The 144,179-nt window shown below is 45.0% G+C and overlaps 2 protein-coding genes across 3 annotated transcripts; one reads left to right on the top strand and one right to left on the bottom strand.

Moving 5' to 3' along the window:
* Positions 1 to 26,707: 26,707 nt before the first annotated feature.
* Positions 26,708 to 91,243, bottom strand: RTF2 (replication termination factor 2). Of its 2 annotated transcripts, none has more exons than XM_063959033.1 (9): positions 91,065 to 91,243; positions 88,761 to 88,855; positions 87,078 to 87,171; positions 80,327 to 80,463; positions 79,393 to 79,471; positions 30,839 to 30,952; positions 28,411 to 28,468; positions 27,985 to 28,071; positions 26,708 to 27,099 (listed from the first exon to the last, which is right to left on the bottom strand). In XM_063959033.1, the coding sequence occupies exons 1-9, from the start codon at positions 91,131 to 91,133 to the stop codon at positions 26,921 to 26,923; spliced, it is 912 nt and encodes a 303-aa protein (XP_063815103.1). In that variant the 5' UTR covers positions 91,134 to 91,243; the 3' UTR covers positions 26,708 to 26,920. The 2 variants fall into 2 exon arrangements, with proteins under 2 accessions (XP_063815103.1, XP_063815104.1); XM_063959034.1 differs by having other exon boundaries at positions 26,708 to 27,096.
* Positions 65,860 to 69,765, top strand: LOC135055228 (beta-1,3-galactosyl-O-glycosyl-glycoprotein beta-1,6-N-acetylglucosaminyltransferase 7-like). Its single transcript, XM_063959031.1, has 3 exons — positions 65,860 to 66,933; positions 67,702 to 67,797; positions 69,007 to 69,765. Exons 1-3 carry the CDS (start codon positions 65,961 to 65,963, stop codon positions 69,225 to 69,227), a joined length of 1,290 nt encoding a protein of 429 aa, XP_063815101.1. The 5' UTR covers positions 65,860 to 65,960; the 3' UTR covers positions 69,228 to 69,765.
* Positions 91,244 to 144,179: the final 52,936 nt, after the last annotated feature.

Raw genomic sequence — 144,179 nt, 5'->3', positions numbered from 1 at the left:
AATTCAGTACTGTCAAACTGTTTTAGGGAAGGTACTTGTGGACATTTTTTTGGGTTAAAGTACCTCCCATGTTAGTACTTTCAGTTGTCTTACAGTTAGGTAACCGTATATGGGATTTTTTTTTTTTTTTAGACTGTTTGTAGATGTTTGTTAGTGCATCTAAATACAGAGAACTTTTTGCCCAATTCTGACGATAGTTGGTGCGACTGGAATATAAGGACATTTGAAAGGAGAAATGTTTTGAATGTAGCATGGGGGGGGGGGGGAGAATATATGTGGTGTATGTGATCGCAGGGTGGGGGTGTAATCACGAGGGGGGATCTAATATGCAGGATGATATGGCAATCGCGGGGGTTTAATATATACGGAATGCATTGGCAGTGGTGTGTATAATATGCCAGAGGCAATGGAGGGAGGCAATCGCGGGAGGGGGGGCAGATAATATGCGGGAGGCAACTGCAGGAGCGGGCAACATGCGGGACTCAGGAGGCAGTCGTGGGGGGTGTAATATGCCGGAGGGAATAGCAGGGGGGCGGGAAACATGCAGGCAGCAATCAGGGGGGATGCAGTCACGGGAGGGAGGCCGGGTAACACATGGGACGCAATCGCGGTGGGATTGTGTGTCTTTAATATACGGGATGCAATCGCGGGATACAGCGGGTGGGTCAAAAGCGGGATGCAATCGCGGGAGGGGAGGCAGGTAACATGTGGAAGACAATTGTGGGGGGTGGGGGGGACGCGGGTAACATGCTGGATGCAATCATGGGAGGTAACATGAGGGTTTCCGCATGAAAAGTGTGCTGTTGTGGTGCGGGGTGGGAAAATGCTGGGTTCTATCGCGGCGGCGGTGGGGGATTGCATACAAAGGAGCAGGCAGCACACAGTGCTACCCATGTTACACTTACCCATGTTAGATGTTACACTGACTGACATCAGTGCCTTGGCGGATGGTAACAGCTGGGCGGGCGGCCACAGCATCCCTGCTCCTCAGTCTCTCTCTAAACGAAGAGCTCAGCTGAGCTAAGGGAATGAAGGACGCAATCGTTCATCAGCAGTGTGCGACGCCGGCCCCCAGTGGCCGGCGCCCATAGGCAACTGCCTAAAGCTGCCTAATGGTGGCGCCGGCCCTGACACTACATACAGCACAGTACAGGGAGGAGGAGCACACACTACATACAGCACAGTACAGGGAGGAGGAGCACACACTACATACAGCACAGTACAGGGAGGGAGCACACACTACATACAGCACAGTACAGGGAGGAGGAGCACACACTACATACAGCACAGTACAGGGAGGGAGCACACACTACATACAGCACAGTACAGGGAGGGAGTACACACTACATACAGCACAGTACAGGGAGGGGGATCACACACTACATACAGCACAGTACAGGGAGGGAGCACACACTACATACAGCACAGTACAGGGAGGAGGAGCACACACTACATACAGCACAGTACAGGGAGGAGGAGCACACACTACATACAGCACAGTACAGGGAGGGAGCACACACTACATACAGCACAGTACAGGGAGGGAGCACACACTACATACAGCACAGTACAGGGAGGGAGCACACACTACATACAGCACAGTACAGGGAGGGAGCACACACTACATACAGCACAGTACAGGGAGGGAGCACACACTACATACAGCACAGTACAGGGAGGGGGAGCACACACTACATACAGCACAGTACAGTACAGTACAGGGAGGGAGCACACACAAGTAGTGAAACACAGACACAGGGGACCAGCGCAGCAGAATCTGTCCCAGTGGCCAATCTGCCCCAGAATACATACATAGCCACCACATTATTACATGAATAGCACATTATACAAATAGCACTGCATTACATGTATAGCACTACATATATAGTACTGCATTACACAAATAGCACCATATAACACGAATAGCACATTACAGGTATAGCACCACATTACAAGTATAGCACTGCATTACACAAATAGCAGCACATAACACGAATAGCACAACATAACAGGTATAGCACCGCACTACACGTATAGCACTGCATTATATGATTAGCACCACAATACATACATAGCCACTGCATTGCATATGTAGCCACCGTATTACATACGTAGACACCGCATAAATAGGTCCATCATCATGGACAGACATTGGGCAGCTACAGGGCTGAAAGACGTTGCATTAGAGATTGTCCCAGGGCTGGCTGTGAGGGCTGCCTGGTCAGCTGGCAACAAAGTACATACTGCTCCTGTCCAGTCCCCAAACCATACACTGTGACCGGGGACACCCTAACCCTCACACTAACATGATAATGCAAATAATGTAATTAAAAATAACCTCTCTGCCGGGTCCCCTTTAGTGCTCAGCCGCCGCTCAGGCCAGTTCAGTGAGAGTGCGGGAACTGGGGTGGCAGCAGGTGCAGTGAACCCGGCTCTGACCATCGCTTTGCTGCTGCTCCTGGGCCGGGGCCAGGGAGAGGATGCTGCTGGGCTGGTTAACTTTCTCAAGGTCCCCCATTGGTAAAACAGGATCACCACTTTTCACGGCCAGCGGCACCTGGAAGTGCCCGCTAGCCTAACTTCTGGATTGCATTTCAATGAACCACAGGTACTGGAAGCAGTGTGAGCCAGCCCAGCCTGAGTGTGAATCGGCCTGGCTGAGGGGGATATGGGATGGCCCATCTGAATCTGTCCTGGTGGGCCAATCCGCCCCTGGTAACATGTATATGATGATGGCTGCAAGTATCCTAATGTGTGTGTGACGTGAACATGCCCCTGTAGTTCTATGTAGGCATCTCACCAGTTTAGTAAAGAAAAAAAACAATTACTAAAAACGCCTCAGTTGGTCTATTAGGAAAACTTCTTTAAGATCTATGGCTGATCCATCTTGGCTTGAAAGAACACAACATAGGCATTCCGTTAAGCTTAAAAAAAGTGTACATATTTACATTTGTGACTAAGGGGTCTATTCATGAAGCAGTGAAAATTGTGGAGAAGTGGGCCAGTGAAAAAGTTGCCCATGGCAACCAATCAGCTGCTATGTATAATTTTATAGAATGCACTTTATAAATGTTACCTCAACAACTTCTCCACTGGCTCACTTCTCCACTCTTTTCACTGCTTCACGAATAGACACCCAAGTTAAAAAAAAAAAATAGAATACTGAGAAAACACACTTTTGTATTATTATTATTAAACAAGTAACCTGCATTGTTCATAGGATATAAGGCCCAATATTAAACTGAAGCCCCACACAGAGGAGGCAACCATTTTTTAGGCTGGGCTAATGTTATGATTCTGTTGGTACATGTATTCCCTCTGTTCTGAATGCACCTGGTGTCAGCTGACATTAACAATCCATCAGTGTATTTTCTGGTCCTTAAGGTGGGTACACACTGGCCGATATATCGGCCGTTCTCTTGAACGGCCGATATATCGCGGGTCTGTCGGCCAGTGTGCACGGCTGATACGTCTGTGAACTCCGTTGTTCACAGACGTATCGCGTCGACCCAGCAGCACAGCCGACGGGCAATATATCTACTGATATATTGGCGCATCGCTGTGTGTGTGCGGGCCGTCGGCCGACCGCCCGTACACATGCTACGGCAGCCGGCAGTGATTGACAGTTGAACTGGGCGGCTGTGTGTACACGCCCACCCAGTTCATGATGTCAGTCCCCGACAGATCGGGCAGTGTGTATGCTCAACACACTGCCCGATCCGTCCATAGATATATCCGCTGATCAATTGTTCGGCAGATATATCTTCCAGTGTGTACCCACCTTTAGGCACTGTGTTCATGCAGCTCTGCAGGTGCACAGGGTTTGTAATTAGAGTTAACACTCCCACCCTGGCCTTGTTCATTGGTTAGTGTGGCTGTTATAAACCAGCTAGCTGAGCTCTCGCAAGCCAGTGATATTATATTATTTTCCTGCCTGAACTATCTGCATTGACTGATGTCTTAGTCCTAGCTCCTGTTCATGCCGAGAAACCTGATCTGTCAGTTCATGTTATCCAGCAACTCCTGTTCTTGCCAGTTTGTGTTCCAGGACTACCTTAGTTAAGTATTAGGGACTTTCACTGTGCCCTGTGGATTCTCTAAGCATTCATTACTTGTGTTTACATATTACTGTGGACTTCCTCTATGTTGCACTAGTGATGAGCGGGTTCGGTTTCTCCGAAACCGAACCCCCCCGAACTTCACCTTTTTCACACGGGTCCGAGGCAGGTTCGAACCTTCCCGCCTTGCTCGGCTAACCCGAGCGCGCCCGAACGTCATCATCCCGCTGTCGGATTCTCGCGAGATTCGGATTCTATATAAGCAGCCGCGCGTCGCCGCCATTTTCACTCGTGCATTGGAGATGATAGGGAGAGGACGTGGCTGGCGTCCACTCCGTTTATTGTTGAACTTGATTGCTTTATTGCTTAATTGTGGGGAGGACTGGGGAGCAGCTGTTAGGAGGAGTACAGTGCAGAGTTTTGCTGATAAGTGACCACCAATTTTTATCCGTTCTCTGCCTGAAAAAAACGCTCCATACCATATCTGTGCTCAGTGTGCTGCATGATATATCTGTGCTGAGTGCTCACACTGCTTAATTGTGGGGACTGGGGAGCAGCTATAGCAGGAGTACAGTGCAGAGTTTTGCTGACAGTGACCACCAGTATACGTTGTCTGCCTGAAAAACACTCCATATCTGTGCTCACAGTGTGCTGCTTTATTGTGGGGACTGGGGACCACCAGTATAATTAATATTATATAGGAGTAGTACAGTGCAGAGTGCACTGCTGTACCTACCTCTGTGTCGTCACTCGTCATCCATTAGGTATACTATCCATCTGCATTGTATACCTGTGGTGCATTTTAGACTAGTTTAGCAGTTTGCTGACAGTGTCCACCAGTATACTATATATAGCAGTACGGTAGGCCACTGCTGTGTACCTACCTCTGTGTCGTCACTCGTCATCCATTAAGTATACTATCCATCTACATTGTATACCTGTGGTGCATTTTAGACAGTTTTGCAGTTTGCTGACAGTGTCCACCAGTATACTATATATAGCAGTACGGTAGGCCACTGCTGTGTACCTACCTCTGTGTCGTCACTCGTCATCCATTAAGTATACTATCCATCTACATTCTATACCTGTGGTGCATTTTAGACAGTTTTGCAGTTTGCTGACAGTGTCCACCAGTATACTATAAATAGCAGTACGGTAGGCCACTGCTGTGTACCTACCTCTGTGTCGTCACTCGTCATCCATTAAGTATACTATCCATCTACATTGTATACCTGTGGTGTAGTTTAGACAGTTTTGCAGTTTGCTGACAGTGTCCACCAGTATACTATATATAGCAGTACGGTAGGCCACTGCTGTGTACCTACCTCTGTGTCGTCACTCGTCATCCATTAAGTATACTATCCATCTACATTCTATACCTGTGGTGCATTTTAGACAGTTTTGCAGTTTGCTGACAGTGTCCACCAGTATACTATATATAGCAGTACGGTAGGCCACTGCTGTGTACCTACCTCTGTGTCGTCACTCGTCATCCATTAAGTATACTATCCATCTACATTCTATACCTGTGGTGCATTTTAGACAGTTTTGCAGTTTGCTGACAGTGTCCACCAGTATACTATATATATATACTTATAGCAGTACGGTAGGCCACTGCTGTACCTACCTCTGTGTCGTCACTCATCATCCATTAAGTATACTATCCATCTACATTCTATACCTGTGGTGCATTTTAGTTTTGCGCAGTAAATATAGTAGTAGGCCATTGCTATTGATACTGGCATATAATTCCACACATTAAAAAATGGAGAACAAAAATGTGGAGGTTAAAGGGAAAGATCAAGATCCACTTCCACCTCGTGCTGAAGCTGCTGCCACTAGTCATGGCCGAGACGATGAAATGCCATCAACGTCATCTGCCAAGGCCGATGCCTAATGTCATAGTAGAGAGCATGTAAAATCCAAAACACAAAAGTTCAGTAAAATGACCCAAAAATCAAAATTAAAAGCGTCTGAGGAGAAGCGTAAACTTGCCAATATGCCATTTACGACACGGAGTGGCAAGGAATGGCTGAGGCCCTGGCCTATGTTCATGGCTAGTGGTTCAGCTTCAAATGAGGATGGAAGCACTCATCCTCTCGCTAGAAAAAAGAAAAGACTTAAGCTGGCAAAAGCACAGCAAAGAACTGTGCGTTCTTCAAAATCACAAATCCCCAAGGAGAGTCCAATTGTGTCGGTTGCGATGCCTGACCTTCCCAACACTGGACGGGAAGAGCTTGCGCCTTTCACCATTTACACGCCCCCTGCAAGTGCTGGAAGGAGCACCCGCAGTCCAGTTCTTGATAGTCAAATTGAAGATGTCACTGTTGAAGTACACCAGGATGAGGATATGGGTGTTGCTGGCGCTGGGGAGGAAATTGACAAGGAGGATTCTGATGGTGAGGTGGTTTGTTTAAGTCAGGCACCCGGGGAGACACAAATCAGCTCTTCGGTGTGGAATTATTTCAACACAAATGCGGACAACAGGTGTCAAGCCGTGTGTTGCCTTTGTCAAGCTGTAATAAGTAGGGGTAAGGACGTTAACCACCTCGGAACATCCTCCCTTATACGTCACCTGCAGCGCATTCATCATAAGTCAGTGACAAGTTCAAAAACTTTGGGTGACAGCGGAAGCAGTCCACTGACCACTAAATCCCTTCCTCTTGTAACCAGGCTCCTGCAAACCACACCACCAACTCCCTCAGTGTCAATTTCCTCCTTACCCAGAAAAGCCAATAGTCCTGCAGGCCATGTCACTGTCAAGTCTGACGAGTCCTCTCCTGCCTGGGATTCCTCCGATGCATCCTTGAGTGTAACGCCTACTGCTGCTGGCGCTGCTGTTGTTGCTGCTGGGAGTCGATCGTCATCCAAGAGGGGAAGTCGGAAGACCACTTGTACTACTTCCAGTAAGCGATTGACTGTCCAACAGTCCTTTGCAAGGAAGATGAAATATCACAGCAGTCATCCTGCTGCAAAGCGGATAACTGAGGCCTTGGCAGCCTGGGCGGTGAGAAACGTGGTTCCGGTATCCATCGTTAATTCAGAGCCAACTAGAGACTTGATTGAGGTACTGTGTCCCCGGTACCAAATACCATCTAGGTTCCATTTCTCTAGGCAGGCGATACCGAAAATGTACACAGACCTCAGAAAAAGACTCACCAGTGTCCTAAAAAATGCAGTTGTACCCAATGTCCACTTAACGCCGGACATGTAGACAAGTGGAGCAGGGCAGACTCAGGACTTTATGACTGTGACAGCCCACTGGGTAGATGTATTGCCTCCCGCAGCAAGAACAGCAGCGGCGGCACCAGTAGCAGCATCTTGCAAACGCCAACTCGTTCCTAGGCAGGCTACGCTTTGTATCACCGCTTTCCAGAATAGGCACACAGCTGAAAACCTCTTACGGCAACTGAGGAAGATCATCGCAGAATGGCTTACCCCAATTGGACTCTCCTGGGGATTTGTGACATCGGACAACACCAGCAATATTGTGCGTGCATTACATCTGGGCAAATTCCATCACGTCCCATGTTTTGCACATACCTTGAATTTGGTGGTGCAGAATTATTTAAAAAACGACAGGGGCGTGCAAGAGATGCTGTCGGTGGCCCGAAGAATTGCGGGCCACTTTCGGCATTCAGGCACCGCGTACAGAAGACTGGAGCACCACCAAACATTCCTGAACCTGCCCTGCCATCATCTGAAGCAAGAGGTGGTAACGAGGTGGAATTCAACCCTCTATATGCTTCAGAGGATGGAGAAGCAGCAAAAGGCCATTCAAGCCTATACATCTGGCCACGATATAGGCAAAGGAGGTGGAATGCACCTGACTCAAGCGCAGTGGAGAATGATTTCAACGTTGTGCAAGGTTCTGCAACCCTTTGAACTTGCCACACGTGAAGTCAGTTCAGACACTGCCAGCCTGAGTCAGGTCATTCCCCTCATAAGGCTTTTGCAGAAGAAGCTGGAGACATTGAAGGAGGAGCTACAACAGAGCGATTCCGCTAGGCATGTGGGACTTGTGGATGGAGCCCTTAATTCGCTTAACCAGGATTCACGGGTGGTCAATCTGTTGAAATCAGAGCACTACATTTTGGCCACTGTGCTCGATCCTAGATTTAAAACCTACGTTGTATCTCTCTTTCCGGCAGACACAAGTCTGCAGAGGTTCAAAGACCTGCTGGTGAGAAAATTGTCAACTCAAGCGGAACGTGACCCGTCACCATCTCCGCCTTCACATTCTCCCGCAACTGGGGGTGCGAGGAAAAGGCTAAGAATTCCGAGCCCACCCGCTGGCGGTGATGCAGGGCAGTCTGGAGCGAGTGCTGACATCTGGTCCGGACTGAAGGACCTGCCAACGATTACTGACATGTCGTCTACTGTCACTGCATATGATTCTCTCATCATTGAAAGAATGGTGGAGGATTATATGAGTGACCGCATCCAAGTAGGGCACGTCAGACAGTCCGTACGTATACTGGCAGGAAAAAGAGGCAATTTGGAGGCCCTTGCAGAAACTGGCTTTATTCTACCTAAGTTGCCCTCCCTCCAGTGTGTACTCCGAAAGAGTGTTTAGTGCAGCCGCTCACCTTGTCAGCAATCGGCGTACAAGGTTACTTCCAGAAAATGTGGAGAAGATGATGTTCATTAAAATGAATTATAATCAATTCCTCCGTGGAGACATTCACCAGCAGCAATTGCCTCCAGAAAGTACACGGGGACCTGAGATGGTGGATTCCAGTGGGGACGAATTAATAATCTGTGAGGAGGGGGATGTACACAGTGAAAGAGGTGAGGAATCGGAGGATGATGATGAGGTGGACATCTTGCCTCTGTAGAGCCAGTTTGTGCAAGGAGAGATTGATTGCTTCTTTTTTGGTGGGGGCCCAAACCAACCAGTCATTTCAGTCACAGTCGTGTGGCAGACCCCGTCACTGAAATGATGGGTTGGTTAAAGTGTGCATGTCCTGTTTATACAACATAAGGGTGGGTGGGAGGGCCCAAGGACAATTCCATCTTGCACCTCTTTTTTCTTTCATTTTTCTTTGCATCATGTGCTGTTTGGGGACAATTTTTTGGAAGGGCCATCCTGTCTTGATTGACACTGCAGTGCTACTCCTAGATGGGCCAGGTGTTTGTGTCGGCCACTTGTGTCGCTTAGCTTAGTCACACAGCCACCTTGGTGCGCCTCTTTTTTTCTTTGCATCATGTGCTGTTTGGGGACAATTTTTTGGAAGGGCCATCCTGTCTTGATTGACACTGCAGTGCCACTCCTAGATGGGCCAGGTGTTTGTGTCGGCCACTTGTGTCGCTTAGCTTAGTCACACAGCCACCTTGGTGCGCCTCTTTTTTTCTTTGCATCATGTGCTGTTTGGGGACAATTTTTTGGAAGGGCCATCCTGTCTTGATTGACACTGCAGTGCCACTCCTAGATGGGCCAGGTGTTTGTGTCGGCCACTTGTGTCGCTTAGCTTAGTCACACAGCCACCTTGGTGCGCCTCTTTTTTTCTTTGCATCATGTGCTGTTTGGGGACAATTTTTTGGAAGGGCCATCCTGTCTTGATTGACACTGCAGTGCCACTCCTAGATGGACCAGGTGTTTGTGTCGGCCACTTGTGTCGCTTAGCTTAGTCACACAGCCACCTTGGTGCGCCTCTTTTTTTCTTTGCATCATGTGCTGTTTGGGGAGTATTTTTTTGAAGGGCCATCCTGCCTGACACTGCAGTGCCACTCCTAGATGGGCCAGGTGTTTGTGTCGGCCACTTGTGTCGCTTAGCTTAGTCACACAGCCACCTTGGTGCGCTTCTTTTTTTCTTTGCATCATGTGCTGTTTGGGGACTATTTTTTTGAAGGGCCATCCTGCCTGACACTGCAGTGCCACTCCTAGATGGGCCAGGTGTTTGTGTCGGCCACTTGTGTCGCTTAGCTTAGCCATCCAGCGACCTCTGTGCAAATTTTAGGACTAAAAATAATATTGTGAGGTGTGAGGTGTTCAGAATAGACTGGAAATGAGTGGAAATTATGGTTATTGAGGTTAATAATACTATGGGATCAAAATGACCTCCAAATTCTATGATTTAAGCTGTTTTTTCGTTTTTTTTTTTTTTTAAACACCCGAATCCAAAACACACCCGAATCTGACAAAAAAATTTCGGTGAAATTTTGCCAAAACGCGTCCGAATCCAAAACACGGCCGCGGAACCGAACCCAAAACCAAAACGCGAAAAATTTCCGGTGCACATCACTATGTTGCATGCATTTCTGATTTATTGTGCAAATCCTGCAATCTGAGTTCTGTGGATTATGGGGGTAATTCCAAGTTGATCGCAGCAGGATTTTTGGTAGCAATTGGGCAAAACCATGGGGGTCATTCCGAGGTGTTCGCTCGGTAAATTTCTTCGCATCGCAGCGATTTTCCGCTTAGTGCGCATGCGCAATGTCCGCATTGCGACTGCGCCAAGTAAATTTGCTATGCAGTTAGGAATTTTACTCACGGTTTTTTCTTCGTTCTGGTGATCGTAATGTGATTGACAGGAAGTGGGTGTTTCTGGGCGGAAACTGTCCGTTTTATGGGAGTGTGTGAAAAAACGCTACCGTTTCTGGGAAAAACGCGGGAGTGGCTGGAGAAACGGAGGAGTGTCTGGGCGAACGCTGGGTGTGTTTGTGACGTCAAACCAGGAACGACAAGCACTGAACTGATCGCAGATGCCGAGTAAGTCTCGAGTTACTCAGAAACTGCACAGAGATGTCTTATCGCAATATTGCGAATCTTTCGTTCGCAATTTTACTATGCTAAGATTCACTCCCAGTAGGCGGCGGCTTAGCGTGTGCAAAGCTGCTAAAAGCAGCTTGCGAGCGAACAACTCGGTATGAGGGCCCATGTGCACTGCAGGGGAGGCAGATATAACGTGCAGAGAGAGTTAGATTTGGGTGGGTTATTTTATTTCTGTGCAGGGTAAATATTGGCTGCTTTATTTTTACACTGCAAATTAGATTGCAGATTGAACACACCCCACCCAAATCTAACTCTCTCTGCACATGTTATATCTGCCTCCCCTGCAGTGCACATAGTTTTGCCCAATTGCTAACAAAAATCCTGCTGCGATCAACTTGGAATTACCCCCTATATTACTCTGGATTCTTATTCAACTCATACCTGCCTACAGAATGGCCGGGAGGATCCCGAAAATCGGGTGACTCTCCCGGCCCCCAGGAAGAGCAGGAAGTCTCCCGATTTGCGGGGTCCCCCCTGCCCATCCACCCACTTAGTGTGTAAAGTGGGCGGTCCGGGCAGTTGATGACGCGATTCTTGCTGGATCGCGTCATTATAGCCACGCCCCCTGCAGTGTAATGCCGGTGATGCCGGCATTACAGAGCAGGTGGCGTGGCTTAAAGGAGGCGTCACCATGACCCCGCCCCATCCCGCCCTTGCTCCGCCCCACCCTTGCTCCACCCCTGTCCCGCCTCCGGCCCACCCCCTCTATGTCGCAGCCTCCCCTGCCCGCCCTCTGAGCCGACCTGGCTGCTCTTTCCTGCAGAGAGCAGCCAGAATGTCGGTAAGCATGGTTCAACTATTTCATGACTGCTGCAAGTCTCATTCTGGATAACCATTTGCTCTCTGCTCATATTGTACTTTCGACATGCTTACCGACATTCTGGCTGCTCTCTGCGGGAGAGAGCAACCAGGTCGGCTCAGAGGGCGGGCAGGGGAGGCTGTGACGTAGAGGATGGGGGTGGGCCGGAAGCGGGATGGGGACGGAGCTAGGGCGGGGTCACAGTGACGCCTCCTTTAAGTCCCCCCTCTCTGTAATGCCGCGATCACCAGCATTACACTGCAGGGGGCGTGGCTATGATGACGCGATTCAGCAAGAATCGCGTCATCAACTGCCCAGGCCGCCCACTTTACACACTAAGTGGGCGGACGGGCAGGGGGGACCCTGTGTAACTACTGCATCTGCCTGCATCTCTAGTGGTAATCCTCTTCTCGTAATTCACCTGTGAACATTAGAGGACGGTGAATTGTAAAAGCCAACAATGATTAAGGACACCTCTGAGCATGAAGAATTTATACAATGCAATTTCATTGCTGACGCCAAAGGAAAGGAAGTTAATTCTAATGAATGTTTGTCACGTCTGTTTCCATGTGCTAAATAAACGTTGCATTTTGTGATTCTTCCACCTTTTACATAACCTTACCGGCTTATACATGCTATATTGCAACATGAAAGACATTGGCCCTCATTCCGAGTTGTTCGCTCGTTCTTTTTCATCGCATCGCAGTGAAAATCCGCTTAGTACGCATGCGCAAAGTTCGCACTGCGACTGCGCCAAGTAACTTTACTATGAAGAAAGTATTTTTACTCACGGCTTTTTCTTCGCTCCGGCGATCGTAATGTGATTGACAGGAAATGGGTGTTACTGGGCGGAAACACGGCGTTTCAGGGGCGTGTGGCTGAAAACGCTACCGTTTCCGGAAAAAACGCAGGAGTGGCCGGAGAAACGGTGGGAGTGCCTGGGCGAACGCTGGGTGTGTTTGTGACGTCAACCAGGAACGACAAGCACTGAACTGATCGCACAGGCAGAGTAAGTCTGAAGCTACTCTGAAACTGCTAAGTAGTTAGTAATCGCAATATTGCGAATACATCGGTCGCAATTTTAAGAAGCTAAGATTCACTCCCAGTAGGCGGCGGCTTAGCGTGTGTAACTCTGCTAAATTCGCCTTGCGACCGATCAACTCGGAATGAGGGCCATTGGGCCTAATTCAAATGTGATCGCAGCAGCAAATTTGTTAGCAAATGGGCAAAATCATGTGCACTGCAGGGTGTGTGTGGGGGGGGGGGGGGGGCAGATATAACATTTGCAGACAGTTACATTTGGGTGGGTTATTCCTGTGCAAGGTAAATACTGGCTGCTTTATTTTTACCCTGTAACTTAGATTTCAGTTTGAACGCCACACCCAAAACTCTCTCTGCACATTAAATCTGCCCCCCCCTTCAGTGCACAGGGGTGTAATTCAGACTGCAGTGATCGCAGTCTGAATTACTTTGTGAAGTGCGCACACGCAGCGGCCGCACTGCGCGTGCACACCCCGGGAGCCTAGTGAGATGCTATCATCATCTCACTGGTGCGATCGCCTCTGCCTGATTGACAGGCAGAGGTGGTCGTGGGATGGTAGAGGGCGTGCCAACAGCTTTAGAACACCATTGCCGGGGCGCGGTCCGGAAAACTACTCGCCAGGTACAAAAACAGGGAGCTACTCGTCATGTACAAAAGCATCGCCTCATGTGATACTTTTATACCTGTGCAGGGTGGCAGAGCCAGACATGCGGGGCGGACTAGTCATGTGCTGGGTTTACAACCGCATGTCTGTGAAACTGATCATAGATGTGATAAAATTTAGCACATCTACAATCGGATCTGAATTCGGCCCCTGGTTTTGCCCATTTGCTAACAAATTTGCTGCTGCGATCAGATTTGAGCTACTCATCATGTACAAAAGCATCGCCGCATGTGATACTTTTATACCTGTGCAGGGTGGCAGAGCCAGACATGCGGGGCGGACTAGTCATGTGCTGGGTTTACCCCCGCATGTCTGTGAAACTGATCATAGATGTGATAAAATTTAGCACATCTACAATCGGATCTGAATTCGGCCCCTGGTTTTGCCCATTTGCTAACAAATTTGCTGCTGCGATCAGATTTGAATTAGGCTTATTGTATTTTATTTCTAAATTCTTTCCAGTTTCAACTTTGTCTTCATGCCACTGTGAGAAGTTGTTTGTTTTATTTTCCCCATGGGCCATAGTGTTTGCATTGGATGCAAATGTCCCATCCTAGGAAAAGAAAATTAGATTTATTGTAAAAGCTTACCGTTGTTAAATCTTTCTGCGAGGTACACTGGGCTCCACAAGGATTAACATCGGGAGTGTAGAGTAGGATCTTGATTCCGAGGCACCAACAGGCTCAAAGCTTTGACTGTTTCCAAGATGCACAGTGCCGCCTCCTCTATAACCCCGCCTCCATGCACAGGTGCTCAGTTTCGTTAACCAGCCCAATGCAGTAGCAGGTACCAGAGACAACAATCGCTCGCAGCCAATTACACCACACACACACACCACAGGAGAGGGTGTCAGCGGCTATGCCATACCAACCCAAAGAAGCTAAGTGTGTCAGGGTGGGCGCATTGTGGAGCTCAGTGTACCTCGCAGAAAGAGATTTAACAACGGTAAGTTCTTACCATAAATCTCGTTTTCTGCTGCGGGGTACACTGGGCTCCACAAGGATTAACATCGGGGATGTCCTAAAGCAGTTCCTTATGGGAGGGGACACACTGTAGCGGGTACAAGAACCCGGTGTCCAAAGGAAGCATCCTGGGAGGCAGAAGTATCGAAGGCATAGAACCTTATAAACGTGTTCCCTGAGGACCACATAGCCGCTTTGCACAATTGTTCAAGGGTCGCACCACGGTGGCCCGCCCCAGAATGTCCAACCGACCGAGTAGAATGGGCTTTGATGGTAGCAGGATCCGGACGACCAGCCTGTACATAAGCATGTGCAATCACCATTTTAATCCATCTGACCAGAGTCTGCTTGGAAGCAGGCCAGCTACGTTTGTGAAAACCAAACAATACAAACAGAGAATCAGTTTTCCTAATGGGGGAGGTCTTTGGGAGACTCGGGAGAATTAAAGGCTGGAACCACAATCTCCTGGTTAAGGTGGAAGGAAGACGCCACGTTGGGTAAATAACCTGGGCGCGTTCTAAGAACCGCCCGGTCCCGGTGAAAAATCAAATGGGGGGACTTACAGGATAAGGCACCCAAGTCCGAGACTCTTCTAGCTGAAGCAATAGCCAGCAAAAACAGCACCTTAATGGAAAGCCACTTAAGGTCAGCAGAGGCAAGAGGTTCAAATGGATACTCTTGCAAGGCCTCTAGTACCACCGACAAATCCCAAGGGCCACAGGGGGTACATAAGGAGGCTGAATCTGCAACATGCCCTGAGTGAATGTATGAACATCCGGATGGGTAGCAATCTTTATCTGAAACCAAACCGACAAGGCAGAAAAGTGAAACTTGAGGGAGGCCAGACGCAGGCCTAAGTCCAGGCCCTGTTACAGGAAGGCCAACAGTTTGGCCGTGCTAAACTTGAAAACGTCATGATTGTGAGACGCACACCAAGTAAAGAAAGCATTCAAGACCCTATGGAAAATCCTAGCAGAAGCCGGCTTTCGGGCCTTCAACATAGTTTGAACGACCGCCTCAGAAAAACTCTTGGCCCTCAGGACGGAAGCTTCAAGAGCCATGCCGTCAAAGCCAGACAGGCCAAGTCCTGGTAAACACAAGGGCTCTGAATAAGAAAATCTGGTCATTGTGGAAATAGAAGGGGACGATCCAATGAGAGGCCCTGTAGATCGGAGAACCAGTGCCGCCTGGGCCACGCTGGAGCAATCAGAAGTAGGTTTCCTCATTCTTGCTTGAACTTCCGTATTACTCTGGGCAGGAGTGACACCGGAGGGAACACGTACGGCAGCCGAAAGTTCCATGGAATTGACAGAGCATCCACGAATGCTGCTTGAGGATCCCTTGTCCTTGCTCCATAGACCGGAACCTTGTGATTGTGTCGAGATGCCATCAGGTCCACATCTGGAAGGCCCCACATGTCCACGAGAAGTTGAAACACCTCTGGATGGAGGCTCCATTCTCCGGCGTGTATGTCCTGACGACTGAGAAAGTCCGCTTCCCAGTTTAGGACTCCTGGAATGAACACTGCGGATATGGCCGGCAGATGGCATTCTGCCCACTGAAGAATCCGTGATACTTCCCTCATTGCCATGCGGCTTCGAGTGCCGCCTTGATGATTTATGTACGCCACCGTGGTGGTGTTGTCCGATTGGACTTGAACAGGTCTGTTCTGTATCAGATGCCATTGTCAACGCATTGAACACTGCCCGCAGTTCCAGAATATTTATCGGGAGTAGAGACTCCTCCTTGGTCCACCGACCCTGAAGAGTGTTGTTACAACACTGCGCCCCAACCTCAGACTGGCATCCGTCGTCAGAAGGACCCAGTTGGATATCCAGAAGGGACGGCCCTTGCTCATTCGTTGGTCCTGAAGCCACCAGCTCAGTGACAGGCGGACCTCCGGAGGCAAGGAGATCATGTGAGATCTGATCTGTTGAGGCAGGCCGTCCCACTTGGTCAGAATTAACTTCTGCAGAGGACGAGAATGGTATGGAGCATACTCCACCATGTCGAAAGCCGACACCATGAGACCCAGCACTTGCATTGCCGAATGTATCGACACTTGTGGACGAGATAGGAAGCATCGAATCCTGTCCTGAAGCTTCAGGACTTTCTCCTGAGACAAGAACAACCGTTGGTTGCGAGTGTCCAATACCCCTCCCAGATGTAACATGCTCCGAGCAGGAACCAGGGAGGATTTCTTCCAGTTGATCAGCCACCCGTTGGCTTTCATGCACTGGACCGTCAGATTGAGATGACACAGGAGAAGTTCTGGGGAATTTGTCAGGATTAACAAATCGTCCAAGTACGGTAGGATCCTGACCCCTTGACGGTGGAGTGTAGCCGTCATGACAGCCATAACTTTGGTGAAAACTCAGGGAGCCATTGTTAAACCAAAGGGTAATGCCCAAAATTGGTAATGAAGGTTGCCCACTGCAAACCTCAGGTACTGCTGATGAGACACTGCAATATGAATATGGAGGTAGGCATCCTGTATGTCCAGGGAGACCATAAAGTCCCCAGGCTCCAAGGCAAGAACAATAGAGCGCAGAGTTTCCATACGAAACTTGGAGACCCGCACATGCTTGTTCAAGGACTTCAGATTGAGAATGGGCCGAGAGGACCCGTTCGGTTTCGGGACTAGAAACAGCGGTGAATAGTACCCCTTGTCTCTCTGAGCCAGAGGCACCTGTACTACCACTCCTGTGGTCAGAAGGGAATGTACCACCGAATGCAGAGTGTTTGCCTTTGTTAGGTCCTGAGGAACAGCCGTCAGGCAAAATCGATGAGGGGGACGATTCTTGAAGGGTACGGCGTAACCTCGAGTGACAACTTCCTTTACCCAGGCATCGGCAGTGGTTTTCAACCATTCCTGGGCAAAACCTAGAAGTCGGCCCCCACCCTGGGATCCCCCAGGGGGAGGCCCGCCCCGTCATGCGGCAGGCTTGTCCGTTTTGGAAGCAGGCTGACGGGCAACCCAGGCTCGTTTCGGTCTGGATGCACGAGCTTGCTTTGGGTACGCCTGACCTTTTGCTTTATCTGGAGGGCGAAAAGGGCAGAGGAAAAGTACTTTTAGCCTTCTGCATGGAAGGAGCCGTACTAGGTAGGCAAGCTATTTTAGCAGTAGCCAGATCAGCCACAATCTTATTGAGGTCTTCTCCGAAGAGAATGTCTCCCTTGAAAGGAAGCACCTCCAGGGTTTTCTTGGAATCCATATCCACCGACCAGGATCTCAACCAAAGGATACGTCTGGCCAAGACGGACGTAGTAGCAGCTTTGGCCGCCAGCACCCCGGCATTGGATGCCGCCTCCTTAAGGTACAGAGAAGCCGTGGTAATATATGAGAGACACTGTCGAGCATGCTCAGATGCATTAGAAGGCAGCTCCGCCTCTAGCTCTTGAGCCCATACCTCAACAGCTTCAGCAGCCCATGTTGCTGCAATGGTTGGCCTATGCACGGCCCCCGTTAGGGTGTAAATCGCTTTCAAACAGCCCTCTACATGTCTATCCGTCGGTTCCTTCAGAGAGGTGACGGTAGTTACTGGCAGAGCAGAAGAAACAAGCATGCGCGCCACATGTGAATCTACAGGCGGAGGAGTTTCCCAATTCTTACATAACTCCGCAGAGAGAGGATAGCGAGCCAACAGTCTCTGATTTGGTGTGAATTTTGTCCCCGGATTTTCCCAGGATTCCTGACGTATGTCAACCAGGTGTTTAGGATGGGGTAAAACTTGTTTAACCACCTTCTTACGTTTAAACCTATCCGGTTTTTTAGAGACAGGCTCAGGACCACCAGACACGAATGAGCCTAATTGCCTCAATCAGATCAGGGACATCCACCAATGACTTCCCTTCCCCATCAGAAACATCTGAGTCAGTGTCTGTTGGATCAGTATATGCACCATCCTCCGCAGAGGACATGTCCGGGATAAGAGTGGATTGGGAGGAAGAGTGGATTGGCCCATTTAGAAGATGACTTAGTCTTAGGCGGGCGAGAGTGACACTTAGATTTAGTCAGTGACCGGTTCAAATGCTGTAACTGAGAAGAGATTTGATCTGCCCATGGCACAGGTAGTCCCACAGGGGGTGCAAGATAAGTTACAAGGGTATTTAATAGCATGGAAAATGTAGCCCAAGGTTGGTCATTTGTTGCCCCCAGTGCTACGGACCCACTGGGGGGTAAGGAACCCCCTGAACCTAAACTCTCTGCTGCCAAATTTTCCTCCAAAATGTCTGCAGCATCACCACCACAACACGGTGTGGGAGAAGCCCCAGCTCCGTTACCTCTTGTAGCTGACATAATAGTAAGCACAATATTGGGCACCCTGGTACAATTTGTAGTAGCGATACACCTAGCAAGAACCCCCCCGTGATGTGCGACTGTGGCAGCACAACTACCGGGAATCCAAGAGATATATATACCGGTACATATATAGGGTGACTATAAATCACAAGTAAAAATACACAGCAAGTATATATTGTGAAAAAAATCCTATATTATACAGAAAACCTGATACACTTAGCCCCCATAGGTTATGGAATATAGGAGTAGCACGCTGAGTGAAATACCCAATAAGGCAGCCACGCAGCAGCTACATGGCACACACACACATATATAGTCACAAGCGTACCATGCCGAAATTATGCACCATAAAACTGCATTGGACTAGCAATATAAAGTAATACTCAGTATGGCTATATGTGTCAACAATAGATATAACAAAGCACAGTAGATACTGGATGTATATCACAGGGTGTTTGTACCACACAACCCTGAATGTATGCACTCTTTCTTAACTAACACTGTCCTAGTGACAGGTAGAATACTTAAGTGTCCTGTAATATGCACAGCGCTGGCGATCAGGCGGATTTACAGAGGAGGATTTGCCCCAGCAGTCCCAGGAACAGCTCAGCTCCGTTTGTAATGGATGCGTACAGGGAGTGAGGGAGAGAAATGCAGCTCCAGGGCCGGAACATTTAAAGAAATGGCGCCCTGGGGCTGGGGCTACAGGTTAGGCCTGCTCCCCCTGCTGGCATCCCCACCGGGCTCTGCGGGCTTTGAAAATGGGGGTAATTGAGTGTAAACCCCCCCCCCCCAGACCTGTGCCCATGTATGTCCCTGGTGGCTAGTGGAGCGGCTGCCAATAACAGTGACAACGCCGACGCGCGCGTGGCCCGCCTCCCACGGCCACGCTGGATCGCGGTAAAGTGTGGCCAAAGAGACTCTTACCTCCACCTGCAGCCACGCGATCTGGGAGGACAGCGGTGTGTGTGTGTGACTGATGCTGGAAGGAACCAGAGCCTCCGCTGCAGTAACCCGGCAACCAGGGTGCGGGAGTATACAGCGCCGCTGGGGGTGATGAAGCTGCAGTCACAATAGTCTATGTGACTTTCCCTACTGCAGCTCTGAAGTCTTGTCAGAAGTAATCTTCATTCTTTTTCTTCATAAAAAGCTATCAATAGGCTGCAAAAGGCAGCCCACCTGTTATGTGCCTGCTTACTGCATGGCACCAACTTACAAACTGAGCTCCTGTGCACGGAGGCGGGGTTATAGAGGAGGCGGCGGCGCTGTGCATCTTGGGAACAGTCAAAGCTTTGAGCCTGTTGGTGCCTCGGATAAAGATCCTACTCTACACCCCCGATGTTAATCCTTGTGGAGCCCAGTGTACCCCGCAGCAGAAAAATAAGTAACTGATTATATAAAGACATGGGTTCAAAGGACAGAATAACACTTGAATTTTAAAAAGCAGTATGTGGAGAGCGTGACTGGATGTTTATATTCACTACAGTAAATTACTCATCTGATGGTGGAACTCGAATGCAGTGTTCTATATTGTCATAGTGGAACAAAATGGCTGCCAAGGAGCCATGCTTGTATTTGCTTTTTATGTATGTGTAAACATTTATTAAGGAGTGAACAAAAAAAATAAGATTTTACTTACCGGTAAATCTATTTCTCGTAGTCCGTAGTGGATGCTGGGGACTCCGTAAGGACCATGGGGAATAGACGGGCTCCGCAGGAGACAGGGCACTTTAAGAAAGAATTTGGATTCTGGTGTGTTCTGGCTCCTCCCTCTATGTCCCTCCTCCAGACCTCAGTTCGAGAAACTGTGCCCGGAAGAGCTGACAGTACAAGGAAAGGATTTTGGAATCCAGGGCAAGACTCATACCAGTCACACCAATCATACCGTATCACTCGTGATAAATTTACCCAGTTAACAGTATGAACAACAACGGAGCATCAGATCAACCCTGATGCAACCAAACATAACCCTTATTTAAGCAATAACTATATACAAGCATTGCAGAAGAAATCCGCACTTGGGACGGGCGCCCAGCATCCACTACGGACTACGAGAAATAGATTTACCGGTAAGTAAAATCTTATTTTCTCTAACTTCCTAGTGGATGCTGGGGACTCCGTAAGGACCATGGGGATTATACCAAAGCTCCCAAACGGGCGGGAGAGTGCGGATGACTTTGCAGCACCGAATGAGCAAACACAAGGTCCTCCTCAGCCAGGGTATCAAACTTGTAAAATTTTGCCAAAGTGTTTGAACCTGACCAAGTAGCTGCTCGGCAAAGCTGTAATGCCGAGACCCCTCGGGCAGCCGCCCAAGAAGAGCCCACCTTCCTTGCGGAGTGGGCTTTTACTGATTTTGGAAGCGGCAATCCAGCCGCAGAATGAGCCTGCTGAATCGTGTTACAGATCCAGCGAGCAATAGTTTGCTTTGAAGCAGGAGCACCCAGCTTGTTGGATGCATACAGGATAAACAGCGACTCAGTTTTCCTGACTCTAGCCGTTCTCGCTACATAAACCTTCAAAGCCCTGACCACATCCAGCAACTCGGAATCCTCCAAGTCACGAACAGGCACCACAATAAGTTGGTTCATATGAAAAGATTACACCACTTTTGGCAGAAATTGTGTACGGGTCCGCAATTCTGCCCTGTCCATATGGAAAACCAGATAGGGGCTTTTATGTGACAAAGCCGCTAATTCTGACACACGCCTAGCTGAAGCCAAGGCCAATAGCATGACCCCTTCCACGTGAGAAATTTTAACGGTTTTGAGTGGCTCAAACCAGTGTGACTTCAGGAAACTCAACACCACGTTAAGATCCCAAGGTGCCACTTGGAGGCACAAAAGGGGGCTGAATATGCTCCCATTACAACATCTGAACTTCAGGAAGAGAAGCCAGTTCTTTTTGAAAGAAAATGGATAGGACCGAAATCTGGACCTTAATGGAACCCAATTTCAGCCCCAAAGTCACTCCCGACTGTAGGAAGTGAAGGAAAACGGCCCAGCTGGAATTCCTCCGTAGGGTCATTCCTGGCCTCACACCAAGCAACATATTTTCGCCATATACGGTGATAATGTTGAGCCGTCACATCCTTCCTAGCCTCTATCAGCGTAGGAATGACCTCATCCGGAATGCCTTTTTCTGCTAGGATCCGGGGTTCAACCGCCATGCCGTCAAACGCAGCCGCGGTAAGTCTTGGAACAGACAGGGCCCCTGTTGCACAAGTCCTGTCTTAGAGGCAGAGGCCACGGGTCCTCTGTGAGCATTTCTTGCAGATCTGGATACCAAGTCCTTCTTGGCCAATCCGGAACAAAGAGTATTTTTCTCACTCCTCTTTTCCTTATGATTCCCAGCACCTTGGGTATGAGAGGAAGAGGAGGAAATACATATACCGACGGGAACATACACGGTGTCACCAGTGCGTCCACAGCTATCGCCTGAGGGTCTCTTGACCTAGCGCAATATCTCTGCAGCTTTTTGTTGAGGCAGGATGCCATCATGTCCACCTGTGGCAGTTCCCACCGACTTGCAATCTGCATGAAGACTTCTTGATGAAGTCCCCACTCTCCCGGGTGGAGGTCGTGCCTGCTGAGGAAGTCTGCTTCCCAGTTGTCCACTCCCGGAATGAACACTGCTGACAGTGCGCTTACGTGATTCTCCGCCCAGCGAAGAATTCTGGTGGCTTCTACCATCGCCACCCTGCTCCTTGTGCCGCCTTGGCGGTTTATATGAGCCACTGCGGTGATATTGTCTGACTGAATCAGAACCGGTTGGTCGCGAAGCAGGGTCTCCGCTTGACTTAGGGCGTTGTATATGGCCCTTAGTTCCAGGATATTGATGTGAAGGCAAGTCTCCTGCCTTGACCACAGCCCTTGGAAATTTCTTCCCTGTGTGACTGCCCCCCACCCTCGGAGGCTTGCATCCGTGGTCACCAGGACCCAGTCCTGAATGCCGAATCTGCGACCTTCGAGAAGGTGAGCACTCTGCAGCCACCACAGGAGAGACACCCTGGCCCTGGGGGATAGGGCGATTAACCGATGCATCTGAAGATGTGATCCGGACCACTTGTCCAGTAAGTCCCCTTGGAAGGTCCTCGCATGGAACATGTCGAAGGGAATGGCTTCGTATGATGCCACCCTCCTTCCCAGGATTCGAGTGCAGTGATGCACTGACACCTGTTTTGGTTTTAATAGATTCCTGACCAGTGTCACGAGCTCCTGAGCTCTCTCTATCGGGAGATAAACCCTTTTCTGGTCTGTGCCTAGGATCATGCCGAGGAGAGGCAGATGATCTGTAGGAACCAACTGCGACTTTGGAATATATTAGAGATGAGCGGATTCGGTTTTACTCGGTTTTACTCGGTTCTCAAAACCGAATCTTATTGGCTATCCAAAACACGTGACATCCGTGAGCCAATAAGATTCGGTTTTGAGAACCGAGTAAAACCGAGTAAAACCGAATCCGCTCATCTCTAGAATATATAGAATCCAGCCGTGTTGCCGTTACACTTCCAGAGAAAGTGACACGCTGTTCAGCAACTGCTCTCTTGATCTCGCTTTTATGAGGAGATCGTCCAAGTACGTGATAATAGTGACACCTTGCTTCCGCCGGAGCACCATCATTTCCGCCATTACCTTGGTGAATATTCTCAAGGCCGTGGAGAGACCAAACGGCAACGTCTGAAATTGGTAATGACAATCCCGTACCGCAATTCTGAGGTACGCCTGATGAGGTGGATAAATGGGGACATGAAGGTATGCATCCTTTATGTCCCCGAGTCACCATAAAATCTCAACCTTTCAGGCTTGCAATGACCGCTCTTAGCGATTCCATCTTGAACTTGAACCTTTTCAGGTATATGTTCAGGGATTTTAAATTCAATATGGGTCTGACCGAACCGTCTGGTTTCGGGACTACAACATGGTCGAATAATAACCCCCTCCTTGTTGAAGGAGGGAAACCTTGACCACCACCTGTTGAAGATACAATTTGTGAATTGCAGTTAACACTGTTTCCCTCTCGTGGGGGGAAGCCGGCAGGGCCGTCGGTGAGGGGGCATCTTCTCAAAGTCCAGCTTGCATCCTTGAGACACAATATCTATTGCCCAGGGATCTAACAGGCAGTGAACCCACTTGTGGATGAACTTACGAAGGCGTGCCCCCACCGGGCCTAGCTCCGCCTGTGGAGCCCCAGCTACATGCGGTGGATTTTTGTAGAGGCCGGGGAGGACTTCTGTTCCTGGGAACTAGTTGTGTTGTGCAGCTTCTTTCCTCTGCCCCCGCCTCTGGCAAGAAAGGACGCACCTCGGACTTTCTTGTTTCTTTATTCGAAAGGCTGCATTTGATAATGTCGTGCTTTCCTAGGCTGTGCAGGAATATAAGGCAAAATATCAGAATTACCAGCTATAGCTGTGGAGACCAGTTCCGAGAACCCTTCTCCACACAATCCTCAGCCTTCCATATGCCTCTTAAGTCGGCATCATCTGTCCATTGCATATTCTACAGGACACGTCAAGCAGAAATCGACATAGCTTGGACTCTAGGACATACTCACTAGTATACTCATGTCTCTTTGGGCATGTATATATATATATATATATATATATATATATATACATATCTCTTAAGACAGCATCTTCAATATATATATATCTCTATATATACATATATATATATATATATATATATCTATATGCATACTAGGGTCTCAATCTCTGCTGATAAGGTACCTGTCCACGCTGCCACAGCGCTATAAACCCATGCCGACACAATCGCCGGTCTGAGTAGCGTACCAGAATGTGCACGCTATCTGCAGGATCCCTGAGAATAGCTGTTACGTCAGGGCTACCTTTTGGGCATACGTGACACCCTAGGGGAAGATTCCCATCATATCCTGGCCCTAGTGGGGAAAGGATACTGCCTGAGAATTCTTTGTGGGAAACTGCAGTCTCTTGTCTGGAGATTCCCGCTCTTTTTCATCATGAGAGGAGGGAAATTTACCTCAGCTTTCTTCCCCTTAAACATGTGTACCCTTATGTCAGGGACAGATGAGTCATCGGTGATATGCAAATCATCTTTTATTACAATAATCATATATTGAATACTTTTCTGCCATTTTGGCTGTAACTTTGCATTATCGTAGTCGACACTGGAGTCAAACTCCGTGTCGATATCAGTGTCTATTATTTTGGATAGTGAGAATTGAGAGACTCTGAAGGTCTCTGCGACATAGGGACAGACATGGGTAGATTTCCTGTCTGTTCTCTAATCTTTTGTGCAATAAATTCACCTTAGCACTTAATTACACATATCCAAACAGGTGTCGGCGTTGTCGACGGAGACACCCTCTCACACACATATGCTCCATCTCCTCCTTAGGGGAGCCTTTTACCTCAGACATGTCGACACACACGTACCGACACACCACACACTCAGGGAATGCTCATCTGAAGACAATTCCCCCATAAGGCCCTTTGGAGAGACAGAGAGAGAGTATGCCAGCACACACCCCAGCGCTATTAACCCAGGAATAACACAGTAACTTAATGTTAACCCAGTAGCCGCTGTTTATATTGATTTTTGCGCCTAATTATGTGCCCCCCCTCTCTTTTTACCCTCTTCTACCGTGTAACTGCAGGGGAGAGACTGGGGAGCTTCCTCTCAGCGGTGCTGTGAAGAAAAAAACATGGTGCTGGTGAGTGCTGAGGAAGAAGCCCCGCCCCCTCGACGGCGGGCTTCTGTCCCGCTTTCATGTACAATTTTAAGGGGGCTCATACATATATACAGTGCCCAACTGTATATTATGTAAACTTTTGCCAAGAGGTACCTAATTGCTGCCCAGGGCGCCCCCCCCCCCTGCGCCCTGCACCCTACAGTGACCGGAGTGTGTGGGTTTAGTGTGGGAGCAATGGCGCACAGCTGCAGTGCTGTGCGCTACCTCATATGAAGACTGGAGTCTTCTGCCGCCGATTTCGAAGTCTTCTTGCTTCTGACACCGGCTTCTGTCTTCTGGCTCTGCGAGGGGGACGGCGGCGCGGCTCCGGGATCGGACGACCAAGGGTGCGATCCTGTGTACGATCCCTCTGGAGCTAATGGTGTCCAGTAGCCTAAGAAGCAGGACCTATCTTCAGTGAGTAGGGCTGCTTCTCTCCCCTCAGTCCCACGTAGCAGAGAGCCTGTTGCCAGCAGATCTCTCTGAAAATAAAAAACCTAACAAAATACTTTATTTTTAGCAAGCTCAGGAGAGCTGACTAAGTAGCACCCAGCTCGTCCGGGCACAGATTCAAACTGAGGTCTGGAGGAGGGACATAGAGGGAGGAGCCAGAACACACCAGAATCCAAATTCTTTCTTAAAGTGCCCTGTCTCCTGCGGAGCCCGTCTATTCCCCATGGTCCTTACGGAGTCCCCAGCATCCACTAGGACGTTAGAGAAAAAAGAAAATGTGCCCTTTGTTCCATATTTTGGTACAGCTGCATTATTTAATACTATGTTTGTAGTAGCAAAGAATTATTATATTGTAGTAACAGGCTTGCTAAATGTTGCCATCTACATATGTTCTCATATACAAAGACAATGGCTTTTTTTTGTACATTGCCAAGTACTGAACCTGACAGAAAAATCTAGAAGAGTGGATTATCCTGTTAATAATCATTTAGGCAATTGCAACCACGCCTGCTGATACTAAAAGCTAACTAACATATACACATAACTAACACTAACACATGGATTACTTGGGAGGTCACACCACCCCCTCACCACCCTTAACCTTGTGTATTCTTGCAAGCCCTTTTTATACCCTGTCAGTCTTGTGGAGGGAGTGTTGATACAGTGTCCCTTATCTGTATCTCCAGCCTTTCTGTACAAGGTGTGACTGCTTGGACGTATATCATGTACCCAACTAAAGCTAGGAGACATTAATAACAGCTAAGTGTATTGTTAATATAAGTATTTAAACATCATTTGATACTTTCTATAATAACCTTAGCTAGAATGTCTGTCTGAGTTGATTAACTCTGTGTACCTAGAGAACCTGGTTCCACTGGGAACATATATTAGCAAAGTTGTGTCTCACCACTGGCAGTAAATCATACAACACTACAAGAAGTACAATAGTTTTATGGTTTATTTCAGAGAAAAAATATTTTCATTTTCATGCAGATAGCAGAATCTTCTCAGATAAGGACTTGTAAAATGCTTCTTCATACACATGTATCTATACTCAGACACAAAATTAGCAATACAAGAAGGAAAGTGGTTTTATATATGGAACCTGTAAATGTATAATAACACAGTCACGAGGGGTCAATGTCACATGAAATTAGAAGTAATAGGCTGTGTGAGTGACCCAGTTAGAGGACTGGTCCTTGGTGCGTTTTGCAGAGCTATGGGATGTGAAGATGGATTTGTATGCTTCTGATTTCTGGTCAGTGCTTGGTAACGGTCTCTTCACAGCAGCAGAGGATGATGTGGCGGCACTCTCTGATGACACGGAGTCTGCTGGATTAAGAAAACATACAATTACACTTCTGTCTACACACATGCACTATAAACTATATGCTTTAATGTGATTTAATTGATAAACGCTGGCTGGCCCCAAAACATCACTAACTAGATTTAAAAGCAGCTACATTTTATACAAACTAGCCAGACATACCATTTACAATTAAAGAACACACAAACGTTTAAAAGAAAAATAATAATAATAATTGGAATGTTATTTTCATATTCAATGTTCAAGCTGCTAATTGCTGACTAATTAGAAAATGTATTTGGTATTCCATCAAAGAGATCTATATTTAGTCCTGCTCATGTAATGAATGTTGTTTTTTTATTATATGAACTTATCTAACTGGTGATTCCAATGCTTTTCTCTTGACTACAGAACCCTTCTACCATCTGGCTCTCCTGTCGGGAACTCACAGCACAGATACTTCTCCCTGTGGCCCTCCTAGATGAACTGAGGAATGCACACAGAGCATAATATAGATACTGTATATCAGGCGGCACTGAGGGATAGGATAAGTAATTAATACCGTTTCCCTGAAACACATCAATGTACTGAAACATTGGCATTCTTAAGTGTCGCCTTATATACAGTGTTCATCTATACATACAGATGTAGCAGAGCTCCACTTACTCGCAATGCGCCCGTCTATGACTATTTGCACCCGTGAACAGAATGTAACGTCTATGGATCGGGGGTGTAAATATACACAGGCGCTGCTGAGCTTGGCTACATCTATTTTTTTCTTTTGTAAGAGGTATTCTTTACAAATATACTGTATATCACAAAAAGTCCATTATAGAACCACGCAGCTGGATGTATTATCTATTTTCTAAATATTTATTTGACATATGAAAAAGGCAGCTTATACACATTACCTGCACAATTGCTGCTGGAAACAAAATTTATTTTATCTCTGGCGCTCTTTTTGGTCCCATCTGTTGTTCCAGAGGGTCCTGCAGCACCTGGAAAAGAAAACGCAAATATCAAATATCATTAATCTATGGAGTGCGGTATCTAGCAATGAATTAAACTCTGAAAGATCAGTGAAATTATATAACTGGAATCTTTACGAATATAGGCACCAACTAGCACAGTGATGTAACCTTTCTCTACTTGTGGAAAGAAAGAAAGAAAGAAAGAAAGAAAGAAAGAAAGAAAGAAAGAAAGAAAGAAAGAAAGAAAGAAAGAAAGAAAGAAAGAAAGTGTCTGATTGGTAGCAATGGTATGTGCAAGTTGTCCCCACTTTAGTAATGAACCTTTAAAGCATTTTTCCTTACACACACGCACGCAAGCACGTTTACCTTCCGCTGTAGCAGCATTTGTAACGACACTCTCCACAGTTCTGGGCTTCTTGGATTTCTACAATAGAAAAACAGTTCCCAGCACATACATTATTTTAATGCAAAAGTCAAGAAACAGAATTGCTACCATAAGTAGTAGTAGCAGAGGGTGGTATTTAGTATGCCAGCTGTTGGGATCCCGGCGCCGGAATCCCGACACCCGGCATACCAACAACTATTCTTCCGCTTGGGGGTCCACAATCCCCCAGGAGGGAGAATAAACAGCGTGGCACACGTACCGCGCCACTGTGCCCGCAGCGTGTCGAGCGCAGCAAGCCCGCAACAGGCTCATTTGCGCTCGCCCAGCTGTAGGATCCCGGCCGTCGGCATACCATACTACACCCATAGCAGATGCTATACTCTTGGAGCACTGGAATCTATGTATAGGTTTTACATTTTACCACCTTTGTGAAAACTTCTTGGTGACGTGTTTGGCCAAAAGACAGGACAAAGAGCTGAAAGTGCTGTTCCAGGAACCAGAGTCTTAGAAACATTCTGTATTGTACAGCAACAGGAACACGAAAGCAAGAGTCCTGAAGATCTATGGATGTAAGAATATCTCTTTCGGTGACAAGTGAAAGGATACTAATCACTAATTCCATGGAAAATGGCTTGGCGTGTATAGGTCCAGAAAGGAAGATAGAACCTCAGCATTTTTTTGACGGGGACAGTCAAGAATAAAAGCTTGCCCATCTGATCTAAGGGAACTGAAGTAATTGCCTTTACTTTGATCAAAGTTTGTAGACTATCTTGCAGAGCTTCTAGTTCTGCTAAACGGGTAGGCATTCTGGACTGTAAAAGCACATTTCTTCAGTACTGGTAAAAATCTATCTTGTAGTCATTTCTTAAATTCTCTAGAACTCAATGGACAAAAGTGTTGCCTGTCAAGTTTATATCTATAGTGTAATCAAATGATTTTTCATCAGCCGAACTGCAATCTGAGTGCAACACATGTAACCATGGAATAGCTCCTTCAGTGATATTGCAGTGTCTCAGTAATAACCCTGAAGGGAATGTCACATGACTCCCCTAACTCGTATGCAACAAAACTCGCTTAAAAACTGCCCATAAGTGCCACCTAATATGCAGTAAGAAAACAAATCTACATCCATATACTGTAGACTTAAAAAGGGGAAAGCAAAAGAGAGTGGGAAAATTGAAATATTTTAATTAAATGTAATTGTTGTAACAGCTCAAACAGACAAAATACAGCAGGCCCCCAACTGCAATAAGCTTTCACAATGGCTTTGTCAGGTATATAAAGGGAAAAGGATTCATGTATCTAAAACAGAATGATAGCAACTAAGAGCAGGCTGAGACAACGCCAACTTCAAACCATTTCTGCACACTAAAAAATGGTGCAGGAATACCATGTATAGGTCTGGCAAATCTCTTCATCACAGCCCTCACATGATCGCTACCTCAAAGGCACATGCTCAGTTTTGGACCATAATGAAGTACGTACGTACGTACAACATCTCCTGGTATCATTTCACAACAGCTTTTAAAACAGTGAAGATTTTTTTTATGTAAAAAATAAAATAAAAAAAACACCCACAAAATAAGCAAAAGCCCCCCAAATAAAATAAAATCCCATCTATAGTGCAGGAAGTGTACCAGTCAGTTCAGATATTTAGTAATGCATGGGGATAGTGATCTCTGTACAAATGCTTCTGAAGGTCCATACACATTAGACGATGTCGCTCTATAAGCGACGTTTTCTAATGTTTCCCCTCCCGGACCGGGCCTGTACACACTGAGCGATATGACCGCTCAGTGACCTCACGCCTCCGCCAGCCGTGCATGCAGGTCACGGACGACAGTCCAGATCCTGCATGCATGCACTGCCGACAGCGACGATCGTTGTGGGGCCGCACATCGGTCGTCGCTGGCGGCATACACACTTGCCGATAAAATGAGCGACGCCACTCAGGGAGGGGAAAAATGAGTGACGTTGCTCATTTTATCGGCAAGTGTGTATGGGCCTTTAGTCATACGGTGGAAAGGCAGCTCTTGCACTTGCTCACTGACGCACTTATCGATGGCTGCAGTTCAGAACACAGTGGGAGCGGATGACAGTCTCTGTAGGATTTATAGTGACTGGCTCTTAAGCGTGGGCAAACATTACTATAAATCAAATATTTCTGACATTTTAAACTTTTGGGGTCAATACTTCCACTTAGGCCGGTATCCAATCAGCTGCGGTAAATGACTGCAGATAATGGATTGGGCCAGGCCTATTCAATCTGCCATGCTGAGTGCACTTAGGCACCCAAAGCATAATCCGCAATAAGCAGCGTGTTTTGTTCTGGAGAAAAGTTAACATGGCTAATTGGATACTGGCCCAGTACTAAACCCAAAGGTTTAAAGCATTAAATAGTGGTCTCACCTTCTCCATTCTAGCCTTTAATCTTCTTTCTTCCATTTTCTTCCTCAGTTCCTCCACTTCATCTTTACTGCCATTCAATAAAATCAGATCAGATTCTTGAAAACGTGCTCCACACTAATAATGAACAAAAGAAACAGTCCATAACAACTTTAAATGCATAAGACACATATACACAAACATTAAAATAGGAGATATTGTGGAGCACCTTAGTAACTATTTTACTAGGCCTAAAAGTTCACACAATCACCCCCAGATTCCTAACCCGACCCATGACTAATCTGTATACCTCCTATACAGATGTGTTCTCATATATCTTGCATAATTACGCCATGGAGCAGGAGATGCCTGGCGTGAGTCAGCCAGCAGCTCTGCTAACGCCGAGTATCATTTTAATCAGCAAAAGCTGTTCGTGTGTCATATTCGAATAGTGACTTAGACACATTTTAACGTAAAAAGTCGCACATAAAGACGCTTGGCGCTACCGACTAGAAGGGCTGTTTAATGTGACTGCAGGAAGGATGTTGGACACACCTGTAGCTTAAATGTGTCCAAAAGTAGGGCCCTAGTCACTAACTTCAATATAAACAAACATGGGAATTGTGTGTGTAGGTTTACAAACTGTAAAAAAAAGTATTATATACAAGTCCAAAACTGCACACATTTATAATCCACTCTGTAGGTGCTCGATCATATGTAGTAATAGATAAAAAAGAACCAAAAAATGTCCAATAAAGGCTATAATAAGGTAAACCAGCACACCACCTTCTCAAGTGCAAAACAGAATTATTTAATGCATCTGAAGACAAAAAAAGCCTTTACATAAGCAGCATCAGGCAAAGAGCCTTTACATTAGCAGCATCATAGTAATCCATAGCGAGGATATAAATTCATTAGCAGCATATACTCATCCACAGCAAGGATATTTTTTCATCAATTAAGCTGCATCTGGCTATCCCGATGGCTCGTTTTGGATATCTCCTTTGTCATGGGTCAGCCACAAAATCGAGCACACAAGTATAGGCATTTATACCCGATCCACAATAGCAAATATCACCCACCTGTGCAACACACCTATGTGACAAGGATACCAGCGTTCACCGCAACCCACCTCCAGCTGGAGTAATCAGAAATGCTCTACCAAGTTTCAGAGAGGTAACACCGCTGTTTCGCTGTACCAGAAGTGACGTTGAGGGACCGCGACTGTCACCGGGCAACAGGGAATAAACAGTGAAACGCAAGAGAGACGGGAGCAGATCCAGCCATCACCCCCGGAAGTGACATTGCGGTCAAAGCTGGCATCAATAGTGACACTGTGCAATCTTATCCAATAATGTAAATATATACTGTACATAAATAAAACATACAAAAACATTGATAGATTGCTGAACTGTTTCACTATGTTTTTTCATGCAGAGACGGGTCAATTTCTGCGTGAAAAAAAAACAGCTGTAGTAGAATGGTCCGATAAACAATGAGCAACTCCTGTTTGAATTTTCGAATCACCCTGGGCAAAAGGGAGATTGGAGGGAAGACATATGCAAGATTAAATTTCCATCTCACTGACAGGACATCCACGAAGATTGCTTTGGGATCCCTTGTTCTTGACCCTTATACTGGTACCTTGTTGTTCTGAAGTGAATCCATAAGGTCCACTTCCAGCAATCCCCCTTTGTTTACCCTAATCTGGAAGACTTCTGGGTACAGGGCCCATTCACCTGCATGAATGTCGTGCCGGCTGAGAAGTCTGCTTCCCAATTTAGTACTCTGGGTAGAAATACTGCGGACATGGCTGGATGACAAAGTTCTGCACACTTTAATGTGCAGCTTACCTCCTTCTTTGCCATCCGACTGCGAGTGCCTCCTTGGTGACTGAGGTAAGCTACTGCAGTGGCATTGTCTGTCTGAATCTGCACCGGTTTGTCGCGAAGCACTTCTTTTGCATGGGTGAGTGCCATGTAGATGGCCCAAAGTTCTAGGACATTGACTGGCAGACAACTTTCTTCCTTGGTCCAATAACCCTGGAGAGAGTATTGCCCTGTTACGGCCCCACAGCCTCGGAGACTGGCATCCGTTGTCAGAAGCACCCAGTCTGAAACCCAAAAGGGTCGACCTTTGTCCAAGTGCGAAGTCTGTAGCCACCAGGCTAATAACTGATGTACTTCAGAGGAAGCGTCATTGTCTGACTTTTTATCGTCTGATGCTGTCCATTCCATCTGGAGAGAATCAGATGTTGAAGAGATCTTGAATGGAACTGGGCATATTCTACCATATTGAATACCGAGACCATTGATCCCAGTATCCGCATTGCTGCATGTATGGATACTGGGGGTAATTCAGAGTTGATTGCAGCAGCAAATTTGTTAGCAGTTGGGCAAAACCATGTGCACTGCAGGTGTGGCAGATATAACATTTGCAGAGAGAGTTAGATTTGGGTGGGTTATTTTGTTTCTGTGCAGGGTAAATACTAGTTGCTTTATTTTTACACTGCAATTTAGATTTCAGTTTGAACACACCCCACCCAAATCTAACTCTCACTGCACGTTATATCTGCCCCCCCTGCAGTGCACATGGTTCTGCCCAACTGCTAACAAATTTGCTGCTGCGATCAACTCTGAATTAGGCCCCCTGTGCAGTAATCCGCAAATTCTCATCTGTATTGTGGATATTTTGTCCAGGGGTAGAATTTTTTTCTTAAGACTGGTATCCAATACAGCCCCTAAATGCGTCATCTATTGGGATGGGACTAGGGAAGACTTTGCCCAATTTATGAGCCACTTGTGAGCCTGTAGGTAGGCTATTGTCACTTGTATATGGCAGTGGAGGGTTTCCTGGGATTTGTGCCAGGATTGGCAGGTCATTCAGGTATGGGAAAATCTTTATTCTCTGACGACGAAGGTGGGCTGCCATCACCACCAAAATTTGGGTGAACACCTGTTGGTTAGTGCCTTAAACTGAAAATGTTGCTGGAGGATAGCGAACCTGAGATAACACTGATGAGAGAAAGCTATTGGTACATGTAGGTAAGCATCTTCAGTGTCCAGGGACACCATGAAATACCCCAGCTTCATTGCCAGGATAATGGTCTGTAATGTTTCCATATGGAACCGAGGCACCCAAATATATTTGTTCAGAGCTTTGAGATTGAGAATGGGCCGATGGGAACCATCTGGCTTCTGAACCAGCAAAGGGGTAAAGTAGAAACCCAGTCTTTGTTGTGCTGAGAGAACTGGTACTATCACTCCTGATTGTAGCAAATTCTGTATTGCATTTTGTACAGCCCTGGCCTTCGTTGTTACTGATGACGTACTGGTACAAAAGAACTTGAGAGGGGTGATGTAGAAGGAGAAGGCGTACCCGTGAGACACCACTTCTTGCACCCAGGTCTCTCTGGTGGACTGCTGCCAAACCTGTGCAAATTGAAGAAGTCGGCCTCCCACCCTGGATGGATGCCCGTGCCCTCAGGCAGAGGGCTTGTTTTCTGTTTTAGAGGTCGGGCTTCTGGCTGACCAAGCCTGTTTGTCCTTAGTCTTAACAGTTTTATTTGATTAAGACTGTTGATATAAGCCTTTCCCTTTGCTTTATCTTGGGGCTGAAAGGACCGGAAAGTAGAGAATTTAGGTTTTGATGTTGAAGGAAACCCCGCTGATTTAGTTTGTTTCAGATAATAAAATGTTGTCCAATTCTGTTCCAAACAGAATAGTTCCAACAAAGCGTAGGGATTCCAATACCTTTTTGGATTCCGTGTTAGCCTTCCATGAACGTAACCAAACTGCTCTGCGAGCTGCTACCGAGGAAGCTGAAGCATGAGAAGATAATATACCCATATCTAGGGCTTCTTCTTCCAGATAGGCAGATGCTTGCTTTATATTAGCTATATGGAATCATTGTTCTCTTGTTCCATGGACCGAGATGGGATGTAGTCATGTGACCGGGGGGAATGCCGGTCACAATACCAACGGCTATATCCCCAACCCTCTAAATCCCAACAGTCGGCATGCCGACTAGCAGGGACTATTCCCACTCGTGGGTGTCCGGGAATCCCACAGAGTGGGAATAGAACTTGTGGAATGTAGACTTCCACACCAGTCGTACTACGCAAGCATCTACCTACCTTGGAAGGTACTTCCCTTTTTATACACTGCCCAGGCGGAAGAGGACAGTAAGAGACCAATTTTTTTTGGTACTTTAAACTTATTACTGGGTATTTCCCATACCTCTTGTATAATTTCCATCAACTGATCTGAGATTGGAAATTCAGACTTTACTGTTTTTGGACGTTGAAAGATTGGAGTTTTAGGGGTATATTCAATTAAAGTCAGATCCATTCCGACATGTATTTGTCGGAATGGATCCAACAACCCCTATTCAATCCCATCTAAAATTCGACTTTTTCAAGTCGAATTTAGATGGGACGCAGAGGAGGAGAAGGGGGGCGAGCCACAGGGGGACAGCTGGCGGGCATACAGGGAGATCAGCGCGCAGCAGGATGTCACTCAGCCGCCTGACCTCTCGGCAAGGTTCAGGTGGAACCTTGTACAGGTTCCTGACCTAAAGCCAGTTGGTCAACATGTTTAAGGTTTGAAAACCTATGATAGTTTACACACAACCCATCCTGCATAAAGTCCTGAGGGCCTAACCCTGCTTTACAGGACAAACATGATATTAATGTAGGTGCTGCATCATTACCCTTGCCTCATGAGGACATATCAACAATATTATTCACACCTCAGTGTAAATATACACAGCAATGTGACAACCTTCACTTATGTATAGTTAAAGTGAAGTACAATCAGAACCTACCCTATTTGCACCAGCATTGAGGGTATGAAAATGAAAGAGCTAACAGAAAAATTGAGAATTTTTAAAGACAGACAGCAGCACTAGCAAACAGTCACATACAATGCATGAATATACATTTGCAGATGGGCACTTATTCAACTACACAATTTCACAAAGGTAGGCAGGAAATCAGTACTGTATTACCTAGCTCCTGGGAGCGGTATACAGGGAGACCAATATATATAGCTGCACAGCATCTAAAACCGCAACATATGTACACAGGCGCACATTTGCACTGGGCACTTAATTCAACTACGCAATACCACAGAAGTAGGTAGGAAATCAGTGCTGTTTCACCTGCCTCTGGAGAGCAGGATACAGGGAGACTAGAACCCGGCTTCCTTAGTTCAATATTGCCGCCAGAAAGAAGTCTATAAGTAAGAGACACCCCAGTGAACATAGCCGTACAGCTACTATGACGCACCACGTGTACTTAGTCTCATTGCATCTCAGACAGAAGTGGGTAAATACAGTTCATGACAGGAAATGCAAAGGAGACTGGCCATGAATTGGGAGGCGTGACCAGGGGAGGGCCTTACTCCGCATTGCTGACATCCACCCCAGGGTTCTGCGGACTCATTAATCACCAGAGTCTATGATCCCTGAGGTCTAGCGCTGGTACACCCGAGGTGTAAGACTGCGTCAGCGACTGTCCGATAGTCTCCAACCCTAGACAGTAAGACTGCGTTAAATGCGAATTAGACCGATAAGCGGTGAAGACACCTTACCGTCTCCCCATGCTCCGGCCGGAGCCTGGGATCACCAGAAAAGACCTGCTAGTACGTCCTGCTGGCGTCTGCCGTAACATCAGCATCTACATGAGGGTAACTGTTGTTGCGACACCGGCAGGAAGTTGTTGGAGCGACCTTTGCAAAAATGTGTTTAAGAAACATAGCAAAGGTGCTCAAAAAAGGCTATATAAAATAATAAAAGTTTCTTAAAAAGCTTGTGGCTGTAAAACAGCCACACAGTTTCCACAGTTGTCCAGCTCCTACCGCACCAAACACAAAAAACTGAATTCCCTGTGCCAGGAGGCGGGGTTATAGGAAGATACTTAGTGGTCTGGTGGTCTTTGGTGCTCCCCGTCATCTTCTCTCCATCTTTTCACTGGGGAGGGGGCTGCTGGGAGATTATTATTATTATTATTACCAGTTATTTATATAGCGCACACATATTCCGCAGCGCTTTACAGAGAATATTTGCCCATTCACATCAGTCCCTGCTCCAGTGGAGCTTACAATCTATATTCCTTACCACATGTACACACAGACACATTCAATCTAGGGTTAATTTTGTTGGGAGCCAATTAACCTGCCAGTATATTTTTGGGATTGTGGGAGGAAACCGGAGTACCCGGAGGAAACCCACGCAAATACGGGGAGAATATACAAACTCCGCACAGTTAGGGCCATGGTGGGAATCGAACCCATGACCTCAGTGCTGTGAGGCAGTAATGCTAACCATTACACCATCCGTACTGCCCCGAGATGTAGTTCTCCCTGCTGTTGCCTCCGCTCCGATGGGGTGGGGGGTACACACACACACACACACACACACACACACACACTTACCACACATGCTGCTGCAGAAGACCAGGTCCCAGCAGCCTGGATGAAGAAGACACTGCTTCGGAAGGTTGAGTGCTTAATTAGTCCTAAGGGTGCCAGAGCAAGGGGGGTGTGAGAAATAAGATATGGTGATTTCGAGAGAATTCACTGTGTCTCATTCTCTCTCCTTCATCTGAATAGGGAAACCCAGCAGCTGCTGGAAAAATGCAGCGCCGCAGGGTTTTTCAAATCTCCCATGCACGATTGAATATGTTCCTAAAGGCCCATATAAACGGGCCGATGCGGGAGAGATGTGTGCTGAGCGAACCGCTCAGCTCACATCTCTCCCGCCGCTCAGCACAGCGATATGTGTGCTGAGCGTGCGGGGGGAGACGGGGGGCCGCTCACTTCACCCAGCGGGTGAAGTGAGCGACCCGCTAGATTGGCCTGCACAGCAGGCCAATCTAGCACCAGCGATAGCGATGCGCGGGGCTGTGCATCGCTATCGTTGTCAGGGCTACACACAGAGCGATCTTGCTGAAAATCTAAGCAATCTAGTCAGATTGCTTATATTATAGCTCCGTGTGTACCCCCCTTTAGTCTCAGATCCTAGAGATTACATTGGAACATGTAAGATTTATCTCGTGATCCAGGGAAGTTCAACTGATCACACTGAGCATGCCAGTTGAATCTCTCACATATGCCATCCTGCCCAAGGAAGAATCAGTATAGTGGATGATATAATTCCTAGAACACCAAGACAACCCAGTATTAGCACCATTTGCCAAGACTGAAGTTGATATACTAGATGTTGAACTTTTATAATTCATTAGTCTTACAAAGACATTTTTGTGCTAATATGAAGTAAGACACAATGTTTAAAACGGTGTCCGTACATTATGCATTTTGCACAGTTTGCAGAACCACATGTATTCCAAGGTGCTTGCAGAACCGAAAAATCTGTAAAATGCATATCTTCAGCAAGAGATGCTAGAAACATGATCTGCATTAAGACTAGAAAAGTGTTAGCTGCATAACAGTTCTATGTATTACAGTGGGGAAGCACCAGTCTGACTTCAGACCATAGGAAATCCCCACTGTATAAATAGAAGTGATACACTGCTTCTGCCTCCTTTGTCTCACTGCTCCGCAATGAGCAAGTTCTCGCAGTCACTGGATGGCCTTTAGGGAACAAAGAAAAGGACACACCCATACCACCTGAAATAGGTGAGCAATAAAATGGTGACTGAGGGCTGCGAATGGGGTCTGTATTGATATAAAATAAAATAAGATTTTACTCACCGGTAAATCTATTTCTCGTAGTCCGTAGTGGATGCTGGGAACTCCGTAAGGACCATGGGGAATAGCGGGCTCCGAAGGAGGCTGGGCACTCTAGAAAAATTTATGACTACCTGGTGTGCACTGGCTCCTCCCACTATGACCCTCCTCCAAGCCTCAGTTAGGACACTGTGCCCGGACGAGCTGACATAATAAGGAAGGATTTTGAATCCCGGGTAAGACTCATACCAGCCACACCAATCACACTGTACAACTCGTGATACTATATCCAGTTTGACAGTATGAAAACAACTGAGCATCTCAACAGATGGCTCAATAATAACCCTTTAGTTAGCAATAACTATTTACAAGTATTGCAGACAATCCGCACTTGGGATGGGCGCCCAGCATCCACTACGGACTACGAGAAATAGATTTACCGGTGAGTAAAATCTTATTTTCTCTAACGTCCTAGTGGATGCTGGGAACTCCGTAAGGACCATGGGGATTATACCAAAGCTCCCAAACGGGCGGGAGAGTGCGGATGACTCTGCAGCACCGAATGAGAGAACTCAAGGTCCTCCTCAGCCAGGGTATCCAATTTGTAGAATTTTGCAAACGTGTTTGCCCCTGACCAAGTAACAGCTCGGCAAAGTTGTAAAGCCGAGACCCCTCGGGCAGCCGCCCAAGATGAGCCCACCTTCCCTGTGGAATGGGCTTTCACTGATTTAGGATGCGGCAGTCCAGCCGCAGAATACTTCGGCTGAATCGTGTCACAGATCCAGCGAGCGATAGTCTGCTTAGAAGCAGGAGCACCCAGCCTGTTGGGTGCATACAGGATAAATAGCGAGTCAATTTTCCTGACTCTAGCCGTCCTGGAAACATAATTTTTCAAGGCCCTGACTACGTCCAGTAACTTGGAATCCTCCAAGTCCCTAGCAGCCGCAGGCACCACAATAGGTTGGTTCAAGTGAAAAACTGATACCACCTTAAGGAGAAACTGGGGACGAGTCCTCAATTCTGCCCTATCCATATGGAAAATCAGATAAGGACTTTTATATAACAAAGCCGCCAATTCTGATACACGCCTGGCCGAAACCAAGGCCAATAACATGACCACTTTCAACGTGAGATATTTTAGATCCACGGTTTTTAGTGGTTCAAACCAATGTGATTTTTAAGAAACTCAACACCACGTTGAGATCCCAAGGTGCCACTGGAGGCACAACTGGGGGCTGAATATGCAGCACTCCTTTTACAATGTCTGAACTTCAGGTAAGAAAGCTAATTTTTTCTGGAAGAAAATCGACAGAGCCGAGATCTGTATCTTAATGGAGCCTAATTTTAGGCCCATAGACACTCCTGCTTGTAGGAAATGCAGAAATCGACCTAGTTGAAATTCCTCTGTTGGGGCCTTTTTGGCCTCACACCAAGCAACATATTTCCGCCATATGCGGTGATAATGTTTTGCAGTAACATCTTTCCTGGCTTGAATCAGCGTAGGAATGACTTCCTCCGGAATGCCCTTTTCCTTTAGGATCCGGCGTTCAACCGCCATGCCATCAAAACGTAGCCGCGGTAAGTCTTGGAACAGACAGGGCCCCTGCTGCAGCAGGTCCTGTCTGAGCGGCAGAGGCCATGGGTCCTCTGATATATAGTTTCTTGAAGTTCTGGGTACCTGGCTCTTCTTGGCCAATCCGGAACCACGAGTATCGTTCTTACTCCTCGCCTTCTTATTATTCTCAGTACCTTTGGTATGAGAGGCAGAGGGGGGAACACATAAACCGACTGGTACACCCACGGTGTTACCAGAGCGTCCACAGCTATCGCCTGAAGATCCCTTGACCTGGCGCAATATCTTTTATAGCTTTATGTTGAGGCGGGACGCCTTCATGTCCACCTGTGGCCTTTCCCAATGGTGTACAATCCTTTGGAAGACTTCTGGATGAAGTCCCCACACTCTCGGGTGGAAGTAGTGTCTGCTGAGAAGGTCTGCTTCCCAGTTGTCCACTCCGGGAATGAACACTGCTGACAGTGCTAACACATGATTTTCCGCCCATCGGAGAATCCTTGTGGCTTCTGCCATCGCCATCCTGCTTCTTGTGCCGCCCTGTTGGTTTACATGGGCGACTGCCGTGATGTTGCCTGATTGGATCAGGACCGGCTGGTTTTGAAGCAGAGGCCTTGCCTGACTCAGGGCATTGTAAATGGCCCTCTGTTCCAGAATATTTATGTAGGGAAGTCACCTGACTTGACCAAAGTCCCTGGAAGGTTCTTCCCTGTGTGACTGCCCCCCAGCCCAGTGATCGCAAAATACGCGCTATAGCGCGTTTTTACGCGCTACAGGAAGAGACGTACCCGGTTTTAAAAAATGAGCGGGTCCCATAGGACGCGCTGTGTATCACTGCACCAATAGGAGACTCTGTCTTCCCATCCAATCACCGCCGCGCCTCCTCATCCAATCGCCGCCGCATCTCTCTATCCGCATGCACCCAGAAGGCCCCGCCCCCTACACCGCGCACACACATCACACCGGGGGCAAGATGCTCCGCTGAAGCTGGTCTTCTATAAGTCCTCTTGTGGCGGTGCGGCCCGCCTCCCCCCCCCCCCCCGATCACCCGCTGGAGCCTCAAGGGAGCCGGACCGAGTGAGGACGCCCCCCCCGCCGATCACCCGCTGGAGCTTCACGGAGCCGGACAGAGTGAGGACGCCCCCCCCGCCGATCACCCGCTGGAGCTTCACGGAGCCGGACAGAGTGAGGACGCCCCCGCCGATCACCCGCTGGAGCTTCACGGGAGCCGGACAGACAGTGAGGACGGCTCTGCGGCGCGCTACACACTGTGCTGCGGGGATGTTGAACGTCGGTGACCGGGGACTGTGCTTGCTGTGCGGAGGGGTGAGCTGGACTTACGGTGGCGGCAGGGGGGCTGTTCATATCGGTGGGATGGCGGAGATGGGGGCTGCATGGCGCCTGCAAACAGGTGTTAAACGCAACATTTTTGTGGTATGGAGTGGGGGTGAGGCGAGAGGGTGACAGTGCTGCTGGTCTCTGCAGCATACAGGACCCTTGATACAACCACTGGATTCGAGTCATGCTGCCTGTAATTTATGTGCTGACTGATCAACTTCAGTGACACTCACTGTGCTGTCTGCCTTTGTTGGTTACTGCTGGTTGCTGTTGGTTACTGCTGGTTGCCGCTGGTTACTGTAAAGGCAGCCAGCACAGTGAGTGTCACTGAAGTTGATCAGTCAGCACATAAATTACAGGCAGCATGACTCAAATCCAGTGGTTGTACCAAGTGTCCGAAGTCGTCATCAGGATGTTGGCATTTAGTATACCGACACCAGCATCCCGATCGCAGCAAAGCCGACAAGAGTGACGAGTGCAGAGGGTACCCTAACCTCCCATCCCTAACCCTCCGTTTCCCGCAGCCTAAACCCAACCCACCCCCTTAGTGCCTAACACCTATACCCCCCCCCCCCCCCCTCTGCAGCCTAACCCTCCCCAACACCATATCCTAACCCCCCCCCCCCCCTTCCCACTTGCACGCTAAACCAGTGGCGGCAGTGCATACTTCCCTTCAGGATCCTGACTGTCAGGATATCGTTGCCGGGATCCTGATCACCTCTGGATGCCAGTGTTGGTATTGTGGCTGCTGTCAGGATTCCGGCATCGGTATTACGGCTGCTGGGATCCCGACAGCCAGGATCCTGAATGCATACTTCCGATATGATAACAGCCCAGCAGCATTGTCACCCTCCCTCCCCCACAACACTTTTGTAGTGTCTAAATCCAGTCTGGGGCTCTATTATAGCGGCACCATAAAGCCATTACATATAGAAAATGTATTATTTAATAATGTTGTCCTGTTTTTTAATCATATAATTGTTAAGTGCTCTACCTGGCGCAATGTGAATAACGTGCTCTGCCTGGCGCAATGTGAATAATGTGCTCTGCCTGGCGCAATGTGAATAACGTGCTATACCTGGCGCAATACGTATAACGTGCTCTACCTGGTGCAATGTGTGGCGCAATGTGTATAACGTGCTCTACCTGGTGCAATGTGTGGCGCAATGTGTATAACGTGCTCTACCTGGTGCAATGTGTGGCGCAATGTGTATAACGTGCTCTACCTGGTGCAATGTGTGGCGCAATGTGTATAACGTGCTCTACCTGGTGCAATGTGAATAACGTGCTCTCCTTGGCTCAGTGTGTATAGGAGGTTCTACCTGGTGCAATGTGTATAAGCGGCACTACTGTGTGGAATAATGTGAATTGGTACTATTATGTGACCACGCCCCTTCCCCACGAAGCTACGCCCCTAAAAAATTCCAGCGCGCCTTCGGCGCGCACTGTCACAGTTTTCAGTCTCAGTGCGGGAGAACCAATTCTCTTTCTGCCACAAGGTCACCAAAATGTCTAATTACATCTAAAGTGCGGGGTGTCCTGTATGCTACACAGCCCAGCAGCATCGTCACCCCATCCTCCCCCTTGCACCCCTTTTGTAGTGTCCAAATCAAGTTTGTGTTTTTATGTTTGAATCATTAATAAGACTAATTAAAACCTTCATTCCAATGGGACCCAGAAAAGGACAAGTAGGACCCCAATTTTTAAAAGTGAGGGGTCCCTGGGACCCACTTTTTTTTGGTCTCAGCGCGATCACTGCAGCCTCAAAGGCTGGCATCCATGGTCACTAGGACCTAGTCCTGTATGTCGAACCTGCGGCCCTCTTGAAGATGGGCACTCTGCAGCCACTACAGTAGAGATACCCTGGTCCTTGGAGACAGGGTTATCAGCCTAATGCATCTGAAGATGCGACCCGGACCACTTGTCTAACAGGTCCCCCTGAAAAGTTCTTGCATGAAACCTGCCGAATGGGATTGCTTCGTAGGAAGCTATCATTTTTCCCAGGACTCGCGTGCAATGATGCACCGATAACTGTTTTGGCTTCAGGAGGTCTCTGACTAGAGATGACAGCTCCTTGGCTTTCTCCTCCTGGAGAAACACTTATTTCTGGTCTGTGTCCAGAACCATCCCCAGGAACAGTAGACATGTCGTAGGAACCAGCTGTGACTCTGGACTGTTTAGAATCCAACCATGCTGTTGTAGCACTTTCCAAAATAGTGCTACCCCGACTAGCAACTGCTCCTTGGACCTCGCCCTTATAAGGAGATTGTCCAAGTACGGGATAATTAAAAACTCCCCTTTTCGAAGGAGTATCCTCATTCCGGCCATTACCATGGTAACACCCTCGGTGCCATGTACAGTCCAAACGGCAGAGTCTAGACTTGGTAATGGTAATCCTGTACCACAATCTGAGGTACTCCTGGCGAGGACAGTAAATAGGGACATGCAGGTAAGCATCCTTGATGTCCAGGGATACCATGTAATCCCCCTCGTCCAGGCTTGCAATAACCGCCCTGAGCGATTCCATCTTGAACTTGAATTTTTTATGTATGTGTTCAAGGATTTTAAATATAAAAAAGGGTCACACCGAACCATGCGGTTTCGGTACCCCAAAACCGTGTGGAATAGTAACCCCGTCCTTGTTGGAGTAGGGGCACCTTAAGTATTACCTGCTGGGAATACAGCTTATTAATTGCCTCTAGCACAGCCTCCCTGCCTGAGGGAGTTGTCGGCAAGGCATATTTGAGGAAACGGCGGGGGGAAGACATATCGAATTCCAGCTTGTACCCCTGAAATACTACTTGAATGAAACAGGGATCCACCTGTGAGCGAGCCCACTGATCGCTGACATTTTTGAGACGGCCCCCCACCGTACCTGGCTACACCTGTGGAGCCCCCGCGTCATGCTGTGGACTCAGAGGAAGCGAGAGAAGAATTATGATTCTGGGAACAGGCTGACTGGTGCAGCTTTTTCCCTCTTCCCTTGTCTATGTACAGAAAAGAAGCGCCTTTGACCAGCTTGCTTTTCTGAAGCCGAAAGGACTGTACCTGATAATACAGTGCTTTCTTAGTCTGTGAGGAAAATTGAGGTAAAAATATTTCTTCCCAGCTGTTGCTGCGGATACGAGGTCCCAGAGACCATCCCCAAATAATTCCTCACCCTTATAAGGCAGAATCTCTATGCGCCTTTTAAGGGCAGCATCACCTGTCCAGTGACCGGTCTCTAATACCCTCCTGACAGAATGGACATTACAGTCATTTTGGATGCCAGCCGGCAAAATATCCCTCATATATAAGACGACGTCTTTAATATGTTCTCATGTTAGCAAACTAGTATGTTTGACAGGGTCACCGACCACGCTGCAGCAGCACGCTCTGCAGGTTTCAGTCTAGTACCTGAGTGTGTAAATACAGACTTCAGGATAGCCTCCTGCTTTTTATCAACAGGTACCTTCAAAGTGGCCGTTCCTAAAACGGCAGTGCCAAACCTATTTTGACAACCGTGTGAGCGCCTTATCCACCTTAGGGGATATCTCCCAGCGTAACTTATCCTCTGGCGGGAAAAGGTACGCCATCAGTAACTTTTTAGAAATTACCAGTTTCTTATCAGGGGGAACCCACGCTTTTCACACACTTCATTCATTCATCTGATGGGGGAACAAAACACTGCCTGCTTTTTCTCCCCAAACATAAAAACCCATTTTTAGAGGTTAATGTCAGAAATGTGTAACACATTTTTTATTGCCGGGATCAAGTCACGGATGTTCCTAGTGGATTGTGTATATGTCTCAACCTTGTCGACACTGGAGTCAGACTCCGTGTCGACATCTGTGTCTGCCATCTGAATGAGCGGGCGTTTTTGAGCCCCTGATGGCCTTTGAGACGCCTGGGCAGGCACGGGCTGAGAAGCCGGCTGTCACACAGCTGTTACGTCATCCACCCTTTTATGTAAGGAGTTGACACTGTCGGTTAATACCTTTTACCTAACCATCCACTCTGGTGTCGGCCCCACAGGCGACGACATCACATTTATCGGCATCTGCTCCGTCACTATATAAGCCTCCTCCTCAAACATGTCGACACAGCTGTACCGACACACCGCACACAGGGAATGCTCTGACTGAGGACAGGACCCACAAAGCCCTTTGGGGAGACAGAGAGAGAGTATGCCAGCACACACCAGAGCGCTATATAATGTGGGGATTAACACTATAACTGAGTGAATTTTCCCCCATAGCTGCTTGTATATACAATATTGCGCCTAAATTTAGTGCCCCCCCTCTCTTTTTAACCCTTTGAGCCTGAAAACTACAGGGGAGAGCCTGGGGAGCTTTCTTCCAGTTGCACTGTGAAGAGAAAATGGCGCCAGTGTGTCTGAGGGAGATAGCTCCGCCCCTTTTCCGCGGCCTATTCTCCCGCATTTTTATGGATTCTGGCAGGGGTTAAAATACATCCATATAGCCCTGGGGGTTATATGTGATGTATGTTTGCCAGCCAAGGTGTTTTTATTGCTGCTCAGGGCGCCCCCCCCCAGCGCCCTGCACCCTCAGTGACTGCAGTGTGAGGTGTGTATGAGGAGCAATGGCGCACAGCTGCAGTGCTGTGCGCTACCTTGGTGAAGACTGATGTCTTCTGCCGCCGATTTTCCGGACCTCTTCTTGCTTCTGGCTCTGTAAGGGGGACGGCGGCGCGGCTCCGGGATCGAACACCAAGGACTGGGCCTGCGGTCGATCCCTCTGGAGCTAATGGTGTCCAGTAGCCTAAGAAGCCCAATCCGGCTGCAAGCAGGCGAGTTCGCTTCTTCTCCCCTTAGTCCCTCGCTGCAGTGAGCCTGTTGCCAGCAGGTCTCACTGAAAATAAAAAACCTAATTCTATACTTTCTTTCTAGAGGCTCAGGAGAGCCCCTAGTGTGCATCCAACCTCGGCCGGGCACAAGATCTAACTGAGGCTTGGAGGAGGGTCATAGTGGGAGGAGCCAGTGCACACCAGGTAGTCATAAATCTTTCTAGAGTGCCCAGCCTCCTTCGGAGCCCGCTATTCCCCATGGTCCTTACGGAGTTCCCAGCATCCACTAGGACGTTAGAGAAAAGTGTTTAATTGGTGTGTGGGGTGTTTTACATGGGGCACAAAGTTTACAGGAGCCAGCATGCCCAGGCAGTCATGGGTATACTGACACTTGTAGTACTAGTGCCAGTACAGCCAAACAGTTGAAGGCTGCCAAGACCTGCTGTTTTCAGCATTGCACCATATCAAAATACTTCAATATCAATAAGTTCACATATTAACACATACCTACAGCACAAGGTGTGGGAATAGCCCTAGTGCTTTCAGCGCAGGGCTGGTACTTCCTAGGCTCTGGTTCATCTTCTGGGAATTAAGCCCAGTGCTGACCAGTCTAGTGCTTTTTGCACTATTGCAGGGTTACCACACACATGGCATCATTGCTGCTTGGGGATGCTACACTTTAGAAGAAGAAAAAACCTACTTAATTTCCTCTGCTGGTGCTGCTGCTGCTGATGATGATAATAATAATAATCTTATAGCAAGATGAAAGCAGCGGCAACAGATATGCAGCCTAAGGGTGCATACACACGGTGAGATTCGGACTTATCCGATTCTCACCGTGCGACAGGGGGCCGGGTCGGCACTTAGCCAGTATCGCAAGCACATAATAACTGTGCTTGCGATGCTGGCTATGTGCGATTTCAATCCTGACTATCTCTTCTATAGAGATAGTCAGGATTGACTTGCCTGCACAGCCTATTTTTTCTTCCGATGCCGACCGCGCGGGGCCGCGCATCGGCATCGGATCGGGATCGCAAGGTGACTGTCACCTTGCGATCTGCACTATATTTTCTTCCGATTCTGACTATATAGTCAGAATCGGAAGAAAATATCTTACCGTGTGTACACACCTTAAGCGTCATTTTCCAAAGAACAAAAGTGCAGAAGGGAACAACTGCCAAATACATGCAGCCTACTCTACATGACCCTGTGTATTTGTCTGTACAAACTCCTAAGAACTGTGTGGATAATGCACCCAATGTTTTGCTGCATTGGGGGTCCAACTGTGTTCCTGTAGGAACAACATTACCTGAGCAGACTTTTCTTTGGCGGCTTTCCTGTTTCCAGTCTTCCAGATAAAGACATGGCCTGATTCCTTCAAACTACAAGCACCTTCGTGAAAAAAGACATGTGAACTGAACGTAGTGACCAAGAATCTACAAATATGAGGAACCAATGACGGTAAGCTATAACAGGTATGTGGAGATAAGCATCCTATAGATGTATTGGGGTCATTCAGAGTTGATCGCACGCTATTTTTGCAGCGCTGCGATTAGGTCAAAACTCTGCAAAATTGCGCATGCACCGCAATGCGCAGGTGCGTTGTACGGGTACAAGCGGATCGGTGCTGGGCGATGGATTTAACAAAGAATCCATTCGCACAGCCGATCAGAAGAAGATTGACAGGAAGAAGGCGTTTCTGGGTGTCAACTGACCGTTTTCAGGGAGTGGTTGGGAAAACGCAGGCGCGTCCAAGCGTTTGCAGGGCGTGTGTCTGACGTCAATTGCGGGACCGGACAGGCTGAAGTGATCGCAGCGGCTCAGAAACCGCACAAACTGTTTTGGTAGTGCTCGACTGCAAAAGCGATCGCACACTTACAAAGCTAAAATACACTCCCCCATAGGCGGCGACTATCTGATCGCTGCTCTGCAAAAAATAGCTAGCGAGCGATCAACTCGGAATGAGGGCCTATATAGCTAGGATGGACTATGCACTTTCTTTCAGCTGTGACAATGGATTTAAACACACACATATGCATTAGCGTGATTACAGGCATAGAAAAGGAGAGACACATTTCTAAACTACTACTTTGAAAAAGCAAGTGTGTTCCAACGAGTTTCATTTTGACAAGACCTAATCCATACATCTCATTAAGCAGAAAGTTATTACAGATCTATGAAGTGATGTTTTTTTTGTACACCCATCACAGCAATTAAATGGTTGCTCTGATCGGGCACCAGTTACTTGTTAAGCACCGAAAAGCACAGGGATTAGCTGCACAAAGCTGCTAAGCCAGACTAATAGTGCTGCTCCGCAAAAACACTTTGCACATCTCTGCTCGCAAACTCCAGAGGCTGCGAGCAGAAACGTCAGTGCCAGAGGTGATCGCGCCTGCAAGGCAGAACACCTAGTGTTAGGCACCTAGAAAACAATTGAATCCCCCCCTAGTATGAAATCAGGTTATAAAATGAACCAGTGTGTTGGTTCTTTCTGTGTTTTCTTATATAGTATGATACAAACACTCACTAGTATACTGTATTCACACATATTATAATTATTATTATTATTACATATTCTCTGATGATGGGTCTAAAAAAGCTGAAACATTAGAAAAACATCTATGGCCTGAAAGTCTTGTTATTTTTGCCGAGTGGAAGTCCGGTGAGTGCTGCTTCATATGCTATGGTGTATATATAAAATATTACTAGAGTGTACCAGTCATTTATCAAGTCTCTAGCTACTGTGCCTGGGCTTGAAGGTTTTTATTGCTCTCTCTTACCCCCATCTTTCTCTCTCGCTCTCTCCCCCACGTCCCCATATCTCTCTACTCTATCTGACACTTCTCACTCTCTAAAGGTTTACTTTATACAATTAGTATTGTAAAAAAAATCAAACAAAATGCTAAATAATGTCTGTAAAATATCAAAACCCATTGACTCAACAAGGCAACTCCAGCTCTCATGTAAATATATAACACACACCCCCACAAATGCTATTGACCCCATTATGGAGCTGCACCGCGCCCTGCCTCACATTACTTATGACAGACCACCACTAGCACAGGATGTTTGTTGCTCATGTGAGACCACAAAACTGTTTGAAGATCTTTGTGGTCTGTCTGATTCAAGTAATGCTATCTACAGTATGTGCTACATTTACACAAAGTACACAAGTATACTATCACTGTCATCTCTAGCACTATTTGCCCATTGTCATCGCTTATTTCCCTCCACCTGTAGGTTACCATTTCTTTGCAGGTGCAGGCATTCCCAGTGTAGCATGGTACAGGCAGTAAATGGCTCTTCACATTTTTCTTCAATCATTTCACAGATAGTGATGAAACCGAAAACCACTGACTTCTGTGAGCACATCCTACATTTGCATTGATAGCCGTGTGTGTTTTTAACAGCGTTACAGATTTTTCTAGATTGAAATGCATGTTTAACTGAAACGCTGGTCAACACGAAACATTCACTTTTCTATGCCTTTTTTTTTTTTCCCTGTGAAGAACTAAAATAAAATGCTCATATTTAGACATAGGACATCACAAGTAAGTATCAAAGCTCAGATCCAGACCTCTACACTTCCTGTGAGTTTTGCATAGGGAAAATACGCTTATCATGGAAACAGACTGTTTTTTTAAAGTTGGGTCTAGTCACTGAATATCTAAGCCCACAAACAAATCAATAGCTACAGGATACACTTGTCATGCACATATACTGTCAGTCAATCTCAGCATTCAACGCAGCACAGAAGACCAAGACAAACATAAATATACGTCTGCTTGCTAATACCAGGTAAAAGCCATCACATTTTTTTTTTTTTCATAAATCTATTTTGTATTTATGGTTGTTTCATGTCATCATAAGAGCAGTAGTCTAAAACCACAATCCCTGTATCAGAATAGGGATAGCTCGGGAATGAAGAGCTGATCAAGGGATTATAAAATGATGCACGGTACTTTTGTGGGACACTGATCTTTAAGCATATTAAAACACAGAATAGTCTACTCTAGAAGAACCATGGCACATTGATATGTCCCCTGAATAGTATTACAAGTAACTTGTTTTGCACCTTAAATTAGTATTAACTTACACCTCAGAAAAGTGAAGGTTTTCAACAGATTCGGGAAAGAAGAATCGAAACAACCAGTCTGAGAGCCACTGTGTTGCTGCATTGGAGATTTACTTAAAGAGAAAGGTATTTTAGTCTGACCTGTGCCCAAAACCTTACCCCTGGGACTCTGCCCCACCATTTAGAGGAGTCGGCTGACACAGTACTAGAATTGTATTTTTAAACAGCAAAAGGTTATGCAGCACCACACACACACATACATGTATGTATGTTTCTGCAGCGGGGTACACTGTGATTCCACAGGGAATTACATCGGGGTGTAGAGTTGGATCTTGATCTTAGGCACCAATAGGCTAAAAGCTTTGACTGTTCCCAGGATGCATAGCGCCGCCTCCTCTATATCCCCGCCTCCAGGCACTGGAGCTCAGTTTGTAAGTTGGTGCCTCCAGGCAGCTAACAGGGAGGGCTGCGCTAGGCAGCCCTGAAAAGAGCTTTTCTGAAGAAAGAAGACTTCAAGGGTCGCAGCACAGGTATTTACAAGTGCTATATGTCAGTCTGACATATCGTGCTGCGGCTCCCTCACCTTCCCCAGCGGCGCTGTATACTCCCGCGCCCTGGTTGCCGGGTACTTAAAGCGGAGGGCTCCGGTCACTTCAAGGCACACACCCGCTGCTGCTCTCCTGGATCGCGTGGCCGCGTCTTCAGGAGGAGGTAAGAGGGTCCCCCAGGCGGGACCTGCTGAAATCGCGATCCGGCGCGGTCTTTGGAGATGGACCGCGCGCGCCGACGTAGACACTAGTATTGTTAGTCCAGTGCAGTTTTATTGTTGTTTGTAATAATTTCTGCATTGTACATGTGACTGTGTGTGCCAATAGCTGCTGCTGTGGTCTCTATTCCGTGCATCTCACACATATTGCTATACCTATATTCTGAACCCTGAAGGGGGCTAAGTGCATCAGCGTTCTCATATGATATAGTGTCTCACAGGATATACTACCTTGGTATTTTTCTCTGTGTGTTTCAGTCACCATATACCTCTTAAATTCTCTGTTTGTGCTCTGCCTTGCAGTCACACTATACAGGTTTTTTTTGTCAGGTACTTTGTCTGCTTTCATTATACTATTACACCCTTAGGTTACGCTTACAAATAATGTCTGCTAAACAGGGCGGTAGGTCCATGGCTGATCCTGCACCATGCAGTGCTGACGCTATGGATTGCTCGGAGGAAAACATTGCAGCTGAGGGTTCAGGTACCGGGGGTTCTGTACCCCTCAGTCAATCTGCAGCAACGGGGGCACGCCAAGACCCACCTTGGGCTGTCTTTCTAATTTACTGACTACGCTAGTAACTGGACTTGCGCCCCCTGTGGGACCTCCTGTGCCATCACAGTCACATAGTGTCCCTGCAATTAATCCGCCATGGGCAGATAATCTGTCCACTCAGTTACAGCAATTAAATCAGTCTTTGACTAAACAAAAACCTAACCCTCGCCCGCCTAGGACCAAGGGGTCCTCTAAGCAGGTCATTACCGCCTCACAATCCACACAAGTTTCGGATACTTCATCCGATGAAGATGGCGTATATACGGACCCCTCAGACACTGATGCAGTTGCTTCTGATGGGGAATCTATTACACAGGTGGATGTTCCTGACCTCTCGGAGACTATCAGAATGATTCTTCAAATTGATGATGATGCAGAACCTCCAGATACCTCTAAGAAACCTGATAAGTTCAATTGTCAGAAGGTTACTAAATTAGTTTTACCCATTCTGGTAATTTTGTTGACATACGTCAGGAATCCTGGGAGTATCCAGGAAAGAAATTCTCCCTGTCTAAGAAGATGCTAGCTCTTTATCCCTCGCCGCAGAGTTAAGTAAAAATTGGGAAACACCGCCGCCGGTGGACTCACAGGTCGTGCGTCTGGTGGTGTCATCTGCTCTGCCTGTCACTACCGTCACCTCTCGGAAGGAACCGATGGATAAACGTGTGGAGGGTTGCTTGAAGTCTATTTACACTCTTGCAGGAGCTGTGCATAGGCCCACTATTACGGCTTCTTGGGCTGCAAAAGCTATTGAAGCCTGGGTTCAGGAAGTTGAAGCGGAACTACCGTCTGATTTTCCTGATAATGCCAGACAGTGTCTTTCATATATTATTACAGCCTCTCATTATATTCAGGAGGTGGCATCTGATGCTGGTGTCCTGGTGGCCAAAGCGTCTATGTCCATTCTGGCTCGCAGGATTCCCTGGTTGCGGTCCTGGTCTGTAGATCTGGACTCTAAAAAGACCTTGGAGGTGATTCCCCTTTAAGGGAAGTATTCTTTTTGGGGAAGATCTCAACAAGATTGTTGCTGACTTAGCATCCGCTAAGACTGCCTGTCTGCCTAGAACTAATCCTTTGGCTCTGAAGGCTAAAAGTACTTCCTTTCATTCCTTTCGACCTCCAAGTAAAGCAAAGGGTCAGGTGTACCCGAAACAGGCTCGCACTTCCAAATCCACTAAGCCCAAACCTAAACGATCCTGGGCTGCCCGTCAGTCTGCTTCCAAAACAGACAACCTGCTGCATGACGGGGCAGGCCTCCTCCTGGGGGACCCCAGGGTGGGAGGCCGACTTATGCGGTTTGCTCAGGTATGGCTACAGACCACTTCAGATGCCTGGGTAAAGGAAGTAGTCACTCACGGATACGCCATCTCTTTCAAGAAACGTCCCCCTCGCCAGTTTCGCTCAACAAACATCCCTTCGGATCCGGTAAAAGCTAAAACTCTCCATCTGGTGGTACAATCCCTCCTGAACACAGGAGTGATAGTGCCGGTGCCTCTGTCTCAAAGAGGCAGGGGGTACTATTCAACGTTGTTCCTAATTCCGAAACCGAATGGGTCTTCCCGGCCAATTCTCAACCTCAAGTCTTTGAACAATTTTGTGTAAGTCTCCAAATTCCGTTTGGAAACTCTTCGCTCTATTGTTCTGGCCTTGGAGCCCATGGAATATATGGTATCCCTGGACATGCAGGATGCTTACCTGCATATACCTATTGCCATGTCGCATCAGCAATACCTGCGGTTTGCTATTGGCAACCTACATTTTCAATTCCAGGCATTACCTTTTGGTCTGACCACGGCTCCGAGAATCTTCACCAAGGTCATGACGGCTATGCTCCGCCGTCAGGCTATCAGGATCCTGCCGTATTTGGACAACTTATTGATCCTGGCGAACTCTCCAGAGGTTCTCCTCAGTCATATGGAACTGACGGTCCAAATTCTGCAAGCCCACGGGTGGCTCATCAACTGAAAGTAATCCCCGCTGGTCCCTGCTCAGAGCATGGTGCACCTGGGGGCACTATTGGACACCCAACGGTTGTTCTCGTCTCCAGAGAAAGTCCTGAAACTTCAGGACAAGATAAAATGTATCCTATCTCGCTCGCGTGTCGATACACTCGGCGATGCAAGGACTAGGCCTCATGGTGTTGGCTTTTGACATGGTAGAGTACGCTCAATTTCATTCCCACCCTCTGCAGAGGTTAATCCTTTCCAAATGGGACGGTCTGCCTCAGCGGATCAGGACTCACATGATCTCCTTGACTCCGGAGGTTCGCCTGTCACTGACCTGGTGGCTACAGACCAGCAATTGAGCAGGGGTTGTCCCTTCTGGATCTCCAACTGGGTCCTTCTAACGACGGATGCCAGTCTGAGGGGTTGGGGTGCGGTGTTCGAGCAACACTCTTCAGGGTCAGTGGACCAGGGAGGAATCTCTCCTCCAGATAAATATTCTGGAGTTGTGGGCAGTGTTCAATGCTTTGAAGCTGGCCCTGCCTCTGGTACAGAACATGCCTGTTCAAGTACAGACGGACAACGCCACCACTGTGGTGTATATCAATCATCAAGGCGGCACTCGAAGTCGCATGGCAATGATGGAAGTGTCAAAGATTCTTCTATGGGCGGAACGTCATCTGCCAGCCATATCGGCAGTGTTCATTCCAGGGGTCCTCAACTGGGAAGCGGACTTCCTCCGTCGTCAGGACGGAGAGTGGAGCCTTCATCCAGAAGTACTTCAACTCCTAGTGGACAAGTGGGGCATACCAGATGTAGATCTGATGGCGTCTCAACACAATCACAAGGTTCTGGTCTTCAGAGCAAGGACAAGGGATCCTCAAGCAGCATTCGTGGACGCCCTGGCTTTTCCATGGAACTTTCGGCTGCCACACGTGTTCCCTCCAGTGTCACTCCTGCCCAGGGTAATAAGGAAGTTCAAGCAAGGAGGATTACTACTTCTAATCGCTCTAGCGTGGCCCAGATGGCATTGGTTCTCAGACCTGCAGGGTCTCTCGATAGAGTGTCCTCTTCTACTTCCGCAATGCCCAGACCTCCTCGTTCAGGGCCCTTGTGTCTACCAGGATCTGTCCCAACTGGCTTTGACGGCGTGGCTCTTGAAGCTTCAGTTCTGAGGGCCAAGGAATTTTCAAAGGCGGTCATTTAAACTATGTTGAAAGCCCGTAAACGGCTTCGGCTCGGATTTATTATAGGGTCTGGAATTCTTACTTCACCTGGTGTGCGGCTAAGAATCATGATGCGTACAAGTTCAGTACTGCCAAACTTTTGGCTTTTCTGCAACGGGGCCTGGACTTAGGGCTTCGTCTGGCCTCCCTCAAGGTTCATATTTCAGCTTTGTCGGTATGGTTTCAGAGAAAAATTGAGAATCTGCCTCACGTTCATACTTTCACTCAGGGTGTTTTATGGATTCAACCTCCCTATGTTCCTCCTGTGGCTCCTTGGGATTTGTCGGTTGTTCTGGATGCCCTACAAGAGTCTCCGTTTGAACTTCTTGAGTCTGTGGACCTTAAGTGGCTTACTCTTAAGGTCTTGTTTTTGCTGGCTATTGCCTCTGCTAGAAGGGTTTCAGACTTGGGTGCCTTATCCTGTAGGTCTTCCTTTCTGATTGGTGGATGGCTTTGGCAGCAGTGGTTATTTGTGCTACGATGCAGAGGTCTATGACGGTCACTAGATGACAGAGGTCGAAAACTGATAAGTTTTGGCTTTTGAATATTTCCTCAGTTTTGCATTGATGTTGAAACTATGAATTGAAGTGGCATTTATTGTGCTTGGATTAATATGGATATAAGTACTCTTTTCTCCACCATTGCCATCAGTATGGATTTTTAAAGTGTTTTTTGGAAACTAATAAAACTAATTTTTTTTTCTATATTATTTGAGTGCTCTTTTCCTGCAAAAAAAAAAAAAAATTATATATATATATATATATATATATATATATATATATATATATATATATATATATATATATATATATATATATATATATATATATATATATAATAGGCAATTTACGGCACTCCTGAGTCCTGTATATTAATGTAGCTGTTGATAATGGCCGGTGCCCTCCAAAAGGAAAACGGGAAAAGCCGGTACCTGACATAAAAAACATGCAGCGGCGGCACTCACGGCACTGAAGAAGTTCAAGTGGAATTTCTTCAGTGCCGTGAGTGCCGCCGCTGCATGTTTTTATATATATATATATATATATATATATATATATATATATATATATATATATATAAAACAATAGAAAAGTATTACAAAACAAAAGCTTTGTGGATGAAAAATGGCCACACTGTTTTCTACAGTGGTCCGGCTCCTGCCGCACCAAACAAAAAACGGAGTTCCCTGTGCCAGGAGGTGGGGGTTATAGGGAGGCTGGACCGATGCATGCTGGAAGCCCAAAAGTTTAATTGTTTGATACCTGATCCTCTGATGCCACCTACAACCCAATGAAAATCCTGTGGATACTACTATGGATCCTGAAGTAGAAAAATTCTATCTATCTATCTATCTATCTATCTATCAACACACACACATTTTATATCTTAACTCTCTAAACTACCTGCTACTCTGCCTTCACTTCAAGGGGACAAGATGATTTGATGTCATGAGTCATGATGTCAGTATCGCCCGCTCATGCATATGCACTACAAATAATATAAAGAAAAAGACAACTAAAACACGCAACAGGGCAAAAAAAAAAAAAAAAAAAAGCTATTGGTAATGAAGCACTTGCGGGCAAATTTAAACTGTGTTGAGTGCTGCCAGCTGAAATGGCCTACCCTAGTCTTCGCTTATACAGGGAGTTGGGATGGGTGGGTATTTAGCAAACAGAATATGAGAAAGACTTAGATGCAATAGTAAATTTAGTGTCTTCCTTTGGGTCACTGGAAAAATGTATACGATGACTGACAATTAGACTGTTTATTCATAATTTGGAAAGGGTATGCTACAGAGTACAATGTTTGTAAGGATTATTTTTGTGCTAATGAGTAGAATCAGACTTTCCCATATTCATTATACATAAGAATAAAGGGCTGATGCAGGGCGAGTGCCACACAAGTGTGCATAGTAGCAGAACAGTGAGGCCGCATATGTGTCCATACAGATAGGCATGATTATGCCACCTGGTAGACGTGACAGGAGTTTTTTTATGTAGGCCAAGTGGATGGGATGGGTGTGTTGCAATTGTGAACACATGCAGATAAAGCCTGTAAGTTGCAGGAACTGGCTTGATTCAGCAATTTCATCCTAAAGATTTAGAGACAATAACTTCATAGGAAAAAACAACTGGTACTTGATTTTTAGACAACCTCAGAGACACTTTGTGCTCCGTGCCTTAGTGATGTCAGTAGTTCACTGGAAACAGAATATTGTTACAGCTCACAACCTTTAAATAAATTAAAAGGAATAAACGCTACATCATGAAATGGGTCACCAGGGCAACACTAATTGAGGTCAAACAAGTCTGCAACCACCATTCTTAACACACTAGACGACTATTCTGGCCGATAACGGCAATTGTGAACGATAAATCGTTCACATCATCTAGTGTGTATGGCCCTACCAATCAACGATGCGCGCACCTGCGCTCGTTGATTGGAGGTCGGCGGTTGGCCGTGCAGCATGCTCAATGTGAGCAATGTCACTTGACAATGACATCGCTCATCACGGCACGTGTGTACGGAGCTGCGATGAGCGATGTTCACAATGTGACATTGCTCCTCCTCCCCGGCAGCGGCTACATTCTAGCTGAGCTGCTGATGGGAGCCGCAACCGCTCAGCCACCTCTCAGCGTCTCCCTCATAATTTCTTCCACTGACCCACCAATTAAGTTTTTTTCACCCACTGCACCACCAATTATATTTCCACTATGCCACCAACTTAATAAAAATTCATTATAATGGGTTCATAAATATATATATATATATATATATATATATATTTTATTTATGAACCCATTATAATGAATTTTTTATTAAGTTGGTGGCACAGTGGAAATTGGCGGGGCAGTGGGTGAAAAAAAACCACTTCATTGGTTCCCTTTCTACAGCCCTGCCCACACACCTGGAAATGCCTCCCCAATATTAAAATATGTAAAAAAAGGTGCCAATTCCAAAGATATCTTTCGTCTTTCAAATTATTCGAAAAATTGCTTTGTGTGTACACTCTATTTCGTTTGTCAGGGCTCTGGGAAGTTCAAGGGAAATTGCTCATCATCCACATTGGTCATGTATTCTAGTGTGTAGGGCCCTTTACACAATAACGGTATACTGTTTCAGTTCTGTGTTCCCTGCCCAGGTTAATACATAGCTCACCTTAATGGGCTCATTTTGTGTAAATTGTGTCATTTTTGTCATGGGACTCTTTGGTAAGCTTTAATTGCTCTTTGTGTAGCTTGCTCTCCCTTACTGTTCCCCAGAGCAAATCCCTTAACATACCATAGACTTCTCTGCAAGTGACAGTGTAGGGAACCTATCAGCATGCAGTTGTCTGTGTCGGTCTTACAAACAACAGAAGCCCACTGTAATGACTGATTACCCTCTCTTACCCTATCCCAATTAGGGAAAGAGAGGGTACAGTGTGGATTTTAAAAGTCTAGCATCAAAAGGTCATGCAAAACCCAAGATCTTCTGCATAGCACACTAGCGGTTATGCCTTCTGTCTATGGTTGGGTTGTGGTCTACAGTTGTTCCTGCTAAACCCAAGACTGCGAACTGCAACAATCAGGCTAGAGCAGTGATCACCAACCCATAACTCGTGAGCTACTGGTAACTCGCCGTAGTATTTTCGGTAGCTCACAGAGCGCACGGGCTTGGGCAGTCACTGGCACTCCTCCTCCCTTAATTTTTAATATGGTGCCGGCCGCCAGCCAATCAGAGCTCGCGGCGGCACCTGATTGGCTCACTCACCGGCACCATATTTTAAATGCCCGCCGCCACCGGAGACTCTGTCACCCTCACCGTAGCCGCTCACCGGACTTCACAGGAGAGGCACGTACTGCACTCTCCTCTCCTTCCGTCCCTCATACAGGAGGAGCAGCACCGGTGGCAGTAGAAGAAGCCAGCAAGGGTTGGCACTGTGTGGAGCACTGTATCAGACACGGGGGGGGGGGGGGGGGGCTTTTTATCTGGCGCTGGTGGGGGAATTGTATCTGGCGCTGGTATCTGGCACTTGGGGGGGGAATTGTATCTGGCACTGGGGGGGGGGATTGTATCTGGCACTGGGGGTGGATTTGTATCTGGCACTGGGGGTGGATTTGTATCTGGCACTGGGGGGGAATTGTATCTGGCACTGGTGGGGGAATTGTATCTGGCACTGGTGGGGGAATTGTATCTGGCATCGGTGGGGGCATTGTATCTGGCGCTGGTGGGGGAATTGTATCTGGCGCTGGTATCTGGCACTTGGGGGGGGAATTGTATCTGGCACTGGGGGGGGGGGGAATTGTATCTGGCACTGGGGGGGGGGATTGTATCTGGCACTGGGGGTGGATTTGTATCTGGCACTGGGGGTGGATTTGTATCTGGCACTGGGGGGGAATTGTATCTGGCACTGGTGGGGGAATTGTATCTGGCACTGGTGGGGGAATTGTATCTGGCATCGGTGGGGGCATTGTTTCTGGCACTGCTGGGGGGCATTATTTGTGTATCTGGCACTGCTGAGGGGAACTATTTGTGTATCTGGCACTACGCGGGGGGCATTACTTGCAGTTGTGAGGCCACACCCACTTTTGTGAGACCACACCCACTTTTGCAGGAACGCACGCGCATTGGGGGGGGGGGGGGTACCTCTTCAGAGGTTTTATTTTCCGAAAGTAGCTCACACCCCAATTAAGGTTGGAGACCATTGGTCTAGAGGAATCCAAAATTGGTGTCTAGAGCATTTCAATATTTCTATACTTTCTACCTGTATGCATTTACATGTGTCATTTATTACCAGCCTGTTTGGGCAGGGTTCCCACACACAGCAGCAAAGATGATAATACATTTGTACAATAAAAGATAAGGAAAAACCCTCACACTGAAACCAATATCACTATAAAATGAAAATAACCACAATGATGAAGAATGGAAGGCAGAATGTCGCACAGATCTGTTTCATTTAACGAGACCCTAAAGGATGCTTGAGTGTGGTCTCAGGGGAAAAGGAGCAGGCTACTGATAGGAAACACACTAACGCTTGCTTGGAAACACAACCTTGCTAGTTACTGTCTAACACTACACCCACAACTAAATGGTTTGTGTTCTGGGACTTCTGCAGCGGAAAAAGGATTTTATCTCGGTTCTAAGAAAACTAAAAATACTCATATGAAAAGCAGAAGGTAAGTGGGCACATGTGTGTTTGTAACATAATTCAACAAAGCTAAAATGTTCAATTAGCAACACCTAGTTAAACTAGATTTATCTAATATTACCAATGTCTAAGTGACAGTTATTTTATTATGAATCGTCAAGACACTGGCCTAGGGATGTCATCACTTATTCGGTGGTCAGTGATGAAAAAGTATTTTAACTAATTTTAGACTTCTATAAATAATCTGGGACCTGAGCAGTATAGAAATGTATCTGTACCCTGTGCTTTTAGAGCACAAGAAAGCAACCATATGGTAAATAACAGTAAAGTAGAATGAATAATAGCTAGAGGGCATTAAGTACTTATCTGTAACAATGCAAGTAACAGTTCCAAGATGTAATACAGAATGGCCGGTAATCTGTAACCATGCAAGTAACAGTTCTGAGATGTAATACAGAGTGACCGGTTATCTGTAACCATATATAGAAGAAGCAAGTGTTGGTATTTATCTGTGTCCAGGGCGCGTAAAAAAAGAAAAAGGTAATGAAACTTAACACATCCCTTGTCAAATGGGTATATGATGTCTTCTCCAGATTATGCAGGCCTATGAGTTCTTTCGTTCAGGTGAATCTTCTCGTTATAAATGGCTCCCAGTTCATGTCAAAATGGAGAGAAATAAGAGAGAAAAGAAATGTGTAGCACCGTTTACAACAGCTAGAATCGAGAATTCCACACAATGAAAGTTTTTAAGGGCGTACCCCACTCACACAGAAACAAGTAAGTGGGTTCCCGTAAAGGTATCTTTATTGCTAGTTTTTTTCTCCAATCCCCTCAGGTTAGGTTCACGTAATTAAGCGTGCCTGAATCTCACACCACATGGGGTACTGTAAACACGTAGGGGTAGTGTCTGAGGCAATTTCAATGCGTACCCTCACTTACACAGAGCAAAGCCAGAACATTCATATAACGGTTTCTTTATATCAACAAAAATCCTCAGGTGCGTACCCCAACTCACTCAGTAAACGATGAATGACTCCTATAAAGGTTATCTGTAACCATGCAAGTAATAGTTCTGAGATGTAATACAGAGTGACCAGTTATCTGTAACCATGCAAGTAACAGTTCTGAGATGTAATACAGAGTGACCGGTTATCTGTAACCATGCAAGTAATAGTTCTGAGATGTAATACAGAGTGACCAGTTATCTGTAACCATGCAAGTAACAGTTCTGAGATGTAATACAGAGTGACCGGTTATCTGTAACCATGCAAGTAACAGTTCTGAGATGTAATACAGAGTGACCGGTTATCTGTAACCATGCAAGTAACAGTTCTGAGATGTAATACAGAGTGGCCGGTTATCTGTAACCATGCAAGTAATAGTTCTGAAATGTAATACAGAGTGGCCGGTTATCTGTAACCATGCAAGTAATAGTTCTGAGATGTAATACAGAGTGACCAGTTATCTGTAACCATGCAAGTAACAGTTCTGAGATGTAATACAGAGTGGCCGGTTATCTGTAACCATGCAAGTAACTGTTCTGAGATGTAATACAGAGTGACCGGTTATCTGTAACCATGCAAGTAACAGTTCTGAGATGTAATACAGAGTGACCGGTTATCTGTAACCATGCAAGTAATAGTTCTGAAATGTAATATAGAGTGACCGGTTATCTGTAACCATGCAAGTAACTGTTCTGAGATGTAATACAGAGTGACCGGTTATCTGTAACCATGCAAGTAACAGTTCTGAGATGTAATACAGAGTGGCCGGTTATCTGTAACCATGCAAGTAACTGTTCTGAGATGTAATACAGAGTGACCGGTTATCTGTAACCATGCAAGTAACTGTTCTGAGATGTAATACAGAGTGACCGGTTATCTGTAACCATGCAAGTAACAGTTCTGAGATGTAATACAGAGTGACCGGTTATCTGTAACCATGCAAGTAATAGTTCTGAAATGTAATATAGAGTGACCGGTTATCTGTAACCATGCAAGTAATAGTTCTGAGATGTAATACAGAGTGACCGGTTATCTGTAACCATGCAAGTAACTGTTCTGAGATGTAATACAGAGTGGCCGGTTATCTGTAACCATGCAAGTAACAGTTCTGCAATGTAATACAGAGCGGCCGGTTTGTTAGCAGTTGGGCAAAACCATGTGCACTGCAGGTGGGGCAGTGAGAGTTAGATTTGGGTGGGGTGTGTTCAAACTGAAATCTAAATTGCAGTGTAAAAATAAAGCAGCCAGTATTTACCCTGCTCAGAAACAAAATAACCCACCCAAATCTAATTCTATAGGGGTCATGCCGAGTTGATCGCTAGCTGCCGCTGTTTGCAGTGCAGCGATCAGGCTAAAAATTGGCATTTCTGCACATGCGTATGCACCGCAATGCGCACGCGCGACGTACGGGTACAAAGGAATTTGTTGTTTTGCACAGTTCTAACAAAGTTTTCAGTCGCACTGACGGCCGCAAGAAGATTGACAGGAAAAGGGCGTTTCTGGGTGTCAACTGACCGTTTTCAGGGAGTGTTTGCAAAAACGCAGGCGTGTCTGAAAGGACGCAGGCGTGGCTGGGCGTTCGCTGGGCGGGTGTATGACGTCAAATCCGGACACGAATAGGCTGCAGTGATCGCAAGCACTGAGTAGGTTCAGAGCTACTCAGAAACTGCACAAACTGTTTTTGCAGAGCTCGGCTGCACATGCTTTCGCACTTCTGCTAAGCTAAAATACACTCCCCAGTGGGCGGCGGCATAGCGTTTGCACGGCTGCTAAAACTAGCTAACGAGCGATCATCTCGGAATGACCCCCATTATACGGCCAATCTGACTGATCTAATGGGACACCATTACCACGGGTCAGACACTGACACATACAGCTGCACACAACAAGTAACTGATCCAAAATACAAATCAATATTGATTAGTGGCCTTAGAGGATATACACAATATGATTTGTGGCCACTCAGGTCTAAAACACCTTAAAGGGGTGACTGAGTCTCAGAGTAACATGAGCCAGGGTTGAGAAAACACACACTGCAGTAAGTTTGCATTACAAACTGAAACTTGTAACATTGCAGCTGTCTCGATTTTATAATTATATCATCTGCTTTTAACTTTCCTATTATTCCAGTTTATATACAAAATATTGACAGAATGAAAAGTACTTTTACCTTCTTTTCAATAATCAGCCAGTAATAATGTTATGTTAATCACAGCCAGCAATACTCAGAGTGCAACAACTGCCATAGGATGGCTCATTGAGTGTAAGACACATAAGTAGAATACAGGGAAGAAAGATGTAATCATAGCTGTGAAAGAACCAAACCTAAAGGCCCATACACACTGGGCGATTTTGAGCTGAAAGCAGCTCACTTTTGGTGTGTTGAGATGCTTTGTGTACAAAACCGCCCAGTGTGTATGACCCGGCGATGAGCGCTGAAGTCAGCTCCCGCTTCATCGCCGGCGGCCAGCGTTCATCTGCTGGTATTATGCACTGAGCGATTTTCAGCCCAGCGATGTCAGCCATCATCGCTGTGCATACACGCCCAGTGTGTATTCACCTTCAGTCTCAGCATTTGCAGACCAAGAACTCCCACAAGCCTTATTTGGTCAAACTGACTATTCTGAACAGATTAGATATAACCAAGCACAGTCTGCTCCATCTTGCTATCAAAGCCTCTAATACAGTATCTTAATTGGCCCTCAAAAGTCAGTGACTAGCATGTGCAGAAATCAGGGCAGGTTCTAGACCTTGTAGCGCCCCAAATCCCTTCCCCCCACGACAGTTGGTGCACGCCGATGGTAGGCGTCCCAAAACAGGGGCGTGGCTTCTTCATAGGGAAGGACCACAGTTATCCCCCTGTACTTGTGCCCCCAGTAGCTGTGCCCCCAGTAAATTTTCCCACAGTAGCTGTTCCCCCTGTAGCAGTGCCCCCTGTAGCTGTGCCCCCAGTAGGGGGCTGCCCCTGTAGTAGTGCCCCCAGTAGCTGTGCCCCCAGTTAATTTGCCCCCAGTAGCAGTGCTCCCTTTAGTAGTGCCCCCTGTAGCTGTGCCCCTTGTAAGGGGCTGCCCCCGTAGTGGTGCCCCCAGTAGCTGTGCCCCCTGTAGTAGCGCCGCTTTGAAACCCTAAAAAAAACAAAAACAAACAAAAACCAATACTTACCAGCCTCGCTCCTGCTTCCGGACCGCTGCTGCTGTTGTCTCCGGCTCCTCTCTATGGGAGAGACGTTATGACGTCTTTCCCATAGCAGCGCCGCACTGACACTAGGGGTCAATTTTGACCTCTAGCGTCAGTCAGCAGTGACGCCGGCTGCGTGCGCCCGCAGCAGCCGGGAGCCGGGGAGCAGGTGTGGAGGGAGAGTGGATTAGTAGTGGCTCTTGCCACGGTGGCGGCGCCCTCAGGGTGGCGGCGCCACGGGCAAAAAGCCTGCTTGCCCGTGGCAAGAGCAAACTACTGGCAGAAATAAGCCAGAATATGGTAAGCAACTTATTTCCTGCGGCAAGAACGCGGTTCTGACATCCAAGGTCATATAAATCAGCAATTCAGTCTATAGAGGAAGTGTTAGAAGCACTGAATTAAAGAGGAACACTATATACTTGCGGCTCTGCAGCCAGTCAGTTTGTGCAAACGTTAGTGAAATAGGCTTCGATCAGCTATAAAATGGCTGGTTTCATTTCCTATAAAAACAGGTAAAAATGGAAAAAGGCAAAGAAGCAGAAATCACAGGGAAAATGGTGCAGCAATAATTTCCCGATAAATTGCGCATGCGCAGTATAGACATCCCCGGAAAACAATGCCCAGGTGCGATGTTCCTGGAGATCGGTACGTGCACAGTAGACTCTGGCACAAAGACAGTCTACCGCACTGCTTTCTGCAGAATGTCGACGTTTCACATGCCCCCATTGTTAACATGTCGAAATCATAACTGTCAACTCTATTAATCAAATACAATACATAACCAAAGTAAAAATTTGATCAATAAAATAGAGAACAGATTAAATAAAAATGTGTGGGTAAAAAGTCAAATCTAAGACATCATAGCCAAGAGGACAGTTTTACTTCTAATCTCCATCAGATACTAACCATACACAGTATCCAGACAAACACGGGAACAATTCAATTCAGCAGGATGTACCGCTGCACACACATCCGCTATATCACCGTGTACCTCTAACGGGTGAGATAAAAAAGCAGTAATGCAGTTCACCACAAGAATTAGACAGCAACAGATGACCACACACACATGCAGGCAGCAATAATCTCCTGTCCATCTTGGATGGATTATTTACTGTCTGGGCCATACTTAAGGGGTAATTCTGAGTTGATCGCAGCAGCAAGTTTGTTAGCAATTGGGCAAAACCATATGCACTGCAGGGGGTGCAGATATAACATGTGCAGAGAGAATAAGATTTCAGTGGGTTATTTTGTTTCTCTGCAGGGTAAATACTGGCTGCTTTATTTTTACACTGCAAATTAGATTGCAGATTGAACACACCACACCCAAATCTAAAACTATCTCTGCACATGTTATATTTGCCCCCCCCCCTGCAGTGCACATGGTTTTGCCCAACTGCTAACATACTTGCTTCTGCGATCAACTCAGAATTAGGCCCTTAAGCCGGTGAAAGGAAGCACAGATATGAGTCCTGCGAGTTACACCTGTGACTCACCAGAATTGGTTTTGCCTTTTACAATACTGCTGCTTTAAAAATGTGGGCTATCACGTGGGAATTGTGGCTGCATCTCGCTGGCTATTACATAGTACTTGTGTTTATTAAACGTATGGTTAAAAACAGCAAGTACTAGATTTTACAAATGATACTTTACAACATGTCAACTGTTCTCCCCACAGATAAATGATAATCTGCTATAAGGCTTCAAGAGGGTGTAGGCGCTAAGGATTTCCTGTACACAGACACATTCCTAGAATGTGTAAAACTATTACAGTGGTACTGAGAATACCACAGTTGCCAGTGCTTTATTTGAAATAAACTTTCTTTCTTTCTTTCCCATGTAGGATTTCCAACAAAGGATGTTAAATAATTTGTGGGAGGGAAAACCATGAGCTTTCTATGTTGTACAAAGTCAAGCTTTGTGTTATGTGCCGGCCTCTGTATTGTCTTGTTAGCAATTAATAGCATTAATCAGCAAGAGGAGCGGATGGACGTTGAAAAAGAAGTCAAGGAATGCGGCTTTTATCCAGGAGAACTGTGCAGAGCACTGTTTGAGGGGAAGCCCGCAGCTCTGGTGGTGGGGAATTTCTGCCAGGATGCTCTGCTTCTGCCCAGAAACAAGGAGCTTGTCAATCTTCAGTCTACAAGCAACTGTTCCACCATGATACAAGAGCTACACTTTATAACAAAGCCGCTGTCTGAAGAGGAAGCAGGCTACCCCCTGGCTTATATCATAACCATACACAAAAAGTTGGACATGTTTGTGAAACTTTTATCCGCCATCTATGCTCCTCAGAATGTCTACTGCATACACATTGACCAAAAGTCCCCCAAGGTATACAGCCAAGCTGTGCAGAGGCTGGCCAGCTGCTTCCGAAACGTTTTTATATCTTCAAGACAGGAGACTGTTGTGTACGCAGGTATTTCACGCCTACAAGCGGATATCAACTGCATGGAGGACCTAGTACGCTCCGATGTTCCATGGAAGCATGTTATCAATGTTTGTGGGCAAGACTTTCCTATTAAAACTAACAGAGAAATTGTACAGTATCTAAAAAGCAAATGGAACGGCAGAAATCTGACGCCAGGTGTGATACAGCCGCAGCATATGAAATACCGGACACGATTCACTTACAAAGAATTTGTTCACATGGAAAAGTCATATGTATATCCAACCAAAGAAGAGAAAGAAAGTCCACCTCACAACATCACCCTGTACTTTGGTACAGCTTATTACGCCCTCACAAGGGACTTTGTGCTGTTTGTAATATCAGACAAGCGTGCAAAAGATCTTCTTGAGTGGTCAAAGGACTCGTACAGTCCAGATGAGCACTACTGGGTGACTCTTAACAGGATGAAAGGTAAGAGAATTTGAGTATAATTAAACAGGAATGAATGCTGATATTATTGGAGGTCTAACCAGTCTATTATGTAACTCATATGTCACCCGATTAAGCAGTTTTTGACCAATCTGAGCCAACATTACTCTATGTAAAGCCAAAACAACCACTGAGACTGAACAAACTCAAACTGCGTTCTCTAGCAAAGGCCTGCACAACAAAATCTAGTTAACAGATGAACACAATTGCATATGTAAGCGTTTATCTGTCAACCTTACCATTGGAACATATATTATCCAGTCATTAGGCTTGTTTGTTAAACAATCAGATCTGTGCAATATGACTCACCAACTGTTTGGCCAATCATGCATTTAATTATGCAAGGCCTGTTGTAGTCTGAGTTAAAAGCTAAGAATTGACTTAATTCAAACAACATCTTCTTATAAATACCTTAAAACAAAGTCTGAAACTTGACACAGATGAACAGCTTCTGAAAAATACTGGTGGCTCGTACATTTAAATACAAGTTTATTTTCTCCATTGCTGACAGAATGACTGTATTAGATTATCTGTTCCAGTTTCTGGTCCTTTCAACTATGGGAGTATAGGTAAATAAGAAATCTTAAAGTGTTTGGCCAATACTCTAGGGCATGTTCATGCAGAAATGCATTCTGTATTACATAATAATCTAAAGAGGGGCTAGATAAAGGTTATTATTATACATTACAAACAAGGATAGTATATTACAAATGTAAATGAGCTTTTGGGACTTTTTTTTATATATTACAGGTGTCCCAGGCTCCACACCCAATGCTGGATGGGAGGGGAACATCAGAGCTATTAAATGGAGGGATCAGCAGGGGGTCTCCCACTCTGGTTGCAATGGTAAGCATTTATCTTCACATTTATGTTCATTCATTAGAAAACATTCACCATTGCAGAGGATGAGACATAATTTAATCCAGAAACATATAATATACCTCAATACTGGAATGGGCGTCAGGATGACATTATAAACTGGTGCCACATGAATGGCTGAAGTTTAACAATGTCAGGCCATTTGCAGTTGAGACCAAGTGGCTGGACCAGAATCAGACCACACAGGGGCCTGTTACTGTGGCCAGAAGCATATAATGGTCATCTCTCAATAGTTACAAACTCTCCAGGTAATGATCAGACTTATTTTGATTAGCGTACGTCTCATGTGAGGACAGTTAAAGAGTCTTTTATTTTATTTCAAACTCAGCAACTCCTTAATCATTCACATCAGTCCTTGCCCAATCCAATCTATACATACCTACTGTATTTATACCACCTTTTCCACTGTCTTCAAAAACCCAGGTATTTGCACGTGAACGGAAATTGACCCGGGTTTTTGCTCAGTGGAATGGCTACACATGTGTCCAGTAATACAGCAATCCAACCCTGGTAACTAGAAGGGTTTTACCTGGCAAGGACCCAGGTAAACTGCAGTGTAAACGGACGACCTGGGTCCAGTTTGCAGCATGGGGGAGCCGCATTCCAATGCAAGGAGATTATGTAATCTTCAAACACTTGCACTGCTCCTGTGTGTGAATGGCGCTGATCTGGGAATAACTGTGGGATCTATTCCCATAGTTGTTCCATATTGTGGAGAAGTGAGCCTGTTGAGAAGTTGCCCATGGCAACCAATCAGCTACTCCATTCAATTGTATACTTCAATGCTGATTGATTGCCATGGGCAAGTTCTCCACTGGCTCACTTCTCCTCACTTTTCACAGCTTCATGAATAGACCCCTTAGTTACAAATCCCAGGTGTAAAAGGAGTATTATTGAAGTGTACTAACACATACACAATACAGTATACTCCGGATGTGGACTAGAGACAATAGGTCTGTGACAACTTTAGAGGAGAGGCAAAGCAGAGCAGCATACAGTAGGATTGAACAGAAGATAGGGAGCAGGCAGGCAACTCCTGCAAAACTACATGTAGGCTACTACAGTCTCATGTACCACAAACAATGGAATAAAAGTAAATATGTAGTAGCAAAACAGAGATGCTTTTTAAAATATATTAATACAGGTATTCAGACTAACTGGTCTCTCTCTTTCAAGGCCATTATGTCCGAGACATCTGTGTATATGGACTTGGAGACCTGCAGTGGCTGACTAAATCACCTCATTTATTTGCTAACAAATTCGATCCAAGCCAATATCCACTAGTCACCGACTGCTTGGAAAGACATTACAGGCTTAAAGTTCTAAAGGAAGCAGATGTGCCTATGGAAAAGAACTGGTATTTTGAAGACGAGTATTCCAAGAGGACAGAAACATGACAACAGACACAAAGATATCCTGCAATACATGCAGTCCAAAATGAAAACATGTCCGAGTTTCCAGGAGGAATGCAATACTGTATTTGACTAAGTGACAATGTGCAAATTACAGACTGATTTGGAACATGTTGACTATTTGCATGGGAGATCGTGTAGGACATGTACAGAACATGAGATGTTGTAATGAAAGCTATACATGATCAGCTCTCAAGAGTAATAGTATTTCTGTAACTTTCTCTGCAACATGCTAATAAAGTGAAGATCATACAGCAGAGCCTGGCCGACATCTGCATCCATGCATTTTCCAAGCAAGCTAACCTACAATTAGAACACATATGTAGATATCAATGCAGGACAGGGGCTCGACTTATTCGCTTTATTACATACCCTTTAGAGTCATACATACAAGTTCAGTGAGATGTTTCCAACAGAAGGAGGAAGGTAATTGGCCTGAGTGGGCACCTTTTATTTTATATACTAGTGTACTCCATACTTTAATACAATGGTCTCAAATAAAGAGTGGTGCCATGCGAGTTCTAAATAACTATTCTGAAAGCCTTCATCAGGCCTGGCCAAGCTATGGATCTCCAGCTGTTGTGAGACTACACATCCTAGCGTGCCCTGCCACAGTTTTAGCATTCCCTAATAGCAAAACTGTGGTAGGGCATGCTGCGACTTGTAGATTCATAATAGCCAGAGAGGCACAGGTTGGCATGGCCTGGCCTAGATGGAAACAATTATTTAAAGATCATTTTAAATAAGTAAATGCACAGGAAATTGCCTGTTATTTCCAAACAGAATTTATTGACACAGAATGAACTGAAGTGATGACCTGGATCCATAAAGAATAATGTACTATTAACAAAGGATATTGGGAGAACATGACTGATGGGCCACAGCTGTATTAAAGTACCCCCATGCTTCTCATACCACCGTGTCCTCCACTCTGTGGCGTCCGACAACCCCACTGCAAAAATAAGATTTTACTTACCGATAAATCTATTTCTCGTAGTCCGTAGTGGATGCTGGGACTCCGTAAGGACCATGGGGAATAGCGGCTCCGCAGGAGACAGGGCACAAAATAAAAGCTTGAGATATCAGGTGGTGTGCACTGGCTCCTCCCCCTATGACCCTCCTCCAAGCCAGTTAGGATACTGTGCCCGGACGAGCGTACATAATAAGGAAGGATATTGAATCCCGGGTAAGACTCATACCAGCCACACCAATCACACCGTACAACTCGTGATCTGAACCCAGTTAACAGTATGATAAATTTAAAGGAGCCTCTGAAAAGATGGCTCAACAATAATAACCCGATTTTTTTGTAACAATAACTATATACAAGTATTGCAGACAATCCGCACTAGGGATGGGCGCCCAGCATCCACTACGGACTACGAGAAATAGATTTACCGGTAAGTAAAATCTTATTTTCTCTAACGTCCTAAGTGGATGCTGGGACTCCGTAAGGACCATGGGGATTATACCAAAGCTCCCAAACGGGCGGGAGAGTGCGGATGACTCTGCAGCACCGAATGAGAGAACTCCAGGTCCTCCTCAGCCAGGGTATCAAATTTGTAGAATTTAGCAAACGTGTTTGCCCCTGACCAAGTAGCTGCTCGGCAAAGTTGTAAAGCCGAGACCCCTCGGGCAGCCGCCCAAGATGAGCCCACTTTCCTTGTGGAATGGGCTTTTACTGATTTTGGCTGTGGCAATCCTGCCACGGAATGTGCAAGCTGAATTGTACTACAAATCCAACGAGCAATCGTCTGCTTTGAAGCAGGAGCACCCAGCTTGTTGGGTGCATACAGGATAAACAGCGAGTCAGTTTTCCTGACTCCAGCCGTCCTGGAAACATATATTTTCAAGGCCCTGACAACGTCCAGCAACTTAGAGTCCTCTAAGTCCCTAGTAGCCGCAGGTACCACAATAGGTTGGTTCATGTGAAATGCAGAAACCACCTTAGGTAGAAATTGAGGACGAGTCCTCAATTCCGCCCTGTCAGAATGAAAATTTAGGTAAGGGCTTTTACATGATAAAGCCGCCAATTCTGACACACGCCTAGCTGAAGCCAAGGCCAACAGCATCGACACCTTCCACGTGAGATATTTTAAATCTACCGTAGACAATGGTTCAAACCAGTGTGATTTTAGAAATCTCAACACAACATTGAGATCCCAAGGTGCCACTGGAGGCACAAAAGGAGGCTGTATGTGCAGCACCCCTTTCACAAATGTCTGAACTTCAGGTACTGAAGCCAGTTCTTTCTGGAAGAATATCGACAGGGCCGAAATTTGAACCTTAATGGACCCTAATTTTAGGCCCATAGACAGTCCTGTTTGCAGGAAATGCAAGAAACGACCCAGTTGAAATTCCTGTGTAGGGGCCTTCTTGGCCTCACACCACGCAACATATTTACGCCAAATGCGGTGATAATGTTTTGCGGTTACTTCCTTTCTGGCTTTTACCAGAGTAGGGATGACTTCTTCTGGAATGCCCTTGTCCTTCAGGATCCGGCGTTCAACCGCCATGCCGTCAAACGCAGCCGCGGTAAGTCTTGGAACAGACAAGGCCCCTGCAGTAGCAGGTCCTGTCTTAGAGGTAGAGGCCACGGTTCGTCCGTGAGCATCTCTTGAAGTTCCGGGTACCAAGACCTTCTTGGCCAATCCGGAACCACGAGTATAGTTCTTACTCCTCTCCTTCTTATGATTCTCAATACTTTCGGTATGAGGGGCAGAGGAGGGAATGCATACACTGACTGGTACACCCACGGCGTTACCAGAGCGTCCACTGCTATTGCCTGAGGGTCCCTTGACCTGGCGCAATATCTGTCCAGTTTTTTGTTTAGACGTGACGCCATCATGTCCACCTTTGGTCTTTCCCAACGGTTTACAATTTGGTGGAAGACTTCTGGGTGAAGTCCCCACTCTCCCGGGTGAAGGTCGTGTCTGCTGAGGAAGTCTGCTTCCCAGTTGTCCACTCCCGGAATGAACACTGCTGACAGTGCTATCACATGATTTTCCGCCCAGCGAAGAATCCTTGCAGTTTCTGCCATTGCCCTCCTGCTTCTCGTGCCGCCCTGTCTGTTTATGTGGGCGACTGACGTGATGTTGTCCGACTGGATCAACACCGCCTGACCCTGAAGCAGAGGTTTTGCTTGAATTAAGGCATTGTAAATGGCCCTTAGTTCTAGAATGTTTATATGAAGAGATGTTTCCATGCTTGACCACAAGCCCTGGAAATTCCTTCCCTGTGTGACTGCTCCCCAGCCTCTCAGGCTGGCATCCGTGGTTACCAGGATCCAATCCTGAATGCCAAATCTGCGGCCCTCTAGTAGATGAGCCCTCTGAAGCCACCACAGGAGAGACACCCTTGTCCTTGGCGACAGGGTTATCCGTTGATGCATCTGAAGATGCGATCCGGACCATTTTCCCAGTAGATCCCACTGAAAAGTTCTTGCATGGAATCTTCCGAATGGAATCGCTTCGTAAGAAGCCACCATTTTTCCCAGGACCCTTGTGCACTGATGCACTGAGACCTGTCCTGGTTTTAGGAGGTTCCTGACTAGCTCGGATAACTCCCTGGCCTTCTCCTCCGGGAGAAACACCTTCTTCTGGACTGTGTCCAGAATCATTCCTAAGAACAGTAGACGTGTCGTTGGAATCAGCTGCGATTTTGGAATATTTAGAATCCATCCGTGCTGACTTAGCACTACCTGAGATAGTGCCACTCCGACTTCTAACTGTTCCTTGGTTCTTGCCCTTATCAGGAGATCGTCCAAGTAAGGGATAATTAAGATGCCTTTTCTTCGTAGAAGAATCATCATTTCGGCCATTACCTTGGTAAAGACCCGAGGCGCCGTGGACAATCCAAACGGCAGCGTCTGAAACTGATAATGACAGTTTTGTACTACAAACCTGAGGTACCCTTGGTGAGAAGGATATATTGGGACGTGGAGATAAGCATCCTTGATGTCCAGCGACACCATATAGTCCCCCTCTTCCAGGTTCGCTATCACCGCTCTGAGTGACTCCATCTTGAATTTGAACCTTTTTATGTAAGTGTTCAAAGATTTTAGATTTAATATTGGTCTCACCGAGCCGTCCGGCTTCGGTACCACAAATAGTGTGGAATAATACCCCTTCCCCTGTTGTAAGAGGGGTACCTTGATTATCACCTGCTGGGAGTACAGCTTGTGAATGGCTTCCAGAACTGCCTCCCTGTCGGAGGGAGACTTTGGTAAAGCAGACTTCAGGAACCGATGAGGAGGAAACGCCTCGAATTCCAGTTTGTACCCCTGTGATACTACCTGTAGAATCCAGGGATCCACTTGCGAGTGAGCCCACTGCGCGTTGAAATTCTTGAGACGGGCCCCCACCGTGTCTGAGTCTGCTTGTAAAGCCCCAGCGTCATGCTGAAGACTTGGCAGAAGCAGGGGAGGGCTTCTGCTCCTGGGAAGCGGCTGCATGGTGCTGCCTTTTTCCTCTTCCTCTGCCCTTGGGCAGAAAAGAGTGACCTTTTGCTCGCTTGTACTTATGGGAACGAAAGGACTGAGTTTGAAAAGACTGTGTCTTTTTCTGTTGATGTGAAGTAACCTGGGGTAAAAAGGTGGATTTTCCAGCCGTTGCCGTGGCCACCAGGTCTGTTAGACCAGCCCCAAATAACTCCTCCCCCTTATACGGCAATACTTCCATGTGCCGTTTGGAATCTGCGTCCCCTGACCACTGTCTGGTCCATAATGCTCTTCTGGCAGAGATGGACATTGCGCTTACTCTTGATGCCAGGGTACAAATATCCCTCTGCGCATCACGCATATATAGCAATGCATCCTTTAAATGTTCTATAGTTAACAGAATATTGTCCCTATCCAGGGTATCAATATTCTCAGTCAGGGAATCCGCCCATGCGACTCCAGCACTGCACATCCAGGCTGATGCGATTGCTGGTCGCAGTATAACACCAGTATGTGTGTATATACTTTTCAGGATATTTTTCAGCCTCCTATCAGCTGGTTCTTTGAGGGTGGCCGTATCAGGGGACGGTAACGCTACTTGTTTAGATAAACGTGTGAGCGCCTTATCTACCCTAGGGGGTGTTTCCCACCGTGCCCTAACCTCTGGCGGGAAAGGGTATAGTGCTAATAACTTATTAGAAATTAGCTGTTTTTTATCGGGGGAAACCCACGCTTTATCACACACCTCATTTATTTCCTCAGACTCAGGAAAAACTATTGGCAGTTTTTTCACACCCCACATAATACCCGCCTTTGAGGTATTTGTAGTGTCAGAAAGGTTCAATGCCTCTTTCATTGCCGTGATCATGTAACGTGTGGCCCTACTGGACATTACGTTTGTCTCGTCACCGTCGACACTAGATTCAGTATCTGTATCTGGATCCGTGTCGACCCACTGAGGTAGCGGCCGTTTTAGGGCCCCTGAGGGTGTCTGAGACGCCTGAACAGGCACTAATTGATTTGCCGGCTTTCTCATGTCGTCAACAGTTTTTTGTAAATTGCTGACATTATCACTTAATTGCTTAAACACAATCATCCAGTCAGGTGTCGACTCCCTAGGGGGTGACATCACTAACACAGGCAACTGCTCCGCCTCCACCTCATTTTCCTCCTCATACATGTCGACACACGCGTACCGACACACAGCACACACACCGGGAATGCTCTGATAGAGGACAGGACCCTACTTAGCCCTTTGGAGAGACAGAGGGAGAGTCTGCCAGCACACACCCAGCGCTATATATATACAGGGATAACCTTATAGAAGTGTTAATCCCTTATAGCTGCTGTTAATCTAGTTATTTGCTGCCAAAATGCCCCCCCTTCTCTTTTTTACCCTGAATCAGATGCAGTACTGCAGGGGAGAATCAGGGAGCCGTCCTTCCAGCGGAGCTGTGAGGGAATAACGGCGCCAGTGTGCTGAGGAGATAGGCCCCGCCCCTTCACGACGTCCTTAACTCCCGCTTTTTTGTGTAAAATGGCAGGGGAAAAAATACATCCATATAGCCCTGGAGCTATATGTGATGTATTCCTTTTGCCAGCTAAGGTATATGTGTGTTATATTGCGTCTCAGGGCGCTCCCCCCCAGCGCCCTGCACCCTCAGTGACCGGAGTGTGAAGTGTGCTGAGAGCAATGGCGCACAGCTGCGGTGCTGTGCGCTACCTTAGTCTTGAAGACAGGATGTCTTCTGCCGCCGCTTTCACCGGACCTTCGTCTCTTCTGGCTCTGTAAGGGGGACGGCGGCGCGGCTCCGGTGACCCATCCAGGCTGAACCTGTGATCGTCCCTCTGGAGCTAACGTCCAGTAGCCTAAGAAGCCCAATCCACTCTGCACTCAGGTGAGTTCGCTTCTTCTCCCCTTAGTCCCACGATGCAGTGAGCCTGTTGCCAGCAGGACTCACTGAAAATAAAAAAAACTAACTAAACTTTTATTCTAAGCAGCTCTGGAGAGCTACCTAGTTTGCACCCTTCTCGGCCGGGCACAAAAATCTAACTGGCTTGGAGGAGGGTCATAGGGGGAGGAGCCAGTGCACACCACCTGATATCTCAAGCTTTTATTTTGTGCCCTGTCTCCTGCGGAGCCGCTATTCCCCATGGTCCTTACGGAGTCCCAGCATCCACTTAGGACGTTAGAGAAATCCACAGTGTAGCGGATGGAAGTAGGAGGGGTAGAACTGCACTTTTTTCACCCTTGGCGTGAGTGGCCCCATGTTCTTGTCACAAAAGTCTTTGATGCCAGTTATAGGACAGAGGGCATATGCAATAGGCCTCCGTGATCAATGGAGAACAATTAATAAAGATGTTCCTACTCCAGTATAATTTTCATATTGTTACCCCTATGTTACAGAATGAAATATATTTTATTCTTATTTTGTGACTTCTGATTTGTAGGCAATGCAAAGCATTAAACACTTAAGGTGGGTACACACTGGTAGATATATCTGCCAATCAATTGATCGGCAGATATATCTATAGACGGATCGGGCAGTGTGTTGAGCATACACACTGCCCGATCCGTCGGGGACTGACGTCATGAACTGGGCGGGCGTGTACACACACCCGCCCAGTTCAGCTGTCAATCACCACCGGCCGCCGCAGCATGTGTACGGGCGGTCGGTAGATATATTGGCCTTTAGCTGTGCTGCAGGGCCAACGCGATATGTCTGTGAACGACGGAGTTCACAGACGTATCGGCCGTACACACTGGCCGACGGACCCGCGATATATCGGGCGTTCAAGAGAACGGACGATATATCGGCCAGTGTGTACCCACCTTTACTGAGACGGGTTTACCTTTGCATAATAGGACGGCACTAAAATTTCAGTTAATAATTGTTGTATTTTCTTAAGGGGGCATTATAAATATTTATCAAAGAACTAACAATCATTTTCTACATTTCCAGAAAATAAATAATAGTCAAGCATACAGCCTTAAAGGACAGCTTTGCAACAGTGACCAGACACAACTCTTACAAATGTATCAGAGTGCAGAATGACAGACCCGTAACGGAGAGTGTAAGGAGACAAATGGATGCAGATGCAATCTAACCTGAATAAGGGAGACAACTCCCAGAGGAAGAGCTGCTAATGATCTTACACAACATAAATACAGTATTAGCAACAAGAAACCTAGCGACAACCCCACGGGGATCATCTAGCCATTTACGCAGTGACTAATCCACTTTGTATTGCCATATAAACTGCGGCTTAGATTAAATGTACAATATAGTGGGAGATAATGGCTTATTACATACTACTAGGTGATTCATCACGCCCTAAGGGCGCTCTTCACACCGTCGCAAGGGGCTACGCCCCCTTAACCCTTGCACGCCCTTGGGCCGTGCAATATTTTGATTATATGGAGTATCACCTCCAATCATAATTCTGTGAGTGCTTAAATATTGCACGGACAAAGGGCGTGCGATGGTTAAGGGGCCGTAGCCCCTTGTGATGGCGTGAACAGCGCACGCAGGGCACTATGAATCACCTAGTAGGTGTTGTGGTTGGGGGAGTGGTGGGTGCGGGGGAGACGCAGATGGGGGAGGGGATCCGGGGGTGCTGTAGGTGAGGGAGGGGCGGTTTCGGAGGTGCTGCGGGTAGGGGAGGTTGCGGTGGAGCGGCGGGTGGAGGAGGGCCGGGTGTGCCGTGGGTGTGGGTGGGAGTCCGGAGCCAACATGGGTAGGGGAGGGGTGGTTGAGGGTGGGGGTCTGGAGGTGCCGCGGGTGGGGGAGGTATTGTGTGCAGTGTATGTATGGTGTGTAGTAATTTAGTGTATGTATGTATTGTAATGCAGTGTATGATGTATATGTATATACACTGCTCAAAAAAATAAAGGGAACACTAAAATAACACATCCTAGATCTGAATGAATGAAATATTCTTATTAAATACTTTGTTCGTTCTTTACATAGTTGAATGTGCTGACAACAAAATCACACAAAAATTATCAATGGAAATCAAATTTATTAACCCGTGGAGGTCTGGATTTGGAGTCACCCTCAAAATTAAAGTGGAAAAACACACTACAGGCTGATCCAACTTTGATGTAATGTCCTTAAAACAAGTCAAAATGAGGCTCAGCAGTGTCTGCGGCCTCCTCGTGCCTGTATCAGCCTGTAGTGTGTTTTTCCACTTTAATTTTGAGGGTAACTCCAAATCCAGACCTCCATGGGTTAATAAATTTGATTTCCATTGATAATTTTTGTGTGATTTTGTTGTCGGTACATTCAACTATGTAAAGAACAAAGTATTTAATAAGAATATTTCATTCATTCAGAACTAGGATGTGTTATTTTAGTGTTCCCTTTATTTTTTTGAGCAGTGTATATATATATATATATATATATATATATATATATATATATATGGTGTGCAGCGTATGTATGTAATGGGTGGTATTCATGTGACCGCCGGTCTGCTGACCGACAGTCACATGACCTCCTCCACCATCCCGCCGGCTCAGTATCCCGATGGTCGGCATGCCGACCGACAGGGACTATTTCCACTCGTGGGTGTCCACGACACCCATAGAGTGGGAATAGAACCCGTGGCGACCGCAGGTCGCCACCAAGCCCGCAAGGGGCTTGCTGCACTCGCCCCTCCCCGCCGGGATCCCGGCGTCGGTATGCTGCCGGGATCCCGGCGTCGGTAAGCTGACCGGCGGTCAGGAGACCGCCGGTCAGCCATACTACACCCTATGTAATGTGTGCAGTGTATATATGTATGTATAGCAATGCAGTATATATATGTGTGTGCATTGTATGTACGTAGTGCAGCAGTGCAGTGTGTGTGTGTGTGTGTATATATATATATATATATATATACACACACACACACACACATATACAAATATACACACACACAATATGTCTGGCACTCACGCTTTGTAGAAAATAACAGGTCCGGTGCACAACCTCCCAAACGAGCATATGGATCCCAGATAATGGAGGCACTTGGAAATTCCATCTGGTCTGACGTGACTGTTGGGGAGGCTAACCAGAGAACTGGCGATATATGCTTATGTGCTTTGTCTCCATGTGAGTGCATTGTTATATTAAATATTCATCTTTACAAACGGAATTGCACTATATTGCTCTTTTTAAGCCCTAGCTATATGAAGACTTGCTTCCTGTTGACCCTATGAGGGTGATACACGCTGACTCATCTGTATCTATGTGAGTGGGACCAATAAATCAATTTTTCTTTATGGTGCCACCTCTTATTTGCAATATTGTATTGTCTTTCTTCAAGTTTTAGGAACAAAAATCACCAGTACGAAAAAATGGATTTTTAATGAATTTAAGAGTGACAGTTCTCACCTATTGTTATCTGCAAATGTGTAAGCGGGGGCGGCAAAAACAAAGAAACACCATAAGAGGAAATAGTCCCTGTTGGTCGGCATGCCGACCGGCGGGTTATTAAGCAATCGGGATCTCGGCATCGGAATTGTGACCGGTGGTCTCCCGTCCACCGGTCACATAACCGCATCCCCGAGAATCAGACCAAATGCTTTGATTATTTGTTCTGCTATCAATCATTTTATAGAATGTACTTGATAAATGCCAGCTAGAACCTCATTGGTGGCTATGGGCAACTGATCTACATGTAAACTTTATCAGCCTTTAGAATGCTCTGACATTTACAAACACATACCTTGTGGCACACGTCTGTTTTGATTTCTTTTAGTGCCCGCTCAGAAAACACACATCCGCAGTGTCTCAACACACAGAACCTAGGGGGAAGGAGAACAATGTAAACGGGATACTAACAATATCACTGTTAGTAACTAGTTAATATTAAATAATGCAAGTTGTAGCACTTCTGCTATCCAGTGAAAAAACCATACATAATCTGAAAACACTTTTTCTAAATATTATAATACTCCAGTGATACATTTGCCGAGCGAATTAATCTGAGACATGGTTAATGCACACTCATAGTGGGGAAGGAATCTGCATCAGAAAGCATATAATGTACATAGGCAGCCTGAGTGCAGCATATGCACCTGCTTTACTCCATGTCTTGTTTATGTTGGGAGGTGTAGCGTCACAGTAGTAGAAGTAAATACTAAAAGTACAGTATACAATTCATATTATATTGTGTATGACTATGTATTTTAATATATTGTAGCAGCCACACAAACTTACAGAAACATTGGGAAGTTTTCAGGTGCATACAGCCAAATAGAAATAGCCACTGACTGTCAGAATTAGTTTGCCATTTGCGCCAAGTGGTCAAGCACCCAAAGTTAAGCTGTCTCCTGCAAGGCACATATGTGCCCTTCTTATGGTAAGCATGGGACCTCTTTTGTGCACACATGCCCTTATGGTACTTTGCTCAAGCTTACATGCCCGTTTCCACCTCTCTAAGTGTAAGGAGTCGTAAGTGAGAAATGTGTTCCAGTAGCCATAGGGACGGATACAGATAATTTTGTGCACATAGGTAGAGAATTATTTTCCTGTGCACCACTATGGTCGTGTGACGCAAAATGAGTGGTCACGCACCGCAGTCATAAAACATTTTGACGGCTCATAGTTCGTTAGCAACTGAACTGTCCTCTATGTGTCAGAATTATTATAGCACCTACCGGTGTCTGCCATTCATTTCCAGGCCAACAACAGGACAGATAAACTGCGCACACTGATCGTCGTATTTGTCTCCTTTCGTGTTGCCTTTGTCTCCAGTCCAAACTGGGTTATCACTCAGATTCAACTCAATCACATTCTACCAGGAAAGAATGACACATGTATTCAGAGGACGTTTTTTCTTTATCCAACTATACAGTTCATTAAACCTGAAATAACTGGTGTTTCACCAAATTTATCCAGCATGGCTAATTGGTAAAAACAGACACAGGCAAGAAGGACAGTACACCGAAACATATGACTTCAAAAGCTACTGCCTTCCAGTCTCATAGGACACGCATGCAGGGATGTGGGAGAATAAGAAGGGAAAGGTTTTCCCTTGCCTTTTTAAGCTTTCTACCCTACCACAGTGGCCACTTAGTGATTACATGTGTTTTACAGGGCCGTAGGGAGGAAATACTCCACTGCACATACAGCTACTGCGGAAAGTCATCATATGACGTAACCACTTACGTAATATTCTTATATGAAATTTAGCTTTGCTGAAAGAACAGAATGTGGAGAACAGGGCAACATGGTCTTTATGGAGAAATAGGAAATAAAGGGAATTACGCTTTCACTTGAAACAAGTGTATTCGCTTAGAGAAAAGGCAAACATGTAAATAAGACCAAAGGCTGAATACAGCAGCATATAATGGTGTTAATTCTCTGGGGGACTACACAGATCATTCCTAGATGGCCGTTGCAAAATATGGTGCTTATTATTATCCTGTTCACTGGGGGGGGGGGTGTAAAAAGCTGCAATGTCAAGTACATGGTGAATTCTGACCAAAAGTATCAGGATAATTACAAAAATATAAGTAGTGGTGATTATTCCTGATGAGACTGTAGCTAAATGTGCAGATCTCAGCATCTCGGTTGCTATAGTATCTAGCGCACTTTACACAGTGAATGCAGCAAGCTTAAAATGTGCTGCAATAGCCGCTAATCGGTAGCCAAAAATAAGAATTTACTTACCGATAATTCTATTTCTCGGAGTCCGTAGTGGATGCTGGGGTTCCTGAAAGGACCATGGGGAATAGCGGCTCCGCAGGAGACAGGGCACAAAAAGTAAAGCTTTAGGATCAGGTGGTGTGCACTGGCTCCTCCCCCTATGACCCTCCTCCAAGCCTCAGTTAGGATACTGTGCCCGGACGAGCGTACACAATAAGGAAGGATTTATGAATCCCGGGTAAGACTCATACCAGCCACACCAATCACACTGTACAACCTGTGATCTGAACCCAGTTAACAGTATGATAACAGCGGAGCCTCTGAAAGATGGCTCACAACAATAATAACCCGATTTTTGTAACTATGTACAAGTATTGCAGATAATCCGCACTTGGGATGGGCGCCCAGCATCCACTACGGACTCCGAGAAATAGAATTATCGGTAAGTAAATTCTTATTTTCTCTATCGTCCTAGTGGATGCTGGGGTTCCTGAAAGGACCATGGGGATTATACCAAAGCTCCCAAACGGGCGGGAGAGTGCGGATGACTCTGCAGCACCGAATGAGAGAACTCCAGGTCCTCCTTAGCCAGGTTATCAAATTTGTAGGATTTTACAAACGTGTTTGCCCCTGACTAAATAGCCGCTCGGCAAAGTTGTAAAGCCGAGACCCCTCGGGCAGCCGCCCAAGATGAGCCCACCTTCCTTGTGGAATGGGCATTTACATATTTTGGCTGTGGCAGGCCTGCCACAGAATGTGCAAGCTGAATTGTATTACACATCCAACTAGCAAAAGTCTGCTTAGAAGCAAGAGCACCCAGTTTGTTGGGTGCATACAGGATAACAGCAAGTCAGTTTTCCTGATTCCAGCCGTCCTGGAACCTATATTTTCAGGGCCCTGACCACATCTAGCAACTTGGAGTCCTCCAAGTCCCTAGTAGGCGCAAGACACCACAATAAGCTGGTTCAGGTGAAACACTGACACCACCTTAGGGAGAGAACTGGGGACGAGTCCGCAGCTCTGCCCTGTCCGAATGGACAAACAGATATGGGCTTTTTTGAGAAAAAAAACCACCAATTTGACACTCGCCTGGTCCAGGCCAGGTCCAAGAGCATGTTCACTTTTCATGTGAGATGCTTCAAATCCACAGATTTGACTGGTTTTAAACCAATGTGTTTTGAGGAATCCCAGAACTACGTTGAGATCCCACAGTGCCACTGGAGGCACAAAAGGGGGTTGTATATGCAATACTCCCTTGACAAACTTCTGGACTTCAGGAACTGAAGCCAATTCTTTCTGGAAGAAAAATCGACAGGGCCGAAATTTGAACCTTAATGGACCCCAATTTGAGGCCCATAGACACTCCTGTTTGCAGGAAATGCAGGAATCGACCGAGTTGAAATTTCTTCGTGGGGCCTTCCTGGCCTCACACCACGCAACATATTTTCGCCACATGTGGTGATAATGTTGTGCGGTCACCTCCTTTCTGGCTTTGACCAGGGTAGGAATGACCTCTTCCTGAATGCCTTTTCCCTTAGGATCCGGCGTTCCACCGCCATGCCGTCAAACGCAGCTGCGGTAAGTCTTGGAACAGACATGGTACTTGCTGAAACAAGTCCCTTCTTAGCGGCAGAGGCCATAAGTCCTCTGTGAGCATCTCTTGAAGTTCCGGGTACCAAGTCCTTCTTGGCCAATCCGGAGCCATGAGTATAGTTCTTACTCCTCTACGTCTTATAATTCTCAGTACCTTAGGTATGAAAAGCAGAGGATGGAACACATACACCGACTGGTACACCCACGGTGTTACCAGAACGTCCACAGCTATTGCCTGAGGGTCTCTTAACCTGGCGCAATACCTGTCCCGTTTTTTGTTCAGACGGGACGCCATCATGTCCACCTTTGGTAATTCCCAACGGTTTACAATCATGTGGAAAACTTCCCCATGAAGTTCCCACTCTGCCGGGTGGAGGTCGTGCCTACTGAGGAAGTCTGCTTCCCAGTTTCCATTCCCGGAATGAAACACTGCTGACAGTGCTATCACATGATTTTCCGCCCAGCGAAAAGTCCTTGCAGTTTTTGCCACTGCCCTCCTGCTTCTTGTGCCGCCCTGTCTATTTACGTGGGCGACTGCCGTGATGTTTTATCCCACTGGATCAATACCGGCTGACCTTGAAGCAGAGGTCTTGCTAAGCTTAGAGCATTATAAATTTACCCTTAGCTATATTTATGTGGAGAAAAGTCTCCAGACTTGATCACACTCCCTGGAAATTTTTTCCTTGTGTGACTGCTCCCCAGCCTCTCGGGCTGGCCTCCGTGGTCACCAACATCCAAAACTGAATGCCGAATCTGCGGCCCTCTAGAAGATGAGCACTCTGTAACCACCACAGGAGAGACACCCTTGTCCTTGGATATAGGGTTATCCGCTGATGCATCTGAAGATGCGATCCGGACCATTTGTCCAGCAGATCCCACTGAAAAGTTCTTGCATGAAATCTGCCGACTGGAATTGCTTCGAAGGAAGTCACCATTTTTTTACCATGGCCCTTGTGCAATGATGCACTGATTTTAGGAGGTTCCTGACTAGCTCGGATAACTCCCTGGCTTTCTCTTCCGGGAGAAACACCTTTTTCTGGACTGTGTCCAGAATCATCCCTAAGCACAGGAGACTTGTTGTCGGGATCAGCTGCGATTTTGGAATATTTAGAATCCACCCCTGCTGTTGTAACAGTATCCGAGATAGTGCTACTCCGACCTCCAACTGTTCCCTGGACTTTGCCCTTATCAGGAGATCGTCCAAGTAAGGGATAATTAAGACGCCTTTTCTTCGAAGAAGAACCATCATTTCGGCCATTACCTTGGTAAAGACCCGGGGTGCCGTGGACAATCCAAACGGCAGCGTCTGAAACTGATAGTGACAGTTCTGTACCACGAACCTGAGGTACCCTTAGTGATAAGGGCAAATTTGGGACATGGAGGTAAGCATCCCTGATGTCTCGGGACACCATATAGTCCCCTTCTTCCCGGTTCGTTATCACTGCTCTGAGTGACTCCATCTTGATTTGAACCTTTTTAAGTGTTCAAATTTTTTTTTTTAGATTTAGAATAGGTCTCACCTAGCCTTCTGGCTTCAGTACCACAATATAGTGTGGAATAATACCCCTTTTCTTGTTGTAGGAGGGGTAATTTAATTATCACCTGCTGGGAATACAGCTCGTGAATTGTTTCCCATACTGCCTCCTTGTCGGAGGGAGACCTTGGTAAAGCAGACTTCAGGAGCCTGCGCAGGGGAAACGTCTCGACATTCCAATCTGTACCCCTGGGATACTACTTGTAGGATCCAGGGGTCCTGTACGGTCTCAGCGTCATGCTGAGAGCTTGTCAGAAGCGGTGGAACGCTTCTGTTCCTGGGAATGGGCTGCCTGCTGCAGTCTTCTTCCCTTTCCTCTATCCCTGGGCAGATATGACTCTTATAGGGACGAAAGGACTGAAGCTGAAAAGACGGTGTCTTTTTCTGCAGAGATGTGACTTAGGGTAAAAAACGGTGGATTTTCCAGCAGTTGCCGTGGCCACCAGGTCCGATGGACCGACCCCAAATAACTCCCCTTCCTTTATACGGCAATACACCTTTGTGCCGTTTGGAATCTGCATCACCTGACCACTGTCGTGTCCATAAACATCTTCTGGCAGATATGGACATCGCACTTACTCTTGATGCCAGAGTGCAAATATCCCTCTGTGCATCTCGCATATATAGAAATGCATCCTTTAAATGCTCTATAGTCAATAAAATACTGTCCCTGTCAAGGGTATCAATATTTTTAGTCAGGGAATCCGACCAAGCCACCCCAGCTCTGCACATCCAGGCTGAGGCGATCGCTGGTCGCAGTATAACACCAGTATGTGTGTATATACTTTTTATGATATTTTCCAGCCTCCTCTCAGCTGGCTCCTTGAGGACGGCCCTATCTATAGACGGTACCGCCACTTGTTCTGATAAGCGTGTGAGCGCCTTATCCACCCTAAGGGGTGTTTCCCAACGCGCCCTAACTTCTGGCGGGAAAGGGTATACCGCCCATATTTTCTATCGGGGGGAACCCACGCATCATCACACACTTCATTTAATTTATCTGATTCAGGAAAAACTACGGTAGTTTTTTCACATCCCACATAATACCCTCTTTTGTGGTACTTGTAGTATCAGAAATATGTAACACCTCCTTCATTGCCCTTAACGTGTGGCCCTAATAAGGAATACGTTTGTTTATTCACCGTCGACACTGGATTCAGTGTCCCTGTCTGTGTCGACCGACTAAAGTAAACGGGCGTTTTAAAACCCCTGACGGTGTTTTTGAGACGTCTGGACCGGTACTAATTGTTTGTCGGCCGTCTCATGTCGTCAACCGACCTTGCCGCGTGTTGACATTATCACGTAATTCCCTAAATAAGCCATCCATTCCGGTGTCGACTCCCTAGAGAGTGACATCACCATTACAGGCAATTGCTCCGCCTCCTCACCAACATCGTCCTCATACATGTCGACACACACGTACCGACACACAGCACACACACAGGGAATGCTCTGATAGAGGACAGGACCTACTAGCCCTTTGGAGAGACAGAGGGAGAGTTTGCCAGCACACACCAAAAACGCTATAATTATATAGGGACAACCTTATATAAGTGTTTTCCCTTATAGCATCTTTTTTATATATTTCTAACGCCAAATTAGTGCCCCCCCTCTCTGTTTTAACCCTGTTTCTGTAGTGCAGTGCAGGGGAGAGCCTGGGAGCCTTCCCTCCAGCCTTTCTGTGAGGGAAAATGGCGCTGTGTGCTGAGGAGATAGGCCCCGCCCCTTTTTCGGCGGCCTCGTCTCCCGCTCTTAACGGATTCTGGCAGGGGTTAAATATCTCCATATAGCCCCCGGAGGCTATATGTGAGGTATTTTTAGCCAAAAATAGGTTTTCATTGCCTCCCAGGGCGCCCCCCTTCCAGCGCCCTGCACCCTCAGTGACTGCCGTGTGAAGTGTGCTGAGAGGAAATGGCGCACAGCTGCAGTGCTGTGCGCTACCTTAAGAAGACTGAGGAGTCTTCATGCCGCCGATTCTGGACCTTCTTCTTGTTTCAGCATCTGCAAGGGGGCCGGCGGCGAGGCTCCGGTGACCATCCAGGCTGTACCTGTGATCGTCCCTCTGGAGCTAATGTCCAGTAGCCAAAGAAGCCAATCCATCCTGCACGCAGGTGAGTTCACTTCTTCTCCCCTAAGTCCCTCGTTGCAGTGATCCTGTTGCCAGCAGGACTCACTGTAAAATAAAAAACCTAAGCTAAACTTTTCTAAGCAGCTCTTTAGGAGAGCCACCTAGATTGCACCCTTCTCGGCCGGGCACAAAAATCTAACTGAGGCTTGGAGGAGGGTCATAGGGGGAGGAGCCAGTGCACACCACCTGATCCTAAAGCTTTACTTTTTGTGCCCTGTCTCCTGCGGAGCCGCTATTCCCCATGGTCCTTTCAGGAACCCCAGCATCCACTAGGACGATAGAGAAATATTAATTTTAGCTGGCTAATTTTCTGGTATGTAGTGATGGTGATCTTTGCTACGGTGTGTCAATATTTATTTTTATCCTTTATTAAAGGATAAGAACACAGAAAAAACAACATCATTTCAAACCATTTTCAATAGATTAGGAGTTCTCTAAAAATGACCACAAACATGCAGAATATGTGAGTAACTTGGACAGGTGGAAAGCGCGGTGGGAGCTATACCTTGATGCTCTTTAAGTGGGCTGCAGAATCTGCGTGTGGTTTGTCCGGAGATTTGTCCAGTAAAAATTCAATAACTGCATCTTTATTGTACAGCCTGTGTGAAAAAAAAAAGTTAACTAAGGTATGACAATGAAATAGGAACCAGGGTAATATATTTTGGAGATTGTGCCCTTAGAGTCCAGATATATGGCCTGATTCTGAGCTGTAGGAGGGTATAGCAATAACCTCGGTTATAACCTGATAAAATGTGTTTTTAACTTGACAGTCTCTCTCTCCTAAAAGGACAGTGTTCTAGGAATGTCCTGATAATTGTCTCAGCTTCAATCAATAGAATGATCAACCTTCTACTCACATAGTAAACTAATACCCCTTTCACACCACACAAATAACCCGGTATCGACCCGGCATATTACCAGGTTGACACGGGTCGGTGTGCAGTGTGAAAGGGCAACGGTCGAATTACCGGTTTGTATACCGGGTCAGTGGAGCAGTGAACAGATTCCCAAGTCGGCGCAACCCGGGACCCGTTAACTACAATAGGGAGAGGTGGAGCGAAGATCAGCTCATCTCCCAGCGCCGTCTCCGCTCCCCGCCGCTATGACAACTGACCCGACAAATTGCCAGGTCGGTATGCCTGCTGTTAGGGTCCAATGCCGGATCCCACCTGGGAAGGACCCGTTTCCAATTCTTGGGTGGGATGCGGCATTGGTGGTGTGAAAGGGGTATAAATTGTAAAGTACGAATTACCAAAAGAGAATGACCAAGTAAAAATGTAAATGAATTGTAAGTTTCAATTTTTATAGCATCAAAATCATACAACTACTGTCCTGGATAAACCAATTACACCACAAAACATTTTCTCAAGTGCAGACAATAATTGATGATAATCTTACTAAAAAAAATTTTTTAAACAAATTAATTTAAAACTGTATCACATAATAAAATAGAACATAACAATTGATACACCTAAAAATAAAGCATAAAATGTACAAATCTCATTTAAATTACAAGGTTTTGCGGCATCCATCTACCACCTCGGGCAGTTGACCAGTGAATTCATCTAACACATGTGGGGGCAAAATATCCATCATATGCATGCCTCATACTGACACGGAAGTCTGACTACACACCCGTGACACTCCCGCGATACAGATATTTCCCATGTGTCCACAAGTTAGCAACCCAGATGTGCTCATTTCATTGATGGAAAAGATTCAGCCACGCACTGAATGAATCCGATGCTTTCATATCCTCTGCATGGTGTCTGCAACTGCTTATTGTGGTGCACACGCTGTGTGCTTAGAATTGTGCATCTAACTCAGAATTAGGCCCATATTGGTAGAAAACGATTGACAAGTATATTGGTAACTAAATTCAGGTCTGTTGTTACAAAGGACAATTTGGAAAGTTTCTATGCACTTGTTTAGTTGAAAGGCATGTCTTGTACTTCATAGTGCAGAGGAAAGAGAATATTGATGCATTTTACTCTGACTGCTGAACGACCGCATAACGTCACAATTTATTATCGACCAATAGAGACCAAACTGTGCAGATCTACTATATGGTTGGTCAAACTAACCTGTGACAAAACATATGCTCTTATTTAAAGATCTGTCATAGCATAGAAAAATATCTCCCCAAATATTATACCTCTGAAAAAACATTCCACCCTCTAACACATACCTGCCCAGTTCACAGGCCACTATTGGCTTTTTCAGTTTCTCCTGGCTTAGAGTGCAGTAATACCAGCGGGCAACCAACTCAGCATTTTTGTCAACCTAAAAGAAGACACAACAAGATCTGATAAAAATAATAAAATGACAGCATCTGTGATGTTCTGGGGTACTGCATTATTTGCCGACAAATTTACAACAGTTTACTACTTGCAGCATTAACAGTTCCCACCTTTGGGCTGGATCAAGAAACTTTTCCCAAACAATAATAATGACAGGTGAAGGGTCCAGCATTGCTCATAGGTAACTGTTCAAAGGCTGGACCAGAGCAGTTACCATTCCAAAGACAAATATCTATATATATATATATATATATATATATATATATATATATATATATATATATATATATATATATATATATATATATATATATACACACACAAACATAAAATAGATGTATATTCTGCATTTTACTTTTTACAGTGTAATACCAGTAATCACGAAATGTCCAGCATGTGTGCATCCAGCTGTTGTGGAACTACACATCCCACCAAGCCCTGCCAGTTTACTATTCCCTTTTAGCAAAACTGGGATGTGTCGCTCTACAATAGAAGAAGGGCCGCATGTTGAGCACCCCTGCCATAATCCTTCCATCCTGCTCTAGTATTCCGTGTATATATTTATTGTAAATTATAATAACCCTACAAATCGTATGCAGATTATTTTCTGATCTACTACCATAACTATAAAATGACCGAATGATTCCAAAAGGATAGAACATTTGATATAACAAGGTACATACAGACCTTCACTGTTTATCAGATACTAGGATAGCAGACACCCTCAGAACAGGCGAAACGCCACCGACAATGATACTAGTACACTGCAAACAAGTAGAATGCCTAGTGTAACACATCTGTACTAGTTTTCACTCCAATATTTCTTGTTACACAGTCGTCAACTCCTTAAATTTGTTCTAACCTGTCCCTATCTATACTGTTTCATTTTAATTCAGGCATATGTCATCTTAAAAGAGGATGCATCACTATTCATATATTAAGGCACTAGTTATCAGCATGTCAAAATGACTTAAAAACATAACATTAATGTCAGTGCTAGTTGCTGTCCACGCCTGAATGGAGCAACACCTGAAATGCTCCATCATGTGCCATCTAGTGGCCGCCAGCATGCAAAACACTTGAATTAACCACAAAGAGGTGAGGCGCAGTGTTAGCCTTTTATTATATAAACTGCAATGCTCCCTACACCTCCAACCTCATCACACTCTCCCTCCAGCCCTCTCTGATCGGCCAATGACCATCGTCTCTCCTCTCCTCTGGTCACTGCAGGCCATGCGTGAATGCAAGATTTTGCCCACGCTGCCCCCCTCAGATCACTTGACCTTTAATAGCAAACTGGATACTCCAAAGCAAATAAACAAGAGCAGGCACCAGGTAAAAAGGGCGCACAACAATAATGGAGAGTACTTTCCCTTATTAAAATCATGATGCTAAGTACAGCTCCATGGCTAAATTAGTCCTAATGCTTGAAACAGGATTTCTATGTCTAACCAGAAGCTGAAAGACACACGTTTGTTGCTGGCAGTAGCAAACATACCAGTTATAGACACTACTTAGGACCGTGAATATGGTGGCACAGCACAGCATTGGGGTTAGATGCCGACCAAGTTGTGTGGAATTGGTTTCTACTCCTCGTGTTCCTGTACATTTCCTCACACTCACCAGAAACAATGAGGTTAAGTTTAAATGGCTGTTCATTGACTACTAGCGTACATGGGGTACGCTACTAGTGTGCATGGACTACACTGTGGCATGGTTGGCTAGAACGGGATGTAGTCAAGAGATCGTTGGTCACAATACTGACCACGACATCCGGCCCCCCTCACAATGCCGACTAACATGTACTATACCCACTCGTGGGTGTAGCTCACCACCGATCCCGCAAGGGGCTTCGTTGCGCTCATGTCCCCCCCCCCACCAGAATTCTGCATCTGGGATCCCACTACCAACCTGGCTAGAACTATATAAAGAATAATAATAATAATAATAATAATAAAAATAAAAAAACAAGGATTATTTAGCACATCTGCTATAGTGCAGCAAATAACGTGTCTAAGTCTCCAGCTAGCTGCCCGTATGCAGATGTAACGTAACATTGCACCCTGTGCACACGCTGTCATATATAACTAACATGATGAGGCGTAACAGTACACACTCTACTGCCTTTATGGAATGCTGGAACCTGTAGTTCCCACAGCTGCTTCTGTCTGCTGTACACAACGCTATCTCACCTGCTCCACCTTCTTGGGCCCCTTTACCAGCTCATGGCGCTTGGGGATGGTACCACCGTCACAGCCCATTACACACCAGGAAGCAGTGACCACAACTACAACAGCAACAACAAACTCCGCTCTCCTCCACACCTGCAACAACTTCCGCTTCCGCCGTCACCTGACTACGGGTCAATCCGTAGTCACGTTGCCTGGGAGACCAGCGTGTGACGTCAGAGAAAACGCCACTTCCGTACAGTATTTAAAACGCCGTGATTTGGCGCGCATTTTCCTACAGACCGTGGAAACTTCTGCTCGTCCTGCACGGCAGCAGTTTGTGACCGGAAGTGATGTTCCACCCAGGAAGCGGCTTGTGTGAGGTGATCGATGCTGATGTGACCCGCTACCGACCTCCATCACACCGAGGAGGACAGGTGAGCTTATGGTGGTGCAGTGGCCGCGGAGCCTGGGGCGGGTGATGAGAGGCGGTGGCGACGGGTAACATGACGTAGCCTCATTGTCCCAGTAACGCTGTCCCGCTGATTTTGTGTGTGTGATTCTCCAGCGGGGTGAGAGGCTGCTGCTGTTTGTGGCGCCACCTTCCAGGACCGCTCTCCGCATATATCATCACCTCTGCTGCTCATGTCTGTGGCGCCACCTCCCGAGGCAACCGTCCCGAGGATGTACTAACAGTAGGGATACATGGGGGGATATCTAGCTTCTTATTTTAATTTAATAAAATGTTCATATTTTATTACCCCCTCCCCTATAATAGCACGGTAGCGGCTAGATTACCTTTGTGGAGAGGACCTTTCCCATAACCCCCTGGGTCCATGTCACAATCTATATGGACTAGTAAAGTGTGGTGAGCGGAGCGAGACACCGAGCCCGAAGCGTGGCGAGCGTCCAATGCCGCATAGAAAAAAAAAATTCACCCAAACGAAGAAGACATTTAGGTGCTGTAAGGGCGGAAGTTCTCTCCTGCCCTCTCGTTTTGTCACGAAGGTTGTGTCTGTTCTCTTCGTGCTAAGGACCTGGACGTGACAAAACGAGAGGGCAGGAGAGAACTTTCGTCCTTACAGCTCCTAAATGTCTGCTTCGTTATCCGTTCGTTTGGGGAGTTGTTTTTTGTTTTTCTATGCAGTATTGGACCCTTGTGGGCTCGCTTCGCTAGCCACGCATCGGGCACGGTGTCTCGCTCTGCTTCGCTCGCCACACTTTACTATTCCAAATAGATTGTGACATGGACCCAGGGGGTTATGGGAAAGGTCCTCTGCACGAAGAGAAACTAGATGCTACCTTAGCACGAAGGCAACATAGACACAACCATAATAGCACACGCATAAATTTACTCCCTCCTTTAAAATTAAAAACCGGTTTACACCCTATAGTAGATTCACACACATGGATTTCCTCCCTACAGTAACATCACACACAATACCCCCTGCAATAGCATCACACAGATTACCCCCTATATAGTAACAGCACATAGAATTTGTCGGCATGTTAGCTTTAAGTGGCCCGTCTAGTCTGCCCCTTTTTATCCATATTTTTACCTCAAAACTTATTTGATCCTTATTTCTTTGTAAGGATATCATTGTTCATCCCATGCATGTTTAAATTGCTCTACTGTTTTAGCCTCTACCACCTCTGATGGGAGGCTATTCCACTTGTCCACTACCCTTTCTGTGAAGTAACTTTTCCCTCATAGGGGTCGATTCTATTCGGCAACTAATGAATAGCGCCGGGAATTAGCTCCCGACGCTATTCAATTCAGCAACTAATTACCTGCAATTGTCGGGAATTCTTCTCTCATCCCCGGGGGATGAGAAGAGAAACCCGACAAAAGTGCTGCCTCGCGGCCGGCGCGAGGCTGATTCTGTCGGGAATCAGCCTCGCGCCGGGGAGTTAAGTCGGAGAATGCCCGTTCTCCCGACAATTCAACCTGTTTTGTCGGCGAGAACGGGCCATCGCCGACGTAACTAGTTGCTGAATTGAATAGCGTCGGGAGCTAATTCCCGGCGCTATTCATTAGTTGCCGAATAGAATCGACCCCATTTATTCTCTGAACATGTCTCCCAGTCTCCGTGCATGTCCTTGTGTTCTAATACTTTTCTTCATTTGAAGAATATTTCCCTCCTGGACTATGTTGAAACCCTTGATATATTTGGAAGTGTCTATTAATGTCCCCCTTTTCTATTCTCTGCTCCAAACTATACATATTGAGATTTTTTTTTAGTCTTTCAGTGTATGTTGTGATGTAGGTCATGCACCATTTTAGTTGCCCTTCTTTGTACAGTCTCCAATGCATTAATATATCCTGAAGATATGGCTTCCAGAATTAAACACTGTATTCTAGATGAGGCCGTACCAATTACATTATTACAACTTTCTAATGTAATACCCCCTACAGCAACACACACAAAGCTGTTTCATGTAAGCAAAACATTTTTAAGCATGACTTCGGTGATATGTAATACAGGTTGAGTATCCCATATCCAAATATTCCGAAATACGGAATATTCCGAAATACGGACTTTTTTTGAGTGAGAGTGGGATAATGAAACCTTTGTTTTTTGATGGCTCAATGATCACAAATTTTGTTTAATACACAAAGTTACTAAAAATATTGTATTAAATGGCCTTCAGGCTGTGTGTATAAGGTGTATATGAAACATAAATAAATTGTGTGAATATAGACACACTTTGTTTAATGCACAAAGTTATAAAAAATATTGGCTAAAATTACCTTCAGGTTGTGTGTATAAGGTGTATATGTAACATAAATTAATTCTGTGCTCAGATTTAGGTCCCATCACCATGATATCTCATTATGGTATGCAATTATTCCAAAATACGGAAAAATCCGATATCCAAAATACCTCTGGTCCCAAGCATTTTGGATAAGGGATACTCAACCTGTATCCATATTAAGACTGTTTTGAAGTGTATGTGTATATCCATATATAGATATATATATAGATTTATATATATCCAGCAATAACGGCACTCTGAGACCATGAAGAGAGTAAGAGGTGGTGTAATTCACGTCATTGAAGTTTCGGAGCAGCAAGCCCCGTCCTCAGAATGAACACAGCAACAGGACGTGGCTTGCTGCTCCGGAACGTTAATGACATTTATTACACCTCTTCTTACGAACTTCATGGTCTCCGAGTGCCTTTATTGCTGGACCTATATTATGCTTTACATATGGGCACCGGAGCAAGCTGTTTGTAGTCTGAGTGCCGGTTGATACTGGATAGATATAGACATCTGGAGTGTTTCAGAGGGAAGATAGTATGTGTGTGTACGTGTGTGTGTGTGTGTATATATGTATATATATATATATTTTCTAGTTTACAATTTTTTTTTTGTATATACATATCACACATATGCATGCTTTTTGGGATAATTTAGAAGCATAACGATCTACTCCACGGATATTCCGGCGAGTCTGCCCTTATTTTTAAAGCACAAATCTTCTTGCCTTTCATGATGGCGTCCACCCAGTTTAATAACTCTGGGCTCTTAATCCAGTAGTGGTGTGTTTTATCCCAAGCTCCCACAGTGCGAATAGTGTTTCTTAGGTGTTTTGTTTTTCCTTTGCTGCTAGTGAGTACCTGAGCAAGTACGGTTATATTTTGAAGGAGTGCTATTGATATTGATATTTGTATGTGTGTATATCTATGCATTTATATTAATAGCTCACACTTCTTTCCCCCACTGTGATTTTGTTATCTGTCTTACTGCTTCTGTTATTTATTAATAGATACAGATACTGAAGCTTCCACATTCCTTTTGTGGTGCCTTTTTTTAATTTTTTTATACAGAATCTCAAATTTATCGTGTCTATCTATCCAAAGACTGGCACTCTACCACATCAGAGTAATACCCATTTCTGACCGCCAACTTTGAACACGGTTATTGCACATGAGCGTGCATAACCTGTGTCGTGTTGATGTGCGGTCTGAAAGGGCCCAGTTGGAATAATCCGGGTCAAGTGACCCGGTATTCCAAACTTAGGGGTAAATTTACTAAGATGGGCGTTCTATTTGAGATGGGATGTTGCCAATAGCAACCAATCAGATTCCAGATATTATCTTCTAGAAGGTGCTAGATAAATGAGAAGTAGAATCTGATTGCTATGAGCAACATCCCATCTTAAATAGAACTCCCATCTTAGTAAATTTGCCCCTTAGTGAGCAGGGTTGAACACGTGTTCAACCTGGCTCGCTGTGCTGTGTGAACACAAAGCCGGGTCGATGCGACACTTGGAGATCATGTGATGTGTGCTCGAGGGGCCTGAGGTGTGTCGCACCCGGGAAGCACCTGTGTCAGGGTCCCGGGTGCGACCTGCCTCAGGCGGTGTGAAAGGGGTATTTATGTGGGTTTGGATCATAGGGTTGACAGTCATTAGGTCGACCACAATTGGTCGACATGAGTGTTTGTTTTCTTCATAAAGTGACTGGGAACCTCAATTAGTACACCGTGTCCCCTTCCATGGCTTGCTTCTCTCACCATACTTTGGGCAAGGTGCCTCACTCCGCTATCGCTACACTCAGCACATGTTACTATTGCCAATCGCAGTCCACGTGTATCAAAGTATGAAAAAAAAATGTGAAAAACTCATGTTGACCTTTTCATGTGTCTACCTAGTGACCATGTCGACCAATAGTGGTTGACCTAATGAGTGTCGATCTAAAAACCAGATACCATTTATGGTGCTTCAAAGGAAAATCAAGATTTATATGTATACAGGCAAACTGGCAGTGCTCCTAGGATATTCACAGGCATTCATTGCATAAATCCACACCACTTTACAGCCAATGTTTCAGATGTATTCACATCTTTTGTACAGGATACAAAATACTGTAGCTTGTGTTTCCTTCTAGACTTAAAGCCCACATGTGACAAGCAGCCTTAGTCTACTGTATATTTAACAGCTTTGCTTTAGTTTTTAAAAACTGAAAATATAAAAAGATACTTCTCTATTTATCCCCATATTGGGGTGCTGTGACTATTTGTGTAAAGAACGGCAGAATTGCATAAAACAGCCTCGCGCCAGATCTTTTGTCAGATTTCTGTTCGCACCCCGCGGGGTGTGATAAGAATTCCCGACAATTTAGTGTCACATGACGCTGTATTGAATAGCGCCAGGGAGCTAATTCCCAGCACTATTTAATTGTCTGCAAATTTAATTGACCCCTATGTTAGTAAAGCTTGCTGTCTAAAATCTCTACAATGCTCTCACTAGATCATTCATTTACCAATATTTTTTGGACTGTGGGAGATAAATGGCGTAAACGTTGGAGAAATTGACATAATTCTAATATATAATTTATTTGTAAACTAACAAAATATCTGATATATTATTTTCAGTATCCTACGTCTTAATGTGCAACTAAAGAAAGCAAATCGTTTGATTCCTACATTGGAAATGTTGGAAGAAGAAGCCCATGTTTTCAAACACTGTAGATAATATAGATGGCTTGGTGGTGGACATTACAAGCGAGCATCAGGATATAGATCTGCAGACTACTGAATCTCTGAAGCTTCTGGACAAGATATACACAGACTTCTATGCACAGGTAAATATATACTGTTATTGACGGTTAATAAGTTCCACACAGCAATACAAACTGTTTAATCGTCCCTGAAACAGTATGGCATCTTGCTATGTGGTGCCTTCCTGGTGTTTTTACTCCTATATCCAGCTTGCTTTTATGTAATATCCTCATAGATGCTGGTGTTTGGGTTCTAGTTTGGCGTTCTCCGCGTTGATTACATTTGTTAGCCTCGGATTTCCGTTGTGAGCGGTCTGCATCTGGGCCAGTTCTGAGTCTCCTGGAGTTGGTTCCAGTTCTGGTTCTTGTTGCTACTACCAGTTCTGAGAGCCTGCGGCTGGTTCCAGTCCTGGTTGTCTTGTGGGGCACCAGTTCTCAGCTTCAGGTTCCAGGTCTGAGCTCCTGAGAATCCAGTCCTGAGTTCTTGACTCCAGATTCCAGTTCTGCAGCTGGGGCCAGTTCTGAGTTTCCTGAGGTTGGTTCCAGTTCCGAGTTTCTTGATGCATTTTCCAGTTCTGATTGCCTGTGGCTGGCTCCAGTACTCCCCGGGGGGGCCTTGTCAGGCGCCAGTGCTGAGTTCTCAGCTGCAGGTTCCAGGCCTGCGCTTCAGTTGCTCCAGTACTGAGTTCTCAGCTTCAGATTCCAGTTCTGCAGCTGGGGCCAATTCTGAGTCTCCTGGGGTAGGTTCCAGTTCTGAGTCTTTTGTAGCTAGTACCGGGTCTGAGTGCCTGTGGCTGGTTCCAGTCCTGGTTGTCTTGTCAAGCACCAGTTTTGAGTTCTCGGCTGCAGGTTTCAGTTCTGAGCTGCAGATTCCAGTCCTGATTTCTCTGCCCCAGATTCCAGTCCTGAGTTCTGCTTCAGATGCCAGCTCTTAGCATCCAGTGTCTGCTGCCCCAAATGGGCCTGTCACCTACAGGAGTGCCGTCCAACCGGCCGCCAACTTGTTTTGCCCATGCCTTCGAGTGTGAAGTTCTATTTGCCTGCATCTGGTATAGCACCATTTTGTATTCTTTAGTCCCATATCCAGCTTTCTTTTACTTCACATCCTTATAGTTTGTATTTTTGTGTGTAACCCATTCTCCGTATCACTAAAACCATTAGTATGGCACTGTGCTGTACGGTGCCTTCCTGACACCAGTGCCAACTTTCATTTAAAATCCTAATAGTTTGTATTTTCAAATGTTTTGCGTGTGGTGGGGGGGTGCTGTATGGCGTGGTACTTTCCTAACATTTTCAGTCCCATATTCAGCTTGTTTTTACTTAATATCCTAATATTTTGAATTTCTGGGTTTAACCAGTTTGCAGCATCCCTGCAACTTCTAGTCTTGGGCTTAACTGTCTCTTACGCCTTTAGGGTAAGCTTGCCGCCACCGTTAATATAGCATCATGCTGTGCCGTATGGTGCCGTGCGGCATGGCATTGTGCTATATGGTGCCTTCCTGTCATTGTCAGCCCCATGCTTTTGCTTAATATCCTAATATTTAGAATTTCTGGGTTTAACCAGTTTTCAGCATCCCTGCAACCTTTGGACACTGCTATTTGCACCGTTAGGGTAAGCTTGTCGGCACCGTTAATATAGCTTCATGCTTTGCCGTATGGTGCCGTGCGGCATGGCATTGTGCTATATGGTGCCTTCCTGCCATTGTCAGCCCCATTTCCAGCTTGCTTTTACTTAATAGCCTAATAGTTTGTTTCAGAATGTAACACGTCTCTATCTGTGGTTTTATGCGTGTGGTATTGTGCCTTATGGCTTGGTATTGTGCTACGTGTTGCTTTCCTCACATTTTCAGTCCCATTTCCAGCTTGCTTTTACTTAATATCCTAATAGTTCGAATTTCTGGGTTTAACCAGTTTTCAACATCGCTGCAACCGTTAGACTTTACTGTTCGCGCTGGTAGGGTTAGCTTGCCGTCACAGTTAGTATAGCATCATGCTATGCCGTGTGGCATGGCACTGCGCGGTATGGTGCCTTCCTGACGTCGTCAATCCCTTTTCCAGTGTGCGTTCATTTAAAATCCTAGTACTGTAGTTTGTATTTCACAATGTAATGCATCCCTAAAACTGTGGTGGTGTGCTGCGTGGTGCTTTCTTACCATTTTCAGTCCCATATCTAGGTTACTTTTACTTAATATACTAATACAGCGGTACCCAAACTTAGTCTTCAAGGCACCCTAGCGATCCAGGGTTTAAGTATATCCTGTTCTGTAAGGTGCCTTGAGCATGTAAAATTGGTAGTTTTATATTGTTTATAGACTTACTAGTATTGTTTCCACTTCTCACTAGGGCAGCTACTCTGTTGAATATTGAGGTTATTGGTTACCTGAAAGAAAATGGTGTGCTTCATCCATTGGCAAATTAGCAAGAGGAAGCCCATGTCTTCAAACACTGTAGATATTATTAATGGCTTGGTCATGGAAAGTACAAGCGAGCATCCGGATATAGATCTGCTGACTACTGAATCTCTGAAGCTTCTGGACAAGATATACACGGACTTCTATGCACAGGTAAATATATACGGTCATTGACGGTTAATAGATTCCACACAACAATACAAACTGTTTAATCGTCCCTGAAACAGTATGGCATCTTGCTATGTGGTGCCTTCCTGGTGTTTTTACTCCTATATCCAGCTTGCTTTTATGTAATATCCTCATAGATGCTGGTGTTTGGGTTCTAGTTTGGCGTTCTCCGCGTTGGATTACATTTGTTAGCCTCGGATTTCCGTTGTGAGCGGTCTGCATCTGGGCCAGTTCTGAGTCTCCTGGAGTTGGTTCCAGTTCTGGTTCTTGTTGCTACTACCAGTTCTGAGAGCCTGCGGCTGGTTCCAGTCCTGGTTGTCTTGTGGGGCACCAGTTCTCAGCTTCAGGTTCCAGGTCTGAGCTCCTGAGAATCCAGTCCTGAGTTCTTGACTCCAGATTCCAGTTCTGCAGCTGGGGCCAGTTCTGAGTTTCCTGAGGTTGGTTCCAGTTCCGAGTTTCTTGATGCATTTTTCAGTTCTGATTGCCTGTGGCTGGCTCCAGTACTCCCCGGGGGCCTTGTCAGGCGCCAGTGCTGAGTTCTCAGCTGCAGGTTCCAGGCCTGCGCTTCAGTTGCTCCAGTACTGAGTTCTCAGCTTCAGATTCCAGTTCTGCAGCTGGGGCCAATTCTGAGTCTCCTGGGGTAGGTTCCAGTTCTGAGTCTTTTGTAGCTAGTACCGGGTCTGAGTGCCTGTGGCTGGTTCCAGTCCTGGTTGTCTTGTCAAGCACCAGTTTTGAGTTCTCGGCTGCAGGTTTCAGTTCTGAGCTGCAGATTCCAGTCCTGATTTCTCTGCCCCAGATTCCAGTCCTGAGTTCTGCTTCAGATGCCAGCTCTTAGCATCCAGTGTCTGCTGCCCCAAATGGGCCTGTCACCTACAGGAGTGCCGTCCAACCGGCCGCCAACTTGTTTTGCCCATGCCTTCGAGTGTGAAGTTCTATTTGCCTGCATCTGGTATAGCACCATTTTGTATTCTTTAGTCCCATATCCAGCTTTCTTTTACTTCACATCCTTATAGTTTGTATTTTTGTGTGTAACCCATTCTCCGTATCACTAAAACCATTAGTATGGCACTGTGCTGTACGGTGCCTTCCTGACACCAGTGCCAACTTTCATTTAAAATCCTAATAGTTTGTATTTTCAAATGTTTTGCGTGTGGTGGGGGGGGGGGGGTGCTGTATGGCGTGGTACTTTCCTAACATTTTCAGTCCCATATTCAGCTTGTTTTTACTTAATATCCTAATATTTTGAATTTCTGGGTTTAACCAGTTTGCAGCATCCCTGCAACTTCTAGTCTTGGGCTTAACTGTCTCTTACGCCTTTAGGGTAAGCTTGCCGCCACCGTTAATATAGCATCATGCTGTGCCGTATGGTGCCGTGCGGCATGGCATTGTGCTATATGGTGCCTTCCTGACATTGTCAGCCCCATGCTTTTGCTTAATATCCTAATATTTAGAATTTCTGGGTTTAACCAGTTTTCAGCATCCCTGCAACCTTTGGACACTGCTATTTGCACCGTTAGGGTAAGCTTGTCGGCACCGTTAATATAGCTTCATGCTTTGCCGTATGGTGCCGTGCGGCATGGCATTGTGCTATATGGTGCCTTCCTGCCATTGTCAGCCCCATTTCCAGCTTGCTTTTACTTAATAGCCTAATAGTTTGTTTCAGAATGTAACACGTCTCTATCTGTGGTTTTATGCGTGTGGTATTGTGCCTTATGGCTTGGTATTGTGCTACGTGTTGCTTTCCTCACATTTTCAGTCCCATTTCCAGCTTGCTTTTACTTAATATCCTAATAGTTCGAATTTCTGGGTTTAACCAGTTTTCAACATCGCTGCAACCGTTAGACTTTACTGTTCGCGCTGGTAGGGTTAGCTTGCCGTCACAGTTAGTATAGCATCATGCTATGCCGTGTGGCATGGCACTGTGCGGTATGGTGCCTTCCTGACGTCGTCAATCCCTTTTCCAGTGTGCGTTCATTTAAAATCCTAGTACTGTAGTTTGTATTTCACAATGTAATGCATCCCTAAAACTGTGGTGGTGTGCTGCGTGGTGCTTTCTTACCATTTTCAGTCCCATATCTAGGTTACTTTTACTTAATATACTAATACAGCGGTACCCAAACTTAGTCTTCAAGGCACCCTAGCGATCCAGGGTTTAAGTATATCCTGTTCTGTAAGGTGCCTTGAGCATGTAAAATTGGTAGTTTTATATTGTTTATAGACTTACTAGTATTGTTTCCACTTCTCACTAGGGCAGCTACTCTGTTGAATATTGAGGTTATTGGTTACCTGAAAGAAAATGGTGTGCTTCATCCATTGGCAAATTAGCAAGAGGAAGCCCATGTCTTCAAACACTGTAGATATTATTAATGGCTTGGTCATGGAAAGTACAAGCGAGCATCCGGATATAGATCTGCTGACTACTGAATCTCTGAAGCTTCTGGACAAGATATACACGGACTTCTATGCACAGGTAAATATATACGGTCATTGACGGTTAATAGATTCCACACAATACAAACTGTTTAATCGTCCCTGAAACAGTATGGCATCTTGCTATGTGGTGCCTTCCTGGTGTTTTTACTCCTATATCCAGCTTGCTTTTATGTAATATCCTCATAGATGCTGGTGTTTGGGTTCTAGTTTGGCGTTCTCCGCGTTGGATTACATTTGTTAGCCTCGGATTTCCGTTGTGAGCGGTCTGCATCTGGGCCAGTTCTGAGTCTCCTGGAGTTGGTTCCAGTTCTGGTTCTTGTTGCTACTACCAGTTCTGAGAGCCTGCAGCTGGTTCCAGTCCTGGTTGTCTTGTGGGGCACCAGTTCTCAGCTTCAGGTTCCAGGTCTGAGCTCCTGAGAATCCAGTCCTGAGTTCTTGACTCCAGATTCCAGTTCTGCAGCTGGGGCCAGTTCTGAGTTTCCTGAGGTTGGTTCCAGTTCCGAGTTTCTTGATGCATTTTCCAGTTCTGATTGCCTGTGGCTGGCTCCAGTACTCCCCGGGGGCCTTGTCAGGCGCCAGTGCTGAGTTCTCAGCTGCAGGTTCCAGGCCTGCGCTTCAGTTGCTCCAGTACTGAGTTCTCAGCTTCAGATTCCAGTTCTGCAGCTGGGGCCAATTCTGAGTCTCCTGGGGTAGGTTCCAGTTCTGAGTCTTTTGTAGCTAGTACCGGGTCTGAGTGCCTGTGGCTGGTTCCAGTCCTGGTTGTCTTGTCAAGCACCAGTTTTGAGTTCTCGGCTGCAGGTTTCAGTTCTGAGCTGCAGATTCCAGTCCTGATTTCTCTGCCCCAGATTCCAGTCCTGAGTTCTGCTTCAGATGCCAGCTCTTAGCATCCAGTGTCTGCTGCCCCAAATGGGCCTGTCACCTACAGGAGTGCCGTCCAACCGGCCGCCAACTTGTTTTGCCCATGCCTTCGAGTGTGAAGTTCTATTTGCCTGCATCTGGTATAGCACCATTTTGTATTCTTTAGTCCCATATCCAGCTTTCTTTTACTTCACATCCTTATAGTTTGTATTTTTGTGTGTAACCCATTCTCCGTATCACTAAAACCATTAGTATGGCACTGTGCTGTACGGTGCCTTCCTGACACCAGTGCCAACTTTCATTTAAAATCCTAATAGTTTGTATTTTCAAATGTTTTGCGTGTGGTGGGGGGGGGGGGTGCTGTATGGCGTGGTACTTTCCTAACATTTTCAGTCCCATATTCAGCTTGTTTTTACTTAATATCCTAATATTTTGAATTTCTGGGTTTAACCAGTTTGCAGCATCCCTGCAACTTCTAGTCTTGGGCTTAACTGTCTCTTACGCCTTTAGGGTAAGCTTGCCGCCACCGTTAATATAGCATCATGCTGTGCCGTATGGTGCCGTGCGGCATGGCATTGTGCTATATGGTGCCTTCCTGACATTGTCAGCCCCATGCTTTTGCTTAATATCCTAATATTTAGAATTTCTGGGTTTAACCAGTTTTCAGCATCCCTGCAACCTTTGGACACTGCTATTTGCACCGTTAGGGTAAGCTTGTCGGCACCGTTAATATAGCTTCATGCTTTGCCGTATGGTGCCGTGCGGCATGGCATTGTGCTATATGGTGCCTTCCTGCCATTGTCAGCCCCATTTCCAGCTTGCTTTTACTTAATAGCCTAATAGTTTGTTTCAGAATGTAACACGTCTCTATCTGTGGTTTTATGCGTGTGGTATTGTGCCTTATGGCTTGGTATTGTGCTACGTGTTGCTTTCCTCACATTTTCAGTCCCATTTCCAGCTTGCTTTTACTTAATATCCTAATAGTTCGAATTTCTGGGTTTAACCAGTTTTCAACATCGCTGCAACCGTTAGACTTTACTGTTCGCGCTGGTAGGGTTAGCTTGCCGTCACAGTTAGTATAGCATCATGCTATGCCGTGTGGCATGGCACTGTGCGGTATGGTGCCTTCCTGACGTCGTCAATCCCTTTTCCAGTGTGCGTTCATTTAAAATCCTAGTACTGTAGTTTGTATTTCACAATGTAATGCATCCCTAAAACTGTGGTGGTGTGCTGCGTGGTGCTTTCTTACCATTTTCAGTCCCATATCTAGGTTACTTTTACTTAATATACTAATACAGCGGTACCCAAACTTAGTCTTCAAGGCACCCTAGCGATCCAGGGTTTAAGTATATCCTGTTCTGTAAGGTGCCTTGAGCATGTAAAATTGGTAGTTTTATATTGTTTATAGACTTACTAGTATTGTTTCCACTTCTCACTAGGGCAGCTACTCTGTTGAATATTGAGGTTATTGGTTACCTGAAAGAAAATGGTGTGCTTCATCCATTGGCAAATTAGCAAGAGGAAGCCCATGTCTTCAAACACTGTAGATATTATTAATGGCTTGGTCATGGAAAGTACAAGCGAGCATCCGGATATAGATCTGCTGACTACTGAATCTCTGAAGCTTCTGGACAAGATATACACGGACTTCTATGCACAGGTAAATATATACGGTCATTGACGGTTAATAGATTCCACACAACAATACAAACTGTTTAATCGTCCCTGAAACAGTATGGCATCTTGCTATGTGGTGCCTTCCTGGTGTTTTTACTCCTATATCCAGCTTGCTTTTATGTAATATCCTCATAGATGCTGGTGTTTGGGTTCTAGTTTGGCGTTCTCCGCGTTGGATTACATTTGTTAGCCTCGGATTTCCGTTGTGAGCGGTCTGCATCTGGGCCAGTTCTGAGTCTCCTGGAGTTGGTTCCAGTTCTGGTTCTTGTTGCTACTACCAGTTCTGAGAGCCTGCAGCTGGTTCCAGTCCTGGTTGTCTTGTGGGGCACCAGTTCTCAGCTTCAGGTTCCAGGTCTGAGCTCCTGAGAATCCAGTCCTGAGTTCTTGACTCCAGATTCCAGTTCTGCAGCTGGGGCCAGTTCTGAGTTTCCTGAGGTTGGTTCCAGTTCCGAGTTTCTTGATGCATTTTCCAGTTCTGATTGCCTGTGGCTGGCTCCAGTACTCCCCGGGGGCCTTGTCAGGCGCCAGTGCTGAGTTCTCAGCTGCAGGTTCCAGGCCTGCGCTTCAGTTGCTCCAGTACTGAGTTCTCAGCTTCAGATTCCAGTTCTGCAGCTGGGGCCAATTCTGAGTCTCCTGGGGTAGGTTCCAGTTCTGAGTCTTTTGTAGCTAGTACCGGGTCTGAGTGCCTGTGGCTGGTTCCAGTCCTGGTTGTCTTGTCAAGCACCAGTTTTGAGTTCTCGGCTGCAGGTTTCAGTTCTGAGCTGCAGATTCCAGTCCTGATTTCTCTGCCCCAGATTCCAGTCCTGAGTTCTGCTTCAGATGCCAGCTCTTAGCATCCAGTGTCTGCTGCCCCAAATGGGCCTGTCACCTACAGGAGTGCCGTCCAACCGGCCGCCAACTTGTTTTGCCCATGCCTTCGAGTGTGAAGTTCTATTTGCCTGCATCTGGTATAGCACCATTTTGTATTCTTTAGTCCCATATCCAGCTTTCTTTTACTTCACATCCTTATAGTTTGTATTTTTGTGTGTAACCCATTCTCCGTATCACTAAAACCATTAGTATGGCACTGTGCTGTACGGTGCCTTCCTGACACCAGTGCCAACTTTCATTTAAAATCCTAATAGTTTGTATTTTCAAATGTTTTGCGTGTGGTGGGGGGGTGCTGTATGGCGTGGTACTTTCCTAACATTTTCAGTCCCATATTCAGCTTGTTTTTACTTAATATCCTAATATTTTGAATTTCTGGGTTTAACCAGTTTGCAGCATCCCTGCAACTTCTAGTCTTGGGCTTAACTGTCTCTTACGCCTTTAGGGTAAGCTTGCCGCCACCGTTAATATAGCATCATGCTGTGCCGTATGGTGCCGTGCGGCATGGCATTGTGCTATATGGTGCCTTCCTGACATTGTCCGCCCCATGCTTTTGCTTAATATCCTAATATTTAGAATTTCTGGGTTTAACCAGTTTTCAGCATCCCTGCAACCTTTGGACACTGCTATTTGCACCGTTAGGGTAAGCTTGTCGGCACCGTTAATATAGCTTCATGCTTTGCCGTATGGTGCCGTGCGGCATGGCATTGTGCTATATGGTGCCTTCCTGCCATTGTCAGCCCCATTTCCAGCTTGCTTTTACTTAATAGCCTAATAGTTTGTTTCAGAATGTAACACGTCTCTATCTGTGGTTTTATGCGTGTGGTATTGTGCCTTATGGCTTGGTATTGTGCTACGTGTTGCTTTCCTCACATTTTCAGTCCCATTTCCAGCTTGCTTTTACTTAATATCCTAATAGTTCGAATTTCTGGGTTTAACCAGTTTTCAACATCGCTGCAACCGTTAGACTTTACTGTTCGCGCTGGTAGGGTTAGCTTGCCGTCACAGTTAGTATAGCATCATGCTATGCCGTGTGGCATGGCACTGTGCGGTATGGTGCCTTCCTGACGTCGTCAATCCCTTTTCCAGTGTGCGTTCATTTAAAATCCTAGTACTGTAGTTTGTATTTCACAATGTAATGCATCCCTAAAACTGTGGTGGTGTGCTGCGTGGTGCTTTCTTACCATTTTCAGTCCCATATCTAGGTTACTTTTACTTAATATACTAATACAGCGGTACCCAAACTTAGTCTTCAAGGCACCCTAGCGATCCAGGGTTTAAGTATATCCTGTTCTGTAAGGTGCCTTGAGCATGTAAAATTGGTAGTTTTATATTGTTTATAGACTTACTAGTATTGTTTCCACTTCTCACTAGGGCAGCTACTCTGTTGAATATTGAGGTTATTGGTTACCTGAAAGAAAATGGTGTGCTTCATCCATTGCAAATTAGCAAGAGGAAGCCCATGTCTTCAAACACTGTAGATATTATTAATGGCTTGGTCATGGAAAGTACAAGCGAGCATCCGGATATAGATCTGCTGACTACTGAATCTCTGAAGCTTCTGGACAAGATATACACGGACTTCTATGCACAGGTAAATATATACGGTCATTGACGGTTAATAGATTCCACACAACAATACAAACTGTTTAATCGTCCCTGAAACAGTATGGCATCTTGCTATGTGGTGCCTTCCTGGTGTTTTTACTCCTATATCCAGCTTGCTTTTATGTAATATCCTCATAGATGCTGGTGTTTGGGTTCTAGTTTGGCGTTCTCCGCGTTGGATTACATTTGTTAGCCTCGGATTTCCGTTGTGAGCGGTCTGCATCTGGGCCAGTTCTGAGTCTCCTGGAGTTGGTTCCAGTTCTGGTTCTTGTTGCTACTACCAGTTCTGAGAGCCTGCAGCTGGTTCCAGTCCTGGTTGTCTTGTGGGGCACCAGTTCTCAGCTTCAGGTTCCAGGTCTGAGCTCCTGAGAATCCAGTCCTGAGTTCTTGACTCCAGATTCCAGTTCTGCAGCTGGGGCCAGTTCTGAGTTTCCTGAGGTTGGTTCCAGTTCCGAGTTTCTTGATGCATTTTCCAGTTCTGATTGCCTGTGGCTGGCTCCAGTACTCCCCGGGGGCCTTGTCAGGCGCCAGTGCTGAGTTCTCAGCTGCAGGTTCCAGGCCTGCGCTTCAGTTGCTCCAGTACTGAGTTCTCAGCTTCAGATTCCAGTTCTGCAGCTGGGGCCAATTCTGAGTCTCCTGGGGTAGGTTCCAGTTCTGAGTCTTTTGTAGCTAGTACCGGGTCTGAGTGCCTGTGGCTGGTTCCAGTCCTGGTTGTCTTGTCAAGCACCAGTTTTGAGTTCTCGGCTGCAGGTTTCAGTTCTGAGCTGCAGATTCCAGTCCTGATTTCTCTGCCCCAGATTCCAGTCCTGAGTTCTGCTTCAGATGCCAGCTCTTAGCATCCAGTGTCTGCTGCCCCAAATGGGCCTGTCACCTACAGGAGTGCCGTCCAACCGGCCGCCAACTTGTTTTGCCCATGCCTTCGAGTGTGAAGTTCTATTTGCCTGCATCTGGTATAGCACCATTTTGTATTCTTTAGTCCCATATCCAGCTTTCTTTTACTTCACATCCTTATAGTTTGTATTTTTGTGTGTAACCCATTCTCCGTATCACTAAAACCATTAGTATGGCACTGTGCTGTACGGTGCCTTCCTGACACCAGTGCCAACTTTCATTTAAAATCCTAATAGTTTGTATTTTCAAATGTTTTGCGTGTGGTGGGGGGGGGGGGGTGCTGTATGGCGTGGTACTTTCCTAACATTTTCAGTCCCATATTCAGCTTGTTTTTACTTAATATCCTAATATTTTGAATTTCTGGGTTTAACCAGTTTGCAGCATCCCTGCAACTTCTAGTCTTGGGCTTAACTGTCTCTTACGCCTTTAGGGTAAGCTTGCCGCCACCGTTAATATAGCATCATGCTGTGCCGTATGGTGCCGTGCGGCATGGCATTGTGCTATATGGTGCCTTCCTGACATTGTCAGCCCCATGCTTTTGCTTAATATCCTAATATTTAGAATTTCTGGGTTTAACCAGTTTTCAGCATCCCTGCAACCTTTGGACACTGCTATTTGCACCGTTAGGGTAAGCTTGTCGGCACCGTTAATATAGCTTCATGCTTTGCCGTATGGTGCCGTGCGGCATGGCATTGTGCTATATGGTGCCTTCCTGCCATTGTCAGCCCCATTTCCAGCTTGCTTTTACTTAATAGCCTAATAGTTTGTTTCAGAATGTAACACGTCTCTATCTGTGGTTTTATGCGTGTGGTATTGTGCCTTATGGCTTGGTATTGTGCTACGTGTTGCTTTCCTCACATTTTCAGTCCCATTTCCAGCTTGCTTTTACTTAATATCCTAATAGTTCGAATTTCTGGGTTTAACCAGTTTTCAACATCGCTGCAACCGTTAGACTTTACTGTTCGCGCTGGTAGGGTTAGCTTGCCGTCACAGTTAGTATAGCATCATGCTATGCCGTGTGGCATGGCACTGTGCGGTATGGTGCCTTCCTGACGTCGTCAATCCCTTTTCCAGTGTGCGTTCATTTAAAATCCTAGTACTGTAGTTTGTATTTCACAATGTAATGCATCCCTAAAACTGTGGTGGTGTGCTGCGTGGTGCTTTCTTACCATTTTCAGTCCCATATCTAGGTTACTTTTACTTAATATACTAATACAGCGGTACCCAAACTTAGTCTTCAAGGCACCCTAGCGATCCAGGGTTTAAGTATATCCTGTTCTGTAAGGTGCCTTGAGCATGTAAAATTGGTAGTTTTATATTGTTTATAGACTTACTAGTATTGTTTCCACTTCTCACTAGGGCAGCTACTCTGTTGAATATTGAGGTTATTGGTTACCTGAAAGAAAATGGTGTGCTTCATCCATTGGCAAATTAGCAAGAGGAAGCCCATGTCTTCAAACACTGTAGATATTATTAATGGCTTGGTCATGGAAAGTACAAGCGAGCATCCGGATATAGATCTGCTGACTACTGAATCTCTGAAGCTTCTGGACAAGATATACACGGACTTCTATGCACAGGTAAATATATACGGTCATTGACGGTTAATAGATTCCACACAACAATACAAACTGTTTAATCGTCCCTGAAACAGTATGGCATCTTGCTATGTGGTGCCTTCCTGGTGTTTTTACTCCTATATCCAGCTTGCTTTTATGTAATATCCTCATAGATGCTGGTGTTTGGGTTCTAGTTTGGCGTTCTCCGCGTTGGATTACATTTGTTAGCCTCGGATTTCCGTTGTGAGCGGTCTGCATCTGGGCCAGTTCTGAGTCTCCTGGAGTTGGTTCCAGTTCTGGTTCTTGTTGCTACTACCAGTTCTGAGAGCCTGCAGCTGGTTCCAGTCCTGGTTGTCTTGTGGGGCACCAGTTCTCAGCTTCAGGTTCCAGGTCTGAGCTCCTGAGAATCCAGTCCTGAGTTCTTGACTCCAGATTCCAGTTCTGCAGCTGGGGCCAGTTCTGAGTTTCCTGAGGTTGGTTCCAGTTCCGAGTTTCTTGATGCATTTTCCAGTTCTGATTGCCTGTGGCTGGCTCCAGTACTCCCCGGGGGCCTTGTCAGGCGCCAGTGCTGAGTTCTCAGCTGCAGGTTCCAGGCCTGCGCTTCAGTTGCTCCAGTACTGAGTTCTCAGCTTCAGATTCCAGTTCTGCAGCTGGGGCCAATTCTGAGTCTCCTGGGGTAGGTTCCAGTTCTGAGTCTTTTGTAGCTAGTACCGGGTCTGAGTGCCTGTGGCTGGTTCCAGTCCTGGTTGTCTTGTCAAGCACCAGTTTTGAGTTCTCGGCTGCAGGTTTCAGTTCTGAGCTGCAGATTCCAGTCCTGATTTCTCTGCCCCAGATTCCAGTCCTGAGTTCTGCTTCAGATGCCAGCTCTTAGCATCCAGTGTCTGCTGCCCCAAATGGGCCTGTCACCTACAGGAGTGCCGTCCAACCGGCCGCCAACTTGTTTTGCCCATGCCTTCGAGTGTGAAGTTCTATTTGCCTGCATCTGGTATAGCACCATTTTGTATTCTTTAGTCCCATATCCAGCTTTCTTTTACTTCACATCCTTATAGTTTGTATTTTTGTGTGTAACCCATTCTCCGTATCACTAAAACCATTAGTATGGCACTGTGCTGTACGGTGCCTTCCTGACACCAGTGCCAACTTTCATTTAAAATCCTAATAGTTTGTATTTTCAAATGTTTTGCGTGTGGTGGGGGGGGGGGGGTGCTGTATGGCGTGGTACTTTCCTAACATTTTCAGTCCCATATTCAGCTTGTTTTTACTTAATATCCTAATATTTTGAATTTCTGGGTTTAACCAGTTTGCAGCATCCCTGCAACTTCTAGTCTTGGGCTTAACTGTCTCTTACGCCTTTAGGGTAAGCTTGCCGCCACCGTTAATATAGCATCATGCTGTGCCGTATGGTGCCGTGCGGCATGGCATTGTGCTATATGGTGCCTTCCTGACATTGTCAGCCCCATGCTTTTGCTTAATATCCTAATATTTAGAATTTCTGGGTTTAACCAGTTTTCAGCATCCCTGCAACCTTTGGACACTGCTATTTGCACCGTTAGGGTAAGCTTGTCGGCACCGTTAATATAGCTTCATGCTTTGCCGTATGGTGCCGTGCGGCATGGCATTGTGCTATATGGTGCCTTCCTGCCATTGTCAGCCCCATTTCCAGCTTGCTTTTACTTAATAGCCTAATAGTTTGTTTCAGAATGTAACACGTCTCTATCTGTGGTTTTATGCGTGTGGTATTGTGCCTTATGGCTTGGTATTGTGCTACGTGTTGCTTTCCTCACATTTTCAGTCCCATTTCCAGCTTGCTTTTACTTAATATCCTAATAGTTCGAATTTCTGGGTTTAACCAGTTTTCAACATCGCTGCAACCGTTAGACTTTACTGTTCGCGCTGGTAGGGTTAGCTTGCCGTCACAGTTAGTATAGCATCATGCTATGCCGTGTGGCATGGCACTGTGCGGTATGGTGCCTTCCTGACGTCGTCAATCCCTTTTCCAGTGTGCGTTCATTTAAAATCCTAGTACTGTAGTTTGTATTTCACAATGTAATGCATCCCTAAAACTGTGGTGGTGTGCTGCGTGGTGCTTTCTTACCATTTTCAGTCCCATATCTAGGTTACTTTTACTTAATATACTAATACAGCGGTACCCAAACTTAGTCTTCAAGGCACCCTAGCGATCCAGGGTTTAAGTATATCCTGTTCTGTAAGGTGCCTTGAGCATGTAAAATTGGTAGTTTTATATTGTTTATAGACTTACTAGTATTGTTTCCACTTCTCACTAGGGCAGCTACTCTGTTGAATATTGAGGTTATTGGTTACCTGAAAGAAAATGGTGTGCTTCATCCATTGGCAAATTAGCAAGAGGAAGCCCATGTCTTCAAACACTGTAGATATTATTAATGGCTTGGTCATGGAAAGTACAAGCGAGCATCCGGATATAGATCTGCTGACTACTGAATCTCTGAAGCTTCTGGACAAGATATACACGGACTTCTATGCACAGGTAAATATATACGGTCATTGACGGTTAATAGATTCCACACAACAATACAAACTGTTTAATCGTCCCTGAAACAGTATGGCATCTTGCTATGTGGTGCCTTCCTGGTGTTTTTACTCCTATATCCAGCTTGCTTTTATGTAATATCCTCATAGATGCTGGTGTTTGGGTTCTAGTTTGGCGTTCTCCGCGTTGGATTACATTTGTTAGCCTCGGATTTCCGTTGTGAGCGGTCTGCATCTGGGCCAGTTCTGAGTCTCCTGGAGTTGGTTCCAGTTCTGGTTCTTGTTGCTACTACCAGTTCTGAGAGCCTGCAGCTGGTTCCAGTCCTGGTTGTCTTGTGGGGCACCAGTTCTCAGCTTCAGGTTCCAGGTCTGAGCTCCTGAGAATCCAGTCCTGAGTTCTTGACTCCAGATTCCAGTTCTGCAGCTGGGGCCAGTTCTGAGTTTCCTGAGGTTGGTTCCAGTTCCGAGTTTCTTGATGCATTTTCCAGTTCTGATTGCCTGTGGCTGGCTCCAGTACTCCCCGGGGGCCTTGTCAGGCGCCAGTGCTGAGTTCTCAGCTGCAGGTTCCAGGCCTGCGCTTCAGTTGCTCCAGTACTGAGTTCTCAGCTTCAGATTCCAGTTCTGCAGCTGGGGCCAATTCTGAGTCTCCTGGGGTAGGTTCCAGTTCTGAGTCTTTTGTAGCTAGTACCGGGTCTGAGTGCCTGTGGCTGGTTCCAGTCCTGGTTGTCTTGTCAAGCACCAGTTTTGAGTTCTCGGCTGCAGGTTTCAGTTCTGAGCTGCAGATTCCAGTCCTGATTTCTCTGCCCCAGATTCCAGTCCTGAGTTCTGCTTCAGATGCCAGCTCTTAGCATCCAGTGTCTGCTGCCCCAAATGGGCCTGTCACCTACAGGAGTGCCGTCCAACCGGCCGCCAACTTGTTTTGCCCATGCCTTCGAGTGTGAAGTTCTATTTGCCTGCATCTGGTATAGCACCATTTTGTATTCTTTAGTCCCATATCCAGCTTTCTTTTACTTCACATCCTTATAGTTTGTATTTTTGTGTGTAACCCATTCTCCGTATCACTAAAACCATTAGTATGGCACTGTGCTGTACGGTGCCTTCCTGACACCAGTGCCAACTTTCATTTAAAATCCTAATAGTTTGTATTTTCAAATGTTTTGCGTGTGGTGGGGGGGTGCTGTATGGCGTGGTACTTTCCTAACATTTTCAGTCCCATATTCAGCTTGTTTTTACTTAATATCCTAATATTTTGAATTTCTGGGTTTAACCAGTTTGCAGCATCCCTGCAACTTCTAGTCTTGGGCTTAACTGTCTCTTACGCCTTTAGGGTAAGCTTGCCGCCACCGTTAATATAGCATCATGCTGTGCCGTATGGTGCCGTGCGGCATGGCATTGTGCTATATGGTGCCTTCCTGACATTGTCCGCCCCATGCTTTTGCTTAATATCCTAATATTTAGAATTTCTGGGTTTAACCAGTTTTCAGCATCCCTGCAACCTTTGGACACTGCTATTTGCACCGTTAGGGTAAGCTTGTCGGCACCGTTAATATAGCTTCATGCTTTGCCGTATGGTGCCGTGCGGCATGGCATTGTGCTATATGGTGCCTTCCTGCCATTGTCAGCCCCATTTCCAGCTTGCTTTTACTTAATAGCCTAATAGTTTGTTTCAGAATGTAACACGTCTCTATCTGTGGTTTTATGCGTGTGGTATTGTGCCTTATGGCTTGGTATTGTGCTACGTGTTGCTTTCCTCACATTTTCAGTCCCATTTCCAGCTTGCTTTTACTTAATATCCTAATAGTTCGAATTTCTGGGTTTAACCAGTTTTCAACATCGCTGCAACCGTTAGACTTTACTGTTCGCGCTGGTAGGGTTAGCTTGCCGTCACAGTTAGTATAGCATCATGCTATGCCGTGTGGCATGGCACTGTGCGGTATGGTGCCTTCCTGACGTCGTCAATCCCTTTTCCAGTGTGCGTTCATTTAAAATCCTAGTACTGTAGTTTGTATTTCACAATGTAATGCATCCCTAAAACTGTGGTGGTGTGCTGCGTGGTGCTTTCTTACCATTTTCAGTCCCATATCTAGGTTACTTTTACTTAATATACTAATACAGCGGTACCCAAACTTAGTCTTCAAGGCACCCTAGCGATCCAGGGTTTAAGTATATCCTGTTCTGTAAGGTGCCTTGAGCATGTAAAATTGGTAGTTTTATATTGTTTATAGACTTACTAGTATTGTTTCCACTTCTCACTAGGGCAGCTACTCTGTTGAATATTGAGGTTATTGGTTACCTGAAAGAAAATGGTGTGCTTCATCCATTGCAAATTAGCAAGAGGAAGCCCATGTCTTCAAACACTGTAGATATTATTAATGGCTTGGTCATGGAAAGTACAAGCGAGCATCCGGATATAGATCTGCTGACTACTGAATCTCTGAAGCTTCTGGACAAGATATACACGGACTTCTATGCACAGGTAAATATATACGGTCATTGACGGTTAATAGATTCCACACAACAATACAAACTGTTTAATCGTCCCTGAAACAGTATGGCATCTTGCTATGTGGTGCCTTCCTGGTGTTTTTACTCCTATATCCAGCTTGCTTTTATGTAATATCCTCATAGATGCTGGTGTTTGGGTTCTAGTTTGGCGTTCTCCGCGTTGGATTACATTTGTTAGCCTCGGATTTCCGTTGTGAGCGGTCTGCATCTGGGCCAGTTCTGAGTCTCCTGGAGTTGGTTCCAGTTCTGGTTCTTGTTGCTACTACCAGTTCTGAGAGCCTGCGGCTGGTTCCAGTCCTGATTACTCTGCTCCAGATTCCAGTCCTGAGTTCTGCTTCAGATGGCAACTCTTAGTATCCAGTGTCTGCTGCCCCAAATGGGTCTTTCAACTACTGGAGTGCTGTCCAACCGGCCGTAAACTTGCTTTGTCCAAGCCTTTGAGTGTGAGGTTCTATTTGCCTGCATCTGGTATAGCAGCATTTTGTATTTTTTAGTACCATATCCAGCTTTCTTTCCTTCACAACCTTCTAGCTTGTATTTTAATATGTAACCCGTTTTCAGTATCTCTAAAACCATTAGTATGGCAGTGTGCTGTACGGTGCCTTCCTGACACCAGTGCCAACTTTCATTTAAATTAATTATAGTTTCTCTGACGTCCTAGTGGATGCTGGGGACTCCGTCAGGACCATGGGGAATAACGGCTCTGCAGGAGACGGCACAAAATTTAAAAGTTTGACCACTAGGTGGTGTGTACTGGCTCCTCCCCCTATGACCCTCCTCCAAGCCTCAGTTAGGTTTTTGTGCCCGTCCGAGCAGGGTGCAATCTAGGTGGCTCTCATAAAGAGCTGCTTAGAGTAAAAGTTTTGATAGTTTTATTATTTTCAGTGAGTCCTGCTGGCAACAGGCTCACTGCAACGAGGGACCTAGGGGAGAAGAAGTGAACTCACCTGCGTGCAGGATGGATTTGCTTCTTAGGCTACTGGACACTAGCTCCAGAGGGACGATCACAGGTACAGCCTGGATGGGTCACCGGAGCCGCGCCGCCGACCCCCTTGCAGATGCCGAAGTAAGAAGAGGTCCAGAAACCGGCGGCTGAAGGCTTTTCAGTCTTCATGAGGTAGCGCACAGCACTGCAGCTGTGCGCCATTGCGCTCAGGCACACTTCACACCGGCGGTCACTGAGGGTGCAGGGCGCTGGGGGGGTGCCCTGGGCAGCAATGTTAATACCTTTCTGGCTAAAAAGAATACATCACATATAGTCCATGAGGCTATATGGATGTATTTCACCCTTGCCAGGTCTCAGAAAAACCGGGAGAAGAGCCCGCCGGAATAGGGGGCGGGGCCTATCTCCTCAGCACACAGCGCTATTTTCCTACACAGCTCCGCTGCTAGGAAGGCTCCCAGGCTCTCCCCTGCACTGCACTACAGAAACAGGGTAAAAAACAGAGAGGGGGGGGGCATTTTTTGGCGATATTATATATATATTTAAGCAGCTATAAGGAAACAACACTTATATAAGGTTGTTCCTATATAATTATAGCGCTTTGGTGTGTGCTGGCAAACTCTCCCTCTGTCTCCCCAAAGGGCTAGTGGGGTCCTGTCTTCTATCAGAGCATTCCCTGTGTGTCTGCTGTGTCGGTACGTGTGTGTCGACATGTATGAGGACGATGTTGGTGTGGAGGCGGAGCAATTGCCGGTAATGGTGATGTCACCCCCTAGGGAGTCGACACCGGAATGGATGGCTTTGTTTATGGAATTACGTGATAATGTCAGCACGCTGCAAAAGTCGGTTGACGACATGAGACGACCGGCAAACCAGTTAGTACCTGTACAGGCGTCTCAAACACCGTTAGGGGCTGTAAAACGCCCTTTGCCTCAGTCGGTCGACACAGACCCAGACACGGACACCGAATCTAGTGTCGACGGTGAAGAAACAAACGTATTTTCCAGTAGGGCCACACGTTATATGATAACGGCAATGAAGGAGGCTTTGCATATCGCTGATACTGCAAGTACCACAAAAAGGGGTATTATGTGGGGTCTGAAAAAACTACCTGTAGTTTTTCCTGAATCAGAGGAATTGAATGACGTGTGTGATGAAGCGTGGGTTACCCCTGATAAAAAACTGCTAATTTCAAAGAAGTTATTGGCGTTATACCCTTTCCCGCCAGAGGTTAGGGCGCGCTGGGAAACACCCCCTAGGGTGGACAAGGCGCTCACACGTTTATCCAAACAAGTGGTGTTACCGTCTCCTGATACGGCCGCCCTCAAGGATCCAGCTGATAGGAGGCTGGAAAATACTCTAAAAAGTATATACACACATACTGGTGTTATACTGCGACCAGCAATCGCCTCAGCCTGGATGTGCAGTGCTGGGGTGGCTTGGTCGGATTCCCTGACTGAAAATATTGATACCCTGGATAGGGACAGTATTTTATTGACTATAGAGCAATTAAAGGATGCATTCCTTTATATGCGAGATGCACAGAAGGATATCTGCACTCTTGCATCAAGAGTAAGTGCGATGTCCATATCTGCCAGAAGAAGTCTATGGACACGACAGTGGTCAGGCGATGCGGATTCCAAACGGCATATGGAAGTATTGCCGTATAAAGGGGAGGAATTATTTGGGGTCGGTCTATCGGATTTGGTAGCCACGGCAACAGCCGGGAAGTCCACCTTTTTACCTCAAGTCCCCTCCCAGCAGAAAAAGACGCAGTCTTTTCAGCCGCAGTCCTTTCGTTCCTATAAGAACAAGCGAGCAAAAGGACATTCATATTTGCCCCGAGGCAAATGAAAGGGTAAGAGACTGCAGCAAGCAGCCCCTTCCCAGGAGCAGAAGTCCTCCCCGGCTTCTGCAAAGGCCTCAGCATGACGCTGGGACCTTACAAGCGGACTCGGGGGCGGTGGGGGGGTCGCCTCAAGAATTTCAGCGCACAGTGGGCTCACTCGCAGGTGGACCCCTGGATCCTGCAGGTAGTATCTCAGGGTTACAGGTTGGAATTCGAGAAGTCTCCCCCTCGCCGGTTCCTAAAATCTGCTTTGCCAACGTCTCCCTCAGACAGGGCGACGGTATTGGAAGCCATTCACAAGCTGTATTCTCAGCAGGTGATAATCAAGGTACCCCTTCTACAACAGGGAAAGGGGTATTACTCCACGCTATTTGTGGTACCGAAGCCGGACGGCTCGGTAAGACCTATTCTAAATCTGAAATCTCTGAACCTGTACAAACAGATTCAAGTTCAAGATGGAGTCACTCAGAGCAGTGATAGCGAATCTGGAAGAAGGGGATTTTATGGTGTCCTTGGACATCAAGGATGCTTACCTTCATGTCCCAATTTGCCCTTCACACCAAGGGTACCTCAGGTTCGTGGTACAAAACTGTCATTATCAGTTTCAGACGCTGCCGTTTGGATTGTCCACGGCACCCAGGGTCTTTACCAAGGTAATGGCCGAAATGATGATCTTTCTCCGTAGAGAAGGCGTATTAATTATCCCTTACTTGGACGATCTCCTGATAAGGGCAAGATCCAGAGAACAGCTGGAGGTCGGAGTAGCACTAACTCAAGTAGTGCTCCAACAGCACGGGTGGATTCTGAATTTTCCAAAATCCCAACTGATCCCGACGACACGTCTGCTGTTCCTAGGGATGATTCTGGACACTGTTCAGAAAAAGGTATTTCTTCCGGAGGAGAAAGCCAGGGAGTTATCCGAACTCGTCAGGAACCTCCTAAAACCAGGGACAGTGTCTGTGCATCAATGCACAAGAGTCCTGGGAAAAATGGTGGCTTCTTACGAAGCGATTCCATTCGGCAGATTCCATGCACGAATTTTTCTGTGGGATCTGCTAGACAAATGGTCCGGATCGCATCTGCAGATGCATCAGCGGATAAAATTGTCGACAAGGACAAGGGTCTCTCTGCTATGGTGGTTGCAGAGTGCTCATCTGTTAGAGGGCCGCAGATTCGGCATACAGAACTGGGTCCTAGTGACCACGGATGCCAGCCTGAGAGGCTGGGGAGCGGTCACACAAGGAAGAAACTTCCAGGGCGTGTGGTCAAGCCTGGAAACGTCTCTTCACATAAATATACTGGAACTAAGAGCAATCTACAATGCTCTAAGCCTGGCAAAACCTCTGCTTCAGGGTCAGCCGGTGTTGATCCAGTCGGACAACATCACGGCAGTCGCCCACGTAAACAGACAGGGCGGCACAAGAAGCAGGAGGGCAATGGCAGAAGCTGCAAGGATTCTTCGCTGGGCGGATAGCACTGTCAGCAGTGTTCACCACATGATTGTAGTCCATTGGGAAAGACCAATGGTGGACATGATGGCGTCCCGCCTCAACAAAAAACTGGACAGGTATTGCGCCAGGTCAAGAGACCCTCAGGCAATAGCTGTGGACGCTCTGGTAACACCATGGGTGTACCAGTCAGTGTATGTGTTCCCTCCTCTGCCTCTCATACCCAAGGTACTGAGAATTATACGGCAAAGGGGAGTAAGAACGATACTAGTGGCTCCGGACTGGCCAAGAAGGACTTGGTACCCGGAACTTCAGGAGATGCTCACGGAAGATCCGTGGCCTCTACCTCTAAGAAGGGATCTGCTTCAGCAGAGACCGTGTCTATTCCAAGACTTACCGCGGCTGCGTTTGACGGCACGGCGGTTGAACGCCGGATCCTAAGGGAAAAAGGCATTCCGGAAGAGGTCATCCCTACCCTGGTCAAAGCCAGGAAGGAGGTGACTGCACAACATTATCACTGCATTTGGAGAAAATATGTTGCATGGTGTGAGGCCAGGAAGGCCCCGACAGAGGAATTTCAACTGGGTCGATTCCTACATTTCCTGCAAACAGGATTATCTATGGGCCTCAAATTAGGGTCCATTAAGGTTCAAATTTCGGCCCTGTCGATTTTCTTCCAGAAAGAATTGGCTTCAGTTCCTGAAGTCCAGACTTTTGTAAAAGGAGTACTACATATACAGCCCCCGGTTGTGCCCCCAGTGGCACCGTGGGATCTCAATGTAGTTTTGGATTTTCTCAAATCCCATTGGTTTGAGCCACTCAAATCGGTAGATTTGAAATATCTTACATGGAAAGTAACCATGCTACTGGCCCTGGCTTCAGCCAGGAGAGTGTCGGAATTGGCGGCTTTATCGTATAAAAGCCCATATCTGATTTTCCATTCGGACAGGGCAGAATTGAGGACGCGTCCTCATTTTCTGCCTAAGGTGGTATCAGCGTTTCACCTGAACCAGCCTATTGTGGTGCCTGCGGCTACTAGCGATTTGGAGTTTTCCAAGTTGCTGGACGTTGTCAGAGCATTGAAAATATATATTTCAAGGACGGCTGGAGTCAGAAAATCTGACTCGCTGTTTATACTGTATGCACCCAACAAGCTGGGTGCTCCTGCTTCTAAGCAGACGGTTGCTCGTTGGATTTGTAGCACAATTCAACTGGCACATTCTGTGGCAGGCCTGCCACAGCCTAAATCTGTCAATGCCCACTCCACAAGGAAGGTGGGCTCATCTTGGGCGGCTGCCCGAGGGGTCTCGGCATTACAACTCTGCCGAGCAGCTACGTGGTCAGGGGAGAACACGTTTGTAAAATTCTACAAATTTGATACCCTGGCTAAGGAGGACCTGGAGTTCTCTCATTCGGTGCTGCAGAGTCATCCGCTCTCTCCCGCCCGTTTGGGAGCTTTGGTATAATCCCCATGGTCCTGACGGAGTCCCCAGCATCCACTAGGACGTCAGAGAAAATAAGAATTTACTCACCGGTAATTCTATTTCTCGTAGTCCGTAGTGGATGCTGGGCGCCCATCCCAAGTGCGGATTGTCTGCAATACTTGTACATAGTTATTGTTACAAAAAAATCGGGTTGTTTATTGTTGTGAGCCATCTTTTCAGAGGCTCCTACGTTATCATACTGTTAACTGGGTTCAGATCACAAGTTGTACGGTGTGATTGGTGTGGCTGGTATGAGTCTTACCCGGGATTCAAAATCCTTCCTTATTGTGTACGCTCGTCCGGGCACAGTATCCCAACTGAGGCTTGGAGGAGGGTCATAGGGGGAGGAGCCAGTACACACCACCTAGTGGTCAAACTTTTAAATTTTGTGCCCTGTCTCCTGCGGAGCCGCTATTCCCCATGGTCCTGACGGAGTCCCCAGCATCCACTACGGACTACGAGAAATAGAATTACCGGTGAGTAAATTCTTATTTTTTCACAATGTAATGTGTCACTAAAACTGAGGTGTGCTGTATGGCATGGCAATGTGCGGTCTGGTGCTTTCCTAACATTTTCAGTCCCATATCCAGGTTGATTTTACTTAATGTCCTAATACAGAGGTTTACAAACTAATGCACCTTAACATTCTAGGTTTTAAGAATATCCAGTTATGTAAGGTCCCTTGCATTATGGCATAATGTGATATGTTGACTTTCTGCAAGGTCTTGTGTATTTAAGATTGGTAGTTTAATATTGTTTATAGACTTACTAGTATTATTTCCACTTCTCACTAGGGCAGCTACTCTATTGAATGTTAAGGATTTTAGATACCTGAAAGAAAATGGTTTTCATCACCGAATGGCAAATTTACAAGTAGAAAATGTTCTCAAACACTTGATATTTTTGACGACCCTTTGGCGGACATAAAAAACGAGCATCAGGATCGAGAGCTGCAGACTATTGAGTTAGCTTCCGGACAAGATGTTTACAAACTTCACAGGTAAATATATAGTATACTGTTTAGATAACTAGCTTCCTTTAACCACGGAATAGTTTGTATAAGTATTTTCATTGTAGTTAAAAACAGTCGTGCAGCATCATGCTGTGTGATGGTTTGCCGTATTGCATGGCATTGTGGTGAATGGTTACTTCCTGGCCTTTTCAGACCTATATCCAGCTTTTCCTTAATATCCTTTAAGTTTGTATATCTGGGTGAAATCTATTAGCATCCTCAAAACCGTTAGGAGGGTATCATGCTGTGTAATGCTAGGTCGTATGGCACTGTGCGGCTTGGCATTGTGCAGTATGGTACTTTTCTGATGTTGTCAATCCCATATCCAGCTTTATTAATACTTTAGTAGGTAACACCCAGCAATACAAACTTTGTTGTCACTAAAACCATAAATATGGCAGCATGCTGTGTGGTGTTGTGCCGTATGGTACGACATTATGCTGTATAGTGCCTTCCTGAAGGTTTCCGTTTTATATCCTCCCTTCTTTTCCTTAATATCCTAAAAGTTTGTACAACTATTTTCATCATCTTTAAAACCAGAAGTTTAGCATCATGCTGTGTGATGTTTTGCTGTATGGTTTTTCCTGGCGTTTTCAGACCTGTATCCAGCTTTTCCTTAATATCCTTTAAGTTTGTATATCTGGGTGAAATCTATTAGCATCCTCAAAACCGTTAGGAGGGTATCATGCTGTGTAATGCTAGGTCGTATGGCACTGTGCGGCTTGGCATTGTGCAGTATGGTACTTTTCTGATGTTGTCAATCCCATATCCAGCTTTATTAATATTTTAGTAGGTAACACCCAGCAATACAAACTTTGTTGTCACTAAAACCATAAATATGGCAGCATGCTGTGTGGTGTTGTGCCGTATGGTACGACATTATGCTGTATAGTGCCTTCCTGAAGGTTTCCGTTTTATATCCTCCCTTCTTTTCCTTAATATCCTAAAAGTTTGTACAACTATTTTCATCATCTTAAAAACCAGAAGTTTAGCATCATGCTGTGTGATGTTTTGCTGTATGGTTTTTCCTGGCGTTTTCAGACCTGTATCCAGCTTTTCCTTAATATCTTTTAAGTTTGTATATCTGGGTGAAATCTATTAGCATCCTCAAAACCGTTAGGAGGGTATCATGCTGTGTAATGCTAGGTCGTATGGCACTGTGCGGCTTGGCATTGTGCAGTATGGTACTTTTCTGATGTTGTCAATCCCATATCCAGCTTTATTAATATTTTAGTAGGTAACACCCAGCAATACAAACTTTGTTGCCACTAAAACCATAAATATGGCAGCATGCTGTGTGGTGTTGTGCCGTATGGTACGACATTATGCTGTATAGTGCCTTCCTGAAGGTTTCAGTTTAATATCCTCCCTTCTTTTCCTTAATATCCTAAAAGTTTGTACAACTATTTTCATCATCTTTAAAACCAGAAGTTTAGCATCATGCTGTGTGATGTTTTGCTGTATGGTTTTTCCTGGCGTTTTCAGACCTGTATCCAGCTTTTCCTTAATATCCTTTAAGTTTGTATATCTGGGTGAAATCTATTAGCATCCTCAAAACCGTTAGGAGGGTATCATGCTGTGTAATGCTAGGTCGTATGGCACTGTGCGGCTTGGCATTGTGCAGTATGGTACTTTTCTGATGTTGTCAATCCCATATCCAGCTTTATTAATATTTTAGTAGGTAACACCCAGCAATACAAACTTTGTTGTCACTAAAACCATAAATATGGCATCATGCTGTGTGGTGTTGTGCCGTATGGTACGACATTATGCTGTATAGTGCCTTCCTGAAGGTTTCCGTTTTATATCCTCCCTTCTTTTCCTTAATATCCTAAAAGTTTGTACAACTATTTTCATCATCTTTAAAACCAGAAGTTTAGCATCATGCTGTGTGATGTTTTGCTGTATGGTTTTTCCTGGCGTTTTCAGACCTGTATCCAGCTTTTCCTTAATATCCTTTAAGTTTGTATATCTGGGTGAAATCTATTAGCATCCTCAAAACCTTTAGGAGGGTATCATGCTGTGTAATGCTAGGTCGTATGGCACTGTGCGGCTTAGCATTGTGCAGTATGGTACTTTTCTGATGTTGTCAATCCCATATCCAGCTTTATTAATATTTTAGTAGGTAACACCCAGCAATACAAACTTTGTTGTCACTAAAACCATAAATATGGCATCATGCTGTGTGGTGTTGTGCCGTATGGTACGACATTATGCTGTATAGTGCCTTCCTGAAGGTTTCCGTTTTATATCCTCCCTTCTTTTCCTTAATATCCTAAAAGTTTGTACAACTATTTTCATCATCTTTAAAACCAGAAGTTTAGCATCATGCTGTGTGATGTTTTGCTGTATGGTTTTTCCTGGCGTTTTCAGACCTGTATCCAGCTTTTCCTTAATATCCTTTAAGTTTGTATATCTGGGTGAAATCTATTAGCATCCTCAAAACCGTTAGGAGGGTATCATGCTGTGTAATGCTAGGTCGTATGGCACTGTGCGGCTTAGCATTGTGCAGTATGGTACTTTTCTGATGTTGTCAATCCCATATCCAGCTTTATTAATATTTTAGTAGGTAACACCCAGCAATACAAACTTTGTTGTCACTAAAACCATAAATATGGCATCATGCTGTGTGGTGTTGTGCCGTATGGTACGACATTATGCTGTATAGTGCCTTCCTGAAGGTTTCCGTTTTATATCCTCCCTTTTCCTTAATATCCTAAAAGTTTGTACAACTATTTTCATCATCTTTAAAACCAGAAGTTTAGCATCATGCTGTGTGATGTTTTGCTGTATGGTTTTTCCTGGCGTTTTCAGATCTGTATCCAGCTTTTCCTTAATATCCTAAAAGTTTGTATATCTGGGTGAAATCTATTAGCATCCTCAAAACCTTTAGGAGGGTATCATGCTGTGTAATGCTAGGTCGTATGGCACTGTGCGGCTTAGCATTGTGCAGTATGGTACTTTTCTGATGTTGTCAATCCCATATCCAGCTTTATTAATATTTTAGTAGGTAACACCCAGCAATACAAACTTTGTTGTCACTAAAACCATAAATATGGCATCATGCTGTGTGGTGTTGTGCCGTATGGTACGACATTATGCTGTATAGTGCCTTCCTGAAGGTTTCCGTTTTATATCCTCCCTTCTTTTCCTTAATATCCTAAAAGTTTGTACAACTATTTTCATCATCTTTAAAACCAGAAGTTTAGCATCATGCTGTGTGATGTTTTGCTGTATGGTTTTTCCTGGCGTTTTCAGACCTGTATCCAGCTTTTCCTTAATATCCTTTAAGTTTGTATATCTGGGTGAAATCTATTAGCATCCTCAAAACCGTTAGGAGGGTATCATGCTGTGTAATGCTAGGTCGTATGGCACTGTGCGGCTTGGCATTGTGCAGTATGGTACTTTTCTGATGTTGTCAATCCCATATCCAGCTTTATTAATGTTTTAGTAGGTAACACCCAGCAATACAAACTTTGTTGTCACTAAAACCATAAATATGGCAGCATGCTGTGTGGTGTTGTGCCGTATGGTACGACATTATGCTGTATAGTGCCTTCCTGAAGGTTTCCGTTTTATATCCTCCCTTCTTTTCCTTAATATCCTAAAAGTTTGTACAACTATTTTCATCATCTTTAAAACCAGAAGTTTAGCATCATGCTGTGTGATGTTTTGCTGTATGGTTTTTCCTGGCGTTTTCAGACCTGTATCCAGCTTTTCCTTAATATCCTTTAAGTTTGTATATCTGGGTGAAATCTATTAGCATCCTCAAAACCGTTAGGAGGGTATCATGCTGTGTAATGCTAGGTCGTATGGCACTGTGCGGCTTAGCATTGTGCAGTATGGTACTTTTCTGATGTTGTCAATCCCATATCCAGCTTTATTAATATTTTAGTAGGTAACACCCAGCAATACAAACTTTGTTGTCACTAAAACCATAAATATGGCAGCATGCTGTGTGGTGTTGTGCCGTATGGTACGACATTATGCTGTATAGTGCCTTCCTGAAGGTTTCTGTTTTATATCCTCCCTTCTTTTCCTTAATATCCTAAAAGTTTGTACAACTATTTTCATCATCTTTAAAACCAGAAGTTTAGCATCATGCTGTGTGATGTTTTGCTGTATGGTTTTTCCTGGCGTTTTCAGACCTGTATCCAGCTTTTCCTTAATATCCTTTAAGTTTGTATATCTGGGTGAAATCTATTAGCATCCTCAAAACCGTTAGGAGGGTATCATGCTGTGTAATGCTAGGTCGTATGGCACTGTGCGGCTTGGCATTGTGCAGTATGGTACTTTTCTGATGTTGTCAATCCCATATCCAGCTTTATTAATATTTTAGTAGGTAACACCCAGCAATACAAACTTTGTTGTCACTAAAACCATAAATATGGCAGCATGCTGTGTGGTGTTGTGCCGTATGGTACGACATTATGCTGTATAGTGCCTTCCTGAAGGTTTCAGTTTAATATCCTCCCTTTTCCTTAATATCCTAAAAGTTTGTACAACTATTTTCATCATCTTTAAAACCAGAAGTTTAGCATCATGCTGTGTGATGTTTTGCTGTATGGTTTTTCCTGGCGTTTTCAGACCTGTATCCAGCTTTTCCTTAATATCCTTTAAGTTTGTATATCTGGGTGAAATCTATTAGCATCCTCAAAACCGTTAGGAGGGTATCATGCTGTGTAATGCTAGGTCGTATGGCACTGTGCGGCTTAGCATTGTGCGGCTTAGCATTGTGCAGCATGGTACTTTTCTGATGTTGTCAATCCCATATCCAGCTTTATTAATTTTTTAGTAGGTAACACCCAGCAATACAAACTTTGTTGTCACTAAAACCATAAATATGGCAGCATGCTGTGTGGTGTTGTGCCGTATGGTACGACATTATGCTGTATAGTGCCTTCCTGAAGGTTTCCGTTTTATATCCTCCCTTCTTTTCCTTAATATCCTAAAAGTTTGTACAACTATTTTCATCATCTTTAAAACCAGAAGTTTAGCATCATGCTGTGTGATGTTTTGCTGTATGGTTTTTCCTGGCGTTTTCAGAATTGTATCCAGCTTTTCCTTAATATCCTTTAAGTTTGTATATCTGGGTGAAATCTATTAGCATCCTCAAAACCGTTAGGAGGGTATCATGCTGTGTTAATGCTAGGTCGTATGGCACTGTGCGGCTTGGCATTGTGCAGTATGGTACTTTTCTGATGATGTCAATCCCATATCCAGCTTTATTAATATTTTAGTAGGTAACACCCAGCAATACAAACTTTGTTGTCACTAAAACCATAAATATGGCAGCATGCTGTGTGGTGTTGTGCCGTATGGTACGACATTATGCTGTATAGTGCCTTCCTGAAGGTTTCCGTTTTATATCCTCCCTTCTTTTCCTTAATATCCTAAAAGTTTGTACAACTATTTTCATCATCTTTAAAACCAGAAGTTTAGCATCATGCTGTGTGATGTTTTGCTGTATGGTTTTTCCTGGCGTTTTCAGAATTGTATCCAGCTTTTCCTTAATATCCTTTAAGTTTGTATATCTGGGTGAAATCTATTAGCATCCTCAAAACCGTTAGGAGGGTATCATGCTGTGTTAATGCTAGGTCGTATGGCACTGTGCGGCTTAGCATTGTGCAGTATGGTACTTTTCTGATGTTGTCAATCCCATATCCAGCTTTATTAATATTTTAGTAGGTAACACCCAGCAATACAAACTTTGTCACTAAAACCATAAATATGGCATCATGCTGTGTGGTGTTGTGCCGTATGGTACGACATTATGCTGTATAGTGCCTTCCTGAAGGTTTCAGTTTAATATCCTCCCTTCTTTTCCTTAATATCCTAAAAGTTTGTACAACTATTTTCATCATCTTTAAAACCAGAAGTTTAGCATCATGCTGTGTGATGTTTTGCTGTATGGTTTTTCCTGGCGTTTTCAGACCTGTATCCAGCTTTTCCTTAATATCCTTTAAGTTTGTATATCTGGGTGAAATCTATTAGCATCCTCAAAACCGTTAGGAGGGTATCATGCTGTGTAATGCTAGGTCGTATGGCACTGTGCGGCTTAGCATTGTGCAGCATGGTACTTTTCTGATGTTGTCAATCCCATATCCAGCTTTATTAATATTTTAGTAGGTAACACCCAGCAATACAAACTTTGTTGTCACTAAAACCATAAATATGGCATCATGCTGTGTGGTGTTGTGCCGTATGGTACGACATTATGCTGTATAGTGCCTTCCTGAAGGTTTCCGTTTTATATCCTCCCTTCTTTTCCTTAATATCCTAAAAGTTTGTACAACTATTTTCATCATCTTTAAAACCAGAAGTTTAGCATCATGCTGTGTGATGTTTTGCTGTATGGTTTTTCCTGGCGTTTTCAGACCTGTATCCAGCTTTTCCTTAATATCCTTTAAGTTTGTATATCTGGGTGAAATCTATTAGCATCCTCAAAACCGTTAGGAGGGTATCATGCTGTGTAATGCTAGGTCGTATGGCACTGTGCGGCTTAGCATTGTGCAGCATGGTACTTTTCTGATGTTGTCAATCCCATATCCAGCTTTATTAATTTTTTAGTAGGTAACACCCAGCAATACAAACTTTGTCACTAAAACCATAAATATGGCAGCATGCTGTGTGGTGTTGTGCCGTATGGTACGACATTATGCTGTATAGTGCCTTCCTGAAGGTTTCCGTTTTATATCCTCCTTTCTTTTCCTTAATATCCTAAAAGTTTGTACAACTATTTTCATCATCTTTAAAACCAGAAGTTTAGCATCATGATGTGTGATGTTATGCTGTATGGTTTTTCCTGGCGTTTTCAGACCTGTATCCAGCTTTTCCTTAATATCCTTTAAGTTTGTATATCTGGGTGAAATCTATTAGCATCCTCAAAACCTTTAGGAGGGTATCATGTTGTGTAATGCTAGGTCGTATGGCACTGTGCGGCTTAGCATTGTGCAGTATGGTACTTTTCTGATGTTGTCAATCCCATATCCAGCTTTATTAATATTTTAGTAGGTAACACCCAGCAATACAAACTTTGTTGTCACTAAAACCATAAATATGGCATCATGCTGTGTGGTGTTGTGCCGTATGGTACGACATTATGCTGTATAGTGCCTTCCTGAAGGTTTCCGTTTTATATCCTCCCTTCATTTCCTTAATATCCTAAAAGTTTGTACAGCTATTTTCATCATCTTTAAAACCAGAAGTTTAGCATCATGCTGTGTGATGTTTTGCTGTATGGTTTTTCCTGGCGTTTTCAGACCTGTATCCAGCTTTTCCTTAATATCCTTTAAGTTTGTATATCTGGGTGAAATCTATTAGCATCCTCAAAACCGTTAGGAGGGTATCATGCTGTGTAATGCTAGGTCGTATGGCACTGTGCGGCTTAGCATTGTGCAGTATGGTACTTTTCTGATGTTGTCAATCCCATATCCAGCTTTATTAATATTTTAGTAGGTAACACCCAGCAATACAAACTTTGTTGTCACTAAAACCATAAATATGGCAGCATGCTGTGTGGTGTTGTGCCGTATGGTACGACATTATGCTGTATAGTGCCTTCCTGAAGGTTTCCGTTTTATATCCTCCTTTCTTTTCCTTAATATCCTAAAAGTTTGTACAACTATTTTCATCATCTTTAAAACCAGAAGTTTAGCATCATGATGTGTGATGTTATGCTGTATGGTTTTTCCTGGCGTTTTCAGACCTGTATCCAGCTTTTCCTTAATATCCTTTAAGTTTGTATATCTGGGTGAAATCTATTAGCATCCTCAAAACCTTTAGGAGGGTATCATGCTGTGTAATGCTAGGTCGTATGGCACTGTGCGGCTTAGCATTGTGCAGTATGGTACTTTTCTGATGTTGTCAATCCCATATCCAGCTTTATTAATATTTTAGTAGGTAACACCCAGCAATACAAACTTTGTTGTCACTAAAACCATAAATATGGCATCATGCTGTGTGGTGTTGTGCCGTATGGTACGACATTATGCTGTATAGTGCCTTCCTGAAGGTTTCCGTTTTATATCCTCCCTTCTTTTCCTTAATATCCTAAAAGTTTGTACAGCTATTTTCATCATCTTTAAAACCAGAAGTTTAGCATCATGCTGTGTGATGTTTTGCTGTATGGTTTTTTCCTGGCGTTTTCAGACCTGTATCCAGCTTTTCCTTAATATCCTTTAAGTTTGTATATCTGGGTGAAATCTATTAGCATCCTCAAAACCGTTAGGAGGGTATCATGCTGTGTAATGCTAGGTCGTATGGCACTGTGCGGCTTAGCATTGTGCAGTATGGTACTTTTCTGATGTTGTCAATCCCATATCCAGCTTTATTAATATTTTAGTAGGTAACACCCAGCAATACAAACTTTGTTGTCACTAAAACCATAAATATGGCAGCATGCTGTGTGGTGTTGTGCCGTATGGTACGACATTATGCTGTATAGTGCCTTCCTGAAGGTTTCCGTTTTATATCCTCCCTTCTTTTCCTTAATATCCTAAAAGTTTGTACAACTATTTTCATCATCTTTAAAACCAGAAGTTTAGCATCATTCGGTGTGATGTTTTGCTGTATGGTTTTTCCTGGCGTTTTCAGACCTGTATCCAGCTTTTCCTTAATATCCTTTAAGTTTGTATATCTGGGTGAAATCTATTAGCATCCTCAAAACCGTTAGGAGGGTATCATGCTGTGTAATGCTAGGTCGTATGGCACTGTGCGGCTTAGCATTGTGCAGTATGGTACTTTTCTGATGTTGTCAATCCCATATCCAGCTTTATTAATATTTTAGTAGGTAACACCCAGCAATACAAACTTTGTTGTCACTAAAACCATAAATATGGCAGCATGCTGTGTGGTGTTGTGCCGTATGGTACGACATTATGCTGTATAGTGCCTTCCTGAAGGTTTCCGTTTTATATCCTCCCTTCTTTTCCTTAATATCCTAAAAGTTTGTACAACTATTTTCATCATCTTTAAAACCAGAAGTTTAGCATCATGCTGTGTGATGTTTTGCTGTATGGTTTTTCCTGGCGTTTTCAGAATTGTATCCAGCTTTTCCTTAATATCCTTTAAGTTTGTATATCTGGGTGAAATCTATTAGCATCCTCAAAACCGTTAGGAGGGTATCATGCTGTGTAATGCTAGGTCGTATGGCACTGTGCGGCTTAGCATTGTGCAGTATGGTACTTTTCTGATGTTGTCAATCCCATATCCAGCTTTATTAATATTTTAGTAGGTAACACCCAGCAATACAAACTTTGTTGTCACTAAAACCATAAATATGGCATCATGCTGTGTGGTGTTGTGCCGTATGGTACGACATTATGCTGTATAGTGCCTTCCTGAAGGTTTCAGTTTAATATCCTCCCTTCTTTTCCTTAATATCCTAAAAGTTTGTACAACTATTTTCATCATCTTTAAAACCAGAAGTTTAGCATCATGCTGTGTGATGTTTTGCTGTATGGTTTTTCCTGGCGTTTTCAGACCTGTATCCAGCTTTTCCTTAATATCCTAAAAGTTTGTATATCTGGGTGAAATCTATTAGCATCCTCAAAACCGTTAGGAGGGTATCATGCTGTGTAATGCTAGGTCGTATGGCACTGTGCGGCTTGGCATTGTGCAGTATGGTACTTTTCTGATGTTGTCAATCCCATATCCAGCTTTATTAATATTTTAGTAGGTAACACCCAGCAATACAAACTTTGTTGTCACTAAAACCATAAATATGGCATAATGCTGTGTGGTGTTGTGCCGTATGGTACGACATTATGCTGTATAGTGCCTTCCTGAAGGTTTCTGTTTTATATCCTCCCTTCTTTTCCTTAATATCCTAAAAGTTTGTACAACTATTTTCATCATCTTTAAAACCAGAAGTTTAGCATCATGCTGTGTGATGTTTTGCTGTATGGTTTTTCCTGGCGTTTTCAGACCTGTATCCAGCTTTTCCTTAATATCCTTTAAGTTTGTATATCTGGGTGAAATCTATTAGCATCCTCAAAACCGTTAGGAGGGTATCATGCTGTGTAATGCTAGGTCGTATGGCACTGTGCGGCCTAGCATTGTGCAGTATGGTACTTTTCTGATGTTGTCAATCCCATATCCAGCTTTATTAATATTTTAGTAGGTAACACCCAGCAATACAAACTTTGTTGTCACTAAAACCATAAATATGGCAGCATGCTGTGTGGTGTTGTGCCGTATGGTACGACATTATGCTGTATAGTGCCTTCCTGAAGGTTTCCGTTTTATATCCTCCCTTCTTTTCCTTAATATCCTAAAAGTTTGTACAACTATTTTCATCATCTTTAAAACCAGAAGTTTAGCATCATGCTGTGTGATGTTTTGCTGTATGGTTTTTCCTGGCGTTTTCAGACCTGTATCCAGCTTTTCCTTAATATCCTTTAAGTTTGTATATCTGGGTGAAATCTATTAGCATCCTCAAAACCGTTAGGAGGGTATCATGCTGTGTAATGCTAGGTCGTATGGCACTGTGCGGCTTGGCATTGTGCAGTATGGTACTTTTCTGATGTTGTCAATCCCATATCCAGCTTTATTAATATTTTAGTAGGTAACACCCAGCAATACAAACTTTGTTGTCACTAAAACCATAAATATGGCATCATGCTGTGTGGTGTTGTGCCGTATGGTACGACATTATGCTGTATAGTGCCTTCCTGAAGGTTTCTGTTTTATATCCTCCCTTCTTTTCCTTAATATCCTAAAAGTTTGTACAACTATTTTCATCATCTTTAAAACCAGAAGTTTAGCATCATTCGGTGTGATGTTTTGCTGTATGGTTTTTCCTGGCGTTTTCAGACCTGTATCCAGCTTTTCCTTAATATCCTTTAAGTTTGTATATCTGGGTGAAATCTATTAGCATCCTCAAAACCGTTAGGAGGGTATCATGCTGTGTAATGCTAGGTCGTATGGCACTGTGCGGCTTAGCATTGTGCAGTATGGTACTTTTCTGATGTTGTCAATCCCATATCCAGCTTTATTAATATTTTAGTAGGTAACACCCAGCAATACAAACTTTGTTGTCACTAAAACCATAAATATGGCATCATGCTGTGTGGTGTTGTGCCGTATGGTACGACATTATGCTGTATAGTGCCTTCCTGAAGGTTTCCGTTTTATATCCTCCCTTCATTTCCTTAATATCCTAAAAGTTTGTACAACTATTTTCATCATCTTTAAAACCAGAAGTTTAGCATCATGCTGTGTGATGTTTTGCTGTATGGTTTTTCCTGGCGTTTTCAGACCTGTATCCAGCTTTTCCTTAATATCCTTTAAGTTTGTATATCTGGGTGAAATCTATTAGCATCCTCAAAACCGTTAGGAGGGTATCATGCTGTGTAATGCTAGGTCGTATGGCACTGTGCGGCTTAGCATTGTGCAGTATGGTACTTTTCTGATGTTGTCAATCCCATATCCAGCTTTATTAATATTTTAGTAGGTAACACCCAGCAATACAAACTTTGTTGTCACTAAAACCATAAATATGGCATCATGCTGTGTGGTGTTGTGCCGTATGGTACGACATTATGCTGTATAGTGCCTTCCTGAAGGTTTCTGTTTTATATCCTCCCTTCTTTTCCTTAATATCCTAAAAGTTTGTACAACTATTTTCATCATCTTTAAAACCAGAAGTTTAGCATCATTCGGTGTGATGTTTTGCTGTATGGTTTTTCCTGGCGTTTTCAGACCTGTATCCAGCTTTTCCTTAATATCCTTTAAGTTTGTATATCTGGGTGAAATCTATTAGCATCCTCAAAACCGTTAGGAGGGTATCATGCTGTGTAATGCTAGGTCGTATGGCACTGTGCGGCTTGGCATTGTGCAGTATGGTACTTTTCTGATGTTGTCAATCCCATATCCAGCTTTATTAATATTTTAGTAGGTAACACCCAGCAATACAAACTTTGTTGTCACTAAAACCATAAATATGGCATCATGCTGTGTGGTGTTGTGCCGTATGGTACGACATTATGCTGTATAGTGCCTTCCTGAAGGTTTCAGTTTAATATCCTCCCTTCTTTTCCTTAATATCCTAAAAGTTTGTACAACTATTTTCATCATCTTTAAAACCAGAAGTTTAGCATCATGCTGTGTGATGTTTTGCTGTATGGTTTTTCCTGGCGTTTTCAGACCTGTATCCAGCTTTTCCTTAATATCCTTTAAGTTTGTATATCTGGGTGAAATCTATTAGCCTCCTCAAAACCGTTAGGGTATCATGCTGTGTAATGCTAGGTCGTATGGCACTGTGCGGCTTAGCATTGTGCAGCATGGTACTTTTCTGATGTTGTCAATCCCATATCCAGCTTTATTAATATTTTAGTAGGTAACACCCAGCAATACAAACTTTGTTGTCACTAAAACCATAAATATGGCATCATGCTGTGTGGTGTTGTGCCGTATGGTACGACATTATGCTGTATAGTGCCTTCCTGAAGGTTTCTGTTTTATATCCTCCCTTCTTTTCCTTAATATCCTAAAAGTTTGTACAACTATTTTCATCATCTTTAAAACCAGAAGTTTAGCATCATTCGGTGTGATGTTTTGCTGTATGGTTTTTCCTGGCGTTTTCAGACCTGTATCCAGCTTTTCCTTAATATCCTTTAAGTTTGTATATCTGGGTGAAATCTATTAGCATCCTCAAAACCGTTAGGAGGGTATCATGCTGTGTAATGCTAGGTCGTATGGCACTGTGCGGCTTGGCATTGTGCAGTATGGTACTTTTCTGTTGTCAATCCCATATCCAGCTTTATTAATATTTTAGTAGGTAACACCCAGCAATACAAACTTTGTTGTCACTAAAACCATAAATATGGCATCATGCTGTGTGGTGTTGTGCCGTATGGTACGACATTATGCTGTATAGTGCCTTCCTGAAGGTTTCCGTTTTATATCCTCCCTTCTTTTCCTTAATATCCTAAAAGTTTGTACAACTATTTTCATCATCTTTAAAACCAGAAGTTTAGCATCATGCTGTGTGATGTTTTGCTGTATGGTTTTTCCTGGCGTTTTCAGAATTGTATCCAGCTTTTCCTTAATATCCTTTAAGTTTGTATATCTGGGTGAAATCTATTAGCATCCTCAAAACCGTTAGGAGGGTATCATGCTGTGTTAATGCTAGGTCGTATGGCACTGTGCGGCTTGGCATTGTGCAGTATGGTACTTTTCTGATGATGTCAATCCCATATCCAGCTTTATTAATATTTTAGTAGGTAACACCCAGCAATACAAACTTTGTTGTCACTAAAACCATAAATATGGCAGCATGCTGTGTGGTGTTGTGCCGTATGGTACGACATTATGCTGTATAGTGCCTTCCTGAAGGTTTCCGTTTTATATCCTCCCTTCTTTTCCTTAATATCCTAAAAGTTTGTACAACTATTTTCATCATCTTTAAAACCAGAAGTTTAGCATCATGCTGTGTGATGTTTTGCTGTATGGTTTTTCCTGGCGTTTTCAGAATTGTATCCAGCTTTTCCTTAATATCCTTTAAGTTTGTATATCTGGGTGAAATCTATTAGCATCCTCAAAACCGTTAGGAGGGTATCATGCTGTGTTAATGCTAGGTCGTATGGCACTGTGCGGCTTAGCATTGTGCAGTATGGTACTTTTCTGATGTTGTCAATCCCATATCCAGCTTTATTAATATTTTAGTAGGTAACACCCAGCAATACAAACTTTGTCACTAAAACCATAAATATGGCATCATGCTGTGTGGTGTTGTGCCGTATGGTACGACATTATGCTGTATAGTGCCTTCCTGAAGGTTTCAGTTTAATATCCTCCCTTCTTTTCCTTAATATCCTAAAAGTTTGTACAACTATTTTCATCATCTTTAAAACCAGAAGTTTAGCATCATGCTGTGTGATGTTTTGCTGTATGGTTTTTCCTGGCGTTTTCAGACCTGTATCCAGCTTTTCCTTAATATCCTTTAAGTTTGTATATCTGGGTGAAATCTATTAGCATCCTCAAAACCGTTAGGAGGGTATCATGCTGTGTAATGCTAGGTCGTATGGCACTGTGCGGCTTAGCATTGTGCAGCATGGTACTTTTCTGATGTTGTCAATCCCATATCCAGCTTTATTAATTTTTTAGTAGGTAACACCCAGCAATACAAACTTTGTTGTCACTAAAACCATAAATATGGCAGCATGCTGTGTGGTGTTGTGCCGTATGGTACGACATTATGCTGTATAGTGCCTTCCTGAAGGTTTCCGTTTTATATCCTCCTTTCTTTTCCTTAATATCCTAAAAGTTTGTACAACTATTTTCATCATCTTTAAAACCAGAAGTTTAGCATCATGCTGTGTGATGTTTTGCTGTATGGTTTTTCCTGGCGTTTTCAGACCTGTATCCAGCTTTTCCTTAATATCCTAAAAGTTTGTATATCTGGGTGAAATCTATTAGCATCCTCAAAACCGTTAGGAGGGTATCATGCTGTGTAATGCTAGGTCGTATGGCACTGTGCGGCTTGGCATTGTGCAGTATGGTACTTTTCTGATGTTGTCAATCCCATATCCAGCTTTATTAATATTTTAGTAGGTAACACCCAGCAATACAAACTTTGTTGTCACTAAAACCATAAATATGGCATCATGCTGTGTGGTGTTGTGCCGTATGGTACGACATTATGCTGTATAGTGCCTTCCTGAAGGTTTCCGTTTTATATCCTCCTTTCTTTTCCTTAATATCCTAAAAGTTTGTACAACTATTTTCATCATCTTTAAAACCAGAAGTTTAGCATCATGATGTGTGATGTTATGCTGTATGGTTTTTCCTGGCGTTTTCAGACCTGTATCCAGCTTTTCCTTAATATCCTTTAAGTTTGTATATCTGGGTGAAATCTATTAGCATCCTCAAAACCTTTAGGAGGGTATCATGCTGTGTAATGCTAGGTCGTATGGCACTGTGCGGCTTAGCATTGTGCAGTATGGTACTTTTCTGATGTTGTCAATCCCATATCCAGCTTTATTAATATTTTAGTAGGTAACACCCAGCAATACAAACTTTGTTGTCACTAAAACCATAAATATGGCATCATGCTGTGTGGTGTTGTGCCGTATGGTACGACATTATGCTGTATAGTGCCTTCCTGAAGGTTTCCGTTTTATATCCTCCCTTCATTTCCTTAATATCCTAAAAGTTTGTACAGCTATTTTCATCATCTTTAAAACCAGAAGTTTAGCATCATGCTGTGTGATGTTTTGCTGTATGGTTTTTCCTGGCGTTTTCAGACCTGTATCCAGCTTTTCCTTAATATCCTTTAAGTTTGTATATCTGGGTGAAATCTATTAGCATCCTCAAAACCGTTAGGAGGGTATCATGCTGTGTAATGCTAGGTCGTATGGCACTGTGCGGCTTAGCATTGTGCAGTATGGTACTTTTCTGATGTTGTCAATCCCATATCCAGCTTTATTAATATTTTAGTAGGTAACACCCAGCAATACAAACTTTGTTGTCACTAAAACCATAAATATGGCAGCATGCTGTGTGGTGTTGTGCCGTATGGTACGACATTATGCTGTATAGTGCCTTCCTGAAGGTTTCCGTTTTATATCCTCCTTTCTTTTCCTTAATATCCTAAAAGTTTGTACAACTATTTTCATCATCTTTAAAACCAGAAGTTTAGCATCATGATGTGTGATGTTATGCTGTATGGTTTTTCCTGGCGTTTTCAGACCTGTATCCAGCTTTTCCTTAATATCCTTTAAGTTTGTATATCTGGGTGAAATCTATTAGCATCCTCAAAACCTTTAGGAGGGTATCATGCTGTGTAATGCTAGGTCGTATGGCACTGTGCGGCTTAGCATTGTGCAGTATGGTACTTTTCTGATGTTGTCAATCCCATATCCAGCTTTATTAATATTTTAGTAGGTAACACCCAGCAATACAAACTTTGTTGTCACTAAAACCATAAATATGGCATCATGCTGTGTGGTGTTGTGCCGTATGGTACGACATTATGCTGTATAGTGCCTTCCTGAAGGTTTCCGTTTTATATCCTCCCTTCTTTTCCTTAATATCCTAAAAGTTTGTACAGCTATTTTCATCATCTTTAAAACCAGAAGTTTAGCATCATGCTGTGTGATGTTTTGCTGTATGGTTTTTTCCTGGCGTTTTCAGACCTGTATCCAGCTTTTCCTTAATATCCTTTAAGTTTGTATATCTGGGTGAAATCTATTAGCATCCTCAAAACCGTTAGGAGGGTATCATGCTGTGTAATGCTAGGTCGTATGGCACTGTGCGGCTTAGCATTGTGCAGTATGGTACTTTTCTGATGTTGTCAATCCCATATCCAGCTTTATTAATATTTTAGTAGGTAACACCCAGCAATACAAACTTTGTTGTCACTAAAACCATAAATATGGCAGCATGCTGTGTGGTGTTGTGCCGTATGGTACGACATTATGCTGTATAGTGCCTTCCTGAAGGTTTCCGTTTTATATCCTCCCTTCTTTTCCTTAATATCCTAAAAGTTTGTACAACTATTTTCATCATCTTTAAAACCAGAAGTTTAGCATCATTCGGTGTGATGTTTTGCTGTATGGTTTTTCCTGGCGTTTTCAGACCTGTATCCAGCTTTTCCTTAATATCCTTTAAGTTTGTATATCTGGGTGAAATCTATTAGCATCCTCAAAACCGTTAGGAGGGTATCATGCTGTGTAATGCTAGGTCGTATGGCACTGTGCGGCTTAGCATTGTGCAGTATGGTACTTTTCTGATGTTGTCAATCCCATATCCAGCTTTATTAATATTTTAGTAGGTAACACCCAGCAATACAAACTTTGTTGTCACTAAAACCATAAATATGGCAGCATGCTGTGTGGTGTTGTGCCGTATGGTACGACATTATGCTGTATAGTGCCTTCCTGAAGGTTTCCGTTTTATATCCTCCCTTCTTTTCCTTAATATCCTAAAAGTTTGTACAACTATTTTCATCATCTTTAAAACCAGAAGTTTAGCATCATGCTGTGTGATGTTTTGCTGTATGGTTTTTCCTGGCGTTTTCAGAATTGTATCCAGCTTTTCCTTAATATCCTTTAAGTTTGTATATCTGGGTGAAATCTATTAGCATCCTCAAAACCGTTAGGAGGGTATCATGCTGTGTAATGCTAGGTCGTATGGCACTGTGCGGCTTAGCATTGTGCAGTATGGTACTTTTCTGATGTTGTCAATCCCATATCCAGCTTTATTAATATTTTAGTAGGTAACACCCAGCAATACAAACTTTGTTGTCACTAAAACCATAAATATGGCATCATGCTGTGTGGTGTTGTGCCGTATGGTACGACATTATGCTGTATAGTGCCTTCCTGAAGGTTTCAGTTTAATATCCTCCCTTCTTTTCCTTAATATCCTAAAAGTTTGTACAACTATTTTCATCATCTTTAAAACCAGAAGTTTAGCATCATGCTGTGTGATGTTTTGCTGTATGGTTTTTCCTGGCGTTTTCAGACCTGTATCCAGCTTTTCCTTAATATCCTAAAAGTTTGTATATCTGGGTGAAATCTATTAGCATCCTCAAAACCGTTAGGAGGGTATCATGCTGTGTAATGCTAGGTCGTATGGCACTGTGCGGCTTGGCATTGTGCAGTATGGTACTTTTCTGATGTTGTCAATCCCATATCCAGCTTTATTAATATTTTAGTAGGTAACACCCAGCAATACAAACTTTGTTGTCACTAAAACCATAAATATGGCATAATGCTGTGTGGTGTTGTGCCGTATGGTACGACATTATGCTGTATAGTGCCTTCCTGAAGGTTTCTGTTTTATATCCTCCCTTCTTTTCCTTAATATCCTAAAAGTTTGTACAACTATTTTCATCATCTTTAAAACCAGAAGTTTAGCATCATGCTGTGTGATGTTTTGCTGTATGGTTTTTCCTGGCGTTTTCAGACCTGTATCCAGCTTTTCCTTAATATCCTTTAAGTTTGTATATCTGGGTGAAATCTATTAGCATCCTCAAAACCGTTAGGAGGGTATCATGCTGTGTAATGCTAGGTCGTATGGCACTGTGCGGCCTAGCATTGTGCAGTATGGTACTTTTCTGATGTTGTCAATCCCATATCCAGCTTTATTAATATTTTAGTAGGTAACACCCAGCAATACAAACTTTGTTGTCACTAAAACCATAAATATGGCAGCATGCTGTGTGGTGTTGTGCCGTATGGTACGACATTATGCTGTATAGTGCCTTCCTGAAGGTTTCCGTTTTATATCCTCCCTTCTTTTCCTTAATATCCTAAAAGTTTGTACAACTATTTTCATCATCTTTAAAACCAGAAGTTTAGCATCATGCTGTGTGATGTTTTGCTGTATGGTTTTTCCTGGCGTTTTCAGACCTGTATCCAGCTTTTCCTTAATATCCTTTAAGTTTGTATATCTGGGTGAAATCTATTAGCATCCTCAAAACCGTTAGGAGGGTATCATGCTGTGTAATGCTAGGTCGTATGGCACTGTGCGGCTTGGCATTGTGCAGTATGGTACTTTTCTGATGTTGTCAATCCCATATCCAGCTTTATTAATATTTTAGTAGGTAACACCCAGCAATACAAACTTTGTTGTCACTAAAACCATAAATATGGCATCATGCTGTGTGGTGTTGTGCCGTATGGTACGACATTATGCTGTATAGTGCCTTCCTGAAGGTTTCTGTTTTATATCCTCCCTTCTTTTCCTTAATATCCTAAAAGTTTGTACAACTATTTTCATCATCTTTAAAACCAGAAGTTTAGCATCATTCGGTGTGATGTTTTGCTGTATGGTTTTTCCTGGCGTTTTCAGACCTGTATCCAGCTTTTCCTTAATATCCTTTAAGTTTGTATATCTGGGTGAAATCTATTAGCATCCTCAAAACCGTTAGGAGGGTATCATGCTGTGTAATGCTAGGTCGTATGGCACTGTGCGGCTTGGCATTGTGCAGTATGGTACTTTTCTGATGTTGTCAATCCCATATCCAGCTTTATTAATATTTTAGTAGGTAACACCCAGCAATACAAACTTTGTTGTCACTAAAACCATAAATATGGCATCATGCTGTGTGGTGTTGTGCCGTATGGTACGACATTATGCTGTATAGTGCCTTCCTGAAGGTTTCAGTTTAATATCCTCCCTTCTTTTCCTTAATATCCTAAAAGTTTGTACAACTATTTTCATCATCTTTAAAACCAGAAGTTTAGCATCATGCTGTGTGATGTTTTGCTGTATGGTTTTTCCTGGCGTTTTCAGACCTGTATCCAGCTTTTCCTTAATATCCTTTAAGTTTGTATATCTGGGTGAAATCTATTAGCCTCCTCAAAACCGTTAGGGTATCATGCTGTGTAATGCTAGGTCGTATGGCACTGTGCGGCTTAGCATTGTGCAGCATGGTACTTTTCTGATGTTGTCAATCCCATATCCAGCTTTATTAATATTTTAGTAGGTAACACCCAGCAATACAAACTTTGTTGTCACTAAAACCATAAATATGGCATCATGCTGTGTGGTGTTGTGCCGTATGGTACGACATTATGCTGTATAGTGCCTTCCTGAAGGTTTCTGTTTTATATCCTCCCTTCTTTTCCTTAATATCCTAAAAGTTTGTACAACTATTTTCATCATCTTTAAAACCAGAAGTTTAGCATCATTCGGTGTGATGTTTTGCTGTATGGTTTTTCCTGGCGTTTTCAGACCTGTATCCAGCTTTTCCTTAATATCCTTTAAGTTTGTATATCTGGGTGAAATCTATTAGCATCCTCAAAACCGTTAGGAGGGTATCATGCTGTGTAATGCTAGGTCGTATGGCACTGTGCGGCTTGGCATTGTGCAGTATGGTACTTTTCTGTTGTCAATCCCATATCCAGCTTTATTAATATTTTAGTAGGTAACACCCAGCAATACAAACTTTGTTGTCACTAAAACCATAAATATGGCATCATGCTGTGTGGTGTTGTGCCGTATGGTACGACATTATGCTGTATAGTGCCTTCCTGAAGGTTTCTGTTTTATATCCTCCCTTCTTTTCCTTAATATCCTAAAAGTTTGTACAACTATTTTCATCATCTTTAAAACCAGAAGTTTAGCATCATTCGGTGTGATGTTTTGCTGTATGGTTTTTCCTGGCGTTTTCAGACCTGTATCCAGCTTTTCCTTAATATCCTTTAAGTTTGTATATCTGGGTGAAATCTATTAGCATCCTCAAAACCGTTAGGAGGGTATCATGCTGTGTAATGCTAGGTCGTATGGCACTGTGCGGCTTAGCATTGTGCAGTATGGTACTTTTCTGATGTTGTCAATCCCATATCCAGCTTTATTAATATTTTAGTAGGTAACACCCAGCAATACAAACTTTGTTGTCACTAAAACCATAAATATGGCATCATGCTGTGTGGTGTTGTGCCGTATGGTACGACATTATGCTGTATAGTGCCTTCCTGAAGGTTTCAGTTTAATATCCTCCCTTCTTTTCCTTAATATCCTAAAAGTTTGTACAGCTATTTTCATCATCTTTAAAACCAGAAGTTTAGCATCATGCTGTGTGATGTTTTGCTGTATGGTTTTTTCCTGGCGTTTTCAGACCTGTATCCAGCTTTTCCTTAATATCCTTTAAGTTTGTATATCTGGGTGAAATCTATTAGCATCCTCAAAACCGTTAGGAGGGTATCATGCTGTGTAATGCTAGGTCGTATGGCACTGTGCGGCTTGGCATTGTGCAGTATGGTACTTTTCTGATGTTGTCAATCCCATATCCAGCTTTATTAATATTTTAGTAGGTAACACCCAGCAATACAAACTTTGTTGTCACTAAAACCATAAATATGGCATCATGCTGTGTGGTGTTGTGCCGTATGGTACGACATTATGCTGTATAGTGCCTTCCTGAAGGTTTCAGTTTAATATCCTCCCTTCTTTTCCTTAATATCCTAAAAGTTTGTACAACTATTTTCATCATCTTTAAAACCTGAAGTTTAGCATCATGCTGTGTGATGTTTTGCTGTATGGTTTTTCCTGGCGTTTTCAGACCTGTATCCAGCTTTTCCTTAATATCCTTTAAGTTTGTATATCTGGGTGAAATCTATTAGCCTCCTCAAAACCGTTAGGAGGGTATCATGCTGTGTAATGCTAGGTCGTATGGCACTGTGCGGCTTAGCATTGTGCAGCATGGTACTTTTCTGATGTTGTCAATCCCATATCCTGCTTTATTAATATTTTAGTAGGTAACACCCAGCAATACAAACTTTGTTGTCACTAAAACCATAAATATGGCAGCATGCTGTGTGGTGTTGTGCCGTATGGTACGACATTATGCTGTATAGTGCCTTCCTGAAGGTTTCCGTTTTATATCCTCCCTTTTCCTTAATATCCTAAAAGTTTGTACAACTATTTTCATCATCTTTAAAACCAGAAGTTTAGCATCATTCGGTGTGATGTTTTGCTGTATGGTTTTTCCTGGCGTTTTCAGACCTGTATCCAGCTTTTCCTTAATATCCTTGAAGTTTGTATATCTGGGTGAAATCTATTAGCATCCTCAAAACCGTTAGGAGGGTATCATGCTGTGTAATGCTAGGTCGTATGGCACTGTGCGGCTTGGCATTGTGCAGTATGGTACTTTTCTGATGTTGTCAATCCCATATCCAGCTTTATTAATATTTTAGTAGGTAACACCCAGCAATACAAACTTTGTTGTCACTAAAACCATAAATATGGCATCATGCTGTGTGGTGTTGTGCCGTATGGTACGACATTATGCTGTATAGTGCCTTCCTGAAGGTTTCAGTTTAATATCCTCCCTTCTTTTCCTTAATATCCTAAAAGTTTGTACAACTATTTTCATCATCTTTAAAACCAGAAGTTTAGCATCATGCTGTGTGATGTTTTGCTGTATGGTTTTTCCTGGCGTTTTCAGACCTGTATCCAGCTTTTCCTTAATATCCTTTAAGTTTGTATATCTGGGTGAAATCTATTAGCCTCCTCAAAACCGTTAGGAGGGTATCATGCTGTGTAATGCTAGGTCGTATGGCACTGTGCGGCTTAGCATTGTGCAGCATGGTACTTTTCTGATGTTGTCAATCCCATATCCAGCTTTATTAATATTTTAGTAGGTAACACCCAGCAATACAAACTTTGTTGTCACTAAAACCATAAATATGGCAGCATGCTGTGTGGTGTTGTGCCGTATGGTACGACATTATGCTGTATAGTGCCTTCCTGAAGGTTTCCGTTTTATATCCTCCCTTCTTTTCCTTAATATCCTAAAAGTTTGTACAACTATTTTCATCATCTTTAAAACCAGAAGTTTAGCATCATGCTGTGTGATGTTTTGCTGTATGGTTTTTCCTGTCGTTTTCAGACCTGTATCCAGCTTTTCCTTAATATCCTTTAAGTTTGTATATCTGGGTGAAATCTATTAGCATCCTCAAAACCTTTAGGAGGGTATCATGCTGTGTAATGCTAGGTCGTATGGCACTGTGCGGCTTAGCATTGTGCAGTATGGTACTTTTCTGATGTTGTCAATCCCATATCCAGCTTTATTAATATTTTAGTAGGTAACACCCAGCAATACAAACTTTGTTGTCACTAAAACCATAAATATGGCATCATGCTGTGTGGTGTTGTGCCGTATGGTACGACATTATGCTGTATAGTGCCTTCCTGAAGGTTTCCGTTTTATATCCTCCCTTCTTTTCCTTAATATCCTAAAAGTTTGTACAGCTATTTTCATCATCTTTAAAACCAGAAGTTTAGCATCATGCTGTGTGATGTTTTGCTGTATGGTTTTTTCCTGGCGTTTTCAGACCTGTATCCAGCTTTTCCTTAATATCCTTTAAGTTTGTATATCTGGGTGAAATCTATTAGCATCCTCAAAACCGTTAGGAGGGTATCATGCTGTGTAATGCTAGGTCGTATGGCACTGTGCGGCTTGGCATTGTGCAGTATGGTACTTTTCTGATGTTGTCAATCCCATATCCAGCTTTATTAATATTTTAGTAGGTAACACCCAGCAATACAAACTTTGTTGTCACTAAAACCATAAATATGGCATCATGCTGTGTGGTGTTGTGCCGTATGGTACGACATTATGCTGTATAGTGCCTTCCTGAAGGTTTCAGTTTAATATCCTCCCTTCTTTTCCTTAATATCCTAAAAGTTTGTACAACTATTTTCATCATCTTTAAAACCAGAAGTTTAGCATCATGCTGTGTGATGTTTTGCTGTATGGTTTTTCCTGGCGTTTTCAGACCTGTATCCAGCTTTTCCTTAATATCCTTTAAGTTTGTATATCTGGGTGAAATCTATTAGCCTCCTCAAAACCGTTAGGAGGGTATCATGCTGTGTAATGCTAGGTCGTATGGCACTGTGCGGCTTAGCATTGTGCAGCATGGTACTTTTCTGATGTTGTCAATCCCATATCCAGC

This window comes from Pseudophryne corroboree, chromosome 3, assembly GCF_028390025.1.
Source record: "Pseudophryne corroboree isolate aPseCor3 chromosome 3, aPseCor3.hap2, whole genome shotgun sequence".
Taxonomy (NCBI): Eukaryota; Metazoa; Chordata; class Amphibia; order Anura; family Myobatrachidae; genus Pseudophryne; species Pseudophryne corroboree.
This window is presented reverse-complemented; position numbering and strand designations above follow the sequence as displayed.

Bases quoted from the DNA above. Each gene is read 5' to 3' on its own strand.
- LOC135055228 (XM_063959031.1), top strand. From the start codon at position 65,961: ATGAGCTTTCTATGTTGTACAAAGTCAAGCTTTGTGTTATGTGCCGGC. The intron at 66,934-67,701 runs GTAAGAGAATTT...TATATATTACAG, and splicing joins GACTCTTAACAGGATGAAAG to GTGTCCCAGGCTCCACACCC. The intron at 67,798-69,006 runs GTAAGCATTTAT...CTCTCTTTCAAG, and splicing joins CTCCCACTCTGGTTGCAATG to GCCATTATGTCCGAGACATC.
- RTF2 (XM_063959033.1), bottom strand. From the start codon at position 91,133: ATGGGCTGTGACGGTGGTACCATCCCCAAGCGCCATGAGCTGGTAAAG. The intron at 79,472-80,326 runs GTAGGTGCTATA...CCTTCCCCCTAG, and splicing joins GAAATGAATGGCAGACACCG to GTTCTGTGTGTTGAGACACT. The intron at 28,469-30,838 runs GTGAGACCACTA...TTTCTATTGTAG, and splicing joins TAAAGGCTAGAATGGAGAAG to AAATCCAAGAAGCCCAGAAC.